General features: G+C 48.3%; 3 protein-coding genes across 6 annotated transcripts; all 3 read right to left on the bottom strand.

Annotated features, from left to right (window-relative positions):
* Window positions 1-6,859: 6,859 nt before the first annotated feature.
* TNFSF13 (TNF superfamily member 13) lies at window positions 6,860-36,404 on the bottom strand. 3 transcript variants are annotated; one of them, XM_083410782.1, is made up of 7 exons: window positions 35,510-36,404; window positions 21,771-21,873; window positions 16,758-16,805; window positions 13,190-13,308; window positions 10,590-10,731; window positions 7,245-7,359; window positions 6,860-7,212 (listed from the first exon to the last, which is right to left on the bottom strand). In XM_083410782.1, exons 1-6 carry the CDS (start codon window positions 35,741-35,743, stop codon window positions 7,250-7,252), a joined length of 756 nt encoding a protein of 251 aa, XP_083266908.1. In that variant the 5' UTR covers window positions 35,744-36,404; the 3' UTR covers window positions 6,860-7,212; window positions 7,245-7,249. The 3 variants fall into 3 exon arrangements, with proteins under 3 accessions (XP_083266908.1, XP_083266909.1, XP_083266907.1); XM_083410783.1 differs by having other exon boundaries at window positions 6,860-7,359; window positions 36,231-36,404; XM_083410781.1 differs by having other exon boundaries at window positions 6,860-7,359.
* Window positions 36,405-49,940: 13,536 nt separating this feature from the next.
* Window positions 49,941-70,258, bottom strand: TNFSF12 (TNF superfamily member 12). Of its 2 annotated transcripts, none has more exons than XM_083410771.1 (7): window positions 69,816-70,258; window positions 62,954-62,992; window positions 60,390-60,474; window positions 56,932-56,994; window positions 56,493-56,528; window positions 53,467-53,591; window positions 49,941-51,458 (listed from the first exon to the last, which is right to left on the bottom strand). In XM_083410771.1, exons 1-7 carry the CDS (start codon window positions 69,996-69,998, stop codon window positions 51,207-51,209), a joined length of 783 nt encoding a protein of 260 aa, XP_083266897.1. In that variant the 5' UTR covers window positions 69,999-70,258; the 3' UTR covers window positions 49,941-51,206. The 2 variants fall into 2 exon arrangements, with proteins under 2 accessions (XP_083266897.1, XP_083266898.1); XM_083410772.1 differs by having other exon boundaries at window positions 62,954-62,989; window positions 69,816-70,049.
* Window positions 70,259-79,448: 9,190 nt separating this feature from the next.
* Window positions 79,449-121,471, bottom strand: POLR2A (RNA polymerase II subunit A). The gene is made up of 29 exons (XM_083410011.1): window positions 121,050-121,471; window positions 119,730-119,862; window positions 119,249-119,385; window positions 116,987-117,160; window positions 114,986-115,267; window positions 113,186-113,347; window positions 111,475-111,695; window positions 111,251-111,383; window positions 108,211-108,335; window positions 106,822-107,032; window positions 104,981-105,190; window positions 103,261-103,429; window positions 102,110-102,204; window positions 100,677-100,880; window positions 99,819-100,041; window positions 97,403-97,586; window positions 96,492-96,663; window positions 94,730-94,835; window positions 93,875-94,080; window positions 92,482-92,706; window positions 89,935-90,181; window positions 88,839-88,939; window positions 87,888-87,992; window positions 87,568-87,750; window positions 85,274-85,477; window positions 84,306-84,492; window positions 83,669-83,782; window positions 81,622-81,771; window positions 79,449-81,528 (listed from the first exon to the last, which is right to left on the bottom strand). The coding sequence occupies exons 1-29, from the start codon at window positions 121,137-121,139 to the stop codon at window positions 80,372-80,374; spliced, it is 5,910 nt and encodes a 1,969-aa protein (XP_083266137.1). The 5' UTR covers window positions 121,140-121,471; the 3' UTR covers window positions 79,449-80,371.
* Window positions 121,472-125,103: the final 3,632 nt, after the last annotated feature.

A 125,103-nucleotide genomic window follows, 5' to 3' on the forward strand; every position in this document is an offset into this window, starting at 1 on the left:
AGGGCCTGGCATGCTCTGGTCCAGGGGGTCACGAAGAGGCGGACACAACTAAACGACTCAACAACAAATTCCCAATTATTCTGTTCACTGATGCCCACAAAATTTCTCTTTGATCTTTGCAATACAACTTTGACCCTCCCCGCTTCTACTTCTGGAACGACCCAAATAAACGTCTGAATCCCGTCCAGTCCTGTTTCCCAAACTCTTCTTGTATGTTTCTTCTTCCAAGGTTTCTTTCTTAACACAAAATCAAAACAGGGTCGGAAGGAACCCGGAAGTTCCCCATTTAAAAAAAAAGGAAGGACGTTGCTCTACACTTTTCGTAACTCTATGTTTTTATCCCGCGGCGGCTTGAGCGAACTCTCCCCTTGTTTCTGCTCGGATCTCGCGAGAGCGCGACGTCCGATCTCGACGAACGCTTCACCCCTGCCTCCAATCGCGCGATACTATAGCCTCAAATCCCGCGAGATCCTGTTTCAGACGCCTCCTTTGGAGAGCCAGGGTAAAGATTCGTGGGCAGCCCAGTATTCTGTCTCCAACAGGGGTCAGCCATTGTGGTTCTTCACCCCTTTGCTGGAAAGGAGTTATTTTTTTAATTGCCTTCTATTTTCTTTCTGCTTTGGGGGTATTTTGTGTTCAAATTTGTTGTGTGTTTTGTTTACAGCCCTTTCCTTTAAATACTGCTTTGTACATTAATAATAATAATAATAATAATAATAATAATAATTTATTATTAAACCCCGCCCATCTGGCTGAGCTTCCCCAACCACTCTGGGCGGCTTCCAACAAAATATTAAAATACCATAATACATCGGACATTAAAAGCTTCCCTAAACATTGCACCGGGTTGGCGCTAGCAACGAGAGACGAGGTGCAAATAATTAGTGAAGTTTCTGCGGTTCAATTCATTTTTATACCGCTTTATATTTTTCAGAAAATAAAAGCTCAAAGCAGTATAAAATAAAATCTCAAAGCGGTTTGTAGCACAATAAAACAAGCCAGTAAAACGGATCAAATTTAGAAAAAAAAGACACACAACACACACACACAACACACACATATATATAATATATATATATAAAATCCCTGAGCCCTCGGCTACTCCACTTGTGAGGCCCCTCCCAACGCCCCACCCTCACGACTAGAAGAAAACAGAAGAGTGTTATAAACTAAATTGAGTGAAGCTCAAGGATGACAAGGAAGCAATGGAGGCAGTGAGAGATTTTACTTTCTTGGGCTCCATGATCACTGCAGATGGTGAAAGCAGCCACAAAATTAAAAGACGCCTGCTCCTTGGGAGGAAAGCAATGAGAAACCTAGACAGCATCTTAAAAAGCAGAGACATCACCTTGCCAACAAAGGCCCACATAGTTAAAGCCATGGTTTTCCCAGTAGTGATGTATGGAAGTGAGAGCTGGAGCATAAAGAAGGCTGATCGCCGAAGAATTGATGCTTTTGAATTTTGGTGCTGGAGGAGACTCTGGAGAGTCCCATGGACTGCAAGAAGATCAAACCTCTCCATTCTGAAGGAAATCAGCCCTGAGTGCTCACTGGAAGGACAGATCCTGAAGCTGAGGCTCCAAGACTTTGGCCACCTCATGAGAAGAAAAGACTCCCTGGAAAAGACCCTGATGTTGGGAAAGATGGAGGGCAGAAGGAGAAGGGGACGACGGAGGACGAGATGGTGGGACAGTGTTCTTGAAGCCACCAGCATGAGTTTGACCAAATTGCAGGTGGCAGTGGAAGACAGGAGGGCCTGGCGTGCTCTGGTCCAGGGGGTCACAAAGAGTCAGCACGAGTTTGACCAAACTGCCAAGTGGGAACGTTAACCCAGATGAAGAGCCTTAATCTGTCATAGCTAATAGCCACCCATGACTGTGAAGCCTTTGCCTGAAGCTGATTTGCACTGAAAGCCATAACCGCATCTTAGGACAACGGATTCATTGAGTCAATTGTGCCTCGAATAATATTCCCTTTGTTTGCCCTGAGTCTGCAGCCTGTCCGTTTCTTGGGATGACATTTAGCATTTAGAGAACGAAAGTATTTTAATATTTTGCTGGAAGCCGCCCAGAGTGGCTGGGGGAACCCAGCCAGATGGACGGGGTATAAAGAAATCATCATCATCATCATTATAGACTTTCCTCCACTGGAGCAACAAAGCGAGAGCATATCTGAGCTTGCACAAAGTGCTGTTCCCTGTTACTCAGAGCTTCCTGCTCTAAAGCCACAGAGTCTGGGTTCAAGACTGTACCCCTCCGCTTCATCTAGCATTTCTTATATTTTAAAAGTTGCCCCCCGTCCCACAAATATGTTCCCAAGGAGGCCTACAATAAAAGATTTAATAAAATAGAATATTAAAACAGTTTAAACCACAACAGACTGGAAACAGCTCCCTCCAAAATTGGATTCTGGCGAGAGATGGCCTCATAAAATATGATTTCACAATAGTACAATTACACGGACACCTTCTCAGCTTACAAGACTGTTGTTTCCTGCAGAAGAATATTCCAAACTGGGGAGAAGGAGCAAATCGACAATTGCATTACAGGAAGCAGAGGCAAAGTTGCAATCCCTGCCTTCCTCCCCCCCCCCCCCAGGTGTGTGGCAGGTAAAACTCACCTGTTACGGCCCTTTCTATTTCTGTGTTAGGAGAAAGGGCTGCAGGACTAGCTCATGATCAGTGATGTGGGCTTTCTTGAAAACTCTGAATTGTATTCCCCCCCTAAAATGTTCCTATGCAAATCACAAAAATTGTCTGGTGCCCTAGAGAGCGGCTTAATCTAGCGTTGTATTTAGTAAACAAAGCCAAAAAAAAATATGCTGAAACTGCCAAGTTTTTGCCTATTTGCAATTGGCAGCTGTTTGTGGTTACCAGCGTACTTGCGAAACAGAAAACAAAGCGTTGGGAAATCTTCAACTCCTCATTGCTGTTCCAAATGCAAGGAACTGCTAGGGGGGAGGACAGAGCAGCAAACCTGTTGTAATAAATAATCCATCATAAAAGATACTGCATTACATTCTTCATTAAATTATCTTTCCGTTGATATATAATTTTATGGTATTGCTCCAAAAAAAGTGGTGTTATGAGCCATGATTGCCAAAACAAGATTACACCTGATTGGCTCTCTAAACTCTCATTTTTTCTGGTTATTTGGCTATAACGTTTGATAGGATACAGATAACTGAACAAACTTTGTTGCATTACACTCTTCATTAAATTATCTTTCCACTGATATATCATTTGATGGTATTACTCCAAAAGAAAGTGGCGTTATGAGCCATCAAATGTCGGAAATACACTTTCTCCAAAAGGGTTTCCACAATTTTGGCCAACGAGTGTAGGTCTTAAAAGGACAATGCTCTGGCCTTAAATGCAGTGCGTAGCAGAATTGTGGAACTCCCTGCTGCAGCTTTGAAAAAGGATGGGACAAATTCCTGGAGGAGGAGAGAGCTATGGCTGGCAACTAGCCAACATGCCTATGTTCTCTGCAGTCGCTTCTGAATATCAATTGCTGTGTTACGGTAAAATCTGGGTGCGAGGCTGCTCTGCCACCCAGCTCGTGAGACTAAGTCCGTGGGTCCCTGCGGAGGAAAATGAGCTCAGCCGGAGACAGGAGCAAACTGCAGAAGATCCAAGTTTATTGCGCAACAGGTTCAAGGCAAGATTGAACCCTGAGGAAGGGGTGACATGAACTTTTAAAACTTCCCTCCGTGTCCCAGGATACAGTGCAAAATACATCCCAGTTACATCATGAATACATTAAGAAGAGGTTGGGTTAAACAGATTACATCATGAATACATTAAGAAGAGGTTGGGTTACACAGGATTAACATATGGAGGAGGGAGGGGGGAATATGCAGAGCTGGAGATGTGCACAGATAAGCACATCCGGAGTACCGGTGATGAAATGGTCATTTCGGAGTACCTGACAATGGTCCAGGTATGCATAGTCTGCCACCTGGCACTGCCCGAGGAAAGGCTTGGCAGAGTGATTTGACGGGAATAGGGTCTTCCTGTGTGTACGTGACACCTCGCCTGAGGGATTATGGTGGACAGTGAAGGTGTCATGGAGCCCTAGGGAAATTAAGCAGTACATGTGAAAAGGATCTAGGAGTCTTGGTTGACCACAAACTTGACATGAGCCAACAGTGTGACGCGGCAGCTAAAAAAGCCAATGCAATTCTGGGCTGCATCAATAGGAGTATAGCATCTAGATCAAGGGAAGTAATAGTGCCACTGTATTCTGCTCTGGTCAGACCTCACTTGGAGTACTGTGTCCAGTTCTGGGCACCACAGTTCAAGAAGGACACTGACAAACTGGAACGTGTCCAGAGGAGGGCAACCAAAATGGTCAAAGGCCTGGAAACGATGCCTTATGAGGAACGGCTAAGGGAGCTGGGCATGTTTAGCCTGGAGAAGAGGAGGTTAAGGGGTGATATGATAGCCATGTTCAAATATATAAAAGGATGTCACCTAGAGGAGGGAGAAAGGTTGTTTTCTGCTGCTCCAGAGAAGCGGACACGGAGCAATGGATGCAAACTACAAGAAAGAAGATTCCACCTAAACATTAGGAAGAACTTCCTGACAGTAAGAGCTGTTTGACAGTGGAATTTGCTGCCAAGGAGTGTGATGGAGTCTCCTTCTTTGGAGGTCTTTAAGCAGAGGCTTGACAACCATATGTCAGGAGTGCTCTGATGGTGTTTCCTGCTTGGCAGGGGGTTGGACTCGATGGCCCTGGTGGTCTCTTCCAACTCTATGATTCTATGATTCTAAGCAGATTGGCACCAAAAGCAAGAAAATTGGTGCTACGGTTGATTTTCTATGGATAGATTTTTTAATAGATTTTAGTCCTCTGCAGGGGCGAGTGCATAGTTCTGATTGGGTAGAACATTCCCGTTCAAGAGATACAAAACATTAGTACACACGGTTTAGCAATGGAAACAATGGAGCGAACGGGCGTGGGGATGGGAGAAAGGCACTTTTATTTATGGGGCTTGGGGTTAAATGTGGTGCCGGTGTAACAGTGTGGGGGCTGAGGGGTCCATGTAGGGCCGGGTGCCCTTGAGGTCATCGTCTCGGACCCTCTGGTGACCGGCGGAAGGGGTGAAGAAGACATGCCCCCCCCTTCCGTACCAGCTGGAAGCCACAGGGAGGGAGAGCGGCTCCTGAGTTCAGGTCCTGCACTAGACTGATCCGGCAGGCTCTTCTTATGTTCTTAAATCAGCCTTCACCAAACTGGTGCCTGCCATGTTTTGGACTACAAAACCCATCAGGGATTCGAAACCAGGGAGAAGAGATGGTGGGAACAGATTGGGAATTCTTAAAACAGTATTTAGTATAATATTGTATAATTAAGGAATGTTGGGAGATGGCGGAATGAATTTATACGACTTTAGGGGAAACATGATAAGGATTTGAGATTTTAGGATTTAAGGGTATAAGATTTAAGGTTTTATTTCTCTTTTTTTATTAGATTGGAGTATAGATAATTTCTTAGATATTGATGGGAGGATAAGGTTGAAATGGATTAAGATAAATAAGTGAGTATGCAGTGAAAGATGGAAAGAATTTGCTGACTTAATTATTAACTGGAATACAAAAAGGGAGGTGGGAGGAGGTCGAGGAAACAAGTTATTGAAGGATGGGATTGTGAAAAATGGAAGGGTTTCTTTTTTAAATGTTCTTGTTTTTTCTCCTGTTGGTAGGGTGGAGGGGTGGTTTTTATGTACTTTTTAATTTTTTTCTATTCTTGTTTCTTTCTTTATTTTTACTGTATTTTGTCTTTTTAAAATTTTGCTGTATTTGTTAAAATTGGAATAAATATCATTTTTAAAAAACAAAACAAAACCCATCAGAGCCAGGGAGTTGGACCGCGCTCGCTCAGGATGATGGGAATTGTAGTCCAAAACACAGAGGACGCCGTTTGCATGTGCTTTTAAATCATACTTTAATTGAAAAAATTATTTGCCGGGGCAAAGGGGGGGCAGGGAGGGGAAAAGGAACCCTCTGTAAGTTTACTTTTAACAGAACAATAACCAGCATTGCAGTACAGTGGACGCTGCGGGTTGTGAACATGATCTGTGTGGGAAGCATGTTCGCAACCCGCAGCGTCCGCAACCCGCAGTGCCACGTCTGCACACGCGCAGGTTGCGATTCGGCACTTCTGCACAAGCGCCAAAACCCAGAAGTAACCCATTCCAGTACTTCCGGGTTCGGCGCGGCGTGCAACCTGAAATTGCGCAACCCGAAGCGTCTGTAACCCGAGGTATGACTGTATATCCATCTTAGTTTACAAGACAGTATATGCCGTCAAAATGTCTGAAAAGGTGTCCCAATGAAAACAGTGTTTATAGAAAGTGCGTTCGAGTGGAGCCAAGGCGTTAAGGTCTTTATGCTGCTGCGTAATAGATACAGTGGTACCTCTGGTTAAGTACATAATTCGTTCCGGAGGTCCGTTTTTAACCTGAAACTGTTCATAACCTGAAGCACCACTTTAGCTAATGGGGCTTCCCGCTGCTGCTGCGCCGCTGGAGCACGATTTCTGTTCTCATCCTGAAGCAAAGTTCTTAACCTGAAGCACTATTTCTGGGTTAGCGGAGTCTGTAACCTGAAGCATATGTAACCTGAGGTACCACTGTACAGCCACCCCAGAACTTTTGCAGGCACAAACAGTATTGAAAACGGGAGGGCGTATAACTGCCCTGATACCATCATGGACACAAATAATCACAAACGCACAATAAAATTGATTCTCAGAGGAGCCCCTGGGCTCTGTGATCATCAGATGGACACCTATGTACAGGTACGTGAAAAGGAAAACAACCGCACCTGGGCAAGACTTAGGGTAGCTTTGTACCACTGTACTGGGTATTTTATCCTCCCAAGCTCGAAGTAGCGACCATAAGGGCTCGGGAAAATCCATTTTTGGATGGCAAACCCTTCCCGGCCACGAAAGAACATGCTGTTGCTCTTATAATCCCGGGTGCCTTGTGTGCTCTCATTGCGGGCCAGGAAAGGCTCTGCCATCTTGGAAAAAAGGAGGGTCAGAGACGTTCTCAAGCAGCTCAGCTTGGCCTAAGCTCTTTACCTCGCTTCCTGCAGCAAATACCAGCTCAACTCCCTGGTCCCCAGAGCGTCTTACCCATCAGACCCTCAAAGTTCGGAGCAGAATGGAGAAGTCTTTGACTCTGGCTGACTGACACTCTGGCCCCGAAGTCTCTCACGGTGGGGCCGCCCCCGAGAAGACCACTATAGACGGAGAAACCCCAGGAAGGTCCCGTGGGCAGTCAGGTCAAAGGATGCGTTGAAACGAGGGATGCGGAGGTTCAGCCGGTCTCCAGGCTGCAGGTGGAAAACCCCTAAGAAGAGGAGGAAGAGGAGGGTCAGGCGGAGACACAGCGGGGCGGAAACCCCTTCCTCTCAAGGGCCTCTCGTTCCCCTGGCAGTGGCTCGTGACAGGGCCTCATCCTGCTGAATTTGACGCTAGCAAATTGTCTTGCAGGATTGGTAGGAATAGGGGCTTTGGAGTATTTCAATTTCAGTAATAATGATAATAACAATATTATTAATAATAATAATAATAATTAATAATAATTTATTTGTACCCTGCCCCTGCCCATCTGGCTGGGTTTCCCCAGCCACTCTGGGCGGCTTCCAACAAAGATTAAGGTAAAGGTAAAGGTACCCCTGCCCATACGGGCCAGTCTTGCCAGACTCTAGGGTTGTGCGCTCATCTCACTCTAGAGGCCGAGAGCCAGCGCTGTCCGCAGACACTTCTGGGTCACGTGGCCAGCGTGACAAGCTGCATCTGGCGAGCCAGCGCAGCACACGGAAACGCCGTTTACCTTCCCGCTGGTAAGCGGTCCCTATTTATCTACTTGCACCCGGGGGTGCTTTCGAACTGCTAGGTTGGCAGGCACTGGGACCAAAGAACGGGAGCGCACCCCACCGCGGGGATTCGAACCGCCAACCATGCGATCGGCAAGTCCTAGGCGCTGAGGCTTTAACCCACAGCGCCACCCGCGTCCCTAATTGTTGATTTCTAATCAACAAAGATTAGAAATACATTAAAATGTCACACATTAAAAACTTCCCTGAACAGGGCTGCCTTCAGATGTCTTCTAAATGTCAGGTAGTTGTTTATCTCATTGACATCCAATGGGAGGGCATTCCACAGGGCGGGTGCCACCACCGAGAAGGCCCTCTGCCTGGTTCCCTGTAGCTTTGCTTCTCGCAGCGAGGGAACCGCCAGAAGGCCCTTGGCACTGGACCTCAGCATCCAGGCAGAACGATGGGGGTGGAGACGCTCCTTCAGGTCTACTGGGCCGCTTAAGGGCTTTAAATGTCAGCACCAACACTTTGAATTGTGCTCAGAAACGTACTGGGAGCCAATGTAGGTCTTTCAAGACGAGTGTTATATGGTCTCGGCAGCCACTCCCAGTCCCCAGTCTAGCTGCCGCATTCTGGATTAGTTGCAGTTTCCGGGTCACCTTCAAAGGTAGCCCCACGTAGAGCGCATGGCAGTAGTCCAAGCGGGAGATAACCAGAGCATGCGCCACTCTGGAGAGACAGTCCGCGGGCAGTAGGTGTTATTGAGCGTCATTAATTCCCGTGGAATATACAAAGGTTGGCCCTGCTTCCCACCCCCCACCCCATCCCCAGTCTGGCCTTTGACAGCTAACTTGCCGAGGTTCAACAGGTGAAGCTCCGGCCCAGCAAGAAGATGCCGGGTGGGGTTTCTGCCCAGGAGAGGAGGGGGCAACTTGAAACCGTTCAATGCCAACACCCCATGTGTCCTCAGCAAATCCCGCTCCCCTTTGTTATAAGAACTCTAAGGTCTCAAATATAAATTAAATGCTCATAAATGAACGAGGCAAACACATACATAAGTACCGTTTTTTTTGCTCTATAAGACTCACTTTTTCCCTCCTAAAAAGCAAGGGGAAATGTGTGTGCGTCTTATGGAGCGAATGCTGGCTGCGCAGCTATCCCAGAAGCCAGAACAGCAAGAGGGATTGCTGCTTTCACTGCGCAGCGATCCCTCTTGCTGTTCTGGCTTCTGAGATTCAGAATTTTTTTTCTTCTTGTTTTCCTCCTCCAAAAACTAGGTGCGTCTTGTGGTCCGGTGCGTCTTATAGAGGGAAAAATACGGTATATAAACCATGTGTCTGAAATAGTATCAGAGAGCAACCCTGAAGCCATTTTGACTCTCCCAATGACCCTCAAATATTCCTCTGCAGTAAGGGAGGCAAATGGGGAAAGCCTTCCCATTGTCTTTTTGGCTCACAAATCCTGTCTTTAAGGGCATATTTGTGTATGAATAGGGTGAGCCTGTGACCTGGATTCAGGAGCGAAAGTTTTAACCGTCCCAAAAGAATGGCCAGGCTGCCCAGGTAAAGCAATCAGGGCCCATTATCAGGTACCCTGTCAGACAGGATTTCTGCTGAAGACCCGCCTCCTTCTGTGATGCATATATGATGTTTTGTGGGGTGGTCTTGGGCTACAGGGTGGGCAATTTCTAGAGTCTATATAAGTGCTTGCACACCATTGTTCAGGGTCCCCCCTCCCTCCTGCGTGTGGTGAGTGGGGACCCCTTTGCAACAGTTAAAAAAGATCAGGCTTACTAGCCGCTTTGCTTCCCAATATACTCTGGTTGGCCTCTGTTACTTCCTCCTACCAACAGGAGGGCTCCGAAATACCGTATTTTTCGCTCTATAAGACGCACCAGACCACAAGACGCACCTAGTTTTTGGAGGAGGAAAGCAAGAAAAAAAATATTCTGAATCTCAGAAGCCAGAACAGCAAGAGGGATCGCTGCTCAGTGAAAGCAGCAATCCCTCTTGCTGTTCTGGCTTCTGTGATAGCTGTGCAGCCTGCATTCACTCCATAAGACGCACACACATTTCCCCTTACTTTCTAGGAGGGAAAAAGTGAGTCTTATAGAGCAAAAAATATGGTACCTCATAAATGAAAGGGAGCAGTTTTCCCCCTATAACAATGTTCTTGAGTACCATAAAACCCTGTGGAAGGGAGCAGGTTTCCCCCCTGTCCCCAGTCTGGCCTTTGACAGCTGACTGACTTGCCGAGGTTCAACAGGTGAAGCCCCAGAAAATGCCGGGGGGGGGGGGAGATTTCTGCCCAGGAGAGCGGTGGCAACCCAAGACCATTTGACGCCAACACCCCAACCCAAATCCCGCTCCCCTTTCAAGGGAACCCAGGAGCAGTGGCGTAGCATGGGGGGTGCAGGGGGGGCTGGCCGCACCGGCCGCAACATCTGGGGGGGGGGGAGCGCTCGCACTCGCAGCTCTCTGCCCCTACCTGGCTCACTCACTCTCTCTCACTGCAGTGCTGGCTGTGCGAATCCGATCCGAGCCCCCGGGTCGCCGCCCACTGTGGAGGGGAGGGTGCCAGGCGTGTGGTGCGGTGCGGAGAGAGAGCGAGGGACTATCTGGGGGGGGGGCAGTGCAGCGGGGGGGGGGCGCAAATTACTTGCCTTGCCCCGGGTGCTGACAACCCACGCTACGCCACTGGCCAGGAGTCCTGGATAGCAGCTCTCCCTCCCGCCAGCCAGGTCTGATTCTCCTCTCACCTCCACTATAGCAGCTGTTGAAGGCCTTTTCTGGGCTTGGGGGCATGCTCTGGACGCAGCGGAACAGGATTTGGCCGGGCTTCCCGGGAGCTTTCCGCCACAGCACCTGCCCCATAGTAAAGGTGGGGTCATGGAACAGCACCTAGGGGGAAGAAAAAGGGGTGTGCGGGTCGGTTTCGCTGGCCCAGCGGCGAAGAAAGGCAAAAGGCAGCGGGGTGTAATCCGGACACTTCCTGAAGGGTGCTCAACATCGCTCTCCCCACACACAAATATTTCCCGCAGCGTCTGTGTGGTGCCGTCAGCCTTAAAAGGCTGGGCCAAATTTATTCCCAGCACACATATATTTACAAATAAAGCTGTGTATACGGTGGATGAAAGGACATTTGATTTTTGACACGATTGAGAATCGCATAGCCAGCGAAGGAAAACTTTAAAGTGTTAAGACCAGAAGGAGGAAAATACGAAAAGAATGAGAAGAGGCAGGACTGAAGATTTGGAGATATGCTTCAGAGGTCCAGACTATCAGGAGCCCAGAAAAATTAATAATTACAATTTGGTTTTTTTTTTTAATTTTAGTTTCTTGTTTTTAATTGGATTATGATGTGGATATGTTGATTGGCTGTTTTTACTGGAAAATCAATAAAAATGATTTTTTAAAAAATGTCTTCCCAACAGATGTGTACAATTTTTATCCAATTTTCAGAAGGACAGAAGGTCATTATGATATACAGTGTCGGAAGCCTTCATCAGGTCAATTAACGCTGTACACAGGGGTTGGTTTTGCTCTCTGCATTTTTCTTGAAGCTGTCGAGTGGTGAAAATCATGTCATTGTGATTTCTGCTCAGAAATGACTGGCAGAATCCGAGACCAGGGAGAAGAGATGGTGGAAGAAGATTGGAAGAAATTTAAAGACTATTTACAGAAACAATGTGAAATTAATGAATGATGGAATGATGTTGGATTGAAGCTAAGGGGTTTTTAGCAATAATGTTTGAAAAACTAGGGGAAAATGGAATGTTAATAGAGGGAAAGGGAAAGTTAAAATATTAAGACCAAAATTTAAGATAAAGGTAAAGAGGGAAAGGATTTGCTGAACAAACAATTGAACTGGAATACAAAGGGGGGAGGTGTGGGGAAGTCCGAGAAAAAAGCTAATGTAAGATATGTTTTGAAAGATGGAATTGTTTTTAATCGTTGTCATTTTTTGTATTTTTTTTCTTTTTCTTTTTTTCTTTTTCTTTGTTAATTTGTGAAAATCTTAATAAAATATTATATATAAAAAAAAGAAAATCATGTCATTGTGAAAACCGTGTTTATGGAAGACAATCTTACTCGGCTACGAGTGATTGCCAAAGAAGAAGAAGACGACAAATTTTATCGATTTCCTTATTGATTTCATTTATAGAACACCTTCATCTTCCAAGGTGCGGTACCTGGTTCTCCCCCCCCCCCAGTTCCCCCTCACAACAACCTTGCGAGGAAGATTGGGCTAAGACAGTGCTTTCCAAATCTGTGTGTTGCCACACGCGATTGTGTCGGCTGCAGAGTGTGGACTGTCGCACCAACTTTCCCTGCATTCCTCCCGGGGCTGGAAAGGGGTTCGTCTAACCTCTGGTTTGCTAGTGAAACTGAATTACTATGGTGCAAAATGATGCATGTCTAAAAAGTGTGCCACCAGCATGAAAAGTTTGGAAAGCTCTAGCAACAAAGGTCCGTATAGTTAAAGCTCTGGTTTTCCCAGTAGTGATGTATGGAAGTGAGAGCTGGACCATAAAGAAGGCTGATCGCCGAAGAATGGATGCTTTTGAATTCTGGTGCTGGAGGAGACTCTTGAGAGTCCCATGGACTGCAAGAAGATCAAACCTCTCCATTCTGAAGGAAATCAGCCCTGAGTGCTCACTGGAAGGACAGACCCTGAAGCTGAGGTTCCAAGACTTTGGCCACCTCATGAGAAGAGAAGACTCCCTGGTGCTGGAAAAGATGGCAGGCCCAAGGAGAAGGGGACGACGGAGGACGAGATGGTGGGACAGTGTTCTCAAAGCTAAGAACATGAGTTTGACCAAACTGCGGGAGGCGGTGGAAGACAGGAGTGCCTGGTGTTCTCTGGTCCAGGGGGCCACGAAGAGGCAGACACGACTAAATGACTCAACAACAACAAAGAATTGGCAACTGGCCCAAGACCACCCAGGAAGCTTCATGGCTACGCAGGGATCCGAACCCTGCTCTTGGTCTAAACTGACTGGATGGCAGCGACTCTGCAGGGTTGCAGCTCAGTCAGTAGATAGCTCAGTCCTTAGAGTTTGAGACTCTGAATCTCAAGGTCGTGGGTTTGAATCCCACATTGGGCAAAATATTCCTGCATGGCAGGGGGTTGGACTGGATGACCCTCGTGGTCCTTTCCAATGTTGCAAGTCTACGATTCTATGAAATGCCACCGGGGCCTGAAATGATGGTTCGGTCACTGAGCTACGTACCACAGCCCAGTAGAAGAGGGTGCATTTGTGTGTTGTGATGAGGCCTCCTCCTTCCCAGCCCTACCTACTCCGGGTGGCCCCCACCACTGGCAAACTAGGGTCAGGATCCTGCCCTGCCCTCTTACCTGGCTGTAAACAAAGTAAAGCCCCGTGCGCCTCACCACCACATCCCGTCCGCTGAGCTCCAGGGCTCGGCCTTGCCGGAGGAAAGGCTCCCACCAGATTTCCGTGGCAAATCCATCTTCTGAAATGCGGGCGACAGGAAAAAGATTATTACACTGCCGTCCCATTTAAAACTCACCCGTGGCAGTCCACCCCCCCCCAAATGAGTTGCCAACCTTTTGTTTTCCTTTACGCACGACTCCTGGGTCACTTCCCAAGCCAGGCAGACATTCAAAGGGTAAAGCTGTCCCCATTAACTAAATCTTTGAGTTAACACAAGCCCGCCACCCCTTCTTTTCCAAGTGGGGCATTACCCCTGTCTGGTCGTTCCCTTGCCCCCATCCTCTGAAATAATAATAATAATAATAATAATAATAATAATAATAATAATAATATCTTTATTGTCATTGCCCCCTTCGGGGACAATGAAATTACTTGGCTGCTCCATAAAAACAGTAATTAAAAAATATAGTAAAATACAGCAAAGGAGATTTGATGACTTTCAAAGTCCAGGCTTCCCATTCAGGGCCTAGATCGCTCTGGAGAAGAAGCTGTTCTTAAGACGGCTCGTTCTTGTCTTCATCGTCCTGTATCTCCGTCCCGACGGCAAGAGCTCGAAGAGACAGTGACCAGGATGCGATGGATCTTTTACTATGTCCAGTGCCTTCCTATGGCACCTTGTGGCATAAATCTGCTCTAAGGTGGAGAGTGGGCAGCCAACAATGCTCTCTGCTGCCTTAACAACCCTGCGCAACCCCATCCTGTCCTGGGTAGTACAAATTAGGTGGGGGGGGAATGGGGTTAGTTTTTATAGCCCATCTCTCCATCAAGGAGATCCCTTGTCCGTTGTGAATCAGAGAAGAATAGCTGGAGGCAGGAACTAGTAAAATATGAGGCATATTTTTGTTTTCTGTTGCAACAGAGTCCCCCCCTCTTTGCAAGGAGGTGAGGACCCAGAATGTTATGTACCGAAGTTCTCACCCTGGGCCAGCAGGGGGATACTGTAGATAGTTATGCAAATGAAGGATCGAAAGTGACGTTCAGTGATTGGATAGTTTGTATGCAAATGAAGGATCGAAAGTGACGTTCAGTGATTGGATAGTTTTAGAAAGTTGCTGCAGTTGCGTTGTTCTGTTCTGGCCTTTGAATAAACAAGAGCTGTTTGAAGAATCGCTGTGTCGTCTGATATGTTCGCCCACAACTTAACACAGAACAAAAGCTGTGTAACCACCTTTAAAAGCTTCAGAAATTGCCCCAACCCCTTAGCCAAAGATCACAGAAAAAGCATCATTATGTCACAGAAAAGAACCGGCCTACAACAATAAATGTGAGAGATACTTGATCATGAGTGCTGATTGCTTTATCCTGGCCATTCTTTTAAAAAGGTAAATAAGTATTTATCGACAGACCTACCCCATTCATCTATTTACACAGGATTTGAAGGGTTTTGCAAGTGAAAAGGACTATTGGGAAAGCTTCCCCCTCCACACAAAATACCGTATTTTTCGCTCCATAAGATACACTTTTTTCTTCCTAAAAAGTAAGGGGAAATGTCTGTACGTCTTATGGAGCAAATGTGTGGTCCCTGGAGCCGAATTGCCCCGGGGGCGAAAAGCAGATCATGCTTTTTTTTTTTAGAAAGAGGGAAGGGGGTGTTGAAAGGAAGCCGCTGATCGGCAAGTGATCGGGAGCGAGATAAGGGACGCTAGCAATAAAGGAGGCTGCCTGGGAGGGGGGAGGTAAAGACAGCGAACTTGCAAGGAGAGGAGACAGGAAGACTAAAGCAACAAAGAGAGAAATTGGAAGAAAAGGAGGAGCAAAAAACTGCTCCAGCTAAGGAACAGACACTAAGGCAAACAAGAGGGAAGGGAGTGTTGAAAGGAAGCAGCTGATCAGTAAGATATTTAACAATACTTTCCACCATGTTAAGCTAACTCGCCTGTAATTTGCCCCTCGATCTTTTTTTAGGGAAGCTTTTAATATCTGAAGGACTATTGTATTTTAATATTTTGTTGGAAGCTGCCCAGAGTGGCTGGGGAAACCCAGCCAGATGGGCAGGGTATAAATAAATTATCTATTATTATTATTATTATTATTATTATTATTATTTGGTGTTATATTAGCTACTTCCAGCCCTTGGGTATGCAGGCTAATCCGAGGGAGACATTACATATTTTTTGTTAGAAGATCAGCAATTTCACGTTTGAGGTCTTTTATTGCTGCCCAAACCCAATAATTTGACAGTTTTTATTTTGTCTGTTCCACCTAGAACTTTGTCTCTTGCCACCGCTATCTTTTGCAGTGCCTCCGTGCATCTGTGGTGGATTTATGCAGGACAATCCATACATTATTCAAATTTATTAATTGTTCTGTGATGCCACGTGAATGCCATTTAGAGAGCAACTCTTGCGCGATGCTCAAACAAAAATGGCATGAAAAGTTAAAGGAATTTCAGCATGTGCTGGCCGTAAACGAAGCAGCCAGTCCACCCCAAATCTTTTGCAGGCTCAAAGAGTCTTGGAAGCGGAACAGCGCACAAGCACAAAACGATCACGATTGCAACAAATAAGAAACCTGGAAGAATTGCAGCAGCTGAGCTAGGAAATAATTATAAACAAAGGATCAGTGTTTTTGAACTGTGAGGGTGATGGCGATAGAGAATGCATTTTCGGGGAATTTTAAAAGTTAAGGATGGCGGATTTCTGCAGTCTCGTGTCGTTAAAAGAAAACGAGAGAGGAAGGAATTGGAGAGGACTGCACATTTTTATACTGTGATAAGAATTTTAAAGTATCAGATATATAATAAATGTTCATAAGTGTACCAACCAAGCACGTACATAGATCAGCACAGGAAGGCCAACCTGGAACCATTTTGATTCCTAAACGGAGCAAATGTTTTCTCTGCAAGGTCAAACTGGAAAAGCCTCCCCATTGTCTTTTCCTTCACAAATCCTGTCTTAAGGGTATGTCTGTGTTTGAATAAGGTGTGAGCCTGTGACCTGGCCCAGGAACTAAGTATTTATCATTACAAAAGAATGGCCAGGCTCCCCAGGGTATCCAATCAAGTGAGCATTAATAGGTAATCTGTCAGACGAGATTAAACCACGCACTCAGATTTCTGCTGTAGACCGCCTCTTCTGTGATGTACGTATGATGTATGGAGGGGTGGTCTGGAGCTCCAGGGCGGGCAATCTAAAATGTCTATATGAGGCCTTGCGCATCATTGTTCGAGGTCCTCCTACTTTCCTGCATGTGAGGGGAGCACCATGTTGCAACAGTTTAATAAAGATCAGGCTTACGAGCTGCTTTGCTTCTCAATATTCTCTGGTTGGCCTCTGTTATTTTTTCCTACCAATAGGGAACCCAGGTAAGGACTCTATATGAGCTCTTGGGTACTCCATAAGCGAAAAAGGGCAGATTGATTTTGTTTACAACAATACACAGCGGCAGAACAACCGCGCAGATCTTAACAGTCGGAAGACTGACTGACAAAGCCACACAGCTCCATGGAAGAAAGAGACCAAAACTCACCACTGTTGGACTGTCGGAGAGGAGCCAAATGCAGGACAGACTGCTTTCCTGGCAGGTAATAATAATAATAATAATAATACACATTTTTACTATTTATATGTCGCCCATCTGACTGGGTTTCTCCAGCCATTCCGGGCAGCTTCCAGCAAACTTTAAAAACACAATAAAGCATCAAAAATTAAAATCTTCTCCGTACAAGGCTGCCTTCAAATGTCTACAGAAGGTCTGTTTATCTCCTTGATATCTGACGGGAGGGCGCCACCACCGAGAAGGCCCACTGCCTGGTTCCCATGTAAGCTCCCTTCTCGCAGGGAGGGAACCGCCAGAAGGCCCTCGGAGCTGGACCTCAGAGTCCAGGCTGAATGATGGAGGCAGAGGTGCTCTTTCAGGTAAAAGGTAAAGGTAAAAGGACCCCTGACCATTAGGTCCAGTTGTGGCCGACTCTTGGGTTGCAGTGCTCATCTCGCTTTATTGGCCGAGGGATCCGGCGTACAGCTTCCGGGTCATGTGGCCGGCATGACTAAGCTGCTTCTGGCGAACCAGAGCAGCGCACGGAAACGCCGTTAACCTTCCCGCTGGGGCGGTACCTCTTTATCTACTTGCACTTTGACGTGCTTTTGAACTGCTAGGTTGGCAGGAGCAGGGACCGAGCAACGGGAGCTCACCCCGTCGCGGGGATTCGAACCGCCGACCTTCTGACCGGCAAGTCCTAGACTCTGTGGTTTAACCCACAGCGCCACCCGCTCTTTCAGGTATACAGGGCAAAATGTACACACCGCTTGATTGTAAGGAAAAATAACCACATACGTCGAAGCAGTTTACGAAAAGATTGCAACCGTGCTTTAAAGGACACAGAAGCCATAATGCTAAAACAGATTAAAATCACCTCCGCCTTCTAAGCATCTGGGCAAGCTTGTCTAGATGAGAATGTTTTTAGCAGGCGCCGAACAGAGCGCTTGATTTCAAGTAGCAGGGAGTTCCAAGGTGCGAACACTGCCATGCTATCGTAGCTGGGGCCAAAAATACACCAAATTTGGCATCAGGCGAAAATCTCTACACAACGTCCAGGGCCCTGTAGCCAGGAAGGCCCTGTCTCTGCTTAGCCATGTACATAGCTGTCAACGTTTCCCTTTTTTAAAGGGAAATTCCCTTATTCCAAATAGGATTCCTCGCAAGAAAAGGGAAAAGTTGACAGCTATGGCCACGTATCCTCAGGAGGGGGCTCTGGATAAAGGAGCTGGCTTTGCATACTCCACTGTTTTATTTAAATATCACTTTCACTTCCCCTCCATCCTTCCTCTCCTCGCTCTGTGGGGCCGAGAGCAAGAAACAGGAAGGGGGAGACGCAGCTTGCCCACCCGTCTAGCCAGCTGTGCCCCTCACTGTGTTCCTGCACACAGGTGTCTGTAAAAGCTGGGAGAGTGTGCCGTGCGCCCGAAGTAAGTATTATAAGAATTTTAAAGTCTCAGATATAGAGTAAATATTCATAAATGCACACATATCTAAATATACGAACCTCGTACCTACGGGACCGCCTCTCCCGATATGCCCCACGGAGGACCTTAAGGTCCATAAATAGCAACACCTTAGAGGTCCCGGGCCCTAAGGAAGTCAGATTAGCCTCAACCAGGGCCAGGGCCTTTTCAACACTGGCCCCCACGTGGTGGAACGCTCTGTCTCATGAGACCAGGGCCCTGCGGGATCTGATTTCTTTCCGCAGGGCCTGTAAGACAGAGTTGTTCCGCCTGGCCTTTGGCTTGGAATCAAGTTATTAAGTTGCATTTCAATCAATTGTTTTTAATATCTGGTGTCAGCCACCCTGAGCCCGGTCTTGGCTGGGGAGGGCGGGGTATAAATAAATTTTATTTTTATTATTATTATTAGTCTGAAATAGTACAGGGGAGCAATCCTGGAGCCATTTGGACTCTCCCAAAGTGACCTCAAATAATCCTTTGCAGTAAGGGAGGCAAATGGGGAAAGCCTTCCCATTGTCTTTTTGCTTGCAAACCCTGCCTTAAGGGCACATTTGTGTATGAATAGGGTGAGCCTCTGACCTGGACTCAGGAACCAAAGTATTAACCATCACAAAACAACAGCCAGACTGCCTAGGTAATGCAGTCAGTGACCATTATCAGGTATTCTGGCAGACAGGATTTCTGCTGTAGACCGCCTCCTTCTGTGATGTAAGCATGATGTCTTGGGCTACAGGGCGGGCAATTTCAACAGTCTATATAAGGGCTTGCACACCACTGTTTAGGGTTCCCCTCCCTCCTGCGTGTGGTGAGTAGGGACCCTGTTGCAACAGTTTAATAAAGATCAGGCTTACTAGCCACTTTGCTTCTCAATATACTCTGGTATAGGGACGCGGGTGGCGCTGTGGGTTAAACCTCAGTGCCTAGGACTTGCTGATCGCATGGTCGGCGGTTTGAATCCCTGCAGCGGGGTGAGCTCCCATTGTTCGGTCCCAGCGCCTGCCAACCTAGCAGTTCGAAAGCACCTCCGAGTGCAAGTAGATAAATAGGGACCGCTCACTGGCGGGAAGGTAAACGGCGTTCTGTGTGCTGCGCTGGCTCGCCAGATGCAGCTTGTCACGCTGGCCACGTGACCCAGAAGTGTCTCCGGACAGCGCTGGCCCCCGGCCTCTTGAGTGAGATGGGCGCACAACCCTAGAGTCTGGCAAGACTGGCCCGTACGGGCAGGGGTACCTTTACCTTTACCTTTATACTCTGGTTGGCCTCTGCTATTTTCTCCTACCGATAGGGAACCCACTTAAGGACTCTATATGGGCTCCGGAATACCCCATAAGGGAAAGGGAGCAGTTTCTTCCCCTTATAACAGTAGGGTCATAACTCAGCAACAGAATAACTGCTGGCCATGTCCCCTAATCCAGAATTTTGGAAAACTGCTAGAGGGCCGGACACAGCGTAAGGCCACTTCCCGTCTTCCCCATCACGTCCCTCTTATCATTTCCCTCTCCAATGCGAATTTAGTATTTGCAACAGCAAGAATATCCACAGTTCCTTACTGCACCGCTGCTGTGTTCGTAAGAACTTGAACTCCCAGCGCGGCAGGACTTTGGAACTCCCTGCCCCTTGAAAGGCGCCTTCACGGTACCCTTGTCAGAGCCTGTCAAGAACATTTTCATTTGCACAAACCTACCCAGATACTTGGGATGCAGATGGCGCTGTGGGTTAAACCACAGAGCCTAGGACTTGCCGATCATTGCTATAAGGTTGTAGCAGAACAGAAGGTCGGCGGTTCGAATCCCCGTGACGGGGTGAGCTCCTGTTGCTCGGTCCCTGCTCCTGCCAACCTAGCAGTTTGAAAGCACATCAAAGTTCAAGTAGATAAATAGGTACCACTCCAGCGGGAAGGTAAACGGCGTTTCCATGCGCTGCTCTGGTTTGCCAGAAGCGGCTTAGTCCTGCTGGCCACATGACCCGGAAGCTGTATGCCGGCTCCCTCAGCCAGTAAAGCGAGATGAGCGCCGCAACCCCAGAGTCGGCCACGACTGGACCTAATGGTCAGGGGTCCCTTTACCTTTACCTTTACCCGGATACTTAGAAAGCTGATTTTTAGCCTTTTTCGCTTATTGAATGCTTTTACTTGATTGGGAGACAATGGAGGAATGTCCCTTTGGGGGTGAGGTCAAGTTGTTGGATGGTAACAGTGCCTTCTGTGGTTGTAGAGATTACAAAAAAAAAGGTAAAGGACCCCTGGACGGTTACGTCCAGTCAAAGGCAACTCTGGGGTTGCGGCGCTCATCTCGCTTTCAGGCCGAGGGAGCCGGTGTTTGTCCACAGACAGCTTTCAGGGTTATGTGGCCAGCAGGACTAAACCGCTTCTGATGCAACAGGACACCGTGACGGAAACCAGAAAGCACAGAAACACTGTTTACCTTCCCGCCATGGCTGTACCTATTTATCTACTAGCACTGGCGTGCTTTCGAACTGCTAGGTTGGCAGGAACAGGGACCGAGCAATGGGAGCTCACCCCGTCACGGGGTTTCGAACTGCCGACCTTCTGTTCTGCTACAACCTTATAGCAATGAATTGTTATTTTTGCAAACCACTTTGAGGTTGCTGTTGTGTTTTCTTACAATCAAGTCCTCTACAAGCCCACCCGGGTGTTTAGCGTTTTAGTCTGTTGCAACTTTTCGAAAGTCTTAAAAGATACTTCTGATGGATAGCGTTATCGCTTTATCCTTTTCCCAAAGAGCTTCGGGGCTATTTTTCCGCAGTCAAGCAGCGCCTATATTTTACGAAATAAATAGCAGCCTTTGCTCAGCAGTCCTTACAGACAGCCCTACAAAGTGGACCAAATTTATAAACCCCTATGTCATCATTAAAGGGACGCATGTGGTGCTGTTGGTTAAACCACAGAGCCTAGGACTTGCCAATCAGAAGGTCGGCGGTTCGAATCCCCGCGATGGGGTGAGCTCCCGTTGCTCGGTCCCTGCTTCTGCCAACCTAGCAGTTCGAAAGCACGTCAAAGTGCAAGTAGATAAATAGATACCACTCCGGCGGGAAGGTAAACGGTGTTTCTGTGCGCTGCTCTGGTTCACCAGAAGCGGCTTAGTCCTGCTGGCCACATGACCCGGAAGCTGTACGCCGGCTCCCTCGGCCAGTAAAGCGAGATGGGCACCACAACCCCAGAGTCGGCCACGACTGGACCTAATGGTCAGGGGTCCCTTTACCTTTACCTTTATGTCATCATTAGGCTTTTGATTGCCACCTTTTCCCCCTTGCGGGAGCTCTGGGGCTTTTAATAGCAGCGCAAGAGGCAGGCATTCAACTGATACAGTTCACAGGTTATGCTCCCTGCTCCCTGAAGGTTTTCATTTTTTTGTGGAGAGGGAAGAGGGAGTGACTGTTCCTGTGCCCAGAGAAATTACCACCCCAAAGCTTTATTTTGAGCGATATGCACCAGAACGGCACACGAGTCCTGGCTTATTCTGCTTTCCTCCATAGGGCCTGGTTTCAGAGGAGGCAAATCTCACAACGGCCTACTTACTGCAGGGACGCGGCGAGTCCTGGGGGGTTCTTCCAGTATCCATTCGCCTCCGCCTCCTCCTTTCCAGATGTGTGGGAGACCTCTCCGGAAGATTTCCAGGACTCTGAAACCAGACCAGAGAGGAATGGCGTTAACTTGGGTGTTTGGCTTAAAAAGAGTGCTGTTTTGCCTTCAACCAGCCCGTCAGTTCCCACGGCCGTGTCCTTTTCGGCCTTTGGAAGCAAAGGGTGTGGTTTTGTTCAGGTGAGGAGCAAGTGGAAAGAGGGGAGTAGCAATGGGTGCCACCCACCGAAATGTCACCACAATAGGGACCTCCAGGTCTGACATGACATCACCAGGTTTGCCTGGCTGCCTCCAGGGGGCAGGCGTCAATCTCCAGGTGTGTAGTGGTAATAATAATAATAATAATAATAATAATAATAATAATAATAGTAAGCAGAGAAATCACCTTGCCAACAAAGGTCCGTATAGTTAAAGCTATGCTTTTTCCAGTAGTGATGTATGGAAGTGAGAGCTGGACCATAAAGAAGGCTGATCGCTGAAGAATGGATGCTTTTGAAGTCTGGTGCTGGAGGAGACTCTTGAGAGTCCCGTGGACTGCAAGAAGATCAAACCGATCCATTCTGAAGGAAATCAGCCCTGAGTGCTCACTGGAAGGACAGATCCTGAAGTTGAGGCTCCAATACTTTGGCCACCTCATGGGAAGAGAAGACTCCCTGGAAAAGACCCTGATGTTGGGAAAGATGGAGGGCGCAAGGAGAAGAGGACGATGGAGGACGAGGTGGTTGGACAGTGTTCTCGAAGCTACAAACATGAGTTTGACCAAACTGCGGGAGGCAGTGGAAGACAGGAGGGCCTGGCGTGCTCTGGTCCAGGGGGTCACGAAGAGTCGGACATGACTGAACGACTAAACAACAACATGCACGCATCTTGCAAGTTTCAGCCAGGAATGAAATTATACTACAGTCATACCTCATGTTACGTCCTCTTCATGTTACGTTCTTTCAGGATACCTCCCGTGGCAACCCGGAAGACGCACAAAATGACGTCACATGCATGCGCAGAAGTGGCGAATCACAACCAGCGCATGCACAGACCCGCCGCTGTGGTTTGAGTTCTTTTTATGTTGCAAACGGGCCTCCAGAACGGATCCCGTTCGCAATCAGAGGTACCACTGTACAGTGGTACCTCGGTTTACAAACTTAATCCATTCTGGAAGTCCGTTCTTAAACCGAAACCGTTCTTAAACTGAGGTGTGCTTTCCCTAACGAGGCCTCCAGCCGCCAGCGCCCTTCCATCGTTCGGCTTCTATTCTTAGACCAAGGTAAAGTTCACAAACCGGGACACTACTTCCAGTTTTGCGGAGTTCGTAAACCGAATAGTACGTAAACAGGGCTGCTCTTAAACCGAGGTACCACTGTACAGGCATTCTGGGCAGGTCTGCCCTCCTTCCCAATTAACCTCCATCTCCAGGACTTACCCTATTGATCAGTTTTGGGCCCTGAAATTCCAGTGTCTGGGATGCTCTGTCCTGACTTGGCAATCTTATTGGCTTTTTTCAGCAGTCCATCCGTTCCCCCGCACAAAAATAAAATAAAATACCCAGGCGAGAGAAGGCAAACCCTTTCTAATTTTAAAACAGGTCTTAAAAACGGGATAATTTGAAATTTACTGCATGTACTGCGTTGAAGGAAAATGTTATGAAAATGTTTTACAGATGGTATATCACGCCGGTAAAATTAGCAAAAATGTATAAGACATGTAATAAGTGCTGGAAATGTAAAGAAAAAGAAGGAACATTTTACCATATGTGGTGGGAATGTAAGAAGGTTAAAGGTTTCTGGGATGCGATTTATAATGAATTGAAAAAGAGGTTAAAATTCACTTTTGTGAAGAAGCCAGAAGCCTTTCTTTTAGGAATGACAGGAAAAGAAATAAGAAGAAAAGACTGTAAACTCTTTCAGTATGCAGTTACAGCGGCAAGGATTTTATTGGCTCAAAAATGGAAACAAGAGGAATTACCGACAATAGAAGAATGGAGATTGAAATTGACAGACTATGCGGAACTGGACAAATTAACTGGGAAAATCAGAGATGTCCGAGACCAAAGGTTCATCGAAGACTGGGGAAAGTTTGTAGAGTATCTGAAAAATGTATGTGATATACAAACAACGCAAGTGGGGTTTTGAGAGGCGCTGTTAAAACTGAGAGATATTGTCAAAAAGAAATAGAAGGGAGAGGGAAGACAAATGGCAATATGTGTAAAGGGAATGTGTAATTAAGAGATAAACATGGATGATTGCCAGAGAAGCTGAAGGAAGTCCAAAAGAGATGTTTTGTTATAATTTGGTTAAAAATGTACAAATATATTGGAAAATTAATAAAAACTTCTTTTTAAAAAAATGAATAAAATAAAAACTGGCTTTAAGAAACCGAACCATAGCCTTTGGGAGCTAATAAGATTTTGCAAAGTGGGTGTTGTCTTTCCCCCAGCTGGATTGTGTGTTTTCTTCTGTAGTATGCCAGTTTTTACAAAGACACTCTGCGGGGGTCCTCTCCCAATTAACCTCCGTCTCCAAAGGCTACCCCCCCCCCATGATATCACCAGGGGCAGTTTAGAGGTCTTGCGATGCTCCTGAACTGGCAACCCTACTCCACACACACGACAAACTGCCCCAACTCGTCCCCACCACAAAAGCGCCAACATTACTGCTTCCACATTGTAGCAGGAAACCCCCCCCCCCATCATTCAGTTTGTACAGACTTCACTCACACTCACACACTACATACGCTACACTTCTGTTATAAATTCATAGAAAATCAACCATACATCAGATTTGCACTGTTCCACTTTTATTCTACTCCATATTTCAAGGACTAGCTAAGGGGGGTGCCCTGGTGACGGTCAGCCATAATCCCCTAAGCGAGCAGTCACATACCTGGCTACTGCACCTGGTGGGGCATGATAAGCGAGATAAGCATCCTTATGGGCTCAGGCTCATCTCATCATGGACACAATGGACTGCATACAGTTGTATATTCAGGGCAGACAGCAACAAAAGGACCATGGCCGGATTCCCCTCAGGGGGAAGGAAACTGCACCTTTTCTTTGTTATTCACAACTGGTTCATGGGAGGGGGAGAAAGGAGGAACCAGCCAGGTGACAAGACACTCAGGTTACCACCACAACTCCTCCCTCAGCCCCTCCTTTCTGTAATGTATGCATGATGTTTCTGGGGGTGGGCTTGACCTAGAGGAGGGGAATTTCAAAAGTTTTTATAAGGTCTGGCACACCATTGTTCTGGGTCTTTCCTCTCTCCTGCGAGTGAGGGGAACACCCTGCTGCAACAGTACAATAAAGGCCAAGCCTACAGGCTGCTGATTTGCTCCAATTTACTCTGGTTGGTGTCTTTACTTTTTGTCCAAGGGAGCCCTCGGATTTTTCCTGCAACAGTTTGGCGACCATGCTCAGGGACACTTGGTCCTCCTGTGAAGGTGAGGGGGGAGATGGAAGGGATCAGGCGCCACTGGGCAACCTTAGCCCAGGGATCCTTTTTCCTCTCCCTGCCTCCTCTTTGCGGGCGGTAATCAATCGTCACCAAAAGCCCAACCAGGGGGAGCAAAGGCGAGGTCAAGCCGGCTAAAGAGAAAGGATCCCGGGATCCACGGGGGACATCTGCGAACGTGAGTATGGGTTTGAAGTAGACACATTGGGAGGGGGGTGGTAAAAAGTACCCCACGACAGCCGGACTTTCCTATCTTTCCTTCTTATCTGCTATCAGACGCCACCTTTTCGGGGTCGTCCAGGGGCGTCCTAATTCTCCCGGTTTCCCCCTCGGAGTCGTCCGGGGAAACACGGTTCTTATCTGCTATCAGACGCTACCTTTTCGGGGTCGTCCAGGAGCGTCCTAAAAAACCCCCCGTCTTCCCCCTCGGAGTCGTCCCGGGAAGCACGGTCCTTATCTGCTATCAGACGCTACCTTTTCGGGGTCGTCCAGGAGCGTCCTAATTCTCCCGGTTTCCCCCTCGGGGTCGTCCGGGGAAACACGGTTCTTATCTGCTATCAGACGCCACCTTTTCGGGGTCGTCCAGGGGCGTCCTAACCCCCATCCCCCTCTCCCGTTTTTCCCTTTCGGAGTCGGCCAGGGAATTGCGGATCTATACTGCACTTTTCTTTACAAATCTATCTCTCCCTTCCTCTCGAACTCTCCTAAAACTTACGCAAATGAAGCCGCCCCCCCCTGCCTGGCGACCTTTGTTAGGGATGACCCGGGCACGTGAGAACGCAAGGTCATTTGCTTCCTTTCCAAACCTTTAATTTTCTGGGACCCCGATCCGGCACTGCGCTGTGCAGGCGTTCAGTAGGGAATCCCGAAATTAGTTTCGAGGTCAGGTAGGAGGCTGTTGTGGTTAATAGAGGGTAGTACATAAACTGGGGCCCCACACTAGGGTTAGTCTTGTGAACAGTACTGAAGTAGAATTTAAGAGACGTGGTTTTCCGGGTAGAAGAGACCCGTGGTTTCCAGGAGTGTTCCTGTAGTGTTCCGGGTGAGAGAGAGACCCGTGGTTTGTGTAGAATTTAAGGCATGTGGTTTTCCGGGTAGAGAGACCCGTGGTTTTCAAGAGTAAGGTCTGTGGCTTTCCGGGTAGAGAGACCCGTGGTTTTCAAGAGTAAGGTCTGTGGTTTTCCGGGTAGAGAGACCCGTGGTTTTCGAGGCTAATGCGGGTAGAGAGACCCGTGGTTTTCTAGACAAACTGCTTGTAGTTTACTGGTAGGCAGAGATTGCTTTAGCTGAAAGATAACTTGAATACTGGTAGAATATTCTCCCCCCCCATTCTTTGTCCCTTTCTTGTACCCGTTCTTCTACCTCCTAGTGTAATCTACTGAGCAACCCCCCCTCCGTATTAGAGGGAAAATGGGAGCTCACTAGACACCCTGGCTGGACTCCTCCTGGCAACAAAGCTTCCATGGAGCTTTTTGCCCCAGAGAGGATTCTGATACGCCCCTCCAGTTTAAAATAAAGGGGCAAAATGGTCTTTCCAAGTACAAAGTACAAGACCGTTGTAACTTTTAGTGGGTGGCTTAGGCCCACCACCTGGAACCCAGGGCACAGCAGCCACCTCAGGGATCCTTCAACAAAATCAGAGTGTGAACCCTTAGGGAGAGCTGAACACATCAAAATTGTGTTGTTAAACTATCACCTAAAGTTAGAACATGAAATCATGAACCTAATGGTGCTCAGAAGGCAGTAGATATAATAACAGCCCAGCCTGAGAGCCCACACATTAGAGATCTTAGTTTCTCTAAATATATTTAAAAAAAAAAAGAGAGAGAGAGAGAGAGAGAGAAAATGAATAAGAGATGTACTCAAAGATTTAGAAATATTTAAAGGGTTTGTGTTTACATTGGCTTCGGCATCCACAGACTGTTCTTAAATGCACATAGTTTTTAAATTGCCAGCTTGCTTCAACATTTAAAATCTAAGGAAGCTAAGGAATGTTGGGCCTCATCAATCTTAAACAGGATAAATATATGTATAAATATATATTAGAATGAAGTGTGCAAATGTTTGTTATTTGAGAGAGGCTCCAAAGAGTCTTCCTCTGAGTAGCTTGAGTGAGGAGTATGATTTGATTTAAGTTGATGGTAGATTATGTTTTGCTGCAACTTAGTCTATATCCGTGTTCCAATCTTTTTTATTCCAGCATTTTGAAATGTGCTGTGAAGACACAAATGTTTCTGCTGCAAAAGCCTAGTTGAGCACAATTGCTCTCTCAAGCTAAAATGCAGTGTATGTATTAGATTAAGCATATTCCTATGAAAGTATGGTGTTCCTTCTAAGAAAAATATCTGAGTCTAGTTTTAACTTTGATTTGGTTGGACAGAAGAGTTATTGTAAGGCTCCTGATATCAGTCTCTATAAGACTTCCTGGTCTCTTTTCTTAGAAAATGCTCCCCCTTGTTTCATTTTGTCTCATTCAGGTGTTTTTTTTCTTCTTACTTCTGTGCCAGGTAAATTTACTCCTGAGTAAGCTTCCTTTAAAGGAAACTGCAAAGGGGAGGGGGCATAGATTAGGCTTACTATGCCTCTGCAAGTTCAGGAAAATTGTTCACTTTTGTATTCCTTTTAAATCAAATCTATGGCTGTTTTAATTATTTGTGACTGGTTATATCAATTGAATTAACTTTCCTTTATAAAAGATCCTCTCCCTATCTTAGGAAGAAAATGTTCACTTCAATCTTCCTTTAAAGATAATAACAGTCTAGGAACTTGCACTCTTTAGTCTAAGGAAGTAAACTCTCACTCAAACTAGCTTCAAGATCTGCTAAAAGGGTTCTGTATAAAGTTGGGTACCTTTATTTTCCTCTTCCTTAGTACATGGTAGGAGCATGGCTTGTGGTCTCTTCAAACAGTTGTGTCTGTGTACATATGTATGTCTCTTTGGTAGTACAAATCTTGCTGTGAAAATCTTGCTATGAACCCTGCATTTTAGGGTTGGACTAGATGACCCCAGGGTCCCTTTCAACTTTCCCAATTTGTGGCTGTGTGGAGGGCCATGTGTCTGCAAGCATGTGATGAGTTGAAATTCAGCCCAACTTTGCTCTTTGTTTTTTAAAAAGGTGAGAGGTGAAAGCCGTGATGTTTTGAAGCAGAGCTGGTGATATCAGGCATTTTAGTGATTACAGTGCTTATCATTTTGTCTATTATTTACAAAAATCAGACTTAAAAGTCTACTCAAAGTTTAAGCACATACAAATTCATATAATCAAGTAGAATGAGCCTTGACATATAGTCAGTAGCCTTGACCATCCTGTAAATAAAGGGCAGGAAAAATTTGTCTGCAAATGGTAAGGCTGAAATGACTGAGAATGTTAAAAATCTTATAAATTCTGACTCTCTGGCCATTTTTTCCCATATATAAGGGCGTGGCATTGTTCTGCGAATGGCCAGAGGGATATTAGCCCTTTCCTGTACATAAAGGAAGCAATCCGTTGCTTGGGCTGAAGGAAACATGATCCCTTTAGAAAACTGCTAGCTTTGGTGAATACTTGAATTGCTGAGTTTCTCTTTTTTTGTTTTAAAATCTAACCCTATTTTTTTTAAATGTACTCCTTACACTTCCCTTCCCTTATTCAAATGGTAATTTAGCCAAAAGATCCAACATTTTCAATAGTATAAAAGGTTTGCTGAGACATGAACTCTGCACATGCACAGAGGCTAGATCAGCTTGAAAGAAAGAGAGAGAGAGGAAGAAGGGGGGAACTGTAGGAAGGGGGGAGAGGAGGTTTTTCCAGAGCTTCGGCTGCAGGGAGAAACTTATCCAAATTTCCTTATGTAAAACTTGGAACCATTGAGGGAAATCACCCTTAATGTGTCTTTTGCTCCAAAGGCTACTTAAGACAAAAGGGCTAAGTACTGGACCATCAAAAGTCAAGAGGTTGCCAAGTTTCAAATCTTAACATGCCAAATTCTTTTCACAGGTAAATTTAAAAGCACTCCCACTGACTTCTCACATGAAATAATTTTCCCTTTTAACAGGATATGTGAACCCCACTAACAAAGTGTTTGTCCCTTCCTTTCTCCCACAGCACAAATGATAACGAGGGGATGCAAACAGTGATTTAAATACTCTACAAAAAGTAATTGCATTTGTATTTCTTTTGTCTTTCTTCCCTTAAAGCCAAACAGTCACTGCATTTGTATTTCTTTTGTCTTTCTTCCCTTAAAGCCAAACAGTCACTTTCTTTCTGTTCAGCAAAACAAGTCTGAATCCCTGCTAGTTGATTTCCCTCTATCTCTTTGTGGCTTTGACACCTTTTTAGGTTACAAATAATCTGCTTTTCATTTATTAATCAGTTTTTCATTGGGTTGTTAGAATGCCAAAACAGATTACTTCAGGTTACTTCAGGTTTTTTTTTTTTTTTTTTTTTTTTTTTAAATGTGTGTCTTAGCATTTATTTATTTTTGCTTCCTCATAGGTCATTGTGTGTGTGTGTGTGTGTGTGTTTTACTTTTGGGACATGTCCATCACACGTTGAAAGTCATTTTAAACCCTTTTCCATTGTTTTCCCACTTTTTCAATCCAGTAGTAATCTGTGTGGTTTTGATAATACCTTTGTATTATTTAATAATAATTCTTTTCTAAATCTGATGTTTTTGTGTCAAGTCTGTTTAGATCTGACTGGTAATCTAATTTTTTGCTTTCTTTTTTATTTTTTAACCTTTCTTGTATTTTTACAGTTCTCTTTCTCTACATGTGGAGTAATTTTTTATTAAGTGAAAGAAAGCAAACAAACTTAGCAGATAATAACAGTAATTATATGGAAATGTGATAATAATATTAAAATGAGTAAAATGCTTAACATGCTAAGATTTTATTATTTGCAGCTAATAACTAAAGGAGATTTTCTTGGGGAGGGGCTTTTGCCCCTTCTTTTTCTAACTCTGTCTTTAAGTCCCCCAAAAACCCTGCCCCTCTCACAGGATGTCACTTCTACAGATGTGCAATGATGAAAAAGCAGCAACAACCCCTCAACTCAGTTCTTCACCATCACAAGACCTGCAACAACAGACACCAGTTTTCAAAATGCCCACAGCTATCTCTTTCAAAGGATATAGACTGAGGGGGGAGGGGGGCTGACAAAGGGGGGAGGAGTTGAATTCTAAGGACATTGTCTCACTTTTGAACCTTAAGACTGTGCTCCAGGATTGAGAAGATCACAATTGTGTCAAGATATGCAACTGATATTTAATTAGTTTGTTTTGTATTATGTGTTATTATGTAGGAAAGTTGAAATGTGTCTTGACAGTGTGATTTCCACAAAGGGGGGCAATTTTTGTCTGTAATTGTTTTTATGTTTAATGTCTTATTGCTTACACACCAATGGAGAATTCTCATGCATTTTATACTTTCTAATAGCTCACGCTATTGTGTAGTCCAATGTTTAGATCAATTTATAACCACATTTCATAGTTCCACCTGGCACTCTGCCAACTTTCCCTATCCATTCTAAATTAATGTGCTAAAACTTGCTTTACCAAGGAGAAGCTTCTAAGATACATGAAGGTGGATATGCTTTGGTTTAGCCGGAATGATCCCTTATAGAGTTAAATTGACTTATTTGGAAAAGTGCCCTTTTTAGGAATGGTTTTCTTTTAACAGTTTGTTTTGAAAAGTTGAGAACCATGGGGCAAGATAAATTCAAATTGGACTCAGTTTAAATTGGACAAGTGTATCCAGGCTGCAATTAGCTTTTTGGTCCTTAAAGTGCAAGTGAGCAACTTCCCATGACTGCAAGACCAGAGCCCATAATAATAAAATACCATAGAATGGCCAAGGCAAAGACATTTCTCTCATGACGTGTCCAAACCGGCCATGCAACATGGTTAATATGAAAGCCCTAAGTGGATTCACCAGGGATTGCCACTGCTGTAGCACTATGCCCGGTGTAAGACCACAGAAGAGCTAGCTTGACACCTGGGAAACACACAAAAATGGCAGGGGACAAAGCAAACTGCATTTTTCAGTCATTAGTGGACCTTCCTGCTAAATGTAAAGCATAGACCACTATTGAGAAAACATTTATTCCAAGATGCTAGAATACCACAAGTAACTGAGCAACAAAATATCAATTTTACGTGATATCCTATGTCTAACTATGCACTGTTACACCGTTACATTTCTATGCAAAGAAGCATGACCTCCAAGTCCCTTTCAGGCTCACATGGACACACGCATCTGGGACGGAGAATAGCAGGTTAATATTTACCACCTTAAATTGTGCGGAGAAAAGGATTGCAAAGTAGCCACCTTTGCAATCTTATCTCCGAAGGGGGGAACTGTAGCAGGAAACCCCCCCCCCATCATTCAGTTTGTACAGACTTCACTCACACTCACACACTACATACGCTACACTTCTGTTATAAATTCATAGAAAATCAACCATACATCAGATTTGCACTGTTCCACTTTTATTCTACTCCATATTTCAAGGACTAGCTAAGGGGGGTGCCCTGGTGACGGTCAGCCATAATCCCCTAAGCGAGCAGTCACATACCTGGCTACTGCACCTGGTGGGGCATGATAAGCGAGATAAGCATCCTTATGGGCTCAGGCTCATCTCATCATGGACACAATGGACTGCATACGGTTGTATATTCAGGGCAGACAGCAACAAAAGGACCATGGCCGGATTCCCCTCAGGGGGAAGGAAACTGCACCTTTTCTTTGTTATTCACAACTGGTTCATGGGAGGGGGAGAAAGGAGGAACCAGCCAGGTGACAGGACACTCAGGTTACCACCACAACTCCTCCCTCAGCCCCTCCTTTCTGTAATGTATGCATGATGTTTCTGGGGGTGGGCTTGACCTAGAGGAGGGGAATTTCAAAAGTTTTTATAAGGTCTGGCACACCATTGTTCTGGGTCTTTCCTCTCTCCTGCGAGTGAGGGGAACACCCTGCTGCAACAGTACAATAAAGGCCAAGCCTACAGGCTGCTGATTTGCTCCAATTTACTCTGGTTGGTGTCTTTACTTTTTGTCCAAGGGAGCCCTCGGATTTTTCCTGCAACAACATCGGCGGTGACTGTGGATGTGTAACCTATTGTTTTTTTAACAAAGGGTTTTCCCGCAGCAACAGGAAATCCGGATGATGGTAAATAAAAAGCACAGGCTGGCATGTTGAGAGCAACAAAGGCAAAACGAAAGAAAAACTCTCTGCATGATCAACACTGATCCTACAATAAGCCTCTGTCTGCGCCCTTTCTTTCTTCCTTCCCCACAGCAACAAAACAAGGCTTTTAAAAGCACATTTTAAAAAGCAGCCGCCATGTTTCGAAGAGCAAAAAAGAGGACACATTTGCCAACTTCTACTTTTAACCATGGATCGCAACGACGACGCTCGTCGTGAAAAAGAGGACATTTGGCAATCCTGAGTCTGCAGACTCGCTTGAGAGAAGTGTTGCCAGCTTCCTGCCTCGCTTCACCGGCTGTGCTCCTGTGCTTTTAGCAGCACAGTTCTCTGACGTGCAAAGGAAAATGGCTTGTGAGATTTTCCCAGGCGTGAAGATGATGGAAAGGCAGGTGAATCGGCTTAATTTCTGCGTGTCGGGGTTTGGATAAGAGCGCAGCAGCAGGACCAGTCAGGGGAAGTTGGCAACCTGCTTTAGAGGAGGCACACCTAAGAGCAGTTTCCTGGTCTCAGGATGGAGGGAGAGGCAACCGGGGACTTGTAGCCTTCACGTTACGGGAACACCTGCTTCCGTCTTCACACAGACAATGTTTTCTGTGTGTGTGTGTGTTTATTCCCCCTTTTTCCAGCGAACTACGGAACAGGAAGTTCAAAAGGGAGGGAGGTAAGATGCGATAAGGGATGGGGTGAGAAGCCAGGCCTACCCCATCTGTACTTTCTGCAACAATATGCATGCTCTCTGAAATTCGGGCCTCTCCAAATTTTGCAGAGCTGTTTGGAATCTTTGCAAAAATGCATCTACTGGGGTAAAGGGTGCGTAAAAACAGGTATAATTTGGTGAGAATCACATGCAAAAATGCATGGAAGAATATTGGGAGAAATTTACACCTCTTTGTCCTGACTTCTCTTGGCACTTGAGGCGTATATTTTTATGACCCACCTTATTTTTGCAATTATTTAAACTGTTTCTAATGTTGTGAGCCGCCCTGGGACCTTAAGGTGAAGGGCAGCTAGTTAAAAATAGGAATAAATGATAGGAATAACGATAATAATAACAACAGCCTAGTTGTAATTCTTGATGAATCTCCACGAGGACTAAAATAAGTTGTAGACGGATGTGGGAATGGAACTTAAGACTTGAAACGTGAAAAACTGAGAGAAACAGAATGGATAAAATTCCTCATCTCTACCCCCCACCCGCAGAGGAGATTCTAGTGGAGGGGGGAGGTGACTGGAAGACCGGACTCCTGGGTCCTCTCCGCAAGTTTGCAGTCAGTGTCAGACATGGAGGCCAAGCCCCAAACCCAATCTTAAAATATGTGGCAGAAGAACAACAGTGCCCTTGAGCATGTGCAGAGTGCATTCTCCTTACCCACGCACACATATTAGGAGGCAGGCCACCTACAGCTTGTGAGGAAAGCAGCTTGGAAGAAAGAACTGAAGGCCTCACTCTGCACATGCTCAGAGGGATCTTTCCCTCTTTTATTTACTTCTGACGGCAAGAGCTGTTCCTATAACTGACATTTTCTATCTTCTCTCTCCCTTTCCCCAGAATCAGGCATGTCCAAAGTCCGTTTCGGGGGCTTAAGTCGGCCTGCCGGTCGATTTAATCCGGCCATTGCAGCAGTTTGTTTCCTGGGTTAAAATCCTAAAAAAACTTAAACAACTTTGGGGCAAAATCCTAAAAAACTTCAAGAACAGCTTCAATCCTAAAAAAAAGCTTACGAACTTTGAGGTGAAAGCCTAAAAAAAGCTCAAGAACAACTTCAATCCTAGAAAAAGGTTAACAACTTTGGCCGGCCCTCACGGCCCTTCACTTCATCAAATCTGGCCCTCTTTGAAAAAAGTTTGGACGCCACAGCGCAGTTTCTGGGAATCTGTGCCTTCATTTCTGCCCAGATTGGATTTGCGCCCAGTTGGGATTTGAGGAAAACCCCAACAGAATAAAATGTAAGCTTTTGCTGGGAAAAAGAAAGAAATCTGGTTTGCAGGGGGGGGGGGGGGAGGGAAAGGAATGTTTTGGGCAAGGTTTCCATTTTTAAAACCGAAATTCAATAAATCCACACCATTTTGCAGGGTTGGGTTGGAAAGTTGGTTCTTCGAAGCCAGGGAACTACGAAGTTCCCAAAATTTCACATGGCCATTGTAACACAGAGCTTTTCCATTCTCTCTTTTATTATATCAAAATGTTATTAAATTTAAAACACTCATTTTAACATCCTGATAATATCCCTTCCCTTCTTCTCTTTCCGTGGTTCGTTTTGCATATCATAAACCCCTGCATATTTTACAAAAGCTAAACCATTCAGTATTCCATTATTAGAGCCACCTAAACTTTTTTGTACTGTTGAATTTATCTTAATGCTGCCAACATTTTCCGGTGTACACAATTTCCCCCCATATATTCAATAAACATTTCCCAAGCTTTTTCAATCTCCTTCCTCCTGCTGCTGTCAAGCAGGAATCCCTCTTGCCCTCATCCTGTTAAGATGCTCTGCCTTAACAGATTCCGGCAGAAATCAACGAATTGTCGAGTTGGAAGGGGACCCTGGCGGTCATCTAGTCCAACCCCCTGCGAGGCAGGAATCTTCAGGAATCGAACCCACAACCTTGGCAACACGCTCGAAAGAACAGAGCTCTCCAGAATTCAAAGATCACATCGCTTCTGGCCTTCCGTGGGCCTCACCTCTCGCCCAGACATTTAGGTCAGAAACAGACAAAACCAAACCATAGTGTAGGGAAGGCACTCTGCCCATGCTCAGAAGAACTCTTTGCTCCTTGGCGGTTTCCCAGGCACCGTTTGCTCCTCAAGCTGAAAATATGAACCTATCCCGGTGGAGCACAGGACTCGCGACTCTCCGGGTTGTGGGTTCAAATCTCGCATTGGGCGAAAAGATTCCTGCATTGCAAGGGGGTTGGACTAGATGACTCCTAGGTTCCCTTCCATCAGAATCCATTTCCCCTTGTGGCCAGTACCCACCCACCACCTCCCGTCTTGCTACGCCCCTTTCCGCCTCCCCCCTGCGCCCGTCTCGACTCCCGCTTACCTGGCATGGCCTGGGGGCACCCTGGCCCCCCACCGTCCCGTCAATGGCGGATCGCACCTCCCCTCGCAGCTGTGACAGCTCTCCCCGCAGAGTTTCCAGGCGCCATTGGGTGCAGATCAAAGCGAGGAAGCAGGCCAGGAAGCCCACCCCCAGGAAACACCCACCCACCCAGACCACGGCGGGCAGAGAGGGGTGCTGCTCAGAGGACCCTGGCTGTGACCTTGTCTTTGCCATATGGGGGGCCTGGAAATACAGCCGGACCGTCCCTGCTCTCCAAAAATGGCCTGGCAGGTCCAAAACTGGCAACCCCCTCGACTTCAGATGCCCCAGAGCCGCAGGGTTCCTGCGCCCAGATTCTCAGGGCCAGGACCCAGGAAATCTGCACCCTCTATTGCTCCTTTCCTGGGCTGGCCTTTGGAGGAAAAAGCACACACAAAAACCACCCCTCCTCTTAAGGAGACCCTTTTTGCTTGCCAGGGTCCCCTGGGCACGAAAACACCCCCATTGCATGCCCTCCAAACACGATATACCCCCCTGGTCTGCCCTAGGTTCTTCGTCCCCAAAAGACACCTGCTGCCAGTTCAGCTGAAACTCAGCCTCTGCCCACCTGATACCCGAATTCTGGGCACCCTCAAAAGCCAGCCCTCCCTGTGCCCGGCGTCCACTGGGTGCTCAAGGCGACGGGGTGCCAATCCTCCACACCGACACCCAGTCTCCCTACCTCCGGCAGCCCTGGCATGCATCTGGCTTTGGCCGGCTTTGCCTCTTGTTCCGCCGGGCGGGATCTGAACCCGTGCCAAGAACAGCCGAGAGGGTTGTGCAAGATTTTGAGGAAGCAGGCTCACAGAACTGCTGCCTTCGGCGCCCAGCGTGGAGAGAGGCCAAGAGGCAGCACTCTCTCTGGGTCGTCCGGCACCAGATCTCAGAGTATTTATGTATTTTTAAGTATTTTAAAGGGGTTTTTACTTTTTACTTTGTTGTACCACCATGTACGGTGGTTTTTATTGATGTATGTTTATTTTGTTCCGTTTTATTTTGGTTTGGGGTTGAATATTGAGTGGGGTGGGGACTGGTTTTGTTTCGTACAATTGTTTTTTGTTTTGTTTGCTTTCTACTTGTAAATGGAGGTTGGTATGAGGCTTGGGATTGCTACCGTGGTGGGGCGAGGGAGGTATGGCGGTGGGGGCAGATGTCATAGGCGAAGGGGATCGAGATACGGATATGCTCGTACCCCTTCCAATCTGCGCCCCATCCCGAGGGATGAGGGTAGGGTGAGCAAGGATAACTCACCTCCGTCACTGGTGTTGTGCAATGCCAGGTCTATAGGCAACAAAACCGCCACCCTGCGAGATTTCTTCATCTCGCAGGGGGTCGACCTGGCTTGTGTGACGGAGACCTGGGTGCGCGAAGGGGATACTGTTACCCTACGAGAGATGGCGCCCCCAGGTTTCTCCGTCCTCCACCAGTCGTGGACTGTGGGCCGGGGGGGAGGGGTGGCACTATTAATCCGGGAAGATTGTTCTTTCAGGGCTCTACCATCGCCATTGATCCCCGGCATTGAATGTGTTGGCCTAGTGTGGGGCTCCGAGGTGAGCTTGGCTGTCTGGCTGGTGTACCGGCCACCTAGCGCACCAGCAGCCACCCTGTCAGGCCTGCTGGAGGCTGTGGCCGGCTGGGCCTTGGAGTCCCCTAACCTATTGGTATTGGGGGACTTCAACATCCATGCTGATGCCGCTCCCTCCTCACAGGCTCTGGACCTGGTGTCTTCCATGGCGACACTAGGGCTCTCCCAGTTTGTTTCGGGCCCCACACATCAAGCAGGCCACACGCTGGATTTGATCTTTGGTGTTGGTATAGATGTGATCATGTTTCCCTCAATGAAGGTGCCATGGTCTGATCACTACGCTCTGAAAGCCAGGATTGACGTTCCACCCCCACCCTGCTTAGGTGGCGAGCCGATTTGGGCTCGCCCGCAGAGGCTGATGGACCCTGATAGATTCCGCCAAGCCTTGCGGGACCTTGCTCCCCCTGGCGACTCATTGACTGAGCTTGTTGAGGGCTGGAATACCCAGCTCCTAGCAGCCATCAATGAGATCGCACCTAAGCGCCCTCTGCGACCCCGCAGAAACCGGGCTCCCTGGTTTACCGAGGAGCTTCGGAAAATGAAGCGGGACCTCAGACGGCTAGAGCGAGTATGGCGGGGTGCCCGTGACGGAGCCTCAAGAACATCTTATAGGGTTTTTATGAAAAGCTATGAGATGGCAGTGAAGGCCGCTAAGAAGTCCTACTTCTCGACCTCCATTGCATCCGCTAGCTCTCGCCCGGCACAATTATTTAGTATAATTAGGTCTTTAACGTCCCTTGAAGGACAGCCAAATTTAAATAGCAATTCGACACACAGCTGTGAGGCATTTGCGAGCTTTTTTGAGGAGAAGGTCCTGTTGCTCCGCCATGACCTCCCTGCTAATTTGGACACAATAAGGGAACTGGAGGCCCCTCGACTGTCCTCGGGTCCAGTATTGGACCACTTTGACCAGATATCCCCAGCCGACGTGGACAGACTCCTCCGAGCTGGAAAGCCCACCACCTGTCCTCTTGACCCGTGCCCGTCTTGGCTGATTAGAGCGTGTCCAGACGAGGTGCGGGCCCCCCTGGGTGATATCATCAATTTGTCCCTTGGCACTGGGATATTCCCAGGGGAACTGAAGGAGGCAGTGGTGCGCCCGCTCTTAAAGAAAACATCATTAGATCCTTTAGATCTATCCAATTACCGCCCGGTTTCGAATCTTCCATTCCTGGGTAAAGTGATTGAGAGAGCGGTTGCTGAACAGCTTGGTAGGTTTCTGGATGAAACATCGGCTCTCGATCCATTCCAGTCCGGCTTCCGCACTGGTCATGGGACTGAGACGGCTCTGGTCGCCCTAACAGATGATCTCCGCAGGCAGCTGGATCGAGGCGGGTCGGGGCTGCTGATTCTTTTAGATCTGTCAGCAGCCTTCGACATGGTCGATCACGAACTCCTGGACCACCGCCTTGCCACCGTGGGGATCCAGGGCACAGTCCTTCAATGGCTGCGCTCGTTTCTCTCTGGTCGGGGACAGAGGGTGGCGCTTGGGGGGGAATTGTCATCGCGCCACTCCCTGGTGTGTGGAGTGCCTCAGGGTGCGATTCTCTCTCCGATGCTTTTTAACATCTTTATGCGCCCCCTCGCCCAGCTTGTCCGGAGTTGATGGATGGCCATCCTGACTCGGCCCCAGACACACTGACCAGATGCCTGGAAGCTGTAGCTGGATGGTTACGTGGGAGCCGGTTGAAGTTAAATCCTTCGAAGACAGAGGTCCTCTGGCTGGGACGGGGCGATATGGGATTGAGGGGGCAACTCCCATCTCTTGCGGGGGCGCAACTAGTGCCAGCATCGTCCGTTAAGAGTTTGGGTGTAATCTTCGATACCTCCCTCTCTATGGAGGCGCAGATTACAGCTATAACAAAGGCGGCATTTTTTCATCTCCGCCAAGCTAAGCAGTTGGCTCCTTATCTCTCTCGCCCTGACCTAGCCACTGTGATCCACGCGACGGTCACCTCCAGACTGGATTATTGTAACTCGCTCTACGTGGGGCTGCCCTTGAGACTGACCCAGAAACTCCAGCGGGTGCAGAATGCCGCAGCGAGACTCCTTATGGGGTCGTCGCTGCGAGATCACATTCATCCAGTACTATACCAGCTGCACTGGCTCCCGGTGGAATACAGGATCAGGTTTTAAGGTGCTGGTTTTAACCTTTAAAGCCCTATACGGCCTAGGACCCTCGTACCTGCGGGACCGCCTCTCCTGGTATGCCCCACAGAGAAACCTACGGTCTGCAAATAAAAACATCCTGAAGGTCCCAGGCCTCAGAGAGGTTAGGCTGGCCTTAACTAGAGCCAGGGCTTTCTTGGCTGTGGCACCAATCTGGTGGAACGCTCTGTCACAAGAGACTAGGGCCCTGCGGGACCTGACATCTTTCCGCAGGGCCTGCAAGACAGAGCTGTTCCACCAGGCCTTTGGTCAGGGCGCAGCCTGACCCCCTCCTCTGGCAATCTGACAGGGTCTTGCTTGCTGGTTGCCATCAATTTGTTTTTGATTGATTTTATGGTGAAAAGTTTTTAGAATGTTGGATTGTTTTCATTGTTGTTAGCCGCCCTGAGCCCAGCTTTGGCTGGGGAGGGCGGGGTATAAATAAAATTTATTATTATTATTATTATTATTATTATTATTATTATTATTAGGGTAGCGTGTTGGCACTGCTTGGCACCCTCCCATGCCAGTTTCTCAAAGGGACTCCTTTTCTTTGCAAGGAGCCTCACGGCAAACCTGCAAGGTAGGCCACATTGGCACCATGCCTTTAAAGCGCTGTGGTGCCACCTGAAGCCGTCGCGGCTAGTTCTGGGAACTGTAGTTTCCTGAAGTTAGAGGGACAGGATACCCAAATCCTATCTGTGAAATCACCCCAGGCTTCAATAATCACACCAGGCCTCAAAACTGTCCAGAATTCCTAAAAATCCAAAACAGCTTTTCTCTCCTCTATCACAAGATGCTGTGCCGAGGCAAAATGTTACTTTTAAAGGCTAATGAATAGCCTCTGTCAATGCCAAGAATACTCAGGCCTGAGAAACGAATCTTATCTCATTCTAGTTGCAACATCTCTGGACATACTGAACCGCTTTCATTCCCCCTTCCTGGGAAGGGCGCCAGTGGCGTAGCGTGGGTTGTCAGCACCCGGGGCAAGGCAAGTAATTTGCGCCCCCTAACCCGTGGATTTGCGCCCCTTAACCCTAACCCCCAGATGTTGCGCCCGGTGCTGCCAGCCCCCCCTGCACCCCCCACGCTACGCCACTGAAGGGCGCCAAGAGTCCAAGAGTCCCAAGACAGGAGCTTTCTGTTCATGCTCAGAGGAACTCGAGGCAGGACTCTGGAAGAAGGAGGAGAGAGGGGGAGAGAACTGGAAGCGTATACCGTATTTTTTGCACCATAACACTCACTTTTTTCCTCCTAGAAAGTAAGGGGAAATGTCTGCGCGTGTTATGGAGTGAATGCCTGCGGGTGGCGGGGGGGATCTGCTTCAGTCGTGAGCAGAGGATCCATGGTTCCCCTTCCGTCCCTCCTCCGTGGTTACAAAGCATGGATCCACATGGATCCTCAGGATTTTTGCATTGGGCTACTCCAAACTCACTGTCAGATCACATGTCTGTGGCCACAGCATGAACCACAAAAATCATAATTTCGTTTAGAATATTTTTTTTCTTGTTTTCCTCTTCTAAAAACTACGTGCGTGTTATGGTCTGGTGCGTGTTATAGAGCGAAAAATACGGTATATGCTTGTGCACATGACTGTGAACTCGTGCATGCTTTTTGTGAGTTATCACACTTGCTCCTTCTACCAGTTCATGGATGGTAGAAATAAAAGCTTTTTCTCCGAAACTATTCCTTGAGTGTCTGTTGACTCCCACTTCCCTTTCCCAGGCGCAATATTTTTCCCACCCGAGGGCAAAGCCTCATAAGGCTACATGGACACCCCCAGATTCCCCTCACAAAGCTACAATTCCACAATTCCCAGGGTGGTTTGACAACAAGTCCCTCTTCTCCAGGAACTGTGAGGGGAACGACGGGGGTCTCTGAAAAACTCCGGCGCCCTCAGCAAAACTACGACTCCCAGGATTCCTTGTGTTATGTACTGAAGTTCTCACCCTGGGCCAGCAGGGGGATACTGTAGATAGTTATGCAAATGAAGGATCGAAAAGTGACGTTCAGTGATTGGATAGTTTTGTATGCAAATGAAGGATCGAAAAGCGACGTTCAGTGATTGGATAGGTTTAGAAAATGGCAACAGTTGCATTGTTCTGGAGCTCTATATAAGCAGGCTGGCTGAGCTCCTTGGCCTAGTTCTGTTCTGGCATCTGAATCAAGAAGAGCTGTTTAAAGAATCGCTGTGTCGTCTGCTATGTTCACCCACAACTTAACACCTTGGGGGGGGGGGGGAGCCATGGCTGTTTTAACAGTCCATTCCCAGGGAACTCTAGGAGCTGTGAGGGGAGGGAAAAGGGTTTTCTCCCAATTCTCAGCGCCCTCATTAAACTACAACTCCCACGATTCTTTGTGGCGTTTAAAGGCACCGAATGTGGGGTTTGAATGCGGACTGCGAGAGAGTGAGAGGCCCAGTGTAAGGGATGAGGTGGGTGGGGAGGTGAACGTTGCCCCGTGAAGGGCTGGGCACAGACGCAATTAATAAACGCCTATTAGTAGGCGGGCAGAAAATCCTGTGGCAATGAAAGAGGAAAGGGAAAGGAAAGGTAGCCTTCGGGACAGCAAGACCTACAGACCCACTGGGTGCAAAGATCAGCAGAGTAGGCCCTCTTGTAGATGCAGCTCAGAACAGGGCCTTCTCTTAAATATATATATATATATATTATTGGTTTTGTTGTTGCTGCTGTTTAGTCGTTCAGTCGTGTCCGCCTCTTCATGACCCCCTGGACCAGAGCACGCCAGGCACTTCTGTCTTCCACTGCCTCCCGCAGTTTGGTCAAACTCATGCTGGTAGCTTCGAGAACACTGTCCCACCATCTCGTCCTCCGTCGTCCCCTTCTCCTTGTGCCCTCCATCTTTCCCAGCATCAGGGTCTTTTCCAGGGAGTCTTCTCTTCTCATGAGGTGGCCAAAGTCTTGGAGCCTCAGCTTCAGGATCTGTCCTTCCAGGGAGCACTCAGGGCTGATTTCCTTCAGAATGGAGAGGTTGGATCTTCTTGCAGTCCATGGGACTCTCAAGAGTTTCCTCCAGTTTTACATATACTGTAATCACATTATGTAACACCGACTCCTCTTATTTTATCTTTTTGGCTCAACTCAGCCTGGTGGCTTCCCTCCCTCCCTCCCGTCTGACGGTTTACAAAATTAAACTCGGCATCTTTACATTTCGCTTTGTTTCCTATCCTTGTTCTATCGCTACCGAAAATATTGTATTACTCAACCCTGGATAGGTAGCAATTTCATCTTACAAATCTTTAGATAACCCTGCTAGTGATGGTAATTGCTGACAGTTGTCTTTCACATATAATATAAATAAATAAAGAAAATCTTTAATAAAAAAAAAGAAAAAATATATTAATATAAATTTGTTCCAGTCCTTTTGGAATGCTTGGTCTCGCTGGTTCCGGATTCTTCCGGTCAGTTTCGCCAGTTCCTCTCTACCCATTATCCCCAGTAAAAAAGCTTCTTCTTTTTTTTAACAAAAGTGTTTTCTTTAGCTCATTATATTATATATATTTCCCAGAAAGCTTTTACCTCTTTATGTGTCCACCACAAAAGTATCTTCCTTTTCCTTACATTTCCAACAGTCATTTTTTGTTCTATACATTTTGGCCAATTTAACGAGTGTTAAATACTACCTGTCCATCATTTTCATAACATTCTCCGTAAGTGTACGGCATGCCAAGACAGGGCCTACTCAGTGGTGGCCCCTAAGCTTCGAAACTCCCTCGCCTCAGAGGTGCGCCTAGCACCATCGCTGCTCAGGATTTGGCAAAGGCTGAAGGCGCCCCTCTTTCCATCTCGGCCTTTGACCCCTGAGATCCTCAGCCTTTTTCTTCTACTCACAGACCCAGCCAGGATGCCTAATGAAGGCTTCTGAATCTGCTCCGTAGATGCCACCCCTTAAGAGCACACAAATCACACTCACCTGCAAAGAATTGCGGGCGCTTCAGTTGACTCCTTGCGGAGCTACGATTCCCGGCACCTTAAACTACAGCTCCCAGTATTTTGTGCGTGGAGTGTGCTTGAAATTTACAGCGCCTGTGCAGCTGTAAAGGATTCTCCCGGGACAGCTCCTTTGACCGGAAACAGCCTTAGCCCCACCCCAAGGAGTTCCTTTGCTGTGAAGGATGCTGGGAGATTCAGAATTCAAAAATCAATTTAGGGGGTAAAAACCATCCAATAAACATTAGATGATCGCCAGGGCTAGCTGGCTAAATTAGTCCTATTTGGGCCAGCGAGGAGACCAGGGGAGAATTAGCTGTGGGATCCCAGAGTGGGTAATCTTCATAAAAGGGGAGAGGGAGGGAAGGAAGGGGAATAAAAGATCAGGCTAAGTTCAAATTAAAGGCCAGGCGGAATAGCTCTGTCTTACAGGCCCTGCAGAAGGAAGTTAAATCCTGCAGGGCCCTGGTCTCATGGGACAGAGCCTTCTACCAGGTCGGAGCCACCACTGAGAAGGCCCTGGCCCTGGTGGAGGATAATCTGACTACCTTAAGGCCCGGGACCTCTAAACTATGGTTATTCATGGACCTTAAGGTCCTCTGCGGGGCAGACCAGGAGAGGCGGTCCCATAAATACGAGGGCCCTGAGCCACAAAGGGCTTAGAGGTGAGGCCTTGTACGCCTCCTTCCGGCAACTCCAAGCCAAGCTGGTGCCAAACGACTTGTTCTGCTCTCCTTTGGACCCCATCAGTAGGGCAGAGATGGGGGTCTATTCATTTGGGCAGCCCAGGACCTCCAGCCACACTGCCCAGGCTTGGGGCTCCGGAAAGTCACTTTGGGGCTTATGATTGACTGGGCCAAAGATTTTGGATATAACATATATATGTAGGATTGGGAGAAACTGTGGAAAGAAGGCTTAAGATTTACTGCATGTACAACTATAAAAGAAAATGTGATGAAAATGATGTTTCGATGGTACTTAACACCCGTGAAATTAGCTAAGATGTACAAGGGATGTAACAAATGTTGGAAATGTAAAGATAAAGAAAGTACATTTTACCATATGTGGTGGGAATGCAAGAAAGTTAAAAACTATTGGGAAATGATATATAATGAACTGAAAAAAATGTTTAAATATACATTTGTTAAGAAGCCAGAAGCATTCCTGCTAGGTATCGTAAGAAATGAGATAAATAAGAAAGATAGGAAATTATTTTTGTACGCAGTAACAGCAGCGAGAATATTGATAGCCCAGAAATGGAAGCAAGAAGAACTACCAACATTGGAAGAATGGAGAATGAAAATGATGGACTTTGCAGAACTGGATAGAATGACAAGAAGAATTAGGAATCGACGAGATCAGAGATTCACCGAAGAATGGGAAAAACTTTTAGAATATATGCATAACCTAAGTGAAAAACAAATAACGCTTGTAACGTTTAACGAAGCTTTGTAAAAATGAAAGATAAAAACTGGAGTGAAATTAGATTTAATTTACAAAGTAGATGAGAACTAAGAAATGTGTGGGAAATTGAGAAGGGAAGGAGTACCAGCCAAGTTGAGGGAAGTCAAAAATGAGAGAATGGTTTTAAAAAATTGTATGAATTGTATTAATCTGTTTTATTTGTAAATTGAATAAAAATTATATTTTTTTAAAAAAGGAAAGTCACTTTGGGGCTGCTTGTTTGACTTCACCCGCAGAGGCGCACTCCATTCTCTCTCGAGACGGATGCAAACAAGGTTGGCACCGAGTTTTTACCTTTACAACCTCCTCAATAAAACTTCGTTTATCCTGGTGTGGCTTCTGGAAATCAACTTGGCACCGAATCTTGGTTCTTTGTTACAGGATAAATGGTGGACTTGGATCTGGCAAGGCAGGGGGTGGGCTGCTTCCCCCTGGCTCAGGTTTGCGAGATTACAGGGGTGGTTTGCCAAGAAATCTCAGTCCCCAGCGCTCCGAGATCCCCAAGCTTGGACCGGAACCTGCCAGACATTCTTCGCTGCCCAATTCCTGCAAAGCCATTGCCACTCAACCCAGCCTGGGCAGGAAACCTTTAAGAAGTCCAGAAGTCCCTTATCAACCATTAAAAAACCCAGCAACTCTGGACTATGCAGAACTAGATAAACTAACAGGAAGGATTCGAAATCTGCGGGACCAGAAATTCACTGGTGTAAATTTACAGACTATTTGAAAAGTAATTGTGATGATCAAACTACGTTTGTAGGTTTGCAAGAAGTTTTGCGAGGTGAATTATTGGAACTATTGCAAAAATGGATAAAGGGGAGGATGGTTAGTTAAGATAATTAAAGGCAATATGAATTTAAGAAATGCATAAAAAGTGGTTAAAATGGTGGATCATCAGAGGTGCTGATGGAAGTCTAAAAAAGATTGTATAAGTGGTGAAGTTTTGTGGTATGTATTATAATTTATATGTTAAAATTAATAAAAAATATTATAAAAAAATAAAACAAAACCAGCGACTCATCACCTACCTACCCTGCGTTACTCATAAGGAAGCCTGTTTGTTTAAGATAAGAAAGACTTGAGTTGGAGAGCCCCTTTTGTTTTTGAACATCCTGCTTTGCCGCTTTGTTCTCTCCTTTCTTTACCTTTCCTTTTCTGTTCTTAATAAAACACCGTTGCCATTTGGCTGTCGGGGTCTGGAGCCTTGCAATCTCCTGGGGGCATCCTTTAGGGGTGGAAGAGGGGGGCTTTGCAGGAGCAGCAGGGCTGCGATGGACCCCAGGAGTGGGGAAAGCAGTTGGCTGCTGTAAGCCTTCTGGTCCCTGATAAACTGAGAGGAACCCGGCTGATAAGGGCAGAGTGAGCGAGGTGTCTTGGTTTCACAGCACGGTAGAGTTGGAAAGGATTGGGGTCCTCTGCTCCGACCCCTTGCAAGGCAGCCCCTTCAGAAATGATTGCTTTGGCCTCCCAGAACGCACCCTGCCCCAGGAGCTGTAGAACTTAATCAGGGTGGTGGTGATGACAGCATTGGCCATGGGATAATTCGGGAAGCAGCTGGCCTTTCTTGCAAGGCAGTTGTGCTGTGCGTAAGTCACCCCACATCCTTTACAGGTGAGTAGAGGGCTGAGCTTTAAAAGACGCCTGCTTCTTGGGAGAAAAGCAATGACAAACCTAGACAGCATTTTAAAAAGTAGAGACATCACCTTGCCAACAAAGGTCCGTATAGTAAAAGCTCTGGTTTTCCCAGTAGTGATGTATGGAAGTGAGAGCTGAACCATAAAGAAAGCTGATCGCCGAAGAATGGGTGCTTTTGAATTATGGTGCTGGAGGAGACTCTTGAGAGTCCCATGGACTGCAAGAAGATCAAACCTCTCAATTCTTAAGGAAATCAGCCCTGAGTGCTCACTGGAAGGACAGATCCTGAAGCTGAGGCTCCAAGACTTTGGCCACCTCCTGAGAAGATAAGACTCCCTGGAAAAGACCCTGATGCTGGGAAAGATGGAGGGCACAAGGAGAAGGGGACGGCAGAGGATGAGATGGTGGGACGGTGTTCTCAAAGCTACCAGCATGAGTTTGACCAAACAGCGGGAGGCAGTGGAAGACAGGAGGGCCTGGCGTGCTCTGGTCCAGGGGGTCACGAAGAGGCGGACACCACTAAACGGCTAAACAATAACAAACAACAAGACGGCTGAGCTGGCTGTAGAGTGTTACAAGAATTATAAGGTCTCAAATATAGAATATCCATAAATGCGCGCATATCTAAATATATGAACCATGTGTCTGAAATGGTACGGGGGAGCAATCCTGAAGCCATTTTGATTTCTCCCAATGACCTCAGATATTGCTCTGCAGTAAGGGAGGCAAATGGGGAAAGCCTTCCCGTTGTCTTTTCGCTTTCAAATCCTGCCTTAAGGGCGTATTTGTGTAGGAATAGGGTGAGCCTGTGACCTTGACTCAGGAACTAAAGTATTAACCACCATAAAAGAATGGCCAGGCTGCCCAGGTAATGCAGTCAGTGACCATTATCAGGTATCCTGGCAGACAAGATTTCTGCTGTAGACCGCCTCCTTCTGTGATGTATGCAATGATGTCTTGGGCTACTGGGTGGGCAATTTCTAGAGTCTATATAAAGGCTTGTGCACCATTGTTCTGGGTTCTCCTCTTGAGTAGGGACCCTGTTGCAACAGTTCCTTGAATAAAGATCAGGCTTACGAGCCGCTTTGCTTCTCAATATACTCTGGTTGGCGTCTGTTATTTTCTCCTACTGATAGGGAACCCACTTAAGGACTCTATATGGGCTCCGGAATACCCCATAAGGGAAAGGGGCAGTTTTTTCTTTTAACAAGAGTAAATAACGCACTCAGGTTTATCCGGAAGAGTTCCTTTCTCCCCCACTTGTGGAACAAAGATAGGGTATTCCACCCCTTCGCTATCCGCCAAACTGCCATCACCATCAGGGCAGTTTAACAACAAAGCAAAGAGGCGTCATCTGGGAGGACAGAGTCTCAAAGTGAGAGTCACAAAGAAAGGTGTTGTAATAAACATACCGGTAAATCTGCCGTTATTCCCTTATGGGGGACACAAGAGCCCTTATAGGGTCCTTCGCAGGTTCTTCATCGGTCGGAGAAAAGAACAGAGGCCAACAGAGGTGTGGAATGGAATTAAGAAAGATTTGGAGGTGTGGGGAAGGTTGAAACTATCCTTTTGGGGTAGAATTTCAACGATTAAGATGTGTGTACTCCCAAAGATGTTATTCTTATTTCAGATGATTCCAATACTTAAAGGGACAATGCTTTTTAGAGAGTGGCAAAGAGTGATTTCAAGATATATCTGGCAGGGCAAAAAACCAAGAATGCAATATAAGTTACTATACAGATGCAAGAGAAAGAGGAGGCTTTGCTCTGCCAGACTTGAAACTGTATTATGAGGCATCATGTCTCTGTTGGTTGAAAGAATGGATAAAACTAAAGAATACAAAATTGTTGGATTTAGAAGGATTTGATAACAGATTTGGGTGGCAATCTTACTTATGGTTGGAGAAGAAGAAGAGTCATAAAGCTTTTGAAAACCACATATTCCGGAAATCGTTAATCGAAGTTAATCGGAGATATTTGTGTAAAATTTAATAAAAATCTATTAAAGAAAAGAACAGAGGCCAACCAGAGAATATTGAGAAGCAAAGCAGCTCATAAGCCTGATCTTTATTTATCTGTTGCAACAGGGTGCCCCCTTCACACGCAGGAGGAGGAGGAGGACCCCGAACAAAGGTGTTCCTGCCCTTATATAGACATTTTAAATTGCCCACCCTGGAGTCTAAGACCACCCCCAGAAACATCATACATACATCACAGAAAGGGTGGTCTACAACAGAAATCCTGTCTGGCAGGTTACCTGTTAATGCTCACTTGATTGGATACCCTGGGGAGCCTGGCCAATCTTTCGTAATGACATATAGTTCCTGAGCTCAGGTCACAGGCTCACCCTATTCATAGGCAGACGTACCCTTAAGACAGGATTTGTGAAGGAAAAGACAATGGGGAGGCTTTTCCATTTTCCCTGACCTTGCAGAGAAAACATTTGGTCAGTTTGGGAGTCAAATGGTTTCAGGGCAGTCTTCCTGTGCTGCTTCAGATATGTGGTTTATATATAACCTTAATTTTTTTATTTCAGTGTGTTCTCCCGAGCCCATGTTCTCAGCATGTTCCTACAGAATTGAAGAGGGCAAGATCCTCACCAATGCGCTCTATGGAGAGCTGGCTTCAGACGCCAGACCTGTTGCCAGACCAACTCCGCATTCCAAAGATGTCTGCAAATGGGACAATGAGGGCCGGAAACATCAGCCCCGCTGCGTGGGAATCCCTTGGGGACGACTGGAGACAAGCGACCATGAATCCTCCCTGTTGCCCCCTGAAACGTGGGGCTCTGTAATGAGGCGGCGACATGGAATTGCGGCATTTGGAAGGGCCCCAGAGCGCCACTTAGTCCAACCCCCTGCCATGCCCTCTTCCCATGCTCCATAGCACTCGGAAGCTCCAAATCGTGTGGGTCCGAGGCATTTGGAACAAGCTCATCCTATTTGAGTGGTGTCCAAACTTTTTTCAGAGGGCCAGATTTGATGAAGTGAAGGGCCGTGAGGGCCGACCAAAGTTGTTGGCCTTTTTTTTAGGATTGGAGTTGTTGAACCTTTTTAAGGGTTTTACCCCAGGAAATAAACTGCCACGGGGGCCGGATTAGGCCCCCGAAACGGACTTTGGACTGGGGGGGTGAGGTGTGTTAGGATATTTCCGTTCCACCTTAAAAGGGAGCAGGCTTTGTGAGTCACAGAGTCTGCATATTTCCTGTTTCACAGGATGTTACTGTTGTGTCTTTGTTTTCGTTTCTCTCTCTGCCGGAACACTGAAGCAGGCAGTCATGTTTTTCTTTGTTCTGATCAACGCAGAAATAAACTTCTAAATAATGCTCTCCTGAGTGCATCTTTCGCTGTGCATTATCTGCTGATAAGCGCGTGCACGGCTCTGGAATGTGGCAAGCTATTTCTGGAGCTTGTGTCGCTAATTGCTGATACTGCGTGTCTATGGGAGATCGATGGACGTCCGGAGACGACGTGGAATCATGATGGACTTTATCTCCCTGGCAGTAACCCAACAAGGTGTAGTTGGAATAAGCAGGCAGCAAGGCCAAGGGAGAACTGATTTCTCTGTGTTTGTGTGCCCCACTTCACGACTGAAAAGGAAATAAACGTGTACTTTTTTTTTAAAGAAGGCTTTTCTTCTGTAATTAACAGGTCATTAAAACCCCAGCCCCTCCCACTGCCCCAGGTATGAACAGGTAATGTCACAGCAGCATCTCTTCCCGTCCATCAGGATCAGACCCTCCTCCCCAATCCAAGTCCGGTACTGGCTAGCAGAGATTATACTGTATATCTATCTATCTGCAGGGACAGAGACGTCAGCCTATGTGTTGTCCTTTGAAAAATCCCCTTTTGCCCTCCGCGGCCAATGGGAAGCTTCTTTGAATCCCATTGGCCCTTGACTGGCTGGAATGGGCGGGATCCACCAAAGCAGGCCGCTTCCTGTTCCTGTGTGTGTCTATGTCGCCTCCTGCTGGCCGCTACCCGAACTGCAGTCTCTATGTACAAGATGTGCCTCTAAACTTTGCATTATATACTGCGCATGGCATGAAGCAGTATATATGTCAGCAGCGGGCTGAAGCTGGCAGGGTCCTCAGCAGCGTCTATTTCTCTCCGTGATAGAAGGACGGCTTTTGAAACAATTGCAGAGTTTTTTGGGGGCGTCATCTAGCCCAACCCACGGCAGATGTCCAGCAGCTTCCAAGAAACAAAACCGGAAAACAAAACAGAAAACAAAGCAGAATAACGTAGGAAGCACGAGGCGTCGTGTGAAGGCACAGATCCCGGCAGAGGCAGAAGTGTAGCAGCGAAAAATACAATTCCCAGAAGGAAAGGCAGCAATCGTCTAGGGAGCCCATGCAAATGACCCAGTTCCTCTTTCCTGTCTCACTTTTTGGTTTGTGGCTTCTGTTTTCATAGAGTTGGAAGGGACCCCGAGGGTCATCCAAACCAACCCCGGCAATGTGACGCAGGAATCACAAATCGCAACGGCTGAGGCCCACCTGTCCGCAACAACGGGATGCCAAGCCTGGGACGGGTGGCAAGGCGGCTTCTGGCCGCAGCGGGGTGGTCAGCTTTTCCCCGCCGCAAAAAAGGGCGTCTTTAACAGGAAGTTCCAGATCGGGAGCGGAGAGGGAACGAATCGTCGGCGCTGGTCCGATCTGGGAGCCGGGAAGGCCGAAAGACTGAGCGCAGGGAGTCCTAGAACCGTAGAAGTGGAAGGGACCCCAAGGGTCATCCAGACCAACCCCCTGCAATGCAGGAATCGAGTCCGTAGTGGCTCCTGCCCCCCTCTTCTCTGAACCCCCACATCCAGCTCCCCGAAGGGCGAGGGCGCACTATCCAGCTCCTCCCTCTCGACGGACCCCAGCGCCCCTCGTCTCAGTGGACTTGGAAGAGACCGAAGTAGGTGAGGTAACGGTCAGCCTTAAGGCGGACGTTGGCAATGGTGCGGACCCGGATGGACTCGTCGGGCCGGAGTAGGACCAGGCCGGAGACCTGGCAGACGCGAAGTTCGGGGTCTTGGGGCCCAGAGCTGGTGGGGGGGAACTGCTCCAGGCAGCGTAGGGCCAGCTCGCCGTCTAACATGATGTCCAGCTTCATGTAGATGGTCTTCCCTTCGTTGAAATGGACCTGGCAAGGAGAATAAGCTCAGAATCGCAGAAATGTCTGGGAACCCCAGAGGCCATCCAGTCCAACCCCCCTGAAATGCAGGAACCTCAGCGAAAGAATCCCTCGCAGGCAGCCGCCTGAACTCTTGCCAGAGTGGTGCATGCTCTGGTTATCTCCTCCTTGGAGATAAAATTGAGGTTGAATCCTGACAAGACAGAAGTACTGTTCTTGGGGGACAGGAGGCGGGTGTGGGGGACTCCCTGGTCCTGAATGGGGCAACTGTGCCCCTGAAGGACCAGGTGCGCAGCCTGGGAGACATTTTGGACTCACTGCTGTCCATGGAGGTGCAGGTTAATTCTGTGTCCAGGGCAGCTGTTTATCAGCTCCATCTGGTACGCAGGATGAGACCCCACCTGCCCGCAGACTGTCTGGCCAGAGTGGCACATGCTCTGGTTATCTCCCGCTTGGACTACTGCAATGCGCTCTACGTGGGGCTACCTTTGAAGGTGACCCGGAAACTACAACTAATCCAGAATGCGGCAGCTAGACTGCTGACTGGGAGCGGCTGCCGAGACCATATAACACCGGTCTTGAAAGACCTACATTGGCTCCCAGTACGTTTCCGAGCACAATTCAAAGTGTTGGTGCTAACCGTGAAAGCCCTAAACGGCCTCAAAGGCCCAGTAGACCTGAAGGAGCATCTCCACCCCCATTGTTCAGCCCGGACACTGAGCTCCAGCTCCAAGGGCCTTCTGGCAGTTCCCTCCCTGCGAGAAGTGAGGTTACAGGGAACCGGACAGAGGGCCTTCTCGGTAGTGGCGCCCGCCCTGTGAAACGCCCTCCCGTCAGATGTGAAGGAAATAAACAGCTATCTTATCTTTAAAAGACATCTGAAGGCAGCCTTGTTTAGGGAATTTTTTTAAATTTAATGCTGTATTGTTTTTAACACTCAATTGGGAGCCGCCCAGAGTGGCTGGGGAAACTCAGCTAGATGGGCGGGGTATACCGTATTTTTCGCACCATAGGGCGCACCGGACCATAGGGCGCACCCAGTTTTTAGGGGGGGGGGGGAAATCAAGAAAAAAAATATAGCCGCCCGTCACCTCTCCAGCCGGGAGAGGGTCGCGGGGCTATAGCGTCTTCGCTCCATAGGACGCACACACATTTCCCCTTCATTTTTGAAGGGGAAAAAGTGCGTCCTATAGAGCGAAAAATACGGTAAATAATAAATTGTTGTTATTGTTATTTCCCAAACTTCTGAGTTCAGCTGCCCCTCGATTGGCGTAACCTAAACCTGTCACCTGCCCCAACCCAAATACTTGCGAACTCGCAACTAGAAAGAAGTCAAGAAATGTCAGTACAGTGGTACCTCGGGTTAAGTACTTAATTCGTTCCGGAGGTCCGTTCTTAACCTGAAACTGTTCTTAACCTGAAGCACCACTTCAGGTAATGGGGCCTCCTGCTGCCGCCGTGCCGTCAGAGCATGATTTCTGTTCTCATCCTGAAGCAAAGTTCTTTACCTGAAGCACTATTTCTGGGTTTGCGGAGTCTGTAACCTGAAGCGTCTGTAACCTGAAGCGTCTGTAACCTGAAGCGTCTGTAACCCGAGGTACCACTGTATTTACAATTGACATTAATCACTCGTCGCCGTTAACTAGCAATAATAAAATGTGCATTTAAAAAAGGAAGTGCAATAGGTCAAAATAATGATTTTTTTTTTATCTCACCTAAAGAGATGGGATACATTGGCAAGGGAGGCGCACTCTGTACATGCTCGTAGCCTTTATTGCTGAGACTTGTAAACCCCCTTTTGACCTCTAGACCTTTATTCACCCCTACGTTGTCAATACCGACAACTTTGGGGAAATGTTCTTTCTCCCTCTCGCCCCCCCCCCCTCAAAAGAACCAAAGTTCATCATTTCCCAGGATGCCTTGTTCTTTTTACCCACAAGTCTCCGCTTCCTTCCCCCTGAGAACCCCAAAACCACCTGGGCTCTCTGTGGCCCCAGATTACCTTTCACGCCCTCACCTGGCAGTACAGGTAATATAGGCCCCTCTTGGCCACCCTGAAGTCGCCCCGGCTGCTGTCGTAACGGAGGGGACTCGTCGTGTTGAGTTTAGCTTCCACCCACCCGCGGATCGTCCCGTCGGCATCTATGGGGCAGGGTGTGGGGAGAAGGAAACAGTTGAGGAGTTTGTGGCTGGCAAAGCATCTCTCCAAATTGCCCCCCTTTGCCTCAAATTAATGAATGCTAGAATGAAGTTACAGTGGTGCCTCGCAAGACGAAAAGAATCCGTTCCGCAAGTCTCTTCGTCTTGCGGTTTTTTTCGTCTTGCGAAGCAAGCCCATTAGCGGCTTAGCGGATTAGCACTATTAGCGGTTTAGCGGCTATTAGCGGCTATTAAAGGCTTAAGGGATTAGCGGATTAGCTGCTAAAAGGCTATTAGCGGCTTAGCGGGCTTAGCGGATCAGCTGTTAAGCGGCTTAGCGGCTTGGGAAAAAGGGGGGGGGAGGGGAAAAAACCCCGCAGGAACTCGCAAGTCATTTTCGTCTTGCAAAGCAAGCCCATAGCAAATTCGTTTTGCGAAGCACCTCCAAAATGGAAAACCCTTTCGTCTAGCGGGTTTTCCATCTTGCAAGGCATTCGTCTTGCGGGGCACCACTGTATATGGTTTTAGCAGAAATGTTATAAAGAATTAAGCAAAAACTGATTGTTAATGGGCCAAAGTGGAAAATTTAAGGTTAGATTGTGTTAAGATAAATTATAGAACAAAAAATTGAGAAAGATGGAAAGGATCTGCTGAAATAGCTAATTGAACTAGAATACAAAAAAGGGAGGTGTGAGGAGGTCGATGAAACAAGTAAATGAAAGGTAATGATATGGAAATATTGGATGTGTTTTTAAATGTTTTTGTTTTTCTTGTTGTTTTGCTGTATTGCTTTTTGTTTTTGTTTTTACTTTCGATGTATTGTAAGGTATTGTTTTGTTCTGTTAAACTTTTTATTGTTTCTTTCTTCTTTTTTCTGTAACTATTAAACCTCTAATAAATATTATTTAAAAAAAAAAAAAGATTTTGAAAATTTTGATAAAATATCTACAGTAGCTTTTGTTATGTGAATGGTGCTATATACACACACACACACACGGGTATATGTATGCATGTAACAACTGCATATAGGGACACGGGTGGCGCTGTGGGTTAAACCACAGAGCCTAGGACTTGCCAATCAGAAGGTCGGCGGTTCGAATCCCCGCGACGGGGTGAGCTCCTGTTGCTCGGTCCCTGCTCCTGCCAACCTAGCAGCTCAAAAGCACGTCAAAGTGCAAATAGATCAATAGGTACCACTCCAGCGGGAAGGTCAACGGCGTTTCCGTGCGCTGCTCTGGTTTGCCAGAAGTGGCTTAGTCATGCTGCCCACATGACCCGGAAGCTGTACGCCAGCTCCCTCGGCCAGTAAAGCAAGATGAGTGCCGCAACCCCAGAGTCAGCCACAACTGGACCTAATGGTCAGGGGTCCCTTTACCTTTTTTAACAACTGCATATATAAAAAATAAGAACGGATCCACGTGGATCCTCAGGATTTTTGCATTGGGTCACCCCAAATTCACCATCAGATCACATGTCTGTGGCCACAGAATGAACCGCAAAAATCATACATCCACTGTTTCGTTCAGAATATATATTTTTTCTTGTTTTCCTCCTCTAAAAACTAGGTGCGTCTTATGGAGCGAAAAATACGGTAAAACATTTGTGGATATTTAAAAAACTACACACACACACATTCATAGCCGTACATATAAAGTGCCTTGATACCGCTCTGAACGGCCGTGGCTTCCCCCACACAACCCTGGGAGTTGTAGTTTGCCAAAGGCGCTGTGATACAATTATCAGAGAGGTTTAGCAGTTAATCCTTCTTCCCAGGGAATTATAGCTCTGCGTGGGGAACAGGATCTCCTATCAACTCTCAGCACCCTTAACAAACTACACCTCCCAGAAACCTTTGGGGGAAGCCATGACTGTTTAAAGTGGCCTGGACGCTGCTTAGGGCCCTCGTATTTAAGGGACCGCCTCTCCTGGTCTGCCCCAAAGAGGACCTTAAGGTCCATGTATAATCATAGTTTAGAGGGCCCTAAGGAAGCCAGACTATCCTCCACCAGGGCCAGGGCCTTCTCAGTGGTGGCTCCGACCTGGTGGAATGCTCTGTCCCATGAGACCAGGGCCCTGCAGGATTTAACCTCCTTCCGCCGGGCCTGTAAAACAGAGCTATTCCACCTGGCCTTTAATTTGAGTCCAGCCTGATCTTTTATTTCCCTTCCTTCCCCTTTTATGAAGATCACCTGCTCTGAGACCCCACAGCTAATTCTCCCCTTGCCTCCTCGCTGGCCCAAGTAGGACCAATTCAGCCAGCTAGCCCTGGGGATTATTTGACTGATTTTTATTGTTATTCATGTTTTTATAGTGTATTTTATGCTGCTTTTATAATTAAGTGTTTTAGGTAAAGGTAAAGGTACCCCTGCCCGTACAGGCCAGTCTTGCCAGACTCTAGGGTTGTGCGCTCATCTCACTCTAGAGGCCGGGAGCCAGCGCTGTCCGCAGACACTTCCGGGTCACGTGGCCAGCGTGACAAGCTGCATCTGGTGAGCCAGCACAGCACACGGAACGCCGTTTACCTTCCCGCTAGTAAGCGGTCCCTATTTATCTACTTGCACCCGGAGGTGCTTTCGAACTGCTAGGTTGGCAGGCGCTGGGACTGAGCAATGGGAGCGCACCCCACCGCGGGGATTCGAACCACCGACCATGCGATCGACAAGTCCTAGGCGCTGAGGCTTTTACCCACAGCGCCACCCGCGTCCCAATTAAGTGTTTTAAAGTGTTTTAAATTTGTTGTTAGCCGCCCTGCGCCCAGTTTTTGAACCAGGAAGGGCAGTGTATAAATAAAAAAATATTATTATTATCATTATTATTATTATTAGGGTGCGGACAGGGTCTCAGAAGCCTTCCCCTCTTCTCCCCACCCAGCCATTTAAGAAGCCCCAGCCCAAGATGTGTTACCTGCCTGGATCCCAGCTCGTCCTTCTGTGGGCTGCACTGAAATAAGAAAAATAAAAAAACGGAGGTCAGATAGGACTCCTGGGTCCTCTAGCAGTGTTCCCCAACCTTGGGCCTCCAGCTGTTTTTGGACTACAATTCCCATCATCCTTGACCACTGGTCTTGCTAGCGAGGGATGATGGGAGTTGTAGTCCAAAAACAGCTGGAGGCCCAAAGTTGGGGAACACTGCTCTAGGGGATCGCGAGCAGGTTACTGAGGGCGCGAGAAGCACCGTTTGGCGAGAAAGAAGACCCCCCCCCCAAACCAAAGCAGTCCCTCCCAAATAAAATCGGGGGGGGGGGGCTGTGGGAAGGGTCCCTGCTTTCTTCCCCCGACGGGTGGGCTGAGTGGGGCCAGATCTGGGCGCAAGGCGCAAGGGAGCGTGCCACATGTTCTCTCACCTTCGTAGTGCGCAGCTGAGACAGTGCTGGGTCTCCGAGGCCGGGAGCGCTTGCCTTTGGCTGCTGTGAAATGGGGAGAAATAAATAAATAAATAAATAAATAAATAAATAAATAAATAAATAAATAATTTATACCCTGCCCCACTGGTTTCCCCAGCCACTCTGGGCGGCTTCCAACAAAACACTAAAATACAATAACCTATTAAACATTAAAAGCTTCCCTAAACAGGGCTGCCTTCAGGTGTCTTCTAAAAGTTTGGTAGTTATTCTTCTCTTTGACATCTGGTGGGAGGGTGTTCCACAGGGCGGGGGCCACCACTGAGAAGGCCCTCTGCCTGGTTTCCTGTAACTTGGCCTCTCGCAGTGAGGGAACCACCAGAAGGCCCTCGGAGATGGACCTTAGTGTCCGGGCAGAACGATGGAGGTGGAGATGCTCCTTCAGGTATACTGGGCCGAGGCTGTTTAGGGCTTTAAAGGTCAGCACCAACACTTTGAATTGTGCTCAGAAACGTACTGGGAGCCAATGTAGGTCTTTCAGGACCAGTGTTATGTGGTCTTGGCGGCCACTCCAAGTCACCAGTCCAGCTGCCGCATTCTGGATTAGTTGTAGTTTCCGGATCACCTTCAAAGGTAGCCCCATGTAGAGCGCATTGCAGTAGTCCAAGTGGGAGATAACCAGAGCATGCACCACTCTGGCGAGACAGTGTGCGGGCAGCTGGGGTCTCATCCTGCGTCCCAGATGGAGCTGGCAGACAGCTGCCCTGGACACAGAACTGACCTGCGCCTCCATGGACAGCGGTGAGTCCAGAAAGACTCCCAGGCTGCACACCTTGACCTTCGGTGGCACAGTTGCCCCATTCAGGACCAGGGAGTCCCCCACACCTGCCCGCCTCCTGTCCACCAAAAACAGTACTTCTGTCTTGTCAGGATTCAACTTCAACCTGTTAGCCGCCATCCATCCTCCAACCGCCTCCAGACACTCACACAGGACCTTCACCGCCTTCACTGGTTCTGATTTGAAAGAGAGGTAGAGCTCGGTAGAGGACGTGGGTGGCCCTGTGGGTTAAACCACAGAACCTAGCACTTGCCGATCAGAAGGTCGGCGGTTTGAATCCCTGCGACGGAGTGAGCTCCCGTTGCTCGGTCCCTGCTCCTGCCAACCTAGCAGTTCGAAAGCACATCAAAGTGCAAGTAGATAAATAGGTACCACTCCAGCGGGAAGGTAAACGGCGTTTCCGTGCGCTGCTCTGGTTCGCCAGAAGCGGCTTAGTCCTGCTGGCCACATGACCCGGAAGCTGTACGCTGGCTCCCTCGGCCAATAAAGCGAGATGAGCACCGCAACCCCAGAGTTGGCCACCCCTGGACCTAATGGTCAGGGGTCCCTTTCCCTTTACCTTAGAGCTGGATCGAGCCTTACTAGGTCAATAAGGCACAGCTGTGAATGCACGATTCCAGCCAGCGCCTAGTTATAGGATGGCGGAGAGAGTTGCGGATTCCAGGAGCTTACTGGGAGTTGTTAGGAGACCCCTCCTGTTCCCCTCAGAGAGCTACGACTCCCAGAGTTCCCAGCGAAGAGGGACTGGTTTTTACGCCACTCTGGAAACTATAGTTCCAGCAGGGGAAGAGGGGTCGCCGTATGACTCTCAGCAACCTTAACAAACGACATCTCCCTGTATGCCACAACTGCAGCAAGGATTTTGTTAGCTAAGAATTGGAAAACACAAGAAGTTCCAACATTGGAAGAATGGCAGATGAAGATGATGGACTTTTCGGAGCTGGCTGACCTGACCGGAAGAATCCGCGACCAGAAGGAGGAGGAATACCAGGAGGAATGGATGAAATTTAAAGACTATTTAGTTAAATATGTTAAGATAATTTAATTGGAGAAGCTTGCAATTATCCGATAGGCTTAGGATTTAAATATGTAATGTTAGGAATTAATATCTTTAAATTAGAAAGAAAGAAAGATGTTAAGTGATTAAGTTAATTTTATGAGAAAATTGGTTTTGGAAAACTATTAAAATGATATACACTGAAATTCAACTAGGGGGAAGCAAGGAAGTCACTTAACAATGTTACTAAGATTGGTTTAATTATGGTTGAGATTTATGTTTGTCTGTTTGTTTAAATTTTTTGGAAAATCAATTTAAAAAATTGAAACAAACAAACTACATCTCCCAGGATTCTTTGGGGGGAGGTGGGGGAGTCCTGGCTGTTTAAAGTGGCGTGGTGCTGTTTCAGAAGTCCAGTGTGAATGCGGCCTAGGTCAGCCTTCGCGGTCCCGTCTCCCCTTGACTTCACCCCCCGAGGTGAACTCCATTGTTTTTCAAAACAGGTGGGTTTGAGACCCGTCGCCGACCCCCGCCTGGTTTCACTGGCCTGCTGAAGCCGTTCCTGGGATGTGAAGGCTTTGCGCCAGAACCCCCTTCAGCCCCAGATGCCCAGCCACGTTGGACTACAACTCCCATCGTCACTGCGCACGGCGGTGCTAGCTGGGGGCGGCTGGGAGTTGCAGTGCGAAACATCCCCAAATCAGCACAGACTGTGGAAACTTCACATTGGGCTTCAAGCATCTGGCATTGTGTGCCTCCCCATTCTTCCTCCAGACTCTGGGGCCTTGGTTTCCAAATGAAATGCAAAAGCTGCTCTCATCAGAAAAGAGATTTGGGGAGCCATGTCGTCAGCCGGTGTTGGTCCACTGTGCTCCGTTAAGTCCAGGGTCAACACAGCCGTCTACCAGGAGATTTTGGAGCACATCATGCTTCCTTCCGCAAACGAGCTTTATGGGGATGCTGATTTCATTTTCCAGCAGGACTTTGGCACCTGCCCACACTGCCCAAAGTACCAAAACCTGGTTCAATGCCCATGGGATTACTGTGCTTGATTGGCCAGCAAACTCGCCTGACCTGAACCCCATAGAGAATCTATGGGGCGTTGCCAAGAGAAAGATGAGAGACATGAGACCGAGCAATGCAGAAGAGCTGAAGGCTGCTATTGAAGCATCCTGGTCTTCCATAACACCTCAGCAGTGCCACAGGCTGATAGCATCCATGCCACGCCGCATTGAGGCAGTAATTGATGCAAAAGGGGCCCAAACCAAGTACTGAGTACATATGCATGCTTCTACTTCTCAGAGGTCCAATATCGCTCTATTTGCAGCCCTCGTTTTGCTGATTTCATGTAATATTCTAATTTTCTGAGATGGTTAATTTGGGGTTTTCATCAGCTGTGTGCCATGATCATCACAATTATAACAAATAAAGGCTTGACATATCTCGCTTTGCATGAGTCTATCTCATATATTAGTTTCGCCTTTTAAGTTGAATTACTGAAATAAACGAACTTTTCCACAATATTCTAATTTTTCGAGTTTCACCTGTACAACTCCCACATTCCCTGACCTATCAGGTGCCTCGCCTGCTCCCCTCTCCGTCCACTCCATTGAGGTAGACACTCACCCTGCCTCCTTTGCCGCAGCGCCCCCTGCTGGGCAAAATGGTGTAGGAACTTGCCTTGGCTGCTCCAGCCGGTAGACAGCACCACCTAGAGGGGAGAGAGGAACAATGCAAGACACAGAGGGCAGGCAAAATTGCAGGTACCTTGGTTCTCAAAAGCTTTGGTTCTCAAACTCCAAAAACCCAGAATTAAGTTTTCCAGTTTTCAAACCTTTTTCGGAAGCGGAACGTCCGGTGCGGCTGTTGGCTATCATTTCCGGGGCGCCTGCACCAATCAGAAGCCGTGCCTTGGTTTTCAAACAGTTCGAAAGTCAAATGGACTTTTGGAACGGATTACCGTATTTTTTGCTCTATAAGACTCACTTTTTCCCTCCTAAAAAGTAAGGGGAAATGTGTGTGTGTCTTATGGAGCGAATGCAGGCTGCGCAGCTATCCCAGAAGCCAGAACAGCAAGAGGGATCGCTGCTTTCGCTGCGCAGCGATCCCTCTTGCTGTTCTGGCTTCTGGGATTCAGAATATTTTTTTTCTTGTTTTCCTCCTCCAAAAACTAGGTGCGTCTTGTGGTCTGGTGCGTCTTATAGAGCGAAAAATACAGTAAGTTTGGCACCCCATCCAAACAATGACCATTATCAGTGCAGGTAAGGGGAACAAAATTATTTAAATATTTATCACCTACAATACTGTCTTATTTATTTTATAGTACAGTACATTGATTATTGCTTTCATTTTATGGATTGATGGTCTCATTAGATAGTAAAATTCATGTTAAATTGCTGTCTTAGGGGTTGTTTTTAAAAGTCTGGAGCGGATTAATCCATTTTGCGTTACTTTCTATGGGAAAGCGTGCCTTGGTTTTGGAACGCTTTGGTTTTGGAACGGATGAAGTTTGAGAACCAAGGCACCACTGCATCTGGGTTCTCTGCAAAAAGCAAATCCCTAAAGGATGGCAGTGCCAGGCTCACCTGAGACATCAGCCTGCTGTCCCATTACCAGGTAATATTTGAATCAAACATTTTCTTTTCCAAAATCAGCACCCCCACTCCAGCGCAATCCATCCATCCACCTGCTATTGTAGAGTTGGGAGAGGGGCAGGGAAAGGGGCGTCCAAAATGACCGAGGGGTTGGAGCAGCTGTTCCACAAATAAAGGTTACAGAGTTTGGGCATTTTCAGCTTGCGGAAAAGGAGACACAACAGGAGTTTATAAAACGTAGAAACAGGATAGAGGAAAACTTTCCCCCCTCTCCCATGACGCGAGAATTCGTGAACACCCAACAACACTGAACGTTGAAAGATTCAGGCGTAGCTGAACTATGGAACTCCCTGCCGCTTGAGGCAGCAAAAAGAGGTTTAAATAAATTCACGGCGGAGGAAAGAGCTACTAAATGGATTTTTTATTTTATTGTTATTTACGCTTTATACTGTATTTTATGCTGGCTTTTTTGTAGCATCAGTTAAGTGTTTTAAATTTGTTGTTAGCCGCCCTGAGCCTGGTTTCCTTAACCGAGAAGGGCGGAGTATAAATAATTTATTATTATTATTATTACTATTATTATTATTATTATTACTAGCCAGGATGGCTGTTCTCTGCCTCCAAGGTCAGAGACATTAAGTACCGTATTTTTCGCTCTATAACACACACTCGACCATAACACGCACGTAGTTTTTAGAGGAGGAAAATCCGTAGGCATGCCACCCGCAGGCATTCCCTCCATAACACGCACAGACATTTCCCCTTACTTTCCAGGAGGAAAAAAAGTGAGTGTTATGGTGCAAAAAATACTACGGTATTTACAGCATTTTTCGCTCTATAAGACGCACCAGACCACAAGACGCACCTAGTTTTTGGAGGAGGAAAATAAGAAAAAAATTATTCTGAATCTCAGAAGCCAGAACAGCAAGAGGGATCGCTGTGCAGTGAAAGCAGCAATCCCTCTTGCTGTTCTGGCTTCTGGGATAGCTGCGCAGCCTGCATTCGCTCCATAAGACGCACACACATTTCCCCTTACTTTTTAGGAGGGAAAAAGTGAGTCTTATGGAGCAAGAAATACAGTATGTGTTTTTATTGGAAGCCGCCCATATGGATGGCATTATTATTATTATTATTTATCTGAGTACCAATTTCTGGGAATTGCAAGAGGCGAGAGGGCTCCTGGTCTCGGATCCTGCTGGTGTGTTTCCCATTTGGGGCATCGGGTGGCCGCTGTGGGAACAGGGTGCTGGACTAAGTGGGACTATGGTCTGATCCAGCCAGGCTCTGTTCCCTTGTACCAGGGACCCCCAGCTATTCTTGGACTTCAGTTCTCATCATCCCCAGCTGGCGTGGCCCCTGGTGGAGGGTGATAGGAGCTGGAGTCTTTTCCAGAAAACATCCAGTGAGGGATACTGGTTCCTCTCCATTGCCTTAGACATTCTGTTTTCCTGCAGAAACCGCTGCAGAGGAGAAGGGGTTTTCTGGAATCCCTGCTCCAGAGCTGTTCCAAAACACGCGGCGAAATGGACACACGTACACCCCTCGTGCAGGCAGCAGTTCAACCGGGTCAGACCCCTGGGAGAGAGAGTCACATACCGGGTCCAGCTCTTCGGCGTCATCCTCGGACAGCAGCTCCTGAGGACCAAAGGGAAAGAAAAGGGAAATAAAAAATTTAAGGTCATATATACAGAGTCCTTTGTAGGTTCTCCATCGGCCGGAGAAAATAACAGAGGCCAACCAGAGAATATTGAGAAGAAAAGCAGCTTGTAAGCCTGATCTTTATTGATCTTTTGCAACAGGGTGCTCCCCTCACACGCAGGAGGAGGAGGAGGACCCAGAACCAATGTGTGTCCGCCCTTATATAGACATTTTAAATTCCCTGCCCTGGAGCTCAAGACCACCCCTCCATACATCATACATACATCACAGAAGGGGTGTAACCCAAGACCACCCCCCACAAACATCATACCTACATCACAGAAAAGGCGGTCTACAACAGAAATCCGAGTGCCTTGTTTTTTACCCTGTCTGCCAGGTTATCTGATAATGTCTTACCTGATTGCCTTTCCTGGTAGTCTGCCCATTCCTTTGAGATGGCGATTACCCCATTCCTGAGACAATGGGAAGGTTCCCTCACCCCCTCCCTCCTTGCAGAGAAAACATTTGCTCAGTCGGTGAGTCAAAATGGTTTCTGGGCTTCCTGTGCTGATCCAGACATGTGGTCCCCATATCTATGCACGTGCTTTTTTGGTACATTTCTGAACATTAATTTTTTTTATTTCGATATATAAACCTGCAGATTTAACTCAGGGATGTTAAGAAGATAGCGATGCAAAGTTCCAGGCTGATTTAGTGCTCCGTACCTGTGGGAGAGGAGGGTTTTGGGAAGGGTTCAAAAATGCAGCCCTGAGATTTTTTTTTTGGGAGAGCAGGGAGTTCAGCCTGGAGATGGTTGTCCCGGAAACCCAGAAAACACGTCTCTCCCAACATCCCGGCTGCTAACGCCTTTCTTAAAAGTTGCATTTCTGATCCTCCTCTCTGCTGTCAAGGGGAACATCAGGAAGGGGGGAAATAACAGGGTGGGGAGTACATTTGGGACAGAGGAGGTGTGAGAACGGCCAGTCACCGTTTTAGGAACATCAGAAACCATCTGATATTGAGCGCAGCGCTGTCCTGCAGAACAGACACGCTCAAATTTAAAGAAATGGGAGTGCCTGATCACCTCATATGTCTCCTGAGAAATCTCTATGTGGGACAAGAAGCTACAGTTAGAACTGGATATGGAACAACTGATTGGTTCAAAATTGGGAAAGGAGTACGACAAGGCTGTATATTGTCTCCCTGCTTAGTTACTTATATGCAGAATTCATCATGCGAAAGGCTGGGCGGGATGAATCCCAAGCCGGAATTAAGATTGCCGGAAGAAATATTAACAACCTCAGATATGCAGATGACACAACCTTGATGGCAGAAAGTGAGGAGGAATTAAAGAACCTTTTAATGAGGGTGACAGAGGAGAGCGCAAAATATGGTCTGAAGCTCAACATCAAAAAAGCGAAGATCATGGCCACTGGTCCCATCACCTCCTGGCAAATAGAAGGGGAAGAAATGGAGGCAGTGAGAGGTTTTACTTTCTACGGCTCCATGATCACTGCAGATGGTGACAGCAGCCACGAAATTAAAAGACGCCTGCTTCTTGGGAGAAAAGTGATGACAAACCTAGACAGCATCTTAAAAAGCAGACATCACCTTGCCGACAAAGGTCCGTATAGTTAAAGCTATGGTTTTCCCAGTAGTGATGTATGGAAGTGAGAGCTGGACCATAAAGAAGGCTGATCGCCGAAGAATGGATGCTTTTGAATTATGGTGCTGGAGGAGACTCTGGAGAGTCCCATGGACTGCGAGAAGATCAAACCTCTCCATTCTGAAGGAAATCAGCCCTGAGTGCTCACTGGAAGGACAGATCCTGAAGCTGAGGCTCCAAGACTTTGGCCACCTCATGAGGAGAGAAGACTCCCTGGAAAAGACCCTGATGTTGGGAAAGATGGGGGGCCCAAGGAGAAGGGGACGACGGAGGACGAGATGGTTGGACGGTGTTCTCGAAGCTACCAGCATGAGTTTGACCAAACTGCGGGAGGCAGTGGAAGACAGGAGGGCCTGGCATGCTCTGGTCCAGGGGGTCACGAAGAGGCGGACACAACTAAACGGCTAAACAACAACAGCAACTCAGGAAGGCCTGTTAATTTTACTCTGAGTAGGGCTAGCTTTGGCGGCACTCCCAATTTCTGAAGCGGGGTTGTGCACAGCCCACACCTGTCGCCACTCAGCACTCAGAGCATGCTCAGAGGTACCCTTGCAAGTGCCAATGCCACGATTTGCCCGAGGGAATCTCAGGACAAAAAGCAGCAGCGTCCTTCATCAGTCAATTAAAACATTTCTGCTCCAGTATGGCTAGAAAAAACCCCCAGAAAAGACAAGCACTGTGTCAAATGTATGTTTTCTTATCACATCCACGCAAACCTGTCTCTTACGGTAATTTTCAGAATGTAGATTCATCTTCATCCCATTAGAAAAAAGAAAAGTTTCCAAAGAACCAGTCCACTGCATGAACTGAGGAGTTCATTCTTGCAAAGTACTCCCAGATGAAGCTTCATAGGATGTGACCTTTGACCTGGAGAAGAATGTCAGTCCGTCCGTCCCCATCTCATGGGTGGAGGTTGAGCAAGACGCAATTGCTCTATTTTAAAGTAAAACAACTCTGCGCATGCTCAGAAGCTCTCTCTCGTTTGCCATCACGCATCAAGCATACAGAAGAGAAAACATTAAACAATGCATTGGAGGTGCTGCTTTTATCATCAGGACAGTTAAACTATTGGGATTCCAAGAGGCAGGGATGGCCAACAACTGAGAATCGGGAGAATAGGAGAGTTGGAAACGGACCCCGAGGGTCATCTAGTCTGAAATATAAAAATTAAGGTCTTATATATATAATAAATGTACCAAGCAAACACGTACATAAATATATAAACCACATGTCTGAAGCAGCGCAGGAAAACAGCCTGGAAACCATTTTGACTTCCAAACTGACCAAATGATTTCTCTGCAAGGTCAAGGAAAATGGAAAATCCTTCTCATTGTCTTTTCCTTTACAAATCCTGTCTTAAGGGTATGTCTGTGTCTGAACAGGGTGAGCCCGTAACCTGGCTCAGGAACTGAGTATTTGTCATTACAAAAGACTGGCCAGGCTCCCCAGGGTATCCAATCAAGTGAGCATTAACAGGTAACCTGCCAGACAGGAGGTAAACAAAGCACTCAGATTTCTGTTGTAGACTGCCCTTTCTGTAATGTAGGTATGATGTTTCTGGGGGTGATCTTGGACTCCAGGGCGGGCAATTTAAAATGTCTATATAAGGGCGGACACACCTTTGTTCTGGGTCCTCCTCCTTTCCTGCATGAGAGGGGAGCACCCTGTTGCAACAGTTCAATAAAGATTAGGCTTACGAGGTGCTTTGCTTCTCAATATTCTCTGGTTGGCCTCTGTTATTTTCTCTGACCGATGGAGAACCTGCAAAGGACTCTATAAGGGCTCTTGTGTCCCCCATAAGGGAATAAGGGCAGATTTTCGTTTATTACAAGTCCAATGCGGGAATCTCAACAAAAGCATCCATGACAGATGGCCACCCAACCTCTGCTTAAAAACCGCCACGGAAGGAGAGAGCCCACCACACTGCGAGTGAATCCATCCCACCGTTAAATGGCTCTTGCTGTCCCAAAGTTCTTAGAATCATAGAATAGAATCATAGAATCCTAGAGTTGGAAGAGACCCCAAGGGCCATCGAGTCCAACCCCCAGCCAAGCAGGAAACGCCATCAGAGCACTCCTGACATATGGTTGTCAAGCCTCTGCTTAAAGACCTCCAAAGAAGGAGACTCCACCACACTCCTTGGCAGCAAATTCCACTGTCAAACAGCTCTTACTGTCAGGAAGTTCTTCCGAATGTTTAGGTGGAATCTTCTTTCTTGTAGTTTGATCCATTGCTCCGTGTCCGCTTCTCTGGAGCAGCAGAAAACAACCTTTCTCCCTCCTCTATGTGACATCCTTTTATATATTTGAACATGGCTATCATATCCCCCCTTAACCTCCTCTTCTCCAGGCTAAACATGCCCAGCTCCCTTAGCCGTTCCTCATAAGGCATCGTTTCCAGGCCTTTGACCATTTTGGTTGCCCTCCTCTGGACACGTTCCAGTTTGTCAGTGTCCTTCTTGAAGTGTGGTGCCCAGAACTGGACACAGTACTCCAGGTGAGGTCTGACCAGAGCAGAATACAGTGGCACTATGTCTTCCCTTGATCTAGATGCTATACTCCTATTGATGCAGCTTCCTGATGTTTAGCTGGAATCTCAGTTCTTGTAACTTGGGTGGATTTAAAAAGAGGATCGGGCAAATTCACTGAGGAGGAGAAGGCTAGAGGGTTGGGGGAGGCAGCAATTGTTTTGCATACTAGTTGCTGGAAACCACAGGAGGGAAGAGAGTTCGAATCCTGAAGGTTTCCCACAATGGGCATCTGGTTGGCCGCTGTGAGAACAGAGGGCTGGAGCAGACGGGTCTGATCCTGCCGACAGGCTATTTGCATGTGCAGACAGGTGGGAGGGCTGCAAAGGAGTCCGGGGGCTTTAGCACAGACAGGCTGTGTGTTTTCGAGGACTATACTGGGCCTCGTTCGAATCTAACAGATGGGAGCACTCAGCGATGGCTTTTTGTTTTTATTTGCAAAGGCCTGGGAAGGGAAAGATCGGGAGGTTGCTACGGAGAGGCAGCCAGGACAGGCCGGCCTCCAGCCTCAGGGGGGCCAGCCCAGCTGTTGGGCGTGTGGGTCCAGTGGGTGGGGTGGGAAAAAGGTGCACCGGAGGCTTCACCTCTGAACCACACGTCACACCCCACTCGTTTGGGGGTTTCGGCTCCAAATAAAAGGGTCCATTTTCACAAAACCGCTGCTCCAACCCAGCCTGGCTGTTTTATGGCAGAACCATCTGGAGGGCACAAGGTCGTCAGAGGATCCAGGCTGCCTCGAAGAGATCCACTCAGAGAAAAAGCAGAGGCTTTCAGAGCACGCAGTTCTGGCAAGATCCAGGTTCGAATCTCGGGCCAACGACTGAGTCACTTGGGTGGGCTTGGCCAAGCTGCGAGGGCTCTCCGCTTTCCCCACCTGAAAGGCGGGCTGGGGCCAGGGAGATCTCTCTCGGGGGACCTCTCCCCACCCGAATCTGACCCCATCCTCGCGCCCGGCAGCTGGGGCGGCCTCCGGATTTATCTGCAGCCTCACAGCAGTGAGAAAGGCAGCGTTAAAACAGAGCCATTTGCACAGGGAAAGAGGAATGGGAGGCGTCAAGATTCGCATCTGGAACCCTGGTCTCTCCCAGGCCCTAGTCCAGTACTCTAACCACTACCCCACCCTGCCTCTCTAAGTAAATACATCTGTTGTTTCAAACATGGTATGTCAGAGGGGGTCCCCTGCTTTCGCCCAGTGTCTCAGCATGCTGAGGAGAGGCTGCACCGGTTGAATTCCCGCCTGCAGCGCAGCGGTTTCTGAAAGGTGCGGGAACATGACCCACTTAGAGCTATTTAAAGGACTTGGAGGAAGTGTTATGCCCACTGCGCAGACCATAATAACTACTGGGCTGCTTCCCACAGCCCAGGGCTCAGCAGGGGTTGGCAGGCATGTGGCGGTCTGTGGTCGGGCGTTGCATGCCCGCAAGGCGGCAAACAGTGTGCTTTGCCTCAGGGGTCTAGGAATGTTTCCCAGCAATGCAGAGCTGTGCACTGTTTACTGGCTGGGTACAGACCAGCCTGCTCTGCCAACCGGGCACCCTCCCCAACTCGCCCTCCCCAACCCATCTGGAGGGCGACTGCTTGGCAGAGGCTGGTCTAGATCTTATGCCCATTGTTCTGCTCTGACCCTGGAGGTGCGGGCAGCCTCCTGCACCATTTCCAGAGGGATCACTTAGTGCTGGGCCTCCCAAAATGGGCAGCATCACCCGGGAAGGCGGCAGTGGGATTGCCAAGGGGCAAAGGGGGCAGGCGTGGGGCACTAGAGTTATAAATGACTTCCACAAGCTGGAATCGCTGGGTCAAATTAATCACCGCAGTTCAGGAGTTTTAATTGGGTTGCAATTAATCGTTGCTGTTTGGAATCTGAGAATTGCAGAGTTGGGGGGGGGCAATGGTCCCCCAAAAAGTTTGGTACCCACTGAGTTAATTTCTTCCTCTCCCACGAGAGGATTGGAAATAGCAGAGCAAAGCTAAGAAGGTTGTGCCTTATCGCTCGCTGTCAAACGCTTATCTTGGGCATATTTGAGGTTTGCGTTGGAGCTCTTGCCTCGCTTGGCCTCTTGGCCTCACTGTTTACAATCTCCCTCCTCCCTTCCATTTATTTATATATAGGACTGTAGAGTTGGAAGGGACTTCTAGAGATCATCCAGCTCAACCCTCTGCAATGCCTTTTTCAGAATCACTCTTTGATTAACTTCCTGCAACCATCAATCTGCTCACCTTCAAAGAGTCACACGTGTGTGTGTGTTGTTGGCAGATACGCATCTTGCAAGGCAGGCGCCCCTCCCCTCTGCCTCGGGTCTCGTTTACAGCAGGTGGCCGGATTATTGCCGACTTAAAGTGCGCACAGCGGAGCGCATTCCTCAGCCCTCCCGGACGCACGCCCTCCGCTGCGTTCGCCCAGCCCTGGGTGCACCTTAGGGGTGCTGCTGGCTGCACCTAAGGGTGCCTTCCCTCCCGCTACTCCCCGCCCGTCCGCCTCGCCGCCCTCCGCGCGAATCTCTTTGCAACTCAGCGATCTGGGGGGCCCCGAGTTGGGTCCCCCCCTGCTCCTCCCCAAGAACCTTTCCGTGCGCCTCGCTGGCATTACGCGCGGCTGGAACCTTGCGCGCTGGCCGTGCGCCCCTCACCTGTGGCACCGCGGCGGCGGCGGCGGGGGGCGCTTCTTGCTGGGCGGCGCGGGCGCTGGATCGGGGCCAGGCGGCCAGCAGGAGGCTGAGCGAGGCCAGCAGCAACGCCGAGCCGGAGGCCAGCGCCAGCGCCAGCAGCACCAGGCGAGCGGGCGGCTCCCGGGCCCGGCGGCGCCTCCCCATGGCCGGGGCAGGAGAGGGCGGACCAGGCCGGCGATGGCGAACGGCGACTCCAAGCGCGGAAGCGACCGGGCGCGGAGACGCGGCGCCGGAGGACGAGCAGGAGGCGGCGGCTGCAGCAACAGCGAGGCCGTCGAGGGGAGGCCGCGCTCGGCCGCCTGCCAGCAGCAGCCCCGGCGGCGAGAGGCCGAGGCGGAGCAGCAGCACCAAAACAGCAGCATCCGGACAGGAAACGCCCGCCGGAGCTGCGGCGCGCCGAGGGCGGAGCAGGCCCGGCCGGGGGCGCCGGCACAGGAAGCCGCGGCCGCCGCCTACTGCTCCAAGCGCGCAAAGTAGAGCCTCCAGCTTCGGTGGCAGTCTATCTTAGGGAATGGAGACGAAGCCCAGGGACCGGTGCTGGTGGAGAACTATTGACTGCTTTCCCCACCCAGCTTGGCAGCTTTTGGATAGCCGAAGCTGGCGGGTTGGAATGATCTGCTGGGGACCACGCAGCAGGGCGTTCCGCAGGTTAACGCGTCCCGAAGAAGGAGATCGCGCGCGCGAGTGTCGCCCTCTTTCCCCCCCCCCCAAAAGTTTTTATTGGTTTTCACATTATAAACAAACAAACACATAAGACAAACGAACATAAATCATAGCCTTATTGAAAATTACACTTGTTAACGTGGTTAAGTGACTTCCTCGCTTCCCCTTGGTTGAATTTCATTGCATGTCCTTTTAGCGGTTTTCCAAATCACAGTTCTTGTAAAAATTAACTTAAACATCCTTAGGTCTTCACATTATGAAATGAAACATATTAATTCGACACTTATCATAAATAAAATCCTAAGCCAATTAAGTATCTGCAAGCTGTTTTCAGTTAAATTGACTTAACAAATTTAGCTAGATAATCATTAAATTTAATCCACTTTTCCTGATACTCCTCCTCCTCCTGGTCGCAGACTCTTCCGGTTCGGTCGGCTAGCTCCGAAAAATTCATCATCTTCATCTGCCATTCTTCTATCGCTGGTAATTCTTGGGTTTTCCACTTTTTAGCTAACAAGATACGGGCAGCAGTTGTGGCATACAAAAATAATTGAACATCTTTCTTGTTATTCCAAGAAGAAAGGCCTCTGGTTTCTTTATCAATGTATATTTCAACATTTTTTTTAATTCATTATAGAGCTTGGCAGCTTCTGGATAGCCGAAGCTGGCGGGCTGGAATGAGCTGCTGGGGACCACGCAGCAGGGAGTTCCGCAGGTTAACACATCCCGAAGAAGGAGATCGCGCCCCCGAGTGTCGCCCTCTTGGTTGTGTGTTACTCCCGCACCTCTACCCAACACGTACTTAGATTGCCTGGGGGGTGGTTTGCGAGGATGTAGCTTCACACGTTACGGGTTTGGGTGTTTTTTAGCGGCCGGGGTGGGATGTAAATTAAACCCGGAGTTTCTGCCCAAGCGTGGGATCTCACAGGACTTGGGAATCGACGATCGAGCCTTTCCCCGCTCCACTTTTTTTCTAGTTATAGGTTTAAAGTTGAGGCGTCGACACGTGTTAGCTATGGGCGTGTGAACGTTGCAAAAAAAGCACGGGTCACATCGGAGACAGCAAGGAGTCTTGTAGCAGCTTGAAGGCGGAACCGATTAGTGGTGGCAATAGCTTTCAAGGAATACAGTCCGTCCCATGCGGGAAGTATTACCCTGTGTTACCACGTGTGTATACACACACACGTGTTGCATGGAGGGGAGGTTGTCAACAGTGATGTCAGAGGGGAATGAAATGTGATACGAACCCGATTACGTCACTTTCCTATACATCCTGCGAAGTGAGGATTTGGAGTTTGGCGTTGCAAATGTTACAAATTATCCTACTTCTGGGTTGAATCTTTCTCTGGGAGCTGACAACGTGGAAAAAAGTAATTCATTTTTTAAAAATGCTTTTATTTCGGATTTTTTTTTTAATGCACAATTCCTGCGCTAGCACGAACCGAACCCGGGTCACCCCGCGGCTCCGTTCAGACGAGCATCAACCCAGGAGATAGATCCCAGTTGGAAAAGGGGCAAAATAAAATAAAATAAAGCAGGCGATTTCTTGCTTTCACTTCTGCCCGCCGACTCCAGCAAAAAGACGGAGACGTCCCGTGCAAAGGGAGCTTGCAAAAAAATGTCTTTTGCTCCGGATGTTGCAAATGGTTATTTAAGAAAAAAAACCCCCGCAGCTTCTCCTTTGCTCAGCGTGTAAACCAGAAGGAAGTGAGTCCGCTTTCCTCGCACGGCATCTCTGTCTGGAAAGAGCAGGGGCATCCGGGGTCAACACGGGTCGGCGTGTTCACACGTGCATAGGTGCATCCTCTCCTTTTTTTCAAAACCGCTTTTGTGGTTTCGTCTCCCTTTGCCCTCCCCCCACCCACCACTTAAGGTAGCGTGGCCGAGCGGTCTAAGGCGCTGGATTTAGGCTCCAGTCTCTCCGGGGACGTGGGTTCGAATCCCACCGCTGCCAGATGTTTTTCGCAGAGTTTTTGCTGAGTCGGCGGCGCTTCCCAGGCTTGGGGGGGGGGGAGCAGCTCGCTGTTTTCCTGGCTGGCTCCTCCTCCCTCCACCCCCGCCGCATTTTTTTCCTCTTCTGCAAAAGGGAAAAAAGGAAAGGGGAAAAAAAGCACAGGCGATCCTTCCATTTCTGGCTCCCGGCAGCCTCTTTAATCCCAGCAAGCGTTGGTGGTATAGTGGTGAGCATAGCTGCCTTCCAAGCAGTTGACCCGGGTTCGATTCCCGGCCAACGCAGCAGATTTTTATATTTTTGTTTATTTCGGGTTTTTTAAAATTCCACTGCTCACGTAACCTTGACGTTGGTTTGTTGCAAAATGCAAAGCCCCCCCCCCCACCCTCCCGAGATGCAAACAAGGATGGTCCCCACAAGGCTCCAAGGCTCCCCACAAGCTTCCATCCAAAAATTTGTGGGGGGGGGTTGCTTATTTATTCAAAAAAGATCATGGCCACTGGTCCAATCACCTCCTTGGCAAATAGAAGGGGAAGAAATGGAGGCAGTGAGAGATTTTACTTTCTTGGGCTGCACGATCACTGCAGATGGTGACAGCTGTCATGAAATTAAAAGACACCTGCTCCTTGGCAGAAAGGTGATGGCAAACCTAGACAGCATCTTAAAAAGCAGAGACACCACCTTGCCGACAAAGGTCCGTATAGGTAAAGCTCTGGTTTTCCCAGTAGTGATGTATGGAAGTGAGAGCTGGACCATAAAGAAGGCTGATCGCCCAAGAATGGATGCTTTTGAATTCTGGTGCTGGAGGAGACTCTGGAAAGTCCCATGGACTGCAAGAAGATCAAACCTCTCCATTCTGAAGGAAATCAGCCCTGAGTGCTCACTGGAAGGACAGATCTTGAAGCTGAGGCTCCAAGACTTTGGCCACCTCATGAGAAGAGAAGACTCCCTGGAAAAGACCCTGATGTTGGGAAAGATGGAGGGCCCAAGGAGAAGGGGACGGTGGAGGACGAGATGGTGGGACAGTGTTCTTGAAGCTACAAACATGAGTCTGACCAGACTGCGGGAGGCAGTGGAAGACAGGAGGGCCTGGCATGCTCTGGTCCAGAGGGTCACGAAGAGTCGGACACGACTAAACGACTAAACAACAAGAAGGCGAACTGTTCCGGAAGTTCTGCAAATGCCATCTTGGAAGTCACGATAACCGTACAGTTAATTGGTAGTTCTTGTAACCATGAGCCAATGTAAATTTATATCCCCTTGTTTTGATATGAAGGATAACATCAAAGTCAGCCAATTAGCTTGTCTAGGGTCTTGGGGAACTGGGCTCTGAGCCCAGAGAGAGGAACTATCTGTTAGATTTGGGTTTTTGCCAGCAATGCCCTCATCTGGGCAGGTACAGCAATGGGCCAAAGGACATATTATGGTGCTCTGTGCATAATATACAGATGTTTGCTTTGTCTGTCCCGAGTCTACAAAGGCTGGGAAACTTGGCAGGCCGATTTGCTGCTAGATAAAGCACTAGATAATGCGGGTGGTGCTGTGGGTTAAACCACAGAGCCGAGGACTTGCCGATCAGAAGGTTGGCGGTTCGAATCCCCACAATGACGGGGTGAGCTCCCATTGCTCGGTCCCTGCTCCTGCCAACCTAGCAGTTCGAAAGCACGTCAAAGTGCAAGTAGATAAAGAGGTACCACTCCGGCGAGAAGATAAACGGCATTTCCGTGTGCTGCTCTGGTTCGCCAGAAGCGGCTTAGTCCTGCTGGCCACATGACCCAGAAGCTGGACGCCGGCTCCCTCGGCCAATAAAGCGAGATGAGCGCCGCAACCCCAGAGTCATCTGCGACTGGACCTAACGGTCAGGGGTTCTTTACCTTTTTATTCTATACAGTCATACCTCGGGTTACAGATGCTTCAGGTTGTGTGATTTCAGGTTGCGCACTGCACTGAACCCGGAAGTACCGGAATGGATTACTTCCGGTTTTTGGCACTTGCGCATGTGCAGAAACGCTGAATCGTGACCTGCGTGTGTGCTGACGCAACGCTGCAGGTTGCAAATGCTACGGGTTGCAAATGTGCTTCCTGCACGGATCACGTTCACAACCCGAGCATCCACCGTACAGTGGTACCTCTGGTTAAGTACTTAATTCGTTCTGGAGGTCCGTTCTTAACCTGAACCTGTTCTTAACCTGAAGCACCACTTTAGCTAATGGGGCCTCCCGCTGCTGCCGCGCCGCCGGAGCACGATTTCTGTTCTCATCCTGAAGCAAAGTTCTTAACCCGAGGTACTATTTCTGGGTTAGCGGAGTCTGTAACCTGAAGGGTCTGTAACCCGAGGTACCACTGTACAGCTAAAGTGGTGCTTCAGGTTAAGAACAGTTTCAGGTTAAGAACAGAACTCTGGAACAAATTAAGTTCTTAACCCAAGGTACCACTGTACAGCACTCCAGGGAGACATTTCAAGGAAAACGGGGAAGACTCGATTGTCCTCCTCCAGAACATGAGAGATAAGTTCCGCTTCTCGGTCGCCAGGCTTGCCACGCTCAGCAATATGTTTGCCATGCCACCCACTTACCCCAAAACACTTCCCTCTTCCTTGGAACAGGGATGATCTCAAGAGATGCAGCGCATATGTACCCCCTCTCTACTTTTAGGCCGATCACGAGTTAACTGTTGCGTACACTGACCTCTCGAGCCGGGAGCCTTAAAATAGGACATTGTGGAAGCAAATCGTCGGAAAAAGACTAGAGAAATGCCAGCTGTGTGTTTTGCAACAGCTTGGGGGTTTTTTGAGGGGGGCACATTATTCAGGGAAGTTTTTAATGTGTGACATTTTGTTGTATTTTTAATCTTTGTTGGAAGCCGCCCAGAGTGGCTGGGGAAACCCAGCCAGATGGGTGGGGTACAAATAAATAATAATAATAATAATAATAATAATATCACAAGAATAGGAGCTGAGGACACCCCTCCCCAAAAAAACCCCACACACAACTCAACTGGAATGCTAAAACTTAAAAAAGATCCTATATGCCACAGGAGGTAGGCCTGGAATCATATTTTGGACTGCAACAGTTTTTCCTCCTCTATTCAAAGTGCAGAAGTGGGAGAGAGAGGGAATCTGTGGTTCTTTAGGTGTTGGAAAACTACAACTTCCATCATCCTTGGTCACTGGCCTGTTTGCCTGGGTTGATGGGACTGGCAGTACAGCGGCACCAGGAAAGCCACACCGTCATTTTATAACGCTTGGTAGAAGGATAAAGGGACGCGGGTGGCGCTGTGGGTTAAACCACAGAGCCTAGGACTTGATCAGAAGTTCGGCGCTTCGAATCCCTACGACGGGGTGAGCTCCCGTTGCTCGGTCCCTGCTCCTGCAGTTCGAAAGCACGTCAAAGTGCAAGTAGATAAATAGGTACCGCTATGGCGGGAAGGTAAATGGCGTTTCCGTGCGCTGCTCTGGTATGCCAGAGGCGGCTTAGTCCTGCTGGCCACATGACCCGGAAGCTGGACGCCGGCTCCCTCGGCCAATAAAGCAAGATTAGCGCCACAACCCCGGAGTCGGCCACGACTGGACCTAATGGTCAGGGGTCCCTTTACCTTTAGAAGGATAAAAAAGCTAAAAAATATTGGACACAAATACATTCATGGACACAGGAGATTTTGAAGGTTAATGTTCAATGGAAACTAGAACTCTTCCTGCTGGGACTAGTGGATATACAATAAGGTTACCAGATGTCCCCGTTTCCCAGGGGAAACTTCCCGGATTTACAAATCTGACAAAATTTTATCTATTTAAGAAGAAGTGTCCCCGGATTCATTGAAAAAAACAACAACTGGTAACCTTAATATACAACTAGAAAAAGAATATGGAAGGTTATTGCAAGATATGATCAGAGAGGAGAGATTGTAGTGTTATTTCCCATATATGCAATAAACGTTTCCCAATCTTCTTTAGGGATGCGGGTGGCGTTGTGGGTTAAACCACAGAGCCTAGGACTTGCCGATCAGAAGGTTGGCGGTTCGAGTCCCCGCGACGGGGTGAGCTCCCGTTGCTCGGTCCCTGCTCCTGCCAACCTAGCAGTTCAAAAGCATGTCAAAGTGCAAGTAGATAAATAGGTACTACTCCGGCGGGAAAGTAAACGGCATTTCCATGCGCTGCTCTGGTTCTCCAGAAGCGGCATAGTCATGCTGGCCACATGACCCGGTAGCTGTATGCCGGCTTCCTCGGCCAATAAAGCGAGATGAGCGCCGCAACCCCAGAGTCAGCCATGACTGGACCTAATGGTCAGGGATCCCTTTACCTTTTTAATCTTCTTTAAACGTATGTTCTTCTTGTTCTTTTATTCTGTATGTTAAGTCTGCGAGTTGTGCCTATTCGGTCAACTTAAGCTGCTATTGGGACCTCGCTCGTTTTCCATTTTTGGCCTAACAAAATACAGGACGCAGTTGTTGCATACATAAATAACCTTTTCTGACACCTGGGGATTTCATTCTGAATTATCCCCAACAAAAAAGACTATGGTTTTTTTTTTTTTAAGGTTGCCACATGCCCAGAATTGCTTCTTCCTCTTTTAAAGCTGTCCAAGTTGGTTGGCCACCCCTGCCTCTTGTTTTAACTATTTGCTATGCGAAAGGCTGGGCTGGATGAATCCCAAGCCGGAATTAAGATTGCTGGAAGAAATATCAACAATCTCAGATATGCAGATGACACAAGCTTTGATGACAGAAAGTGAGGAGGAATTAAATAACCTTTTAATGAGGGTGAAAGAGGAGAGCGCAAAATATGGTCTGAAGCTCAACATCAAAAAAACGAAGATCATGGCCACTGGTCCCATCACCTCCTGGCAAATAGAAGGGGAAGAAATGGAGGCAGTGAGAGATTTTACTTTCTTGGGCTCCATGATCACTGCAGATGGTGACAGCAGCCATGAAATTAAAAGACGCCTGCTTCTTGGGAGAAAAGTGATGACAAACCTAGACAGCATCTTAAAAGGCAGAGACATCACCTTGCCAACAAAGTTAAAGCTGTGGTTTCCCCAGTAGTGATGTATGGAAGTGAGAGCTGGACCATAAAGAAGGCTGATCACCCAAGAATGGATGCTTTTGAATTCTGGTGCTGGAGGAGACTCTTGAGAGTCCCATGGACTGCAAGAAGATCAAACGTGTCCATTCTTAAGGAAATCAGCCCTGAGTGCTCACTGGAAGGACAGATCCTGAAGCTGAGGCTCTAAGAGGCCACCTCATGAGAAGAGAAGACTCCCTGGAAAAGACCCTGATGTTGGGAAAGATGGAGGGCACAAGGAGAAGGGGACGACGGAGGACGAGATGGTTGGACAGTGTTCTCGAAGATACTAGCATGAGTTTGACCAAACTGTGGGAGGCAGTGGAAGACAGGAGTGCCTGGCGTGCTCTGGTCCAGGGGGTCACGAAGAGGCGGACACAACTAAACGACTCAACAACAATGTGAAGAAGTCTTTCCTTCCTTTCCATCCTAAATCTTTCCATGCTTCACTGAATTTCCGTGATATTCTAGCGTTAAGGCAAAAGGAGGTCTGCTGCTCTTACAACTGGAATCTAGAGGAACGGTGCATTTGATCCTGGAGGCTGATTTAAGAGTCGCCATGACCAGCGAGGCAAAACACAGGCAAATCTTGTCGCTGGCAAATAAACCTTTAAAAACCTGCCTTAACTTGGTGGTTGTCACACCAGCTTGCAGCGTGGACTGCCATGTCTCTTGCCGAATGCAAGATGGTTCTTTCAAAATTAAGATTCAGAAGCAATACTAACGGAAGTGGTGAGGTTACAGGTTTTATTCCAAACAGCAAGCGGTATATACATTACCAAACTTCAATCTGCCTCAGGGAGACTGTCCCCCAGATAGTCTCAGTCCATAGCACTGCGGCCAAACAGTCTGTGTGGGGCCTTCTGCTTGTCATGTTACAAAGCCAGATTTTTTATAGACCTGTGTCTATAAAAATAATTTTTCCCCCAATGCAAAATTACAACAAAAATTACAAAAATAAAATCCCCAAAAACAAAGCAAAAAACCCACAAACCTACAGAGAAAACCATGCCATCATAATAATCTTTACGTACATATACACATATTGACTTCCTTCCTCTGTTTTGAGACCTCAAAATTTTTAATCTTTCTGAATTGTTGTGCCTATATACCTTTTGCACCGTTTCTGAATTTCTTTAATCCTGCAAAGCTTCATTCGTTTCATACCGATATACTTACTCCAGAACAATGTTTTTTCGTATATTCTTTAACACAATCCCATTCTTTTGCTATTTTTTGGTCCAATTGCCCCCTTAAGAATGCTGTGAATATTGCCAAATTTATATATTCACAAAGTTTAATTTGCCATTCTTTTATTGATGAGACTCCCCACCCCCTTCCAGTTTTTTGCTATGAGCATCCTGGCAGCTATTGTCACATAGAGAACTACTTTCGCATAGTTAGTCCTATTGGACAATGACAAAAAATGCCAGGCTATATATCAAAGGCTTTGCTGAACAGCGTCATCAACACATAAAAGGCCTTTTCAGAAGGGATACTGAAAGCAATAAAACACAGAAACCAGAGTCAGGAAGGGATAACGAAATAAATAATAATTAATAATAATAATTTATACCCCGCCCATCTGGCTGGGTTTCCCCAGCCACTCTGGGCGGCTTCCAACAAAATATTAAAATACAATAGTCTGTCAAACGTTAAAAGCTTCCCTAAACAGGGCTGCCTTCAGATGTCTTCTACAAGTCTGATAGTTGTCTTTCTCTTTGATATCTGGTGGGAGGGAGTTCCACAGGGCGGGTGCCACCACCAAGAAGACCAGAGATGGAAGCTGACTGCCTCAGATCCTTATCTCCTCGAGATTACAATAATTCTTCCCCAATATCCCATACACCGTGCAGCTCTACGTGGGAAGAACCCGTGGGGACACACGCAACTTAAAAAGAATTCGACAAAGGCACATGGCTGGGAGTTTTTAAAAATTATTTTATTTTTTTGTCTTTCAGAAAGTTACAGAGTTTTTGAGCTCACAAGAAAAAGCAAGGATTCCAAAACACCCAACAAAATGACAACGGTTTAATTGCCGTGGCCCCGGCTCCAGAGGCATACGCGACGAGAGCCAGGGAACAGTTCTGAACTTCCAAACATGCTTTGAAAAAAGGGAGGCAAGCATCAGCCCCCCCCCCGACAAAAGTATAAGACTTAAAAACAACTTCTCTCCCGAGGTTCTTAATCATCCGATCTTCCCCTCCCCTCGGCCTCCCCCCCCCCCCCCGCAGAAAAGTGAACACGTTAATGCAATGCACTTTAACCAAGAAACTTCCCTCTAAGGTTTTTAAACATAAATAATTCCTGACGGACACGTACGGAAAAAGGTACTATTATCGCCGAAGCTGACGGGAGTCGTTGCAGCTTCCAAATTTCGCGTTTTCGCCTCTCCCAAAGCACGGTTTGCGAGAGGTCGCGGGATGGGCTCCGTCTCGCTGGGGGGGAGGGCTGCGCCCCCAACCCCCCCTTCACATGTGAGCTACTCTCCCCCCACCCCCGAAACAGGGTCCGTGTTTGCCGATTTCACTAGGTAGTCTATGCGATTATTTACAGTATTTTCTTTTTCAAGATAAAAACGACAAGAGAACGGAGATCAAAACGTTCTCTGTGGGTTTGCGGGATGAAGAGAGAGAGAGAGAGAAATAGAGAGAGATAGGTATTAGCATTGCAGAATTTCCTTCTGCGCCTGTGTGTTTTTTTCCAGGCCCCTGGCAAATAGGAGGTTGCCAGGAGCTACCGGAGGTTTCACTGCCTCCTGAAAGGTTCCGAACGTTTCATCCAATCGCGCCACTCAGAGGTCACCCGCCCACCGGTCTCCGTGGCGACAGGCGCCGCCCGCTCTCAGTTGTCCTCGTCGCTGTCGTCCGGGCTGATGGCCGGGCTGGTGAGGCTGTAGGTGGGCGAGGTGGGGCTGTAGCCAGGGGAGGTGGGCGAGTAGGTGGAGCCCTTCGGAGAGGTGGGCGAGTAGGTGGGCGAGGTGGGGCTGTACTTCGGGGAGGTGGGCGAGTAGGTGGGGCTGGTCGGGCTGTACTTGGGGGAGGTTGGGGTGTAGACGGGCGAGGTGGGCGAGTAGGTGGGGCTGGTCGGGCTGTACTTGGGGGTGGTGGGGCTGTAGGTGGGCGACGTTGGGCTGTATTTGGGTGACGTCGGGCTGTACTTGGGCGACGTCGGGCTGTACTTGGGGCTGGTTGGGGTGTACTCTGGGGAGCTGGGGCTGTAGGACGGGCTGGTCGGGGTGTACTTGGGGCTAGTGGGGCTGTAGCTGGGCGAGCTGGGGCTGTAGCTGGGCGAGGAGGGGGTGTATGTGGGCGACTGCGGGGTGTAGCGGGGGCTGGAAGGGGAGTAGCTGGGCGAGGTGGGGCTGTAGGAGGGGCTGGTCGGGGAGTAGCTGGGCGAGGTGGGGCTGTAGTTCGGAGACGTCGGGGTGTAGTTTGGAGACGTCGGGCTGTAGCTGGGCGAGGTGGGGCTGTAGCTGGGCGACGTCGGGGTGTAGTTTGGAGACGTCGGGCTGTAGTTGGGGCTGGTTGGAGAGTAACTGGGCGACGTCGGGCTGTAGCTGGGCGATGTGGGGCTGTAGCTGGGGCTTGTCGGAGAGTAACTGGGGGACGTGGGGCTGTAGCTGGGGCTGGTCGGAGAATAGCTCGGGGACGTGGGGCTGTAGCTGGGGCTGGTCGGGGAGTAACTGGGCGATGTAGGGCTGTAGCTGGGGCTGGTCGGAGAATAGCTAGGGGACGTGGGGCTGTAGCTGGGGCTGGTGGGGCTGTAGCTGGGCGACGTGGGGCTGTAGCTGGGGCTGGTCGGAGAGTAACTGGGCGACGTGGGGCTGTAGCTGGGGCTGGTGGGGCTGTAATTGGGGCTGGTGGGGGAGTACGACGGAGAGGTTGGGCTGTAGGAAGGCGACGTGGGGCTGTAGCTGGGGCTCTGCGGTGTGTACGCTCCTGGGGAACGAGGCTCGTAGGCAGGAGAGGTCGGGGAGTAGCTGGGAGACATAGCGCCACCTAGAGGAAGGGAAGAGGAACAGCCGTCAGTCCAGGTTTCCGGTCTGTTTGTTTTCCTGACAGCGCACTGGAAGAATGAATTCTCTCGCTCACCTGGCGATGGGATGTAGGGGCTGGAGGGTCCTGGAGACCCAGGGGACCCCGGGGTGGGCGACCAGGCTGGAGAATAGCCGGGGCTGAAGCCGCTGGCGTCGGAGGCGGCGCTGGGTGAAAAGCCGGCTGCCCCTGGAGTCATTCCGCTACCTGCACAACCGATGAAGGAAAAAGGGAGTAAGAAACAGGTCCCACGTAGGACAAAAGAGTTGCACCAAAAAGTTCAGGTCTGGAGCAACTTGTACTACTGAGTGCCTTATTTTTCGCTCTATAAGACGCACCAGACCACCTCGTTTTTGGAGGAGAACAAGAAAAAAAATATTCTGAATCTCAGAAGCCAGAACAGCAAGAGGGATCGCTGCGCAGCGAAAGCAGCAATCCCTCTAGCTGTTCTGGCTTCTGGGATAGCTGTGCAGCCTGCATTCGCTCCGTAAGACGCACACACATTTCCCCTTACTTTTTAGGAGGGGAAAAGTGAGTCTTATAGAGAAAAAAATACGGTAATTGCTGGCTGCAGTGGCAATTATTGCAACCCCGCTTTGGAAACCGAAGTGGCAAGCACAGCCTATGAACAGAAATAATAAATAAGGAACCACATGGTTTCCCCCCCTCCTGCCTGGGTTTTGACGCCATTAGCAGTTGGAGTTTGTCTGCAAAGGCTAAACTGCAGTGTGTGTGTGTGTGGATCGGGACTATTGATCATTTGCTGTACATAACACCCCCAACAGCCTGTACACACACAGTGTTTCCTGCAGGTTATTATCCTGCCTTTTGCAGTCGGGGGTGCAAGGCCACACGTGCGCAGCTGAGGAACCGAATCTCCAGTTTAGGAGCCCAGCCAATGTTTGCAAAGCAATGAAAGGTCAAACACACAGAGTTCATCTATGTGCTTTTTCCCCTTCGTTTGGCAGGAGAAAGAACATCGCAAGAAACCCACAAAACCTCTTGGGGGAATATGCAGGTCTCCTTACTTCCCTAATTTGTGATTTCCCACGGTCCCAGAGATCCTGGGAAGGAGAGATCCCAAAGCAGGGAAGATTTAGCATCATGGGTTGGGAGAACTGGACGAGGGCCAGAGACACTCATGTCCAAATCCCCAATTCAAGCCATGAACGCTTACTGGCCAATGGCCCGGCCTACACAACAGGGACGTTGGGACATTAAAACTGGTGCACATCAAAAACAAATGCATGTTGTTGTTGAGAAACTTGGAACGTAAAGCAATATTCCAACCATCTGGGTCCAGCTCAAACCTGCAGCTAATAGTTCCAAGAGGGGGCATTTGTGTAGGCGGAAGACCCCCCTCCAAAGGGTCTTTGGAGTATGTCCCGGAACATCTTTTGGATTACAGCTTCGAATATGGAGTATGGGCAAACTTGTCGAGATGGAATCAAGGAGCAGCTAAGATGGAAACCCTTTGGGACTTAATCTTTGGCATCAAAAGAAATCTGCAGACAGGACAGGGAGAAGAGTTAAGAGCCTCGGATAGAAGAGCACCAGGTTGATGGACTATATGGAACTGATAGAAAAGACTGACAAAATCCGAGACCAGGGAGAAGAGACGGTGGAAGAAGATTGGAAACTTTTAAAATTTTATTCAGAGTAATATATCATAATTAAGGAATGTTGGGAAATGGTGGAATGAAATTATATGACTTCAGTAGAAATATGGTAAGGATTTAAGTATAGATAAATTTTAAGATTTTGATGGTAAGATAAGGTTAAAATAAATTAAGACAACTAAACGATAGAAAGCAGTGAAAGACGGAAAGGATTTGCTGATTTAATTATTAACTGGAATACAAAAATGGGAGGTGGGAGGAGGTCGAGGAAACAAGTCATTGAAAGATAAAGATATGGAAAATGGATGTGTTTTTAAATGTTTTTGCTTTTTCTTGTCGTGTGGATGTATTGTTTTTTTCTTTTATTTTTGATGTATTAACTTTTTTTTTTATACTGTCTTTTTCTTTTCTTCTGTAACTATAAAATCTTTAATAAATATTATTTTTTTAAAAAAAAAAATAAGACCCCCCTCCCCGATACGTACCAACGCTAGGAGACCATGCCCCATAGGCTGGTGTTGCGCCTTGGTTCCAGGGGGTCATGGCGGGCGACATTCCTCCCATGGGGCTGGGAGCAGACCCAAAGAACATGCCGGTAGCTGTAAGGAACGGAATGGAATTAGAGAGGAGAGGAAATCGGCCTCAACAGAGACCCTCTTGCTTCCGCTTGCCTAACCCTACTGCCCTAAACTCTCGCTTTTACCCCTTAATCTGCAGAATCCTGCCCTCTCAAACACACATTTCTAAAAAGAAGATGCCCCGCTTTCCTTGATATTCAGCCTCACGAGCCTGAGCCCACCTCCCTCTCCCCAAAGGAAATGGCTGTGAAGCAAAGCGTCACACGCTTTTAGCTGCCGAGACGCGGGCGTCTGTTTCAGGGAAGCGAAAAATTCCTCCAAGGAAGGAAACGGTGGCTTGGAGTCACCCGCCCATGTCTGCCTCACTCCTCTCTACTTAAGTCTTCTCTGGTGCTTGCTTGTGCATGCCCTGTTGTGCCAGCTCCCAGAATCCCCTGCTCCGCCCACGCGAAACCTGCCTCTCCCCTCTCAAGAGGACCCCAGATTTCCAGGCCTGCCGCTGCCTCCTTGCTCCCAGACCGGCAAGCGCGGCAGGTTGACTTACGTCCGCCCACGCCCAGCCCCGGGATGTTGGTGGGGATCTCCATGCCGTATTTGCACTTCTCGGCGTCCAAGAGGAGGTCGAAGCAGCCGGTGCCCGCCGGGGCCAGCTGGCCCAGCATGATGTTCTCCGAGACGCCCTTCATGGGGTCGCTTTCGCCGTGGGCAGCCGCTTCCATCAGCACGTCGACCTGCAGGGGGCAGCGGAGGGCAGGGCGAGTCAAAGGGTGGCCCGCTAGCCACCCCAAGTGGCGGGAGGGGGAAATTCTGTTAGAATTCCTGCTCCATGATTGCAGTCATGGGATTGTTGTCTATCACATGACGGTGTTTTGACTCCCCAAAGTGGGAAGTGACGGAGACAGGATGTTTGTGTTACAGTGGTACCTCTGGTTACATACGCTTCAGGTTACAGACTCCGCTAACCCAGAAATAGTGCTTCAGGTTAAGAACTTTGCTTCAGGGTGAGAACAGAAATCGTGCTCCGGCAGCGCTGCAGCAGCAGGAGGCCCCATTAGCTAAAGTGGTGCTTCAGGTTAAGAACAGTTTCAGGTTAAGAACGGACCTCCGGAATGAATTAAGTACTTAACCTGAGGTACCACTGTACTGTGTTCCGTGAAGTAGGACTATTGTCCTTTGTTTTTTCTCTTTGCTGTCTGATGCTAGAGAGAGAGAGAGCCATGTTGCAGTGCTCCCTGTGTGTTTATATGTAAATAAAGTAGATTAGCCAAAATGCTGAGTTGCTGAGGTCTGTCACGCGAACTGCGCAGACTCTGCGGATCCCTAAGCGTGCCGGTGTCGGTTGGCATCGGTCGCTGTGATGTTCGGGCTGAAGAAAGCTTTTGAAGCTCCCGAACAATCGGCCAGGAGGGAGAGAAAATGCCAGTCGGGCATGTGTCTCTGCCAGGGTCCTACTCGAGTGTAGGCTGAGCCCCTGACAAATTCCTGGCCCTTTCCCTCCCCCAGAAAACTCACCGTCTCTTCGAAGGAGCACTTCATGAGGGGCCCCGTGTCCTGGCGGTTGACGCCGTGCCGGGTGATGGCCATCAAGTGGCCGCGGCAGGTCATGGTGTCGCAGAGCAGCGCCAAGTGGCGGTAGTTGACGTAGGAGCCGTCAAAGGAGATGACGTGGTACAGCTCCCTCTCCAGGGCTTTCCTGACGGCCTCGATGCCCAGCACCTGCAAGGGCGAGGAGAGGCAGGCTGCCACAGTTGCAAAGAGGGGGGCCCCCAAAACTGTTCTACAAGACCCCCTCCCTTAAATCTTCACCTTGGAGGGAGCTCCTTCTCCCTTTCTCTCTCTCACACACAACACACGAGATTGCCTTGCCCCATTATGAGCCCACTCCGCCACTTCAATCGGTGGAATTGGTACTGTGCAGGTGGCACCCGATACCCGTTCCTCATGCGCAAAAGAACCATCTTTTAGTGCGCTTCAGAACTCCCTGCCTGTTGACTGCCTTTCACTACACTACAAAGGCATTCCAGTTTAGACAAGCCTAGCCAGAAAGCTGATGTGAGAGCAAATCTGCTTTCGGTCCACTGTTATTTTAAACACCTTAAATTACTGTTATTTTTGCTCGGCAATAATGTCACCCTTGCATCTTTTCTGTAAACCGCTTTTGAAGTTGTTCTTGTTGCTTTTGCAGTCAAGTGGTTGTTATAAGAATTTTAATATATTCTCAATAAATAGTCTCAAATATATAATAAATATTAATTAATGCACACATATACAAACCATGTGTCTGAAGTAGTATGGGAGAATAATCCTGAAACCATTTTGATTTCTCCCAATGACCTCAGATATTCCTCTGCAGTAAGGGAGGCAAATGGGGAAAGCCTTCCCATTGTCTTTTTGGCTCACAAACCCTGTCTTAAGGGCATATTTGTTTAGGAATAGGGTGAGCCTGTGACCTGGACTCAGGAACTAAAGTATTAACCACCACAAAAGAACGACCAGACTGCCTAGGTAATGCAATCAGTGACCTTTATCAGGTCTCCTGGCAGACAAGATTTCTGCTGTAGACTGCCTCCTTCTGTATGCATGATGTCTTGGGCTACAGGGTGGGCATTTTCAAGAGTCTATATAAGGGCTTGTGCCCCATTGTTCAAGGTCCCTCCTCCCTCCTGCGTGTGGTGAGTGGGGACCCTGTTGCAACAGTTTAATAAAGATCAGGCTTACTAGCTGCTTTGCTTCTCAATATACTCTGGTTGGCCTCTGTTGTTTTCTCCTACCGACAGGGAACCCACTTAAGGACTCTTGGACACACTGCACCCAGTTCTATCAGGCTTACTAGCCGCTTTGCTTCTCAAATATACTTTGGTTGGTCTCTGTTATTTCCTCCTACCGATAGGGAACGCTCAAGGACTCTATACAGGCTCTGAAATACCCCATAAGCGAAAAGGAGCAGATTTTTTTCTTGTAACACGCTGTATGCATCTAATAATAATAATAATAATAATAATAATAATAATAATAATAATAATAATTTATTATTTGTACCCCGCCCATCTGGCTGGGTTTCCCCAGCCACTCTGGGCGGCTTCCATAGAAACAAAAAATACAGTAAAATATCGCAGATTAAAAACTTCCCTGAACAGGGCTGCCTTCAGATGTCTTCTAAATGTTAGGTAGTTGTTTATCTCTGACATCTGATGGGAGGGCGTTCCACAGGGCGGGCGCCACTACCAAGAAGGCCCTCTGCCTGGTTCCCTGTAGCTTTGCTTCTCGCAATGAGGGAACCGCTAGAAGGCCCTCAGCCGCCCCCAGTCAGCAGTCTAGCTGCCGCATTCTGGATTAGTTGTAGTTTCCGAGTCACTTTCAAAGGTAGCCCCACGTAGAGCGCATTGCAGTAGTCCAAGCGGGAGATAACTAGAGCATGCACCACTCTGGCGAGACAGTCCACGGGCAGGGAGGGTCTTAGCCTGCGTACCAGATGGAGCTGGCAGACAGCTGCCCTGGACACAGAACTGACCTGCGCCTCCATGGACAGCTGTGAGTCCAGAATGACTCCCAGGCTGCGCACCTGGTCCTTCAGGGGCACAGTTGCCCTATTCAGGACCAGGGAGTCCTCCACACCAGCCCGCCCCCTTTCCCCAAAAAACAGTACTTCTGTCTTGTCAGGATTCAACCTCAATCCATTAGCCGCCATCCATCCTCCAACCGCCTCCAGGCACTATCGCAGAGGAAGGGGCTGCTCCCCCCAACCCACCCATCGCATGGGGGATGGGAAACCCCTTCCTGGCCGCAGATGCACCCTGGGCACCCACCGTGAAGATCTCCACAATGTCGTTGGAGGTCGTGCGCACGGGGTCCACGTCCTTCTCGCTCAGCACCCGCATGAGGCTGACGCCGTCCGTCTCCAAAATCCACTCCTGCAAGGCCTTGAACTCCCCGTCCTCCGTGATTATGATCTTCTTTTTGTTGTCCGTCTGGGGCAGGTGCATGTAGACCTAGGGGGTGGGAGATAGAGGGCAAAAAGGGGGGTCAGGCTGCGCTCGGAGGGAGCCCCTCATCATGCCTAGGTGGGGAGGGGATTGTGGGAGCCAGCTAGGATCTCCCGAGTGCGAAACCCGCCGCCCAGGCTCACCTTGCTGATCTGCTCGATGCCCTGAAGCGTCATGTCTGTCAGCATGTTGGACTCAATGCAGCGGAGGAAGACGTCGTCGTCCATCTTGTCCACAACTTCCTCCTCCTATAAGCGGCGCAAGAGGGAATCATAGAATCATAGAAGAGTTGGAAGAGACCACAAGGGCCATCAAGTCCAACCCCCGGCCAAGCAGGAAACACCATCAGAGCACTCCTGACATATGGTTGTCAAGCCTCTGCTTAAAGACCTCCAAAGAAGGAGACTCCACCACACTCCTTGGCAGCAAATTCCACTGTCAAACAGTGGAAGATGGAAAGGAATTGCTGAAACATTTGATAGAAGTGGAATACAAAAAGGGAGGTGTGAGGAGGTCGGTGAAATAAGTGAATGAAAGATAAAATATTGAAATTGTTTGAGTGTTTTAAATTGTTTTTGTTTGGTTTTGTTAGTTTAATGTGTTTAGTGTTATGTAGTATCTTTATATTGTATTGTATTTTTTTTTCTGTTTTTGTTTGGTTTTGTAGCGTTTAAATTGTTCAAAAAGCAATAAATATTATAAAAAAATACTTTAAAAATTGTATTTTTGCTGAATGAAGATACGTACAGGGAGCTGTCAGAGAAGAGGAAGGGGCAGTATGAGAGGCAACTCAGAGGTGTTTTTCTCATGGTGTGTGACTGATTAAGAGGAATCTCTCCCAGGTGGGAGGATTCAGATAAGATTAAAACGCTGACTGAGGGCTACACAGATATATTTATAATTTTGTGTTTTATGAAGATCATTGCTGGTGATGCATCTTGCTTTTTCCCTTCTGTTTGATATATTATTTTTCATTACTCTATTTTGCTTAGTTTGAGTTTTATGGTATTATCAGGTTCAAAACCTTTAATGAAGTAGATTTAAAAGGCTTCATTCAAAGCCATCTTCTACCAGGACCACCACCACCCTCTCACCTCTTGCATCTTGTTTTCGTCGCTGTTCATGATCCGGATCCGCAGCACCAGCTTCTCTGCGTTGTCATCGTTGAAAATGCAGTTGAGGTCGTCCCCAAAGCCTGCAGAGGGAGGAGGGAAGGAAGGCTGAGCTCCTGGGCTGAAGAGCAAACCGCAACACCTTCTCTAGAATGGGGTTTTTTAAAATTCGCAGCGTATTGCCTCCAGACGTCTCAAGTGTGCTGCCAAATCACCACCAGGCTGCAACTTCGTCTGGTACAACTGCTTGAAAAACGTCAATGCAGACGCTGACTCTTTTCTAATATGCACTGCTGCAAGACTGTCCCACATTTCTTTGGCAGTTTTCTTATTCCTTATATAGACTATTTTGCTGGTCGCTGACTGCCAAATTAATTATTGCCCTGGCTTTCGCATCTCCTTTCGACCAAGCATCAGTCACGGGGTCAGGAGGGTCATCAGTTACATAGGTCCATACATCTCTAGAGGTCAAAAGCGCCTCCACCCGAAAAGACCATAAACTACAGTTCTCATCTGTTAGCTGTGGGAAGCCTTCTCAGCTTCTGGAACCCGGTCAACCATTCTGGAAACTCTTCCAGACCCACAGAACTACGCTAACAGGAGAAGGAGTTTTCAAACCTTTCTCAGAGTCTAAAAATATGCAGTCATCCACTCAGCAGCTGGGCCCATAACCAAAGATGTTGGCTTTTTGCAGCATAGTAACGCTGCAGAGAGCTTGCTGGGGAGACCATGCATTAAAAAGGGACTCAAAAATAACTTAAACAAGGTTTTAATAAGAGAAACAAAAACTCCTCTTACACTAAATAACGTTAACAAACACGACCCAACTACCAACCCATCCTCCAGGGTAATGGCAGAGCTAGGTGCTGCTCCTTATATACTACACCCAATTCCTGGCACAGCTCAATCAATGCAACTCAGCAGCACCTGCTATGTTTCACAGCTGTAAAGCTGGATCTCGTTATTTTGCTCTGGCCCCTTAAAGATACACACATCGGGTGAAACAATGATGAACCTTTACATTTAAAGAAACAATTCAACAGGGGGAGCTAATCCCAACTCTGCCCCTCCTTCTCACCAGCATTGATCTTCTCGGCGATCTGCTCCATGGTGAGTTTGCGGTCGGTCATGTGCTTCCGGTCCAGCTCCACACGCAGCAACCAGGGGGAGATGCGGGTGACGTCAAAGTCGGGCATCTCGTAGTAGACATTCACCCACTCCTGGTCTTCGGCCACCACTGTGTTCTGCGGGTTGGGGTCGTAGTAGATGGCGGTGTTGGCAGTCACCTTGCGGAGGGTCGTGTGCTCCAGGCGGCAAAGGATGTCCTGGGAAGAAGACAGACCCCCGGGAGAGTAGGGGGTAGAGGAGAGAATGGGGTGAGGATGCCTGGCCACGAGAGCGCCTAGTCTTACCCTCCTGCCAACCCCTTTCCACTCAATGCATTTTTTGGAGAGGAAAAAGCAAGTTCTGGGCATAATAAGCTACACATGGCACAGTGAGCTAAACTTTGGCCGTCTCCTGCAATCCATCAGTCAACCTGCTGGGATCCGAGAGTGAGGGATCAGGCACACAGGGAGACCTCGCTGTCCACGAAACAGCAAATGGATAAAGGAGACCGCACAGAGCTTACGTGATGCTTCAAAATCATAGAATGATAGAGTTGGAAGAGACCACAAGGGCCATCGAGTCCAACCCCCTGCCAAGCAGGAAACACCATCAGAGCACTCCTGACATATGGTTGTCAAGCCTCTGCTTAAAGACCTCCAAAGAAGGAGACTCCACCACACTCCTTGGCAGCAAATTCCACTGTCAAACAGCTCTTACTGCCAGGAAGTTCTTCCTAATGTTTAGGTGGAATCTTCTTTCTTGTAGTTTGGATCCATTGCTCCGTGTCCGCTTCTCTGGAGCAGCAGAAAACAACCTTTCTCCCTCCTCTATGCGACATCCTTTTATATATTTGAACATGGCTATCATCTCACCCCTTAACCTCCTCTTCTCCAGGCTAAACATGCCCAGCTCCCTTAGCCGTTCCTCATAAGGCATCATTTCCAGGCCTTTGACCATTTTGGTTGCCCTCCTCTGGACACGTTCCAGTTTGTCAGTGTCCTTCTTGAACTGTGGTGCCCAGAACTGGACACAGTACTCCAGGTGAGGTCTGACCAGAGCAGAAGACAGTGGCACTATTACGTCCCTTGATCTAGATGCTATACTCCTATTGATGCAGCCCAGAATTGCATTGGCTTTTTTAGCTGCCGCGTCACACTGTTGGCTCACGTCAAGTTTGTGGTCAACCAAGACTCCTAGATCCTTTTCACATCCTTTGTGTTTCAAATCCTTTGTGTTTGAGATGTATCAATAATAAAAACACTTTCTATTTTATTGGGCAGTTTTGGAATGATTTTCCCAACTCTTGTTTCTTTCTCTGCTTATGGTACAATGTATTTCCACCTGTAATGTGAATTTAACCCTGTAGGAGTACGTTTTTATTGATGTAGACCATTAAAAAACACGATGGTACTAAAAAGTTTCAGTAACTACTAAAGGAACAGGAAGGTTTGCAGCTTCTGCTAGAAAGGGACCCAGAAGCAGAAGGAAAAGACCATGAATGTGAGTGTGGAGTCGTTTGAGAAAAAGGTCTTTGGAGAGGCTACAAGCGGGTGCAGAATACCATGGCGAGACTCCTTACAGGGTCCTCGTTGCGAGATCACATTCACCCGGTGCTATACCAGCTGCACTGGCTTCCGGTGGAGTACAGGATCAGGTTTAAGGTGCTGTTTTAAACTTTAAAGCCCTATACGGCCTAGGATCCTTGTACCTACGGGACCGCCTCTCCTGTTATGCCCCACAGAGGAACTTACGGTCTTCAAACAAAAACATCTGGAGGTCCCGGGCCACAGAGAGGTTAGGCTGGCCTCAACCAGAGCCAGGGCTTTTTCGGCTGTGGCCCCTATCTGGTGGAACGCTCTGTCACAAGAGACTAGGGCCCTGCGGGACTTGACATCTTTCTGCAGGGCCTGCAAGGCACAGCTGTTCCCCCAGGCCTTTGGCCAGGGCACAGCCTGACCCCCTCCTTTGGCAATCCCCACAGAACTCTAGCCCAATGGTTGCCATTAATCTGATTTGAATTAATTTTATAATGAAATGATTTTAGAATGCTTTATCATTTTACTGTTGTTAGCCGCTCTGAGCCCGGCTTCGGCTGGGGAGGGCGGGATCTAAATAAAATTACAGTGGTGCCCCGCAAGACGAATGCCTCGCAAGACGAAAAACTCGCAAGACGAAAGAGTTTTCCGTTTTCTGAGTTGCTTCGCAAGACGGATTTCCCTATGGGCTTGCTTCGCAAGACGAAACGTCTTGCGCCTTTTTAAAAAAAACCGCCAATGCATTCCTATGGGAAACCGTCAATACACAGCGGTGCTTCGCAAGACGAAAAAACACGTAGAACGAAAAAACTCGCAGAACGAATTAATTTCGTCTTGCGTGGCACCACTGTATTTATTAATTTATTATTATTATTATTATTATTATTATTATTATTATTATTATTATTATGTGAAAAAGGCTCAGCCAACAGGCAAAGTCTCCATTTGCTCCACCCCACTCTTTTCCTGCCTTTTCTCCTTACCTTGGCCCTCTCAGCATCTCGGGCGGACTGCCCCAGCAAGAAGACGGTCAGCGAGGGAGTCTTGGGCTTCTTGGAGATATTGATCAGCTCCTTGAGTCTGGGCACGCCCAGCGTCACGTTCTTGGCCGAGACACCGGCGTAGTGGAAGGTGTTCAGCGTCATCTGAGTGGCCGGCTCGCCCAGGGACTGGGCAGCCAGCGCCCCCACCATCTCGCCAGGGTGAGCCTGCGGGAGGATGGGCAAAGAGGGAATGAGCAGCCACTGACCTCAAGGGGCCGCACAGCCATGGCAGACCAGGGTTCCAATCCCCGCCCAGCCAAGAAGCTCAATGGGTGGACTTGGGCCAGTCACTCACTCACTCACTCACTCACTCTCAGCTTAACCTACCTTCTAGGGTTGTTGTGCGATTAAAATGGAGAGGAGAACCTAACAGTGATATTCTTATGGTGTGGCCACAAGGAAACCCTTTTTGCTCTTGTTTTTCATTAACCACAGTTTAGCGTTACGCCTAAACCCTAAACCACAGTTAACCTAAACTATGTTCAAACAACCTGCAACGCTGGGTGGATAAAAATCAATGATTTTTAATATATATATATATATATATATATATATATATATATATATATATATACACACACACACACACACACACACACACACACACACACAAAAAAATAGATTTTTAAAATTTTTAATTAAATGCTTTTGGAGGGAAAATGTTTCTAAAGATAGTTTTCTATTTAAGTTACATTATAGTCAAAAGGCTATTCATCAGGAAATAAGGATTTGTTTTAAGTTTTTCACGTGTGCTAAAACTGTCTTAAGCTTTTTTTTATAAAAAAGTTTAACCACATCAGTTAGCAAACATGGATACATATGCTATAATGTTATTGTTTTAGTTAAATAAATTATTTAAACTGTAATTAAGGGAATGATTATTTTTCTCCTTCCAATAAAGTACAGCAGAAAGGTTGTCCGAATATAAAGTTGACTTATTATACCTCACAATAATTTCATAAGTATTTCTAATAGCATAAGCAAATCAATAATTTTTGATACAACTGCAAAAACTACTCTGAAAATTTATCATTCCAAAAACGAAACCTTCATCTGGCTGCAAATATTAAGATTATACCGGCAAGCATGAGTCTTTCTGTCAAAAAATGATTTAAATCAAGTCTTGCTGACGGGTGATTTAAATTGATGTGATTTAAATCAAACCCACCCCGCTGCAAAGCCTTGAATTTCAAACATAGCTCGGCTATAAATTTGAAAACGATCTTGTTCAACTGGGTTTGGGTTATGTCCCTCAAGAGTCCCTTTAAAAACATTTTAATTTTTCCCCTGGAGGGAGCCAAACATCCGGGACGGTAGCCAGCCAGGTACTCACAATGGCCTGGTTGAATTTGGACTCGATTTCGCCCAGCAGCCAGTCAAAGGCTTCCCCGCTGAGCCGGAACTCCTCAATCATGCGCCGGCTGCAGAGCGTGGAGCGCAGGTGGATGTTGAAGAGGAGCGTGGCGTTCTCCTGCGCCTGCTTGCTGAGGGGGTCGTCCCCGTTCACAATCACCAGCTTCTTGCTGAGCTCTTTGACGCCTGTCGCAGGAAGCAGAGGAGGGCAGGAGGGGGTGAGCTGAGAGATTGCGGCTCGGCAAGTTAATACAGTGGTGCCTCGCAAGACGAAAAGAATCCGTTCCGCGAGTCTCTTCGTCTTGCGAAGCAAGCCCATTAGCGGATTAGCGCTATTAGCGCCTATTAAAGGCTTAAGGGATTAGCGGCTTAGCTGATAAAAGGCTATTAGCGGCTTAGATCAGCTGATAAGCGGCTTAGCTAACAGCTGTTAAGCGGCTTAGGGGCTTGGGGAAAAGGGGGGGAGGGGGAAAAAACCCCAGGAATCGCAAGACATTTTCGTCTTGCGAAGCAAGCCCATAGCAAATTCGTTTTGCGAAGCACCTCCAAAACAGAAAACCCTTTCGTCTAGCGGGTTTTCCGTCTTGCGAGGCATTCGTCTTGCGGGGCACCACTGTATCCCGGCCTTGTTCCAGCCGCGTTCTACATCTTCCCCCCCCCCCTCCCGGGAGACCCGGCTGAATTATTCGCGTCGGAAAAGCGTCACTGGATTCGGCAGCACGGCAAGAAAGGAGCCTGGCCGCAGATTTCCCCTGGCAGGCTGGTGTGTGTTTGTGTGTGATCCTCCCCTCCCCTCCCCTTGCCACTGTTTTCTGCCCCTCCCTGCCAAACTCACCGTCCACCACCTTGATAGGATGCAGGTCAGAGGGCAGGCGCGTGTTGATGTGGAAGATCTTCTGTGCGTTCCAAATCATGCGCAGCAAGTTGCATGGAAGAACCACCTGCGTGGGAATGGAGTGTTAGGAACTGGGCACTGCCAGGTGCGGCCATCAACCAACGCTGCCCCCTCCATCACCAGCAAGACTCCTCCTTTTAACCTCTTGTTGCTTTTCCAGCGGGGCGTATCCTATGCCACCAAGCTTATGACGGCATTTCATATAGTAAACAGACAGATAACAATGAAAATATTGTGCAGTCGTGGCTCCTAAATGTCTTGGGAGACGAATGTTCCGGCTCCCGAACGATCAAAAACCAGAAGTGTTCCGGTTTTTGAATGTTCTTTTGGAAGCTGAACGTCCAAGGGAGCTTCCGCGGTTTCTGATTGGCTGCAGGAAGCTCCTGCAGCCAATCAGAAGCCAGGCTTGGGTTTCCAAATGTTTTGGAAGTCGAATGGACCTCCGGAACAGATTCCGTTTGACCTCTGACGTACGACTGCACTGCCAATACGTAAGTTGATCTCCAATTTTATTATTTTCTATGGTTTTCGTTGTATGGTTTTCTATGTGTGATTGCTGCACACCATATCCTGGATGTTTTTAAAAAATAAACTGTGTATTCCTTTTTTTAAAAAACCGAGCAATAAATATTCCAGGGCAAGGCGAAGGAAAACAACAAAACGGGTTGATTAATTTTGCTATGGATTTATGAAAAGAGGGTGGGTTTGGGGGGGCGAGGAGAGAGGCATGAGTTAGGAAACCCTAATTAGGTCCAGTAATCTCTGCATATTACAATTTATTACATGCCTCCGCCCTAAGGTCCCAGGGTAGGTTGCAGCCATTAAATCGCAGCCCTGAAACACAATTATTAAAAACAGCTTGAAACAACTTAAAATTAGTGCTCCAGCATTTTTCTCGCTTTCAAAATCAAGATTTGCTCATGCCACACCTAGGTTTTTTTTTTACTGGTAAGAAATATATTGGAAAACGCAACTAGGGTGGGTCCTCGCTATCCCTGGATACTCTAGCTCTCGTTTTGAAAAGGTATCTATCCGAGGGAGAAGAGACGGTGGAAGAAGATTGAAAAAAAAAATCTATTTAGAGAAATATTATAAAATTGATGAATGTTAGGAAATGTTGGAATGAAATTACATGACTTTAGTAGAAATATTATAAGGAGTTAAGTATAAATAAATTTTAAGGTTTTGATGATAAGATAAGGTAAAAATAAATTAAGATAACTAAAAGATAGAAAGCAGTGAAAGACGGAAAGGATTTGCTGATATAATTAACAACTGGAATACAAAAATGGGAGGTGTGAGGAGGTCGAGGAAATAAGTTAAAGGAAGATAAGGATTTTGATGTATTGTGTTTTTTTGATGTATTGTTTTTTTGCTTTTTTTCTATGTAACAAATAAATGGAATTCTCTTGATGCTTTGCTACATGACACTGAAAAGTTCAAATGCTTTGATTGCCCTTGAATCTTCCTGCCACGCCAAGGTGGAAGACCACACCCTTTGAGAACCACGGAACTAGAGCATCCGGGAAGCGGAGAGGGAATGTCCACAAATGCAGGGTTGGGGGGTTTTTTGGGGGGGGAGGAATCAAAAAAACACCCTGTTGAACCAGACCAGAAACACAATCTGGACTAGGAGTCTCCAGGGGTGTCTTCCTGCCCAGCCAGCCGCCTGGAGGTCAAGACAAGGCCTGACAAGGTTCACCTTGCTGTCTCCCGTAGGGAAGATCACCCTCAGCACCTCCCGGTCGGCCTTCATCTTCTCAAACTCCCTCTCCAGCTCGTTCTGGATGTGGGCGTTGCTGAGAATGTCCTTCACCATCTCCTCCTGCAGGGTGCGCCGCAGAGCCCGCTCGTTGGTGTAGTCGAATTTGAACCTGGAGAAGGAGGAGAAGAGACCTTCAAGAGGACAGCTGCGATGCTCGGGATATTTCCAGGACACCCAAAGCCTGGACCGAGGAACAAAGCGATGCCACTGTCTACTACTGGGAACAGGGGCTCTTGCTGCAATAGAGGGGCGGTGTGTTTGTTTTGCAAGCTGAAAATACCGTATTTTTTGCTCTATAAGACGCACCAGACCACAAGACGCACCTAGTTTTTGGAGGAGGAAAACAAGGGCGAAAATATTCTGAATCTCAGAAGCCAGAACAGCAAGAGGGATCTCTGCGCAGCGAAAGCAGCAATCCCTCTTGCTGTTCTGGCTTCTGGGATAGCTGCGCAGCCTGCATTCGCTCCATAAGACGCACACACATTTCCCCTTACTTTTTAGGAGGGAAAAAGTGAGTCTTATACGGCAAAAAATACGGCAATTCCTTGCATGTGTCTGACTGTTGCAGCCCACCTGAGATCGCAGTAAGACAGAATTTCGAGAGGCATCCTATAGCTTGGCCTTCCCCAACCTCAGTTCTTCTCCTTTACAGGTGACTCTACTGACACAGAAGCTGATTGCACTGAGCTCCCTCGTTGCCCAGCGCAGATCAGGATTCCCCGGCCCCATAAGGGGGGGGGGGGAGAGAGAGCGCAAATCCCGTGCAACGTGGGAGCAACGGAATAAAGGTCTTGGGGTGGGGAGACTCATCCATGCACGCAGAAGGAAACCCCCGCGGCAAGACTCACTTCTTCTCAAAGGCCTTGTTGGAAGGCTTGAGCGTGGCCAGGTTCTGGAACTCCACACTCTCCCCCGCCAAGCCGTCCTCGCCGTAGCGCAGCTGCACCACCTGGTTGATGGAGTTGCGCACTGTGGCGTCGTACTTCACCATCACGGACTCCATGGACTTGATCAGCCGCCGCTGGATGTAACCTGGCCGTGGGGCAGAGGAGGAGATTAGCGAGAACCCCGCTGCGCCCCACAGATCCTCCATATCTAGCTAGCTAGCTAGAAATCAATCATTTTTATTAAATTTCTCTGTTTTACAATTCAAAACACTCATTTAAACATCCTTAAAATATCAACAACTTCCCTTCCTCTCTTTCCGTGGTTCATTTTGCATATCACAAATCCCTGCATATTTTACAAAACTAAACCATTCAGTATCCCGGTGGAGTACAGGGTCAGATTTAAGGTGCTGCTTTTGACCTTTAAAGCCCTTCACGGCCTAGGACCCTCGTACCTACGGGACCGCCTCTCCCGGAATGCCCCACGGAGAGCCTCAAGGTCCATAAATAACAACACCCTAGTGGTCCCAGGCCCTAAGGAAGTTAGATTGGCTTCAACCAGAGCCAGGGCCTTTTCAACTCTGGCTCCGGCCTGGTGGAACGCTCTGCCTCATGAGACCAGGGCCCTGCAGGATCTGATTTCTTTCCGCAGGGCCTGTAAGACAGAGTTGTTCTGCCTGGCCTTTGGCTTAGAGCCAATTTGATTCCCTCCCTCCCTCTCTTTCTTTTTTCTTTTCCTTCTCCTCCTGCGATGAGGCTACATTTTAATATTTTAATGTTCCATTATTTTAATGTTGTATTTTACTTTTGTTTTTAAGTTGTAATCATTCGTCTTGTTTTTATTATTGCTTGTAAGCCGCTCTGAGCCCGGCCTTGGCTGGGGAGGGCGGGGTATAAATAAAAATAATAATAATTATTATTATTATTATCATCATCATCATCATCCCATTATAGCATCCATCAAAACTTGTGTACACTGTTGAATTTATCTTAATGCTGCCAACGTTTTCAAGTGTACACAATTTCCCCATGTATTCAATAAATGTTTTCCAATCTGTTCTAAACGTACGTTCTTCTTGTTCTCTTATTCTATACGTTAAGTCCGCAAGCTGCGCACATTCCGTCAGTTTAAGTTGCCGTTCTTCTTTGGTTGGGACCTCGCTCGCTTTCCATTTTGGGGCTAACGAAACACGGGCCACAGTAGTGGCGTACATAAATAACGTTTTTTGACACCTGGGAATTTCCGTCTGAATTATCCCCAACGAAAAGGACTCTGGAGGTTTTTTTTTGGAAAGGTTCTTTCAAACATTTTTTCCAGTTCATTATGGATTATTTCCCAATACGCTTTTACGAGTCCACCACATTCAAGTCCGCACAAGTGCTGCTTCTGTCAGCAGCTCAGACTTCTGGGTGAAGAGGGGAGCTGCTTCTTGCCAGTGGACCGACCACACCTGGGCTACAATATCTCTCCAAGAGCTAAAGAGTCCCATCTCTGGAAAACTAACGCCTTGACATCTCTCGGTTCAGGCCAGTTACCAAGCAAAAGTGTTTTAAGTTACCCAGATTGCTCTGTGTGTGACGACCTCTCGTCTTTATGTCCCTAACTAGCACCTGTGCTGCATCTTCACGGGGCAGTGGAATCATTGGCAATGTGTAAGGATTCTTGGGTCCGGGTTCTCGAGTTCCCAAGGGGTCCCATTTTGCGAATGGCATTTTCCTTTCCTAAACGGCTGTCATTCTACACTATTGTTAATCCAACTAACTTCTTCATTTGGGGTTTGTATGTCTGGGGGCCTCTTGTGGCGCAACAGGTCAGTGCATTTGGCTGTTAACCAGAAGGCTGGTGGTTCGAGCCCACCCAGGGATGGCCCTGGGGAGAATTCTTGCATTGCAGGGGGGGTTGGACTAGATGACTCTAGAGGTCCCTCCCACCTCTAGAATTCTGATGTGGGTTAAAAACCTTGGTTCTAAACCAGTGTCTCGGACACATCTTTGGTCACATCCGTGACTGTAGACTTTATCTGCCTCGATTCCCCAGAAGCAGAGAGAGGCAATTTAACTCTTGCTCCTTGTGGAGTTTGGGGGGCGTCCAAAGCACAGCCTGAGATCTCCTGGATCAGACTGGACGAGCAAAAGAAGAGTGGCGTCCTACCTAACAGGCTTGCTTTTACCCCCTGGGTGCTGGCGCCCCGTCTAAACCACCAAGGAAACACTGGCCTGGGTTTGGGGTCGGGTTTTCTGAATTCCTGGATTGAACCTGATTTTCCCAGGCAGGTTGGGAGGATGAATCCCGGTTGGTAAAAGAACAGCACTAAACCACCAATTGGAGCCATGTACCCCTCTCTCTTCCCCCCCCCGCCCCTCCCTCCAAACCCACCTGTTTCAGCTGTTTTGACAGCCGTGTCGATCAGCCCCTCTCGGCCTCCCATGGCGTGGAAGAAGAACTCCGTCGGGGTGAGACCGGCCAGGTAGGAATTCTCCACGAAGCCCCTGCTCTCAGGGCCGTAGTCGTCCTTGATGAAGTGGGGCAGCGTCCGGTGCTTGAAGCCAAAGGGGATGCGCTTCCCTTCCACGTTCTGCTGCCCCACCACGGCGATGACCTGTGGGGAGCAGGGGGGAAGAGGCAGTCACCCAAAACGCCCGGCTCTCATGGACCATGCCTGGTGTCCGTCCGGAAAAACAATCTCTCACAGGACCTGTTGATGGCATTCTACCATTGCACTGTGGAGAGCGTACTAACTTATGGTCTGTGCGTGTGGTTTGGGAGCTGCACGGCCAGGGAAAAAACAATGCTATCCAGGGTTGTAAAGACTGCAGAGAGAATTATTGGGTGCACTCTTCCCACCTTAGATCAAATCTATGCTGCCAGGTGCCATAAGAAAGCGGCAGAGATAGCGCAGGATAGTGCGCACCCCGGAAATGATCTCTTTCAGCTTATGGAAGAAGGTATAGGGTTATAAAGCCCAGGACTCGCCGCCTGAAAAACAGTTTCTATGCTAATGCAATTCTGCTTCTAAACGCAGCATAAGGGGTCTCTGTCGTATAGTGTATTTTAAAATGGGGTTTTAGAGTTTTTTAGGGGTTTTTGAATGTTTTATGTAGTTTTGTGGTAGTTTTATGTAGTTTTTATGTAGTTTTATGTAGTTTTTCAATTTCATTGTTCCGCAAGGGACAATGACAATAAAGATATCGTATCCACCCACCGGGTTCCTGGAACCGGAGGGGCGAGGAATACCTGTGAGATGTTAATCTTGGAGCCCTTTGCTCCCGAGACCACCATGGACTTGAAGTTGTTGTACTCGGAGAGGGACTTCTGGGCGGACGAGCCGGTCTTGTCTCGGGCGTCGTTCAGGATCCTGTTGACCTGGTTCTCAAAGGTCTGCCTCAGCGTGTTGCCAGGGGTGGGCTCCAGTTCGTTGTTGTGGGCCTTCTCGATGACCTGGAGTCAGGTGGGGAAAAGAGGGGGGAGAGAGTCTCAGAACGGGCCCCTTCCCCCAGAACAAAGCCAAGCCCACCCAAGGCTATGAGATTGCTCTCCCCTTCCCTCTCCATCCTACCCAAACACAACCCTCCCTTCCCTCGCCAGTGTGGCGTAGCGTTTAGAGTGTCGGTCCAGGGTTCAAATCTCCACTCGGGTGTGAAGCTCACAGAGTGGGCCTTGGGCCTGTCACTGCCTCTCTCAACCTAACCTACCTCAGAGGGTTGTTGTGAGGGAGGGAGGAGAGGTAGGTAAGCCACCCCTGAGGTCCGTGGAGGAAAGGTGGGCTATAGATACAATGAATAAACAAACCCATCTCTGCAGGATCCCACAGAGCTCTGTGAAAACCATCTCTATAAGGAATAATAATAATAATAATAATAATTATTATTATTATTATTATTATTTATACCCCACCCATCTGGCTGGGCCCCCCCAGCCACTCTGGGTGGCTTCCAACAAAATACAGTGGTGCCCCGCAAGACGAATGCCTCGCAAGACGAAAAACTCGCTAGACGAAAGGGTTTTTCGTTTTTTGAGTTGCTTCGCAAGACGAATTTCCCTATGGGCTCGATTCGCAAGACGAAACGTCTTGCGCCTTTTTTTAAACTGCCAATGCATTCCTATGGGAAACCGTCAATACACATTGGTGCTTTGCAAGACGAAAAAACTCGCAGAACGAATTAATTTCGTCTTGCGGGGCACCACTGTATTAAAATACAGTAACGCATCAAACATTAAAAACGTCCCTAAACAGACAGTATCCCCCTAACTCCACCCCGATGCACCCCTTGAAAATTGCCAATCATCTCGGTGAACCACCTGACAGTTTTTCTATCTGCTGCAGCAATTGTGTGTGTGTGCTCTGCTAGGTGCTGTGCGACTTTTATCCGCCTTGCTTTCTAACACACGCACTGCAGGCTACCCAGATGAAACCTGCGGACCACAGTTTGGGAACCTGTGGTGTCGATTTCTCTCCCGGCTCCCGATCTACAGGCCAAGGGCAACCAGCCTGAAGCACTGCTGGTGGATTCAGAAGGAAGCACGCCGTGGCCTTCAGCTCAGGTCCTTAACGGCTATGGCGAAATAACGATGAACCCCCACCCGCTCTGCCCTCTTTCCCCGAGAGCGCCTATCCCCCTCGCCTTACGCTCGTTGCTTTTGGGGCAGAGTTCTGCTCCCTTCCGTACCTCTATGACATCCTGCTTTGCCTTCTTGATGGTGTTCTGAATGTCTTGGTAGGTCTTGGCATCAGCAATGGAGTCCCCGATCCCAATGGTGTGGCCTGCCAAAGAGGGGGAGAAGAGGCTCAACACCAGAAAGGGAGCACAATAAAGGCAACGTGGCCTAGCGGTTAGCGTCGGGCTACAGCCTGGGAGACGAGGGTTCTAATCCCTGCCGGGCCACGAAGCCCACAGGGCAACTCATAGCCTAACCTACCTGACAGGGCTGTGGGGATTAAATGAGTACCACCAAGTAGGCCACTTTGAGCCCCTCAGAGAAACAGAGATTATATACAGGAAATAAATGAGGGTTTCCCAGACTCGGGCGCCAGCGGTCAAGGATGATGGGAATTGTAGTCCAAAATCAACTGGAGACCCAAGTTTGAGAAATGCTGCATTTTAGCCTCTGGCAGTGGAGCCAGAGCACAGCCCTTGTGTGTGACTTTGGAGTTCCAACAAAATAAATACAGTGGTACCTTGGTTTACAACCATAATCCGTTCCGGAGGTCTGTTTGTAAGCCAAAACAGGCTGTAACTCAAGGCGCGCTTTTGTCAATGGACCTCCAAAAGGTATTTAGTTGCAATAAAAAAAAAAAATGGTTGTAATCCCAAAAAAGGTTGCAAACCGGGACACACACTTCGAGGTTTGACGTGTTTGTAATCCAAAACGTATGCAAGCCAGGCTTTTTGCAAACCAAGGTACCGCTGTAATGGCAATGCAGGGAACCAGTTCATGCCTAACTGAGGAGGCCCAAGGTGGGTCTAGTCGAGCAAGTACAGTGGTACCTCAGGTTAAGTACTTAATTCGTTCTGGAGATCCGTACTTAACCTGAAACTGTTCTTAACCTGAAGCACCACTTTAGCTAATGGGGCCTCCCGCTGCTGCCGCCATAGCACGATTTCTGTTCTCATCCTGAAGCAAAGTTCTTAATCTGAAGCACTATTTCTGGGTTAGCGGAGTCTGTAACCTGAAGCGTATGTAACCCGAGGTACCACAGTAAAGAGTTAAATCAGAACCCCAACCCTGCAACTGCCAGACTCCTCTGGAGGAAGCAGAAACCATGGGGGGGGGGGACACCCCCCCACCAAAACAGACCAAGTTGCACCGTCAAGCTCACCTTCAATCAGCAGCCAGTTGTTGATAACCGTCTGGATGTTGCTGTAAAAGAGGCGGGTGACATCGTGGCCCATCTCCAGGTAGGAGATGTGGACCAGGGAGCCAGCAGAGGTGCCCAGCGACTTCTTGCAGAGGATGCCCATGATCAGCTCCCCGTTCTCCACAATGACCTGAGGAAGAGAGGAGAATGGAGAGCGACAGAGGAGCGTGAGGCTGTCGGGGACGGCTAGCAAATCTGGCCACAGGCAGGAAACTAGGGAAGCCCAGCTGTAGAGACCGGTGTGTGGGTGTGTGTGTGGTGTGTGTGTGTGTGTGTGTGTGTGTGGTGTGTGTCTCTGCTGCAGCTTTGCATCTCCATCCACCAGCCTGGCACCCTTTGAGCCGTGCAATTTTGACTTGCACCAGGATTGGGATCTTCTGCTTTGCTCAGTGTGTTGCTCTGCAAACGTTCCACCCCCCCCCGCCTCCTCCCTTCTTGTCTCTGTTAGTTCCAGCTGGTGCAAGAGGGGAATTGAGGATCAGGTGGGGAGGTTTTAGGTCTCCACCCCCATCGTTCTGCCCGGACGCTGAGGTCCAGCTCCGAGGGCCTCATGGCGGTTCCCTCATTGCGAGAAGCAAAGCTACAGGGAACCAGGCAGAGGGCCTTCTCGGTGGTGGCGCCCGCCCTGTGGAACGCCCTCCTGTCAGATGTCAAAGAGATAAACAACTACCTGACATTTAGAAGACATCTGAAGGCAGCATATCCTAGGCCATAAAGATAGGAGGCAACTTTGATGTAGATTTTGTTAATCTTTAGGTAGATCTTAAAGGCCAGGAAGAGCGTTCACAAGGAGATGGAAAATACTATCTTTCCTTGCCATCCTCCCTTTCCTGTTTACGAACTCCGGGATTTGCTAAATGCATTCCTCCTCGATTCCTGTTTTATTGACCCTAAAAACATGTATGCATGCTCAAAGTAGTCTTTGCAGTTAAAAGGATTTCTCTGATCTAACTTTGTCCTACGTGGTTTTTTGTTTTTAATGCTCAGAGGACATCTGATTGGTTCTTACAAGCGCTGTGTTAAGAGTTCTTTTGTTAATAAAAGGGACCTGGGCCAGGGTGTGAATGATTATGAATGCCACTTCCTCCCAGAGTCTTGCTGGCCAAGCCTCGTGTGTAATCAGGGTCCAATCCTTCCTTGCCTTCGGAACGCAACACACATCCCTATGGATGGGAGAAGTTTTCTCTGGCTGCCAAGATGCAGCCAGCTTTGGCAGGTGGGACATCCCAGCCACCTCTTGAGACAAGTTTGGAGCCTAATTGACAAATTATTATGCGCACTTCCTCCCAGAGTCTTGCTGGCCAAGCCTTGTGTGTATTTTATTAATCAGGGTCTGATCCTTCCTTGGCCTTTGGAACACAATAGGCCAGGCTGGTGAAGAAGAAGAGGAAGAAGAGTTTTGGATTTGATATCCCGCCTTTCACTCCCTTTAAGGAGTCTCAAAGCGGCTCACATTCTCCTTTCCCTTCCTCCCCCACAGCAAACACTCTGTGAGGTGAGTGGGGCTGAGAGACTTCAGAGAAGTGTGACTAGCCCAAGGTCACCCAGCAGCTGCATGTGGAGGAGCGGGGAATCGAACCCGGTTCCCCAGATTACGAGACTACTGCTCTTAACCACTACACCACACTGGTGAAGTCTGCCTTCCCCCTCCTCCCCCGGAGCCCTGCCCCACCAACAGTACCTTGGTGTCTCCGGGAGAGATGTGCTTGTAGGGCCCGCTGTCCTCATCGTCCGGGTGGGTGCTGTGAGTACGGATGCAGTTAATGTGTCCTGGGATGATGAGGGAGAAGATCTGCTTCCCGGTCCAGAGCGGGCGAGGCTTGAGGATGGCCGGCTGGGGCACTTTGCCGTCCCAGGTGGAGAGGAACATCAACAGGTTCATCACCTCGCCCTGAAGGGGAGATCAGCAAAAGGTAAGGGGAGTGGTTATGGTCCGGCTTTCCCCCATGAAAGGGGAACATTTCATGCTTAGAACCCGACATAAAGGTAAAGGTAAAGGTACTCCTGCCCGTACGGGCCAGTCTTGACAGACTCTAGGGTTGTGCGCCCATCTCACTCAAGAGGCCGGGGGCCAGCGTTGTCCGGAGACACTTCCGGGTCACGTGGCCAGCGTGACATCGCTGCTCTGGCGAGCCAGCGCAGCGCACGGAAACGGCGTTTACCTTCCCGCTAGTAAGCGGTCCCTATTTATCTACTTGCCCCCGGGGGTGCTTTCGAACTGCTAGGTTGGCAGGCGCTGGGACCGAGCAACGGGAGCGCACCCCGCCACGGGGATTTGAACCGCCGACCTTTCGATCGGCAAGCCCTAGGCGCTGAGGCTTTTACCCACAGCGCCACCCGCGTCCCTAGAACCCGACATCTCCCTTCCCAAAACCACCAGCCTTACTAAAGCAGGACTTGCTACAAGTACAGGAAAAGGAGAGAGCGAAATTGCCCCCCTTTGTGCAGAAAAATATGATAAAATATGGCATGGTTCTAGTTTCGACACTAAAACCCGCCGGAAGATTCAGGACCGGTCAAAAGAAAACCCTATAGAGTCAAACTATGGAACTCCCTGCCACAGGGGGGCAGTGATGGCCAACTTGGATGGCTTTAAAATAGGATTAGACAAATTCACAGAGGAGAGGGTTATTGAAGACTGCTCTCCACCATCAGAGGCACCAATGCTTCTACGACAGCAGCAAGAGTATTGTTAGCCCAGAAACGGAAGCAAGAAGAAATTCCGATAAAAGAAGAACGGCAGACGAAATTAATGGACTATGCAGAATTGGACAAAATGACAGGAAGGATTCGAAACCTGCGGGACCAGAGATTTACAGAAGATTGGAAGAAGTATATGAATTATTTGAAGAGGAACTGTAACCAACAAATTACGCTAGTAGGACTACAAGAAGTTTACTACAAGAAGTTTTGTAAGGAGAAATATACGAAGTGTTACAAAGTAGGAAAAGATAAGAGATAGTGGTTATGAGTTTGAAATGTAATAGGGAAAATAAGAAATGTATACTGAGAGATTAGATTGGGAAATTTTCAGACAGGATTGATGGAAGTCAAGAAAACTGAGTAAGATGTAAAAGTATGTTTAATTACTGTTGAAAATGGTACGCTAAACAACTAATAAAAAAATTACCGTATTTTCTGCTCTATAAGACTCACTTTTTCCCTCCTAGAAAGTAAGGGGAAATGTGTGTGCGTCTTATGGAGCGAATGCAGGCTGCGCAGCTACCCCAGAAGCCAGAACAGCAAGAGGGACTGCTGCTTTCGCTGCGCAGCGATCCCTCTTGCTGTTCTGGCTTCTGGGATTCAGAATATTTTTTTCCTTGTTTTCCTCCTCCAAAAACTAGGTGCGTCTTGTGGTCTGGTGCGTCTTATAGAGCGAAAAACACAGTGTGTATAAAGAAAGAGGCAGTAATGCTTCTGAAGGCCTGTTGCTGGAAACCACAGGAGGGGAAGGTGGTCTGGTGCTGGATTGGCTCTGAAGCCATGCCTAGGTAAGGCTGCCTCTGCAGAACCTGCCCTCACCCTCTCTAGGAAGACGTCTCGCTTGGTGAACTTGCGGACGGCCGTCAGGGTGTCCTGCACGATGCCCATGACGGGCCTGTTGGACTGAGGCGTGACAATCATACGGGGCACCATGGCCAGCTCCTGGATCTCTGCCCGCGTCTCCAGGGACTGGGGGAGGTGCAGGTTCATCTCGTCGCCATCAAAGTCGGCATTGTACGGGGTGGTCACGCTGGTGGAGAGGGAGAGAGAGAGAGAGAGATTGAGAACAACGGAGGGCAGCGCTCAGGCCGAGTGCCAGGAAGGAAACTGCACGGATGCCTGCCTGAGTTTGCAGAGAGGAAAAACCAGGGATGGGGAGCAGCTGGGCCAGGCAGTATTGGAATCACAGCTGTCAACATTTCCCCTTTTTTTAAGGGAAATTGCCTTATTCCGAATAGGATTCCTCGCAAGAAAAGGGGAAAGTTCACAGCGATGCTTGGAATTGAAGTTGAATCCTGACAAGACGGAAGTACTGTTTTTGGGGGGACAGGAGGCGGGCAGGTGTGGAGGACTCCCTGGTCCTGAATGGGGCAACTGTGCCCCTGAAGGACCAGGTGTGCAGCCTGGGAGTCATTCTGTACTCGCAACTGTCCATGGAGGTGCAGGTCAATTCTGTGTCCAGGGCAGCTGTTTATCAGCTCCATCTGGTACGCAGGCTGAGACCCTCCCTGCCCACAGACTGTCTGGCCAGAGTGGCGCATGCTCTGGTTATCTCTCGCTTGGACTACTGCAATGCGCTCTATGTGGGGATACCTTTGAAGGTGACCCGGAAACTATAATTAATCCAGAATGCGGCAGCTAGACTGGTGACCGGGAGCGGAGACCATATAACACCGGTCTTGAAAGACCTACACTGGCTCCCAGGACGTTTCCAAGCACAGTTCAAAGTGTTGGTGTTGACCTTTAAAGCCCTAAATGGCCTCAAAGGCCCTGTAGACCTGAAGGAGCGTCTCCACCTCCATCATTCTGCCAGGACACTGAGGTCCAGCTCTGAGGGCCTTCTGGCGGTTCCCTCCCTGCGAGAAGCCAACTTACAGAGAACCAGGCAGAGGGCCTTCTCGGTAGTGGCACCCGCCCTGTGGAACGCCCTCCCACCAGATGTCAAAGAGTAAAGTAACTACTAGACTTTTAGAAGACATCTGAAGGCAGCCCTGTTTAGGGAAGCTTTTAATGTTTAATAGGTTATTGTATTTTAGTGTTTTGTTGGAAGCCGCCCAGAGTGGCTGGGGGGACCCAGCCAGATGGGCAGGGGATAAATTATTCTTTCTTTTCAAAAAGTAAGCCGAACCTTTCCCCCTCTTTTTCAAGCCTGCCCCTTATCCACACGCTCAGTGAAACACGCACAGAGAACCGTGCCTTCTTCCCCACCTGAGATTGAGGCGAAAGGTGGACCACGGCAGGATGCGAACTCTGTGCCCCATCATGGACATCTTGTGCAGCGTGGGCTGCCGATTGAAAATGACAATGTCGCCGTCGCACATGTGCCGTTCTACCTGGAAGGGGAGACCAAGCAGGAGAACTGTTGGTTTGCTACCTCGAAGGATGGGCATGCCACAACAGCAGCTAGAATACTCATCGCACAGTATTGGAAGACACAAGAGTTACCCACTCTGGAAGAATGGCAGATGAAAGTAATGGACTATATGGAATTGGCTGAAATGACCAGCAGAATCAGAGACCAGAAATATTATAAGATCAATGAATGTTAGAATGACATCAGATTGAATGTAAAAGGTTAGTAGTAAAAAGTTTAAAAATTAAAAGACCTAATATTTTAAGATATAAGATGATTAAGTTATATTAAGATATTAAAATTATGACAAAAATTAATTAAGACAAAGGGAAGGGATTTGCTGATTAAATATATGATTTGGAATACAGTGAAGGGAGGTTTGGGGAAGTCGGTGAAATAAGTTAATGCAAGAAATTTTGTGAAGATGAAATGGTTTTTATTGTTGTTGTTTTTTTCCCCTTCTTGATGTTTTGTGTTTTTGTAATTTTGTATTCTTCTTGTTGCTTTATTAGTGTCTGTTATTTTTTTTGTTTTGTCTTTTGTGTTAAAACTTAATAAAAATATTTTTTTGAAAAAAAAGGATGGGCAGGAAGATTGGAGGGAGCCGGGGGGAGGAAGACTGCAAAATGCACATGGAATCTTCCGCAGCCAAACTTATTCAAGTACTGGATCCGCATCAGTGCGAATTCTGAAAACTTCTATCATTTGCCTAGATGCACGTTGACGTCGCACGAGGTAGCACCGGTGAAATAGGACACAACCCAGCTTCAAGCCTGCATATTTATTATATAATGGAGCGAAGGGGAAATATTTTTTCAGACCAAGGGCTATATTCCTTTCTAGGGAAACTCCCAGGGGCCGTATGCCAGGGGCAGGCAGGGCCAGAGAAAAGCTGGCAAAGCAACAAATTTAAGTATTTACCTTTTTAGGCTATGCTAGTTTCTACGCTCACTCACTCATCCCTCTTTATCCTCTCTCCCCAAGCAAGAAAGAGGCATTCTCAGAGCTCAAGGGCACCATCCCAGCAAGGCAAAAAGACCCAAGAAGCGTGAGAGTGAAGGTCAGTGACGGGTGGCCTGTGCAGAGTCCTGAGTGCGAGACACCCGAATGCCCGCTCTGCTTGCTGCACTGATTTCTAGCTTCCTACGTAATGTTAAGGAAAGCCTGGCTTCTGGATCAGGCCAGGGGCCACCCAAGCTGAGCAGTCTGTTCTCACAGTATTAAACCAATGCTTATTAATAAAATAACAGCAACAACAATAATTTGCATTCTGCCTTTGATATGTAGACCCAGGGGTGCAAACCTGAATAAAATATTGGGAGGGCGCAGGTAAGCCCCACCCTGCCTAACTGATCACAGCACCATTTGAATGGTAATGCCTATCATTGGGGGGGGCTGGCCCCCTCAAATATTTTATTGGGGGAGGGGCCGACGGAATGTCAGCTCCTGGGAGTTGGCTACTTTGCGTAGACCGCAGGGTGGTTTACAAAACAAAGATACAATATCAGATGTCAAAGAGATAAACAACTACCTGACATTTTAGAAGACATCTGAAGGCAGCCCTGTTTAGGGAAGCTTTTTATGTTTAATAGACTACAGTGGTACCTCGCAAGACGAATGCCTCGGAAGACGAAAAACTCGCAAGACGAAAGAGTTTTCCGTTTTCTGAGTTGCTTCGCAAGACGGATTTCCCTATGGGCTTGCTTCGCAAGACGAAACGTCTTGCGCCTTTTTTTTAAACCGCCAATGTATTCCTACGGGAAACCCGTCAATACACAGTGGTGCTTCGCAAGACGAAAAAACTTGTAGAACGAAAAAACTCGCAGAACGAATTAATTTCGTCTTGCGAGGCACCACTGTATTTTAATTTTTTGTTGGAAGCTGCCCAGATTGGCTGGGGAGACCCAGCCAGATGGGTGGGGTACAAACAAACAAAAATAAAATAAAATAAAATTATAAAAAACACAACGTTCATAATGAAAAAGGTAACAAAAACCAGTAACCCCTCCTCCCATTTAAAAGGGCATCGGATGTTAACCAGCCAAAGGTCTGGTTGAAAAGGGATGTTTTTGCTAGGCGCTTAATGTTAATTAAGTCACCAGATGAGCCTCCCTGGGGGGCAGCATTGTCTTACCCGGCCTGCCCCACATGGGAAGGTTTGCAAAGAGCGATACGTCCCCAAAACCTTTGGTCTCTCTCTCCCCCTCTGGCATTTCCCAACTGTCCCATTTGCCGGAATTTGTCCAACTTTAAAGGTATGCTTGGCGTGGTCACTTACAAAAAAAGGCCACTGGAGTCTATTGGAATGGAAGAGGCTACAAGACCTGAAAGCTCACACAAGGCGTTTCTTTTAATGCTAGCAGATGAATCAAAGAACTGTAGGGTTCTGCTGGCAGAACAAGCAAGGGACAGGTAAGGTAAAGGGACCCCTGACCATTAGGTCCAGTCGTGGCCGACTCTGGGGTTGCGGCGCTCATCTCGCTTTACTGGCCGAGTGAGCCGGCGTACAGCTTCCGGGTCATGTGGCCAGCAGGACTAAGCCGCTTCTGGCGAACCAGAGCAGCGCACGGAAACGCCGTTTACCTTCCCACCGGAGCGGTACCTATTGATCTACTTGCACTTTGAAGTGCTTCCGAACTGCTAGGTTGGCAGGAGCAGGGACCGAGCAACGGGAGCTCACCCCGTCACTGCGGGGATTCGAACCGCCGAGCTTCTGATCGGCAAGTCCTAGGCTCTGTGGTTTAACCCACAACGCCACCCGCTTCCTGGAACAAGCAAGAGGGCTCCCCAAATCCTTCTTTGGTCCAGCGCCACTGTGGGCTTACTCCGGGGTGGGAGGGGGCTGTGATTCTCCTACCCAACCTTGTGCCCTGTCCCGCCCCCAGCAGAACTGACCTTGTACCCTATCTGCAGGTGGAGGTCGCTGGGCTTGGGGTGGAAGCGGAGGTCAATCCGGTCGCCGTTGTCCCGAATAATGTATTTGGCTCCGGGGTACTGGCTGTTCCCTCTGCGCACCAGCTCCTGCAGCCTAGCGGAGGCGGAGAGGGGTTAGCCGGCATTCGGGGCGCGAGGCACCTGAGCACACCAGACGCGGGGTGGGGTGGGGAAAGGGGGCTCACCTGTCGATGTTGAAGGGCGTCACTATCTCGGCGAAGGTCATGTTGGCCGCGATGGAGCGAGGCACGCCCACCTGGTCGATGGAGAGGTTGGGGTCCGGGGTGATGACCGTCCGGGCCGAGAAGTCCACTCGCTTGCCCATCAGGTTCCCTCGCACGCGCCCCTCTTTCCCCTTCAGCCTCTGCTTCAGGGACTTCAGAGGCCTCCCCGATTTCTGCATGGCCTGGGAATCAAGAGGTTGGAGGAAGCAAAGCATTACTCTTTTGCAAAAGCTGGTGGGGAACATGAAAGTGCAAAGAATGGCTTGCTTTTGCCGGTGGAGCAAGCAGGTGCGTCCCATTCTGGACATTCGTCCTCCATCGACTGGGAACCGTTCTAAGTAAGGGAAACTGGTCAACTTTCTAATCTAATTCAAGGCAGGACAAGCCGATGGATTAAGAGCCGAGTGAAATTCTGCTATCCTGTCCAATAGAAACGTGATTTTACGTTTCTCTGCGTATCAATATCTCTCCTAGTCCACTCAATGTGTTTTTGTGTCTCAGGAGACAATGGAAGGGTTCTGCCTTTAGGGGTGAAGACAAACTTTTGGAGAGTTACAGCGCTGCTGAGCTACAACTCCATGCCGACAGGGGCTGATGGGAGCTGTGGTCCGCATGGGTTATCCCTGGCTTAGGCGCTACATATATTCCACGTCAACCACCATCAACCGGGCTGCCCTCCAGTTGCTTTGGACAAGAACTCCCATCAGCCACACACAGCACAACTGTGCCAATGGGGGCTGATGGGAGTTGTAGTCTGGAGCGCTGGGAGGGCAGCCAATCAGGTGAAGGCTGCTGTAATGGAGCCTATTTGCTTCTAATAAAATGTGAATAAATAACAACCACCAAATTGAGACAACCTTTGGGTTCCCACTCCCCATTTCTGTCCAAACCACAGAAAGCCCCTCCCCCGAAATATTTATCTCATAGATGTTCAAATCTTTATCTCATAGATATTTTTCCCCCGTTTAAAATTTTAGGAGGTCTTGGCTTAGTGCTGACCTCTCAGCAGTATAGGGACAAATGTGTTTCTTTTTGTTTTAATCTTTTAAATCAGCAGTGAGGAACCCGTGGCCATCCAAATCTCATTGGGCCACAGCGCCCCCATCTTTCCTGAGCACTGACCCAATGGCTGAGGCTGACGTGGGTTGGAATCCAACATTATTTAGAGGACCACAGTTTCTTGTAACCAGTCTCCTGTAATCAGAATGAAGGTACCGTATTTTTCGCTCTATAAGATGCACCAGACCACAAGACACACCTAGTTTTTGGAGGAGGAAAACAAGAAAAAAAATATTCTGAATCTCAGAAGCCAGAACAGCAAGAGGGATCGCTGCGCAGTGAAAGCAGCAATCCCTCTTGCTGTTCTGGCTTCTGGGATAGCTGTGCAGCCTGCATTCGCTCCATAAGACGCACACACATTTCCCCTTACTTTTTAGGAGGGGAAAAGTGAGTCTTTTAGAGCAAAAAATACGGTAAATATCGCTCCAGACCAACAGTCCTGGGGAGGCCTCCGCCAAAAGAAGCTTAACTGCCTGCACTCACCAAGATGGGTTTGCCTGTGGAGGGAGGAGGCATCACAGCCTACCTACGGCTCGCTGACTCCTCTGCGAAAGAGGGGTGACTGCCGATTTCTACCCTGCAAGGGGCAGGCAGAGGCCCCCTAAGCACTTACGCGGGGCAGCCCAGGCAGCTCGTTGTCCACCATGGTGGCCACGTGGAACTGCAGCAGCTTGACGTCTTCGGCGATGACGTGGGCGGCCGCTCCGTTCTGCTCGTTCCTCCGCAGCTGGTTGTTGATCTTCACAATGTCAGCCAGCTTGTGAGTCAAGTCGTCCTGAGTGGGGAGAGGAAGGAAGGAGCAGCCTGTCAGGGCAGACAAAATCAGCCTACCTGGACCCCGCGATCCTCACCGGAGGCGCTTCTTCGCGTGCTCCCTCCACGGGAAGTCTGGAGGGTGGCCACACAACAGCAGGCCTTTTCAGTGGTGGCACCCTGCTTACTGAACGCTCTCCCCAGGGACCAGGCATGATCATTACGTATCTGCAAGTGCCCGGCAAAAACGTTTTTTTGCGCTAGGCCTTTGGATTTCATATATGGTCTCTTATAAGTGGGTTGGATGTTTTAATCCAGCTTTTTAAACAATGGAATGGTCTTTTTCTTTCCTTTCCTCCACTTTTAAAAAATCTGGCTGTTTTTATTTACTTAACATTTCACATTGCTTAAGAACTACCGTATTTTTTGCTCTATAAGACTCACTTTTCCCCTCCTAAAGAGTCAGGGGAAATGTGTGTGCATCTTATGGAGCGAATGCAGGCTGCGCAGCTATCCCAGAAGCCAGAACAGCAAGAGGGATCGCTGCTTTCACTGCGCAGCGATCCCTCTTGTTGTTCTAGTTTCTGAGATTCAGAATATTTTTTTTCTTGTTTTCCTCCTCCAAAAACTAGGTGCGTCTTGTGGTCTGGTGCGTCTTATAGAGCGAAAAATACGGTACTTCATTTTTTAAAAAAGTAACTAATTGGCAAAAACGAAAGCAGAGGGAAGCTGGCCCTTTGGAATGTTCTCTGTTGCAAATCACGGGCTAATTGTCATTTGAAAGGCTGCATACGACATACAAAAAAAGAACCCTGCAGGATCAGGCCAATGGCCTTTCTAGTGCGGCATCCTGTTCTTACAATTGCCAACCAGATGCCTGTGGAAGACCTGCATGCAGGATTCCAGCACAGGTGCCCTCTCCCGCTCCTGTGGTTTCCAGCAAGCAGCATTCGGAAGAATTACTGCAGTTTTCCCCCAAACTTAGGTCTCTGGCTACTGTTGGACTACAATTCCCCTCATGCAGGGATGATGGGAACAAGAGCTGAGGACCCAAAGTTTGGGAAACGTTGCATTTCTGCCTCTGGCGGTGTGAGTTTTTAGTTGGAACGAAGCTTGCTCTCTTCCCCCCCACCTCAAGTCCACCCTTGGCCCATCCCTGATTCCTTTTTAAAAAAAAAAAAATATTTATTAGGGTTTAACAAATACAGAGAGAAGAAAAACGAACAATAAAAGCTTACAAAACTTCAAAAGCAGATAAAAAAAAATACAGTAAAAAAAGACAACAATTACATCAAAACACTAAAAAAAGCAAAAAACAAGAACATTTAAAAAGCAAAAACATTTAAAAAAGAAAAAACACACACCAATATTTTCATATCCTTAATTTTCATTTGCTTATTTCCTTGACTTCCTCACACCTCCCTTTTTGTATTCTAGTACAATTAGTTGTTTCAGCAAGTCCTTTCCCTCTTTCTCAAATTTAGTTCCATAATTTATCTTAACGCAATTTAGCCTTAAATTTTACACCTTAACCCATAACCAATCCATTCTTACTTACTTCTTAATAACTTTTCTACTAAAGCCATAGAACTTCTTTCTAGCATCCTTCTAACATTCATTCATTTTACAATATTTCTGTAAATACACTCTGTAAACATACCTGATTCCTGGCAGAGCCCTGCATGACGACAGCGGGGCGGACAGACAGCGGTGGGACCGGGAGCACCGTGCAGATCATCCACTCGGGCCTGGCAAACTTGGGGTCCATGCCCAGGATGAAGCACTCCTCGTCCGAGATGCGCTTGAAGATCTCGTGCACCCGCTCGGGACTGAGCAGGATCTTCTTCTCCTGAGAGTCCTCATTCACGTGCTTCCACTCGGCGTAGAGCTCCAGGCCCGAGCGCCGGATCCTCGGCTGGTAGCGCCCGCAGCCGCCGTGACCCTGGATAAAGAGGCAGCAATGGGGCAAGGCTGTCAGGTCGATCAGGGGTGCCCTCCACCTGCCATAAGCCCAGGGCAGCATTCCTCAAAACTGGGTCTCCTGCTGTTGTTGGACCAGAGCTCCTCCCATCATCCCTGGCTAGCAGGACTAGTGGTCAGGGGTGCTGGGAACTGTAGTTTAACAGCAGCAGGAGACCCAGCAGGAGCCATGTTCAAATATATAGAAGGATGTCACATAGAGGAGGGAGAAAGGTTGTTTTCTGCTGCTCCAGAGAAGCGGACACGGAGCAATGGATCCAAACTACAAGAAAGAAGATTCCACCTCAACATTAGGAAGAACCTCCTGACAGTAAGAGCTGTTCGACAGTGGAATTTGCTGCCAAGGAGTGTGGTGGAGTCTCCTTCTTTGGAGGTCTTTAAGCAGAGGCTTGACAACCATATGTCAGGAGTGCTCTGATGGTGTTTCCTGCTTGGCAGGGGGTTGGACTCGATGGCCCTTGTGGTCTCTTCCAACTCTATGATTCTATGATTCACTGCCCTAGTGGCACATTTGAAACTCTTAAGGAACCGTCGGAGGTGGTCCCTTCCAACTCTACAATTCTGGGATTCTATGATCTGGGAGAGCGTCCACAATGGTCCAGAAGGCAGAGAAGAAAAGCGAGTGTGAAGATAACACGCAACATCTTACAAGCTCAACCAACCAAAGTGTTGGTGCTGACCTTTAAAGCCCTAAACGGCCTTGGTCCAGAATATCTGAAGGAGCGTCTCCACCCCCATTGTTCAGCCCTGAGGTCCAGCGCCGAGGGCCTTCTGGCGGTTCCCTCCCTGCGAGAAGCCAAGTTACAGGGAACCAGGCAGAGGGCCTTCTCGGTGGTGGCGCCCTCCCTGTGGAACGCCCTCCCACCAGATGTCAAGGAAATAAACAGCTATCTGACTTTTAGAAGACATCTGAAGGCAGCCCTGTTTAGGGAAGCTTTTAATGTTTGATGTATTACAGTATTTCAATATTTCTTTGGAAGCCACCCAGAGTGGCTGGGGAAGCCCAGCCAGATGGGCGGGGTATAAATACCGTATTTTTTGCACCATAACACTCACTTTTTTCCTCCTAGAATGTAAGGGGAAATGTCTGTGCGTGTTATGGAGCGAATGCCTACGGGTGGCCGGGGGGGGGGGGGGGATCTGCTGCAGTCGTGAGCAGAGGATCCATGGTTCCCCTTCCTTCCCTCCTCCGTGGCTCACTTTGAAACAGCAAAGTGGGAGAAGAGCCGCTGAGTGGGGAGGAGAGAGGGACAGAAAGCCTGCTTGCTTTAAAGGAGCAAAGTGGGAGAGGAGAGGAGCCTTCTTCCCTTATACCCCTCTTCTTCATTATTAGAAGCATCCTTCTCCACACACCCCACGTGTGCTCCTTGTCCCTTGAGTGCTTCTCCTTCCCTCCCCACTTAAAACGTGGTTACAAAGCACGGATCCACATGGATCCTCAGGATTTTTGCATTGAGCTACTCCAAACTCACTGTCAGATCAGATGTCTGTGGCCACAGCATGAACCACAAAAATCATACATCCACGGTTTCATTTAGAATATTTTTTTTCTTGTTTTCCTTCTCTAAAAACTATGTGCATGTTATGGTCTGGTGCATGTTATAGAGCGAAAAATACGGCAATAAATTATTACTATTACTATAACCCCGCTGGGCTCGCGCAGCCGATTTGCGGTCCTGACCTTTTCCTTCGTGATGTCCTCGTCGCCTTCGGCCTGCTCCACTCCAAACTTGTTGTCCATTTCCTCCCCACCTTCGCAGATGTTCTTGCCTTTGCAAAGGTCGTAGACGTGGGTCAAACGTTTCTTCGGTTGCCCTTTGGATTTGGCCAGGATGTCTTTGATCTTCGGGTTGTTCTGCGGCAAAAAGAAGAACGGGGCGTTCCCCCCCAAATAATAAAGGGTGTGATCAACCGTGCCAGATTTTGGGTGCCTTTGAATGACCGCCCCACCCCAACATCCTCAATACTACAGGGTAATAGAAAAAGCCATTTTACACCTAGCGCAATTGTAAACGGGACTATAACTCCCCTTATCCACGACTACCAGCAAATGTGAGAATATCCCAATATTCGCCATAGCTCTTGGGAAGTAGGCCTCACATCAGAGGGGACGTGGGCAGGCTGGGAAGGGATGCAACGGTTAATGAATGTTAGAAGAATGGTGGAATGAAGTTATATGGCTTTAGCAGAAATGTTATGAGGATTTAAGTATAAATAGATTAATGGAATATTATAGGTAAAGTAAGGTTAGAATGTGTTTTCTATAGGACAGAAAACAGAGAAAGATGGAAAGGAATTGCTGAAATAATTGACAGAAGTGGAATACAAAAAGGGAGGTGCGAGGAGGTCGGTGAAATAAGTGAATGAAAGACAAGATATTGAAACTGTTTGAGTGTTTTTAACTGTTTTTGTTTGGTTTTGTTAGTTTAATGTGTTAGTGTTATGCAGTGTCTTTGTATTGTATTGTTCCTTTTTTTGTTTTGTTTTTGTTTTTGCTTTGTTTTGTAGTGTTTAAATTGTTCAAAAAGTAATAAATATTATCATTTTTTTAAAAAAAGGGAAGGGATGCAACGGGCCTTTCTTGCTGCATTGACAAGAACACTCCACAGATACCAGTATTCTGTTCTCTTAGGATGAATCCATATTATTCTGCCTTCCTGAGCGGTTCAATGGGGGGGGGGGTTGTACACCCAAAGTGTTTGAAGTCAGAATCGGGGGAAACAGAAGACCTTTGACCTCAAGCTGAACAAAAGGAAGGGGAGGGCTGACACAAACAGGGCCTTCTTGGGAGTGGCACCTATTCACCTTGTGCCATAATGGCTCATTTTTCTGAACTAGGTAAAAAATGTTTTTATTTCCCCTATTCCTGGTTCTCAGTGGCTACTAACACTGATTATTTCAAGATTTCTGTAGCTGATGGAATTGTTTTTTGAGTTGTAGGTTGGCACTGTGGGCAGCTTAAGAATTATATACCGAAAGGTGAGATTAAAAACAAAAATGGATGATTGCCCACAAAGAAGCCACACAAGGCTTTGACTCACAGGCAGGAATCACTAAGAGCAGAATGTAGAGTTAGAATGAAAATATATTGGTCAACCCTAAGGCTTGTCAGCATGCACTCACCTGGTCACCTGTGGCAAGTAACCAAGAGCCAACAAGACGGGAAATTGTGGACAGTAAATTAGATTATTACTTTTCTTTGAAAAGCCACAGGGCAGCACAGCCAGGAAAACTGGACAAAGCATTCCGAGTGTGGTCTGACCAAGGCAGAATAGATGGGACTATTACAGTGGTACCTCGGGTTAACTACTTAATTCGTTCCGTAGGTCTGTTCTTAACCTGAAACTGTTCTTAAACTGAAGCACCACTTTAGCTAATGGGGCCTTCTGCTGCCGCTGGAGCACGATTTCTGTTCTCATTCTGAAGCAAAGTTCTTAACCCGAGGTACTATTTCTGGGTTAGCGGAGTCTGTAACCTGAAGCGTATGTAACCTGAAGCGTATGTAACCCGAGGTACCACTGTAGCAGCTAATGTCGCAGAAGGCAGAGTCAGGATTCAAAATGACCTTTTGACAGATGGGAGAACTGCGCCCAAAGTAACAAAATGAATTTCAATTGGAAACATTTGAACTGAGCATCCCCTCAATTCCTTCATAATTTATATTGATGTTGAACAACAATGGGCCCAGGACGGAACCCTGAAGCACCACACTTGTCACTCCCCCCCCCCCCCAGATGACCAGGAACCATAAATGAGTACACTTTGGGTTCCGTCAGCCAACAAATTACAAATCCACATAACAGTTCCCTGGTCCAGCCCACGTTCCACCAGCTTCTTTGTGACAATATCACGGGGGGACTTAGTGAAAAGCCATGCTGTTTCCGGCTATTCACTGATCTGAGCTTGTTTCTAAGAATGTCCAGTAGCTCCAGCCATTACTCACAGAGTCAACCAGCAGCTTGGAGCAGAAAAAGCAGACGCAACGGAGAACCTTCATCGTCTTGCCCAAGAAGCCGACGTGGAAGACAGGCTTGGCCAGCTCAATGTGTCCGAAATGGCCGGGGCATTCTGTCATGTTGCCTGCCGGAGAACAGAAGGGCGGGGAAATCATGAGCCCCTCTGACTCCCGGATTCTGAGACTGGCCCCCTCATCCCCTTCCCAAGGACCAGTTTTCCGAGTGAGGCCCCAAGCATAGTCTCCCCCAGCCTGGTACCGTGTGGCTGGGGCTGCAGTGCAAAACGCCTGGCGCACTGCCCCAGTGGCGTAGCGTGGGTTGTCAGCACCCGGGGCAAGGCAAGTAATTTGTGGCTCCTAACCTGTGGATTTGCGCCCCCTAACCCTAACCCCCAGATGTTGCGCCCGGTGCGGCCGGCCCCCCCTGCACCCCCCACGCTACGCCTGGCGCACTGCCCTAAGAACCCACCTGCGCAGGTCTGGCAACGTCCTGTCCTTTCAATGACACCCTGCCGAGGGTCCATGAGGCCCCCCAGCTTGGGGCGACCCCCTTCTGTTGTCTCAGGGTATTTGATCCCTCCTTCCGTCACCGACATCCGTTTCTAGAAGAAGAAAAAAGAAAGCAGAATCAGTTATCAGCCAAGTCTTCAGGGTGTGGGGAAGGCAGACGTCAAGAACGGGGACCCAAACAGCATCAGAAGCCCTAGAAGAAGAAAAGAATGATATCTAGGTTGGGAGATACAAGGAACAGAAGCGCAAAGGGTGTTTTATTATTATTATGTCACGTCCCTAATGGTCCTCTAAAAACCATTACTAGGAAAACAAAGCGTTTTTAAGTGAGTGAAGACTGTCAGGAGGATACCTTCCATTCAGGAGAGAATTTACTGCGGGGATAAAACAGCTTCACAAACTTTAACAGCCTGCCCTGGCTCTCCACATCAACAAGATTACAGGCAAAAATGAAAGACGGCAGCGAAGCTCTACTACGTACAGCAAGACCCATTTCATCGATTTTCTCTCCCCACACAGAAGGAGTTTTCAGAGGTTTTAATGGGAGACAAGCAACAAATGCTACTTAAAATGCAGGATCTGCGAGCAGGTTTTAAGGAGAGTGAGCCTAAGGGCCAGCTCAACCGAAACTTACTTGCTGTGTGTTTTATATGGAAACAAATAAAAACTGCAAAGTTCTTTCAAAATGCAGTTTTGGAGTCAGTGGAGCAAATGTGTGCCTGCCTGTAATAGTCTTCAGCATAAAGATGCCAACATGGACTGTGCTGCCACTCCTTTGAAAACAAATTGGTATCTTTTGCTAAAAGGCGGCATAAAAATCAAATTAATAATAAGAGTCCCAGCAGCAAAATTAGTCAATTATTAAGAAAAAAAATGGTAAGGAAATCCACTTAGGTACCCCGGGGGGTGTCCAAGGAACAGAGTTTTGTGGCACTTTTAACATCTGCAAACTAGTGGGAAAATTTGCTTTTGGCTGCCTTCTTGCAAACCAACGTTTTTTTGGAGTAGGGGGAGAGAACACTGTGCTCCCCCCCCCCCAGGAAACAGCAATCGATCTCCCTTTCCCACACAGGAAAGCCAAGCACACCCGCCTTTTTTTCCCCTTCTTTATTTCAGCATTGCCCTTCCAAAATCCCAATGCGACAAAAAGTCTGGAGAAAGTTCTTCGAAAGACCCCCACCGCCCGCCCGGCACTCTTTATTTTTCGCACCACCACCACACCTTCTTTAAATCATAAAAAAAAAATAAGATATAAAAAGAGAGCGGCGCGCGAACCCACCATCTCATCCGGGCTCAGGATGCCGAATTGCACGCGCTTGATGGTGCGCAGCGGGCACGCGCTGTCCCCGGACGGCGCTCCCCCGTGCATCTTTGCACACTTTTTTTTTTCCGCCTCTCTCCGCCTTTTGGGGTGTCACGTGACGCAGACGCGGCGCTGCCTCCGCCTCAGCCAGGAAGCAGCCGCGGCCCCTCCCCCGCACGCTCCGGTTTCCACCGAGGCCTACCGAGCTCGCCGCGGGTTCAGGGACTGGGTCTCCCTCGCCGCCCCGCGGACCGCGAGTCGGGGAGGTGCCGGCAGACTCAGCCGCGTCCCCCAACTCCGCCCCACCCGCGCGCGTGTGCGCGCGCCCTCGCGACCACGTCCGGCCGCCTATTCCCTTCCCTCCCTTCTTCTCCCTCCGCGCTCTAAAGCGCGACTGAGCCGACAGGCTCTCCGGCGCCGCCTTATATAGACTCTCCCCCCTGCACGGGGCTACAGGAGCAGAACGGCAAGGGCGAGGACGCGGAAGTGGGCGGCGCCGCGGCCTTCGTCCCCCTCCGAGCGGAGGAGAGACGGAAGGGGGCGTGGCTAGAGCGAAGGGGTTGGGAGAAGAGAAAAGCGGGCAGGGAGGCGCCGCATTCGGTGGGGGTGCGGCCGTACCAATTGAGTAAAAGGGGGGGGAGAGAAAGAGATAAAAGGCGTTGAGTGAATTGTCTGGCTGTTCACCTTTGGCATATCAATAGATCGCCTGTTTTTAGTTTGTGCATCTCGAGGCCTTACGTGTTTCCCCGGGGAGGGCCATTTGGTTTCAATGGGGATTGTTCCCGAGTAAAACGAGCAGAGACATCACCTTGCCAACAAAGGTCCGCATAGTTTTCCCAGTAGTGATGTATGGAAGAAGTGAGAGCTGGACCATAAAGAAAGCTGATGGCCGAAGAATGGATGCTTTTGAATTCTGGTGCTGGAGGAGACTCTTGAGAGTCCCATGGACTGCAAGAAGATCCAACCTCTCCATTCTGAAGGAAATCAGCCCTGAGTGCTCACTGGAAGGACAGATCCTGAAGCTGAGGCTCCAAGACTTTGGCCACCTCAGGAGAAGAGAAGACTCCCTGGAAAAGACCCTGATGCTGGGAAAGATGGAGGGCCCAAGGAGAAGGGGACGACGGAGGACGAGATGGATGGACAGTGTTCTCGAAGCTATGAGTTTGACCAAACTGCGGGAGGCAATGGAAGACAGGAGGGCCTGGTGTGCTCTGGTCCAGGGGGTCACGAAGAGGCGGACACGACTAAACGACTCAACAACAACAAAAACGAGTTTAGGATGACAATCGGGGTCAAGGAAACAGGGGAAATTGAGGCTCGCCTCGACCAAAGTCAATCAGAACTTGTTGCAAATGTCAGTGACAGCAGGACTTTGCACTTGAAGGGGGTTCTGTGTCACTCGTTAATGCTTTTTGTTTCCGAAAATAAATGCAAAGCGTTTGCAAAACAAATAAAAGAGTAACCAGCTTTTCCCACAATTTTGAAACCTTACTGCTTCCAGCAGTGGTTTAAACTGGGCAAATCTGACCTTACTGAGTTAGAAAGCTTTGTATGCGCAACCTCATCCTTCGCATCGGAATTGATTTCAATGGGACATGCTCCTAAATCGGATTGCAAATCCGAAATATACGTTTTCTTGCCGAATTACTCTCTCCTTCCCTCCCCCCGCCGCTTCTTGCTAATGGTTCGGTCTGCAAAGAAGGCGGAACCTCGCCCCAGTTCCGGCTGCTTTCGCGAGGGACTCCGCGTTCCTCATTGACTATTCATAAGCCCGGGAGGGAGGGAGGAATAAAAGAAGTGGGTGGGGTCATGCTCCGAAACTCGCCGAAAATGGCCGAAGGGGACCGAGGGTGGAGGAGCGGGGTTTCTCTCAGAGCCAGCTTTTGTCGAGAGCGAAGGGGAGGCGGATGGAACGCTCCGGGGAGGGGCCTTCGAAGCGCCGGGCTCGCGCATTTCGCTTGGCCGGGAGGCGGCGCCAGGCTGCCCCGCCGCTCTCCCTTGGAAAGCCCGCGGCTTCGGGGCCTACCTCCGGAACTGAGGCCTTCGTGGGGGAGGCACCTAAAGCAGACTTTGGGGGTAACGAAGGCTAGAACTTACGTCGATTACGGGGGCGGGGGGGTTAGGAACACGGAATTTTTTTCCTGACTAGATGTTGGATGGGGGGGGGTTCATATTTGGGGTCGTGGGATTGAGTGGGGGGGCCTTTAGCGACATGGGGGGAGCCTGGCCCTTGGGGGGTCGGTGTGTGGTGGTGAATGGTTTAGATTCGGTGTGTAGGAGTGAAAAAGGGGGAAAATAATTGACTGGACGTGTGGTTTTTTGGGGGGGTATTTGTGTTTTGGGGGGCCTTGGGAGAGCGAGGGGTGGATCTTTAATGTGTGTGGGGGGTCTGATAAATGTTTAAAATCTAAAGTTTTTTATTGAGGGACGAAGGAGTATCTCTGGAGATAGTTGTGGGGAGAGAATAGGGTGAGAAAATGAGAAAAATCGGGGGGGGGCCCTGGAGAAATATTGGGGGGCAGGGAGGGGGAAAGCAAGGCAATTTCTCTGGGTCGGTGTCCAAGAAGACTTAAAACTTGGCATTTTGGACTGAGGAGAGTAAGAAAAATTAATTAGATTTCTGTACCTTTTTTTGGTGGGGGGGGTAGGTAGCAATATGGGAATTTGTGGTTTTTAATTGGGGGAAATTACTAGGGCAGTGATGGGGAAGGGCTTATGTGTGGGTATTGAAGGAGTTCAGGTTGGCGGGGTTTTCGGTCTAGAAGCTTTTGGATGCTGCTGCTGCCCCCCCCCCCCCCCAAAAATCAGGAGAAGGTGAGGTTTAATTGGTAGGGGAATGTACCTGTGGGTGGTGGTGCGAGAATGGCCTTTAAGTTTTTGTGGAGTTAAAAAGGCTCCCTTGAAAGTTAAAGGGTGTGTCTTTTTTGGGGGGAGCCAGCTGCGTAAATGGGGATTTTGGAGACAAAAGCTGTGTGTGTAGGAAGCAGACTAAGAACTGCTTGGTGGTTTTTGGTGCTGGGAGTGAGTGGAGGAGGGGATATTGGCTGAACATTTTGGGTGGGAAGTAAGTGAGCTCCGTTGGCATGGCTGAGAGCGAATTCTCAGCGGCCACATCAAGTTTATTTGGATTTAAAAGATTATATTCCACCCTTCAGCAGAGCTGCCTGGGCAGGTTACAAAACTGATAAAATATCACATTGTTTGGGGGTTTTTAATTAAAAAAATACCAACAACAACAACCCCATACACATTCTGAAAGCCCGGAAGATTTAATAGCACCTTTTTGCATGGCACAGTGTTGGCAGTAGATGAGACTCACTGAAGTAAATTCACTGAATGGGCCATCGCTTCTGAGAAGGTGCTCTGTGGGCAATTTGAGGAGCGTGGAGATTACCTGAATGCACAGACAGGTTGGTAAGGGGAGCATGTTTTCCTTCAGGCGCTTGGTTCCTACGCAGGTTTAGCTGAAAGAGTGATTGGTTGTTTACAGAACTGAGAAAACACTTCACATTGTCTGTTTCTGGTAAACCTTTATAATCCTAGCTGATCTTCTGGAACACGTCTGGGTTTGGGGGGGGGGGACGACTTGTGGATAACATACTGAGAATCAAAAGAAGTGGGTTGGTGTTGATGACATTGGAATTAAAGATCTGGAGAGCAGAGAGAGACCCCAGAGGGAAGGAAGTAAAAGACAGGAAGGGAGATCTATGGTTGTGTAACTCAGGTGTGTGAGTGTTAGAAGCTGGGACTACAGATGAGGTTGGAAGAAGACAGGTCAGAATGTGGAATTCAGGTGATAGCAGGCACTATCTACTTTAAGATGCTACAAGTCTTTATTTTTGCTCTAACTTCCAGGGGTGGTTTCACAGTGGTTCTTGCACTGCAGGGTTTTTGAACTGGAGGGTCCCTTCCACCTCCAGTATTTTATTAATGTGACTGCTCTTCTGGAAGAGCTTGCCATCCACTTGCACACACAGGTTGTGTTCACGCAGAACGCTTCCCCTTCCCAGGTGCCATACTGGTCGTCACC

This window comes from Podarcis tiliguerta (assembly GCF_965153285.1).
Source record: "Podarcis tiliguerta genome assembly, chromosome: 13".
Classification (NCBI taxonomy): Eukaryota; Metazoa; Chordata; class Lepidosauria; order Squamata; family Lacertidae; genus Podarcis; species Podarcis tiliguerta.

Bases quoted from the DNA above. Each gene is read 5' to 3' on its own strand.
- POLR2A (XM_083410011.1), bottom strand. From the start codon at position 121,139: ATGCACGGGGGAGCGCCGTCCGGGGACAGCGCGTGCCCGCTGCGCACC. The intron at 119,863-121,049 runs GTGGGTTCGCGC...TTCTTCTTCTAG, and splicing joins TCCTGAGCCCGGATGAGATG to AAACGGATGTCGGTGACGGA. The intron at 90,182-92,481 runs GTAAGGAGAAAA...TCTTCTTCCCAG, and splicing joins GAGATGCTGAGAGGGCCAAG to GACATCCTTTGCCGCCTGGA.
- TNFSF12 (XM_083410771.1), bottom strand. From the start codon at position 69,998: ATGGGGAGGCGCCGCCGGGCCCGGGAGCCGCCCGCTCGCCTGGTGCTG. The intron at 56,995-60,389 runs GTGAGTGTCTAC...CCCATTTCACAG, and splicing joins GCTGCGGCAAAGGAGGCAGG to CAGCCAAAGGCAAGCGCTCC. The intron at 53,592-56,492 runs GTAACACATCTT...CCTGCCCCATAG, and splicing joins ACGAGCTGGGATCCAGGCAG to ATGCCGACGGGACGATCCGC.
- TNFSF13 (XM_083410782.1), bottom strand. From the start codon at position 35,743: ATGGCAAAGACAAGGTCACAGCCAGGGTCCTCTGAGCAGCACCCCTCT. The intron at 21,874-35,509 runs GTAAGCGGGAGT...GTCTGGTTTCAG, and splicing joins GTGCCCCCAGGCCATGCCAG to AGTCCTGGAAATCTTCCGGA. The intron at 16,806-21,770 runs GTAAGTAGGCCG...ATTACCTGCCAG, and splicing joins GGACTCGCCGCGTCCCTGCA to GAAAGCAGTCTGTCCTGCAT.